The following is a 144,179-nucleotide window of genomic DNA, read 5'->3' as shown; positions in this document are numbered from 1 at the left end:
ATCCTGCCTCAAAAAGAGAAAAAGAAAAGGAAGAAACAGGGTGTACATCAGCTCCTTTTCTTATTGCTATACCACATACGAGGCAGGAGCCCACTACGGAAGGAAAGCTTTCTCGGGAGTATGGCTCCAGGAGCTATAATCCATCATGTCAAGAAAGAGGGGACAGTCAGAGTGATATGTGTGTGGCAACCAGAGCTGACGGTAATGTATGTTCACATCTTCATGGTTTTTTTTGTTTTTTGTTTTTTGTTTTTTGTTTTTTTTTGTAGCCCTTGCTGCCTAAAACTCCTTATGTTGACCAGGCTGACTTCAAACTCACAAGTATCAGCATGCTTCTGCCTCTGGAGTACTGGAATTAAAGATGTGAGCCACCACACCTGGCAAGATCCACTCTTAAGTACTCTTTTTAAAACCAAATTTCAAGTATACGATATGATATTATTAACTATAATCATTAGGCTGTACAGTAGAGCCTCAACACTGATTCAGTCTGTACCTGGAGATACATATCCTTAGAGCAAATTCTGTCTTCCTGATATGGCACAGCTACTGCAATCATGAACACAGCAACTGTGACTTCCTGCACATGATTTGCATGAAAAAAGACATGGAAGTTGTAGGAAGAACTAGTTGACAGAAAGAAGGGGTCAGCAGAAGTGAAATAGAGTTAGAAGAAGGTAATGAGGGTGGATATGATCAAAATATATTATCAAAATATGACGAAAATTATATACATATAAATGAAGTTGTTAAAGAGAGAGAATCCTGACCTTTATAACAACACAGGAGCATCTGAAGGGCATTATTAAGTAAAACAAGCCAAATGCTGCAAGAAAAGCACTGTGATAGCATTTTCATGTAAGATAGGAAAAATGGAACTTAGGAAAACAGGGACTTTAGAAAGAGCAATAGCAGGAACCAGGGTTAGGGAAAATGAGGAAGTATTTATTTATTTTTATTATTAAGAAATTTTCTGTTCATTTTACATACCAACCACAGGTGCCCCTCTCCTCCTTTCCCACCCCAACCCACTGCCCATTCCCACCTCCTCCAAGGTAGACTCCCACAGGGAGTCAGCAGAGCCTGATACATTCAGTTGAGACAGGTCCAAGCCCCTCCCCATGAACCAAGGCTGCCCACATCTTGACTAAACAGAAAACAGAGAGGGCAGGACGTGGTTACTACCCTCCAAGGCCCAACCCCCAACTGCCCACCTCCATTAGTCACACACAAGTTTCCATAACGTCCCAAAACAGCACCACCCCCAGGGGACCCAATGTTCAAACATGTGAACCCAGAGTGGACATTTCACGTTCAAGCCATTTTAGAGGGTTTCAAAGAATCTTTGTTACAAAAGTTAATAAATAAATAAGCTAATCATTAATAAATAAATATTTACAAGAATCCCCATAGGTTTATATGCCTGAACCAGAAAGGTATAGAATCCTTCATAGAAGAGGTTCCACCTTATGCCATTAAAAAATTCAAATTGAAAGCAAATGGAAATAATACAAAAGTAAGAACAGAAATCAACCAAGTGGAAAAGGACCACCAAGTATCTTAACATTGCCCTTGCGAAAATCAATAGAACGGATTACCCTTAGAGGAAATCAAGAAGAAACAAATTGGGAATATTAGGCATGAAAGAAGTGATATAACCACAGCCTACGGATCACGTAAACAAGAAGTAACAAGATATTGTGCACGACGGTATCTTTGTAAATTTGCCGGCATAGATAATTTCTTTGAGAATCTCAACTTATTAAAACAACACAAAGTGAAACAGAAATTTTTTAATTGTTCTATATTTGCCAAGGAAGTTATATTTACCAAAATTACTCCCAGAAAGAAATGATTCTTCTGCTATATTGTATCCGACATGTATCAATAAATACCGTCAATCATATGAACATCCTTTCAGAAAAGGATTCTTTACCAAGTCCTTTAACGGATCCTACATGCTCAGATACACCAACTCTGAAAAATATTAGAGCCATTTCTCTGTGAACATAAGTGAAATATTACCAAATGCAATCCACTCAGATGTAAGAAGGATAATTCATCATAAGGGGAATTACCATACTCAAATACAAGACTGATTAGCTGTTTGAAAATCAAATTCGTCATGAGGACAAAATGAAAATGAAAACCCATTTTCTCAAAAAAAAAAAATGAAGAAATGTCATTTTCAAAATTCAAGACCTCTTTGGAGTTTTACACATACACACACACACACACACACACACACACACACACCGCAATGCTCAGTGGGGAAACAGAAGGAAATTGGATCAAGGAAGGCTGGAGAAGAAACAATCCTATAGTTGCTATTGTGCTTGATGGAGATGCTGAACACACCACAGCTCTCAGTATTTCTGGAGAGCTGGCTCAGAGCTTAAGAGTACCTGTCAATGTCCCAAAGGACCTAAGTTCAGTTCCCAGCACCCATGTCAGGCAGCTCCCAACTGTCTATAAAACTCCAGGGAATCCAAGAACCTATGATCTCTAAGTCCACTTGTACTTACATGCACATAACCCTACAACTACACACACACACACACACACACACACACACACACACACACATAAATAAATAAATAAATAAATAAATAAATAAAAAATATTTCAGGAAAGAATTCCTCACCAGCTCAATAAGAAAAATAATAAAGTCAAAACCTAGAGAGGAAGAAATTGTGCTATTATTATTATGGTGGGGAGGAAAGGGTTTATTTGGCTTATACTTCCACATTGCAGTTCATCACTGAAGGAAGCCAGGACAGGAACTCAAACAGGGCAGGATCCTGGAGGCAGGAGTTGATGCAGAGGACATGAAGGGGTGCTGCTTACTGACATGCTCATCATGGCTTGCTTAGCCTGCTTTCTTATAGAAACCAGAACCAGCAGCCCAGGGATGGCACCACCCACCATGGGCTGGGCCCTCCCCATCAATCACTAAGGATATGCCCTACAGGCTTGCATGCAGCTGGGTATTATGGAGACATTTTCTCAATGGAGGTTTCCTCCTCTCAGATGATTCTAGTGTGTCAAGTTGATGTAAAATTAGCCAGGGCAGCTGCCTCCGTGACAACTTGACACAAATGTATCACTATTAAAAGCCACAACCTTTCCCTTCTTGTTCATCCCCAAGATGACACACTAATAAAGACAACAGAAAACACTTCACAGACTTAAGTCCCATGACCTTACAAATGCAAACACTTTAAAAGTTGTCTATTAAAAATATTCAGATTCTTTTAAAATCCAAATTCTCTCTAAAATTCCAAGATAGTGCGCTCTCTCTCTCTCTCTCTCTCTCTCTCTCTCCCCCTCCCTCACTGCCCCCCTCTCTCATTTAAAGTCTCTAACTGTAGGCTCCTGTACTTTCTTACTTCAAGAAGGAAGAACCAGGGCACATTCCCCATCTGAACAAAGCAAAACCAAACTAAAACAATGTCAATAACTCAATGTCCATTATCTGGGATTCACTCACCATCTTTCGGGCTCTTCCAAGGGACTTGGGTGGCTTCTCCAGCTCTGCCCTCTGCAGCACACACAGCTTTGTCTTCTAAGCTCAGGCAGGCTCCACTCCACAGCTGCTGCTATTCCTGATGCCACCCCATAGCACTATCATCTCCAAAATGCTGGCGTCTCCTGCTGTAACTGGGCTGCACTTTCATGCCAGTCTCCCCTGGGCTCTGTCCTCATAGTGCTAAACCTCAGCTTCTCTACATGACTCCTGCAGTCCTGGGCCTCTGACTGCTTCCTGAGGCTGCACCTTCACCCATGGCCTCTCCTAGCCTCTCACAGTGCCAGATATCAGCTGTTCTCCATAATTCCTTCATGTCTTTGAAACCAATTCCATCTGGGTTACTCTTAGACTAGCTGCAAGCATGAGGTCCAACCTTGGTCACCTCTGGAACACAGCTTCTGCGTCTTAACTCTGAGGAAACACTTCCCAGAAGACTTCACCTCGAGAGTGCTGCTAATCAAAGGGTTCTTCAGCCCCAGCTGACGAGCATCCATTGTACCAGCAAAACAAAGGCCTTACTTTAGTGGTGCTGGTCTCTTATTAATCACAGCTAAGTCTTCAGCTCCAGCTGACCAGACACCACTAATTCTTCACACAAATGGCTTCATAGTCTTTGCTTCCCTCTGAAATTCCACAGGCCAGGCCTCAGTCTGCTTTCAACATTCTTATCCTCCAAGATCCTACAGAACAGCCCACTGAGCTCTCAATACTCATTGACTTTCCTTGCCCAAACTTCCAAAGTCCTTCCACATTCCTCCTGAAAATATGATCAGGTCTGTCACAGCAATACCAACTCAACTCCTGGTACCAACTTCTATCCTAGTTAGGGTTACTATTACTAGGATGAAACACCATAACCAAAAGCAAGTTGGGGGGGAAAGGGTTTATTTGACTTACATTTCCACATCATAGTCCATCACTGAAGGAAGTCCAGCAGGAACTCCAACAGGGCTGGAGCCTAGAAGCAGCAGCTGATGCAGAGGCCATGGAGGGGTGCTGCTTACTGATCTGTTCCCCATAGCCTGCTCAGCCTGCTTTCTCATAGAACCTTGGACCACCAGCCCCAGGGCTGGCACCACCCACAATGGGCTGGAACCTACCCCCACCAATCACTAATTAAGAAAATGCCCTACAGGCTCACCTATAATCCAATCTCATGGAGGCATTTTCTTAATTGAGTTTCCCTCATCTCAGATGACTTTACCTTGTGTCAAGTTGACATAAAAAACTAGCTATGACATGCCAGGCGGTGGCAGCGCATGCTTTTAATCCCAGCACTCGGGAGGCAGAGGCAGGCGGATCTCTTGTAAGTTTGAGGCCAGCCTGGGCTACCAAGTGAGTTCCAGGAAAAAGGCACAAAGCTACACAGAGAAACCACAACACAAGTAAAATCTATCCTTTAATTGATGACGTGATTATTTAATTATCAGAACTTGAACAAGAAAACTACTTGAAGTAACAAATAGTGAGCTAAGACATTCATAATTAGGCCAGTAAATACAAGGTCGGCACATGCTATCAACTGTATTTCCATACACAAATATCAAATAGAAAACAAGGTAAAAATTACTCAAAAATATAAAATTTTAAAGAACAGACACAACAAGATTGCAAAGCATAGCGATGAGAACTTTAAAACACTGTAAGGCTTGAGCCTCAATAAACATCGAAAGGCATATCATGTACCTACAGGCACTTTCTGGATGTAGCAAGAGTCATTTTAATATGTAAATGAGGGCAGAGACATCAAGGCAAGTATTTTCATGTATGAGCTCACTCAATCAAGAAAGCGCTTGTGACTGTGCTCCCCACATTTCACAGGTGACAACAAATGGTTACAGAAAGGAGAGCGACTTACCAAGGCCCCAGGACTAGTCAGTGGTGTGGCATCAGGAAATGAAAGCTGAGGAGATGGACTCAGCCTTGTGTACTCAGTCCTCCTGGGACTTGACCCTGAGCCCAACCCTAACCTTAACCCAATCCTCATTACTCGAAGTAACGTCTTGCATTTCCTTACAACACTTGCACCCTAGTGACTTTTCTAACGCCATCATCAAACACTGGCCAAAAGCAGTTTGGGAAAGGACGGGGTTTATTTTGCTAAGTCGGGGCAGGAAACTGGAGGCAGGAACCGAAACAGAAGCCATGGAGGAACAATTCTTACTGGCTCACTCCCATGGCTTGCTCAGCCTGCTCTCTTCTAGAACCCAGGTCCACCAGCTCACAAGTGCCACTGCTCACAGTGGGTTGAGCCTACCCACATGAATCATTACTCAAGAGAATGCCCCCACAGACTTCCCTGCAGGCCAATGCAATGGAGGTGTTTTCTCGGTTGAGGTTCCTCTGGCCAAGTGTTTGGGTCATGGCAACAGACTTGATTCCCAAAATCACCAGAATAAAAACACTGGATAAGCATAGGGCTTGCTCTATAGTAGGAGCAAGAACCATCCTTCAAGGTCAGACCTGCATCTTCTACGTTAAAGTTCACACTCCCCAGACTCTACTCTCTCTGGGTCTCTGAGAACACACTGTAGAGGTTTATTTCTTTTAAATGATACTAGCTGGCCACTTGCCTGGAAACAACATCCAGAAGGGCTCCTGAGCTGAAGGATGAGCACACAGTGGAGCAAAATGAACCTAGAAAAGAGCAATTGTGGGGTCTAAGTAGATTTGTTTGGGGTTTTCAAAAGGATATCATATAGATCTCTTCTTTCCAATAGATTAGAAGATATTTTATCATTTTTAACAACTACCTAGTTTTCCTTTATAATATGACCCATACATTGAGGGGTTTCTTCCGATTTTTTCCTAAGCAATTTTGCTCACTGATCAGTTTCCTCCTCAGGATGAATTTTTAAGAACGGAAGTGCCAGGCCAAAGCCTTGTGGCATTTTGTATTCTGAGAGTTCAGATCAGAGTTCCCACAAACAGCTTCCACCAACTGTTAATAAAGAACTTCCCTCAAGACCTTCCTTATAACAGCTACTTTCCCTCAACCCCATCTGGTCACCAATAGATAAAATATGATGCTTCAGTTTTCAATCAGCATCTTTTCATAATTAGTGGTGTTCATTCCTTTTCTGTGTTTCTGGCCACTTTGGTTTTCTCTTACTTCCTTTCTGAAAATTAATTGTTCTATTGATTTGTCTGACAGTCTGTGTGGAGCTGGTTTTCTCCCTCCTTGTTTTCAAAAGGATTTATTTTTTTCTTACTGTATGTGTGTGTGTGTTTTGTCTGTGTGTATGTGTATCCAGTGAGTTCAGAAAAGGGTCTCAGCTTCCTTAGAAATGGAGTTCACAGATGGCTGTGAGCCACCACGTGAGTGCTGGGAATTGAACCTGGATCCTCTCTGAGATCAGTGAGTGCCCTTTATCACTGACACATCTTCCAGCCCCTTTTTCTCTCCTTTTATCTTACAAAGGCCTTATGTATTTTGGCATTTTAATTCTGTCACTAAGGTTGCAAAAATCATTCCAAGTTGGCTTTAAATCTTAATAGTATTTTCACAAAGCAGATACTTTGTAGAGGGTTTCTTGTGATTATGTAGTTGAATATTATTAAATCAGACCCATGTTCTCATACATAGCCTGTGTATAATCTAGCCTTTCTCCAGGAGCAATGAGCTAAACTCTGAGGACCATCAGACATTGATTAGATGTCTTCAAATGACCCTGTACCTCTGGTGTCCATACTTTTTCCCTTCTCAGCCTCTTCCCTTTGACCCAAAAGCTCTCACTAAGCCATGATCGAAGCCATTTGTATGGTAAACGCCCCCCCCCCAAAAGCCTCTGCCTTTGAAAGGGGAAATATATCCACAGGCTTAGTCTTAGGATTCAGAGCTGGCCCTTCGCCATCTCCCATTTGTTTGAATAAACCTTAGAGCCGCCAAGCACCTGGAATAGGTTGGGCCTGTGTTCGACGGCAAATCCATTGACATGTCTCCCTGGCTAATGGCACTGTTGCTCTGTACTGTTCTCAAAAGGCCAAAGGGACAGAAAGACAGAAGCAGTCAGGACATCAAGGGGGAAGCCCAGAGCAGGGCACTGCCAGCTCAAGGTCTTGTCCCAGCCTTATCATAATTGTAGCAGATGGAGGTTGTCATCTGTGAGCAGGGCCAGCCCTCTGCAGATCAGGGCCGATGACTGCCAAACCTCACCGGCCTCCAAGTGCACTGTGGCCAGAGCCCACTTGAAGAGATGACTTCACCAGCCACGGGTAGAGCCAAGAACCAAAATACTTTGTCTTCTGCTGTTTATTTTTAAATCGTGATTATGTGTTCCGTCTTTTTTTTTTTTTTCAGGGACATCAAACATGTAGTAACATTGTGCAGAGACTTCTGGGGGCCTGGCTATTGGCTCAAGCACAGAAGAGATGTCAGGCAGGTGCTGGGAACAGCATATCCATGGCCAATGTTCAAAGGGCTGACCACACTTGGCGAGACTTGCTATCCAAAAAGTGTGTCTAGTCCCAGGGCTCTGATCATCTGGGAACAGTCACCAGGAACATGGCTCCCCAGTCCCAAGAACAGGGCCCCACCTGCTGCCTCCTGAAGCCAGAGCTGAGAAGACCAGAAGGCGTGGCTGGCATCATCCCTGGCCTCCTCCGCCCTTTCAATCCATACTTCACCTCCTCATTTGTGCTCACGCTTGCTCTCTGAGACACACGTCCTCCAGTAATACTTCTCATTTTCACTCCCATCTGTCACTGCCATCACCAACCTCCTGGATATTCTCTTCACTCCCCACAGAGTTCAACCGCCAGGTAAGAATGGCCTCCACCAATCTGAGTCTTTAGGAGACCTCAACATCTCCAAGTGTAACCAGGCCAGGTCTACTTCCATGACCTTCTGTTGGATAGTGATATTCACCTCCTCTGCACTCTAACCATCACCCTGGTTTCCACACCTGTCTTAGTTTCTCATGTTGCTGTGATAATACACTCAGACAGAAAAATAGGCTTAATGGAGAAAATATTCACTCTGGCTTACAATTCGAGGGTACAGTCCAGCAGAGCAGGAAACCAAGATGGCAGGAGCTCGAAGCAGCTGATGATATCATATTCACAATCAGAAAGCAGAGAGCTAGATGTCCCTGCCTTGTGCAGGTCCAGGACCAACCTAGGGAATAGTTTCACCCACAGTGGGCACACCTTTCTACCTCAATTAACCCGATCAAGATAAGCCCCCACAAGCATGCCCAGAGGCCAACCAGACGTATGCAGTCCCTCAGAGGTGTGCCCAGAGGGTTGTCCCCTAAGTGGTTCCTGATCCTGTCATGCTGATAAATAACACTAATTATCACAACACCCCAGGGTTTGTCTTTAATCTTTTAATAAAGACCACGTTTTCCTTAGCAGGTCTTTTATAGGGCCCAGCAAAAACTTACTCCTGCTTTTCCAAGTGTATTCTCTTAATAATTGTCATTTCTTAATTACCAACAACTCATTCTAAGCTCCAACTAGAGGAAATTTTGATTACTCGTGTGGCAGCATTATTTTCTCTATGAAAATATTTCTTCTTTCTTCCAGAAGCCCCTGGGTGGGACAGAAAGGAGAAGGTAGACGACAAGAAGGAGGAAGAGGAAGATGAGAAGGAGGAGGCAGTAGAAGAAGAGGCAAAACCACTAGTCCACACAAAAAGTATTGCAATAAACTGAAAATCCCAGGTCTGTATTCAGGCAAAGCACTCAAAAAGATGTTGTGGTCAGAACTGTATTTCTCACTGGCTCTACTGGATTTGGGGGTTGTCCTCACTCTCAGGCACTATCTGAAGCAGCAATATAGTCACCAGTAGCTCCTGGTAAATAGTCCACCAGCCTAGCACCCCAATGTCTCCAATGGCTAGTCCCAAGATTGCTTCTGATTCCCTCCCTTGGCCCATTTGCCCATCTTGGGCCAATTGCTGCAGCCAGGGAAATGGAATAAGTGAGCCAACCATGCCTTCACCACATGTTCACTCTGGGGGCCTCCAGGTGGATGGCATGGGAGCCAGCTACCAGCTCCACATGCGCTAGAGCTGTGCAAAGAGAAATTACCCCCAATGAAAGCTGAAGTGTGGAAATGACTGTTGGGAGCGAATACTTAGCAGGCTGTTATATCCCTGTGTGGCAACCAAGCTGCTTTGGCAGGAAGAAGGGCAGACCCTCAGCTTCTACAGACGATGGATTCTTGGGTATCTGTGGGCCAGGGTCAAGAATGTGGTTGTTTGTAACTGGATGCTGGCTGTCTTCTAACCCTCGGGCTCATTCCTGGCTTTTCCATGAACTCTCTGTCATATGGTGAGCCCTTTTGAACCATTTAGAGAAGTTATGGAACTCGTCCTAGGAAATGTCTCATCTTGTTTCCCTGTAGAGTACATGGTGAGTTCATTGACACGTTGATACAGCCTCTGCTGATGTGAACACCCAGCTCATAAGTTTTCAAAGGTTCTAAGAACACTCCATCACCAGCAATGGCTTTTGATACTCTTTAGCAGCCATTGGTATTTAGATACGAGCCAAGTTTTAACCACTTCATCACAGTTACAGTGCCCATCATGGTGGCTAGCAGACACGAGGACAATCTTGAGTCACAGGCACTAGGCCACCTATTTGGACACTAGAGATCAGCAGTTGAGACACCTGTGGCTCCTTGTCACCTGGCATGGATTGATTGAGCCTTCTGGTGTTTGGCTCTTCCTCTATCTTTCATCCTGAGCACTGGTGGGGCTTCACGCAGTAGTACTCAGAAATGGATCCTATAATGCAAGTCTAAACCAATGATATCATCGTATCTCAGTCTCCCAACTATGACGAAAACTACTATTTGGAGACAGAAATGAGACCAAGTCTAAACTAATGAGGCAATGAGGCATTGGCTAAGGAACCTAAGAAAGGGACTGCTGCTCTGTCCTGCCAGACTTGACTCTGAAGGAATATTAACTTTTTAGGTCCCTAACAGAGGCTCCTGTCTGAAATAGGCCTTGTGTGTGTGTCTATCTCTTGTCATCTGCTTTGCACTTGCATTTGAAGATGTGCACTTCCGGCTTCCTGCTCCTGCCACAAAAGACTCTCCCTCTTACCATAAGCCAAAATAAACCCTCTCTTCCTCGAGTTTCCTTTGGTCATGCTGTTTAATCACAGCAACAGAAGAATACCTAATACAGACAAGACAGAGAGATGCTGGACCCCTGTAACTGAGACTAAGTGAAGTCCTCTGCAAAGCCAAGCCTGCAACAAGCTCCAACTCTTGCCTTCTCAGAGAAGAAATATGATCATTTCCTTCTCTGCTAAAGCTAGTTTGATCTGAGATTCTGCCATTGGACAACAAAGCGTCCATAGTGAAGACAACTCTAGTTTAGCTCAATACCCTCTCCTGCCTCACCAGACAGGGGCAGACATCTGATCACACTGACCACAGGGACTCCCAGGAACTCGGCATCCCACAAATTCTCCTTTGGATATTTCTTTGAAGAGCTCACTGACACCATTGGTGATTGCCTTGGGTGGTGTTCTGTGGCTGTGATAAAATGTTCTGACCAAAAGCAATCTGGGGAGGAGGAAAAGGTGTACTTGGCTTACACTTCCAGGTGACAGTCCCTTATTGAAAGAAGTCAAGACAAGTACTCATGACAGGAACCCAAAGCCAGGATTGATCCCATGCAGCATGGCCTCTGGCTAGGAAACTCACTCACAGACAAGGACATAGAGTCGTGACAATGGAGGACATCGCCTGCCAGGTGGCCTGCTCACTAGCTCAATCCCTGGTTCATGCTTGGATAGTATTTTGAGACAGTCCAGGAGCACCTGTCACTCACAGTAGTACACCGTGCTTTCATTAATTAAGAATTCAGACAATCCCTCACCGACATGCCCACAGACCTCATGGCTTCTCCGGGTGATTCTAGGCTTGTCAGGTTGACAATAAAAGCTAACTAGGCTGGTGTCTGCCACATGACGGGGTGTAATTCTGGTCGTGCTTTTTTACAACACCTTCTTGAAAAAATTATTATGGCCATAGGAGTGGGGATAAGTAAATTGACCTCACTATGTCCATAGGGGTGGGAGCAAAGTGAGTTTCACTGGCAATGTCCTCCAGGACCACTAAATTGACACAGAGAAGTCATACCCTTAAAAAGTCAACCTCTACCAAGCAGCAGTGGTGCATGCCTTTAATCCCAGCACTCAGGACGCAGAGGCAGGTGGATCTCTGTGAGTTCAAGGCCAGGCTGGACATAGTGAGTTCCAGGACTGCTAGGGTTAAATATAGAGACCTTGTCTCAAAAAAATAAAAATAAATAAAAGTCTATTTTTCCCACTCCCATAATCCCAGAATTCCCTTGGTTAGTTTTGTAGTATGGTGTTCCTCTTGTTCCTTAAGATCCATGTTCTTTGAACTAAACTTGATTCAACAATGGATCACATCTCAGACTGTTCAGTAAAGGGAATGCCATGTTGGAAGTAGGTGACTTGGGCTCAGGAGCCTCCCCTGATGGGTTCAGCTGGTAGGTAGGAAAGCTGAGCTGGTCTTCCTGATTCTTTGCTGCTTCTGGAGCTCATCCCAAGGCTTATATCATCTGAGTCATTGCAAGCGTAAGAGACAGTCCCAGGGGCTAGAAAGACAGCTCAGTGGGTAACATTGGCACCCAGCCTGGAGACCTGAATTCATCTCTAGAACCCACACCGCAGAAATAAAAAAGCCAACTCCCACAAGTTGTACTCTGCCTTCTACATGCACACCAGGGCAGACCCACACCCACATGTGCACACTAAATAAATGAATGTAAAAAGATTTTTTAAAAGATGATCATTTCTTCTCTGACCTATGACCCAATCCTCATGAGACTGAATTTTCCATCTCTCACACTAGGGATAACGCTACTTCCAGGCAATGGAAAGAGATCTTCTTGCCCTGGGAGCCAGGGAACCACAATTAAAACTGAACTGTCTGCCTCCCTGTGGTGTGAGGGATGAAGAGAAAGGAGAAAAGAGAAGTAAGAGATGCCTCGGGGCTGATTGCCAACATTGCTTCCCACCCTCCAATTGCATCTCAACAGGGAGCTGCCACATGGTCTCGATTTACTAAACATTCATCAAACTGGTGCCCTTTAAGACATATTGGATAGCCAATGGTGAGAGCCTTTCCAAAGGCCTTTCCCTTCTATTCTGGGCTGGCTAGAGGCCAGGAGAGACGTCCTGGAGCAGCACATGGCCCCCCACAGAGCTCTTTGTGCTCAGTCCCATCTCCCCCGGAAGATCACACATGACAGATATGATGACATGCAAGATTTTCAGTCAAGATCCAAATGGAAGCCTCACACTTGGCTCAGGAGCAATGGGCACCTGGTATGACCTAAGGTATAGATGACAATGTGGACAGCCTGTTTATGTGTCACACACACACACCACACTTTCTCTCATGATCTACCATCATTTAAAAAAACATTTATTGATGCTAAAAATTAATGTCCTTCCCATCCATAGCACAGATATAGTGAAAGCATTGGCACCCGCTCACCATGCCACATCTGTTTTCTGGGGACAGTCGGAGCCCACAGAGATGCTGCACTGTGGTGGAGCTTGAAGCTGGCACCTATGCGCCATAGATATGTCTACACAACAGACATGTGCCATGAAATCAAAGCCCTCAAACACACAGCAGGGGTGGGGGGTGTAAAATCCCTTGAGGGCCCCAGAAATTGCTCTCTGGGAATGACTGTTGAGTGAGGGATTAACTTTGAAGCAAAAGCAGGGTTGAGGCCAAATAGTTGACAGTCTCCTTCCTAAGAGGTGGCATTTTTCAGACACTCTTAGAAAGATAGCAAAGGCAGAAACCAGTGGAGCCCAACACCAAGACACAGTTCCCCACTAAAGTGTCCTCAGCCTAACGCCTTTTCCCATCAGTCCATCAGAGGCCATCGTCTACCTTTTGAGCAGAGCAGCAAGTCTTCTGTTCTGGCCAGGAGCACCTCCCCCCCCCCCCCACCCCAGATGCCCAGTCTAGCACACTCTCAGTCAGTTCAGTGACTGTCCTGGAGATGTAGTGTGGCTGATGAAAATGGCACTGCTGTGGCTTTCTAGAGTTTAGACTATGCCCCATGCTGTAAACCTAGGAGACCCAGTATAAGCACTGAAGGGTAACCCCATAGGGCATCCTGAAAGAAACCTTGCGCAGGGAGGGGGCACTGTGTCAGCAGGGAAGACAGGGTGCATTTTTCTGATTGGAAAACATACCAATGATCAAAATACAAAAAGCCAAACCTAGTCACTGTTCCCATACACACAAGCCAGTAAATTCTAGAATACACCATTGTCCAAAGGGGGTGGGGGAGGCTTGCTGCCTCCCTGATCATCTCCCAGCTATAATCACTCGCAGGAACACCCCAGGGTGAGAGTCACCGGAAAATGCTCTAGAAGGCATGGAATCCAATACCTCATTCTTCAAGTGGGAAATGAAGGTCCAGAGAGCAGAAGACACGTACATCCAAGGCAATGCTTGGTTGGTCCAGCAACAAAGAACATAGCTCAGGAGACTGGCAGTCTTGATTCCAACCCAAAGTCCACTGCGCCAAAAATCTACAAAGTCTTTTCTAGGACTAGAAACCTTACTGGTAAAATAAAAATTCCACAGCCCGTGGGGTTCGATGAGAATCAAATGAGATACTACATAAAAGACGCCAGCATGAATGGGAGCTTATAAACCCATGTCTCTGCCCCTTCCCACCCCCACCCTCATCTACCACTCAGCCTTGGCCGCTTCTGGATCCCTTGCCTAGTTGGTTCTTTGGAATTCTAACTTCAGTTGAATGGCTGTCCCAGAGGCTGGCAGTGTGTTGTGGGGGACCCACAGCTCCCATGGAACCCAACATTCCATGAACTACAGAGAGAATCGTAACTGCCAGCCGAAGTCCAACCCCACTTGACCTTCCCCAGCAGACCCTGACCCTGTCAAGACAGCAACACCAATGGAAGACTCCTCCTTATTTAATATACGTGGTGGCCCTCCATGAGAAGGGACCCGAAGTACTCCGTTTCACAGCATCATGAGGCACCAGGGATGGTTGAGCACAGGGGCACTAGGAAGGGCCTCTGCTGTTTGTAGGTCCTGGAAAGGATCCCCTGGGCAGTCAGGACCTGGGACAGTACAAGCTGTCAGGAGGTTCTAGGGGTATCATAATCCCATAGCTACACCACATTTCATGTTAGATGGTTCTGAGCTCAGAGCTGGCTAGCTCAAAAGGTTGTGATGTGAAGTCAGACCCTAGCAGTGGATGGACATCTGACCTCGGTAACAGTAGCAATGCCTATGGTGGAGAATGACGAAAGGGAGGGGCTTTAAAGTCCTTTCAAGGCCCAAGTGTTTGCAAGTCCCCCTGACACTAAATAGATAACCCTTCATATCACACACTAAAAGTCTTAGTGTTTTTATGGGATCCTTTCTTTGAACCAAGTGTGAATTGCATCCATTCCCCATCAAAATAATAAATAAATTAAAATTTTAAAAATTTAAAAAATAAACTTAGCTGTAACTCTCCACCTAAGAAAAGTCAATCTAAAAATCCCTGGTATCCCTCCCCAACCCAGCAATGGAAACTCACTCTCACTGTGAACCCCACAAGGCAGGCTCCACAGCACTGACCCACTGAGGAAATGAGGCCACCCGCAGGGGGCACCTGCAATTGATGCCTGCAAGTGAAGCATTCCGGGCTGGGCCTCCCAGGATGCACACATCTCTGTCCAATCCATCTCCACACCATTAACAGCGGAGATTTCCCCAGACTGGTCCCCGGCAGGCTCATTGGGCAGGAGGAAGGTAGCTTTCCCGAAACAAAGAAAGTTGTTTTGCCAGGGAACCCATCAGAACGAAAGTGGAGCATCTTTCTTCTCTAGAGTCTGAGACCTCTACGCCAGGGTCGGAGAGGGGTACATGATAAAGTCACAGAAGGGGGTGGGGACAGAAGGACATTCTGGTCTGAGCCCTACCTGGAGCACCACATCATCAGCCCCTGTGTAGCAGAAACCAGGGGGCACCACGCCATTATTGTCAATAACCAGGATTTGTCGATTGCTGCCATTCAGCAGTGGTCTTCCATTGTATGGGCATCTGCTTTCCTACTTTCCCCACCAACCCTTCAATCATCCCTATAATTGCCTACTAATCAGCGACCATGAACTAATCAGACAATGGACGCTGCCCAGTAAGCCTAGAACTTGAAGAGAACTGCCTCACCTTGCTGGGTACCATCTCCTCATGACCCCACTTCCATCCCCCAAGCCAGCCATTCCTGTGATGGAGGCTTAGAGATCTCTACAGAGTCCTCTACAGAAGTCCTTCCTAACTCCCCCTCAAAAAGGTTTTGTCATGAGATCATTGAGAGCCAAGGTTCTCCTGGTTCCCACGGTTACCTGGGGTCCGTGGAAGGGTGATCCAAAGAAGGTGCACCCTGGAAGGCCTGAATAAACTGCATGGCTACCAAGGGAAGTCAAGAAATGCAAGCAGCCGAGTGGTCGATGAACAGGGCACAGAAGAAAGAGGATATTCCCATGATGACTCTGTCCATCTTCCTGCCTTCCTTCTGACATCTTTACTGTCACCTTCTTGGTTTTATGATGGTGTTTTGTTCTTTGGTTTTTGTTGTTGTTGTTGTTGTTGTTGTTGTTGTTTGGTTTTGGTTTTTTGAGATCATCAAAATTCCAGCAATTGTCATTTTCTTAGAGGCAAGCTTCCTTTGTGATTTTTCAAGCTATGCTTGGTGGGGAGACTAGAGCCCTTTAAGAAGTCCTGGCAGGGTGGCTTACAGAGTCAAGCAGGGAAGATGTCAGCAATGTTCTCTCTGATCTGTACTTTGACTTTGTATTTTAAACGTCATCCAATGTGGAGAGATCAGGGTAGCCTAAGGGTATGTCATAGGGTGGGGAGTCCCTTGATGAGGTTAACTGATATTGGGCAACCCAACCCACTATAGGCGGCACCATCCCCTAGGCAGGATATCCTCGACTGTATGTGGAGTAGAGCAAATGAGTTGAGCATTAGTAAGGATGCATGCTCTGCCCTTTGTGTGTGACTGTGGATGCAGTATGACCAGCTGCCTCAATTTCCCGCCATTTTGTCTTCCCCACAGTGATGGATTTTAACCTAGAATCATGAGCCAACCCTCTCTCCTTCAAGGTGCTTTTGTCAAGGTGCTTTATGATAGCAACAGGAAATGAAAATAAGACACCATCCTCTCCAACTTCAACATGATGGCTTTTGCTTTATCCTGTCATATTTTATTTTGCTGTGCTTGGTTGTTAATTCTGTGCTTGTTCTTTTCTAATGAGAGAAACAAAGGGGGTGGACCCAGAAGGGAAGGGAGGTGGGGAGGAACTGGGAAAAGTAAGGAGGGGAAATGATAATCAAGATATAATGTATGAGAGAAGAATCTATTTTCAATAAAAGGGGGAAACTTTTAAAAGAGTGATTTTTTTAAGGTTATTTATTTATAGATGGAGCATGATGTGTAAAAGAAGTCCCTACTGGAAATTCTCACATGCTGTTTGCAAAGACAGAAATGAAGCCAAGTACTAAGGAGAGAAGTGTGGTTGGTGATATTTTATTTGCATGTTAATAAAGTTTGCCTGGAGATCAGAGGTCATAGATAACTATCCATAAACAGAAGTCAAGCGGTGGTAACACACGCCCTTCATCCGATCACATGGCAGGCAAAGTCTCTGTGTGTGGTCAAGGACACAGCCAAGCGTGGTGACACATGCCTTTAATCCCAGTACCAACCATAGAGACCTCGAGGAAGAGAGGTGGCTGGGCTAAGAGCCAATGAAAAGGCAGAACAGCAAGGCAATGAAGGGGCAGGTTAGACCAGAAGAAGCTGGTTCACTTGGGAAGCTACAGCAGTGGCGTGGTGAGCTAAGGTTAGCTGGTGGCTCTCACTATTTCTCTGGTCTCTATGGCTTTCACCCCTGTATTTGGTTGGCTCTGTGTTTCTTATTTAATAAGACTGTTTAGAAATTTGACTACAGAGAAGGGGGAGGGGGGTGATGGGTTGGTAGCAGACCCCCCTGACTGCCTAGACAGAGTGCTTTTTCTCAATTTAGCCAATCTTGAGAAACCGTCAGGAAGGTGAAAACTGCTGCCCAGGAGGACAGAAGGTGAAAGATGAGAGGTAGAATCAAAATACAAGACAAGTGCTCCCCAACAGTGAACCTAAGAAAAACAGTGACCCAGGATTCTCCCATGGATGAAACCCCACACAAGCAGGATTTGCCCGGAGTACCTGAGACCTGGGCAGGGGATACCTGTGCTAGATTGCTCCCAAGAAGAAACAAGCTTGGTGATGTCCCACTTTCAGAGCCCATCACTGGGAACTGAGCACAGAGGTAGGTCATCTTTGGGACAGTTACCATACATTCCACATAGGCTCAGGTATGGAATCCTTCAGAGGCCCCAGGCCAGCAGGCTCCAGGCAGAGCCCCAGGTGGGGTGAGTCAGTATAAGGAGACGTGGTGTAAGCGTCTAGCTAGTGCACAAATAGATGGTGAATAATTTGTTGGAAACAGCTGAAGGCTGTACATATTCTACAGCCATCAAATGTGAACTGTACATTGTTTTTTAACTTCTTTTTCTCTTTGGCCAGAAAAAAAAAAAAAAACGCAAATTTTGGACCATGAGAACAACCTTATTTCCTTGTTCTGTGGCCCTGTTCCCCAGACCCAGGCTTTTATTGGTGTTTTGTCTGCGATGGGCTTTGGCCATGTAAATGTGGACAAGATGAGGTAACTCACAGATTCTCTGGCTGCACTGAGGCAGGCTGGTGGCTAGAGACAGGCAGGCACTCCAAGCAAGTGACCCGCAATTCCAGAGGCTCGAGTCCAAAGGACAGGGCTTCAGAAACTGGGGAAAGAAGGACAAGCTGTACCCTTGCTAGAGGAGGAAAGGCTTGTCTCGTGGGTACTGTGGCCCTGGGCACTGAGTGTCACTGTCTTGTGAGTACCAGTGACTTTATCATTTCTGAGTCAACCACAGGATCGAGGCAAGGAGGAATGAGAGAAGGTGAGCATCCCCTGTATAATTCTATAGAAACGAGAGACAACGCAATAGGAATCGAGGAAGCAGAGTGAGAGAACATTCTGGATGGCTGGGGACCAAGGTGGATGTGACTCATAAAAACAAATTTAACATTCCTCACAACAAAGTGGCGGGCATCGAATCCACACTAACTACACTACTTTTACCTTCACCGAACTCAAAGCCAGCCATCATTTGTAGCTGGGGTTCTTCTCTCCATCTCCTGCCAAGCTCCCGCAGTCCCACAACCCATTTATAAAATAATCACTCAGACGCTTATATTACTTAGAAACTGTATGGCCGTGGCAGGCTTCTTGTTATCTACTTCTTCTATCTTAAATTAACCCATTTCTATTAGTCTATACTTTGCCACATGGCTCGTGGCTTTCCGGTACCTTACATCTCACTTGTCATGGCAGTGGCTGGCAGCGTCTCCCTGCCACAGCCTTCCACTTCCCAGAATTCTCTTCTCTGCTTGTCCTGCCTATACTTCCTGCCTGGCTACTGGCCAATCAGTGTTTTATTTACTAACCAATAAGAGCAACACATTTGACATCCAGAACATCCCACAGCAATCATTGCACACATGCTATTGACTAAGCTCCGCCCTTGTCTGTACAGCCCTGTGGCTACACTCCACTCCAGCAGTTCCCTCACCCACTCTGGCAAGGTCTAGTTTGTTGGCCCTAGGTATGAGAGACGGGGTAAAAAGAGTCTTCCCTGCCCAGAGGGAAACTGGAGACCTGACTGGGGGCTTTGCTTTCCGTGGCTCATCAGCAAACCCTGCAATACTCAAAAGTCAAAACTGAACACCTCTCTCCCTAGCTGAAAGCCTGTGAGCATGCCATATGTCCTCTCCATTTATTCACCTTTAAATATCTAGGATCCATAGGTTAGACATTCCAGGGTCAACAATATCAGCTGCCTCCCTTCTTCCTGGGGATAGAAGACCCTTCTACTTAGATAGGTCCACAGAGCTGGTTCCAACTACAGATGACAACCAGAAGTGGTGTGTGTCAATTCCAAGTTATAATATTAAAGTATACTCAGAGTCTTTTCTTTGTTCTCTTCTCTTTCTGTAGCATCAAAACAGACGACATGATCCAGACAGCATGGCTCTGAGATCATAAGAGTCTCCATCACTGAGAACTCTGAGTGATCCCATAGAGAAGAATGTCCTCTCTCTCTCTCTCTCTCTCTCTCTCTCTCTATATATATATATATATATATATATATATATATATATATATATATATATATATATATATATCATCCCCCCTCAGATGAAGAGATATGGGCAAGGAAATAAATGTTTTATCAAACCACTGGAACTTCTGCAATACCTTGTTGACTGACGGAGCTTGTTCTGATCACTCTAATGATCAACACCCCAAAATCAGCCCCCGAGTGGACAGCATGGATGGGGAAAGGGAGAGAGACCACAGAAAACAGGGCCTGGGGACTGTCCAGTGAAGCTGCCAAGAGCATGGGCTGTGGATGCTGAGCCATCTTGTCTCTTGCCAGCCAGCAGCTACTTTACCATCATGGAGATCAACTCTGCTATACCCTCCTCATCTGTTTCCAGTCAGATGGAGGTCTGGACCAGCTACCCAAGTGGAGGTACCCCATGAAAAGTGTAAGTGTGTGCCTCCTATCTTCAAACCTGATCAAGAATGCCAAGCAAGTGTTGATAGTCCAAAAGGGTCTAGTCAGCAAACCAACAGCACAGGAAGAGCCAGGGCATTGCAAGAGTTCTCGGACTCCCTCTGCTCTGTTACCTCAGTGTCCCAGGGAAACAGGGGCTCCCAGGACTTTTCTCAAGGTTGTACAGCCAGTAACACAGGCTTCTTCAAGTCAGGTACCTGACGCCATCCTGTAGGACACTAGGCATTCTGAAGCTGTAAGTTCAACTCTCTGGTGCCCAGGGGGTACAGGCAGGAGTCTCAGACCCAGCATCTGCCCTTCAGCTGCAACTATGTGTGAAAGGATGGGATACCTCACACACTGCTGTGGGGATGTACCCCCACATTATCCTCCGAAGCTTCCGGATAGGAAACTAAGTCCCCAATGCAGCAATGTTGAGAAATGGGGTCTTCATGGGGGATTAAGTCATGAGGGCTCTGCCATCGTTATGGATTGATTAATGGTACTGTCTAAAGGAGAGGGTTTGTTATCTCTGGGGTGGGCTTTGATGAGAGTGTTATCTCTGGGTTTGGGCTCTCTCGATCTCTCACTCTCTGTCTGTTTCTGTCTCTGTCTCTCTCTGTCTCTCTCTCTCTCTGTCTCTGTCTCTCTCTCTCTGTCTCTCTCTCTCTCTCTCTCTCTCTCTCTCTCTCTCACACACACACACACACACACACACACACACACACTCAGGAAAGAGAGAGAGAGAGAGAGTCTTTTATCATATGCCTGCTTCCATATAATAATTCAGCAAGAAGGTCATCCCAAATCTGGTCCTTGACCTTGAATTTCTGGTCTCCAGACCATTAACCAGCAAATTCCTATTGTTATTATTACCCAGCCTGCGGTGTTCTATTACAGCAGGCTAGGACACGCAGCACACTGAGGGAGAGGCCATGAGTGCTAAGCTCTCCAGCAGCCCTAGAGTAATGCCAGGCACCACAGAGGAAGTACCAGGGCATCTCATTAACACCAGGGTATCTCAGTGTAGCGGAGGAAGCTGCAGGTAATTCACAGACTATGGAGATCACTGATAGCCCAGATACACTATGTGGGGAGAAGACCCTGTCCCCACAACCACAGGGAACAGAGGGGTGCATTTCTAAAACCAGGTTCTCCCAGTCCTGCCTCCTCCTGACCTTGGTCTAAAACAGCAATAGACAGTAAGGAAAGAGGTCAGGTCTTAGCCCCTGCTCTGACCAACAGTAAGACCTTCAGAGGCAATTCTCTCCTGGAGCCTTGTTCTTCCCTAATAAAGCCCAAAGCAGGCCCCCAAACCATCACCTTCCGTCAAAGACAGGGCATGTCAGCCTCAATGAACTGTATTGCAAGTCCAAGGAGCAGAGAGAAACAGGGTGCTAGAATTTCTTTTTTTTCCCTTGGCACTTCTGGGAGTAGGGCTCCCTGTGGTGTCTGGGGCACTGTGCCCGGGCCCCAAGTCACAGCGAGCACCCCACTGTTGGGTGTTATCTCACATAGTCTGGGCTGTTCCAGACCATAGCTTGGCCCTGGGAGCAGCTAGTGGCCTGCTTGCTGTCCAGCTGGCAATGAGTGGGGTCTTGAACAAAAGCTATGTGTAAATTGTCAATAAAAATGACTCTCTTACTCTCCACCCAGATCTAATGAACCCCACTGAACCATTTATAAAGCCCAAGTGGGGAAGATCTCATCCATCCCCCCTGAGCCGCCTACCACCTCCAGCCTGGCAAAGCAGAGATTTTCTGCATGTGTCCTTCAAAATCCAGCAGAGACAGGCAGTTTCTCCTCTGCACAGCCTGCGTACAAGCTTCTGGTGGAGGGCTGGGGCAGAGACACAAAACCCCGAAAACCATATGCCTTCAATCACCATCCCCAGCAGAGAGAACAGATGCTGGAGGAACCATAGCCTTTCGTAAACTTTTCTCAATTACATCATCTGTGTGTGTGTGTGCGTGTGTGTGTGTGTGTGTGTGTGTGTGTGTGTGTGTGTGTGTGTATACATGTGTGTTGAGATGCAGACCTGTGCATCTGTGTGAAGACCAGATATTAACCTCTGATGTTATTTCTCAGGTACCGCCTGCCTTGTTTTTTGAGGCAGGGTATTTCACTAGGACCTGGGGCTTGCTGATTAGGCTAAGCTGGCTAGCTAGTGAGCCCCAGGCACCCACTTGACTCTGCCCCACAAGCACTGGAATTACAAACACGTGTTGCCATGCCTAGCTTTTTTTTTTTTTTTTTTTTTTAAAAAAAAAAAAAAACATGAGTTCTGAAGATCCGACTCAGGGCCTCATGCTTGTGTGAAAAACACTTCACCAACTGAGCTATCTCTCTAGGCCTCTTATTCTGTATTGCAATTAAAATGATGGCTACATAGAATTTAAAATATCAAACAGCACAGGAAGCTACCTAATAAGAAGAAAATGTCTTCTGGGGGGCGATAAAAGATGTCCCAAGAGAGGAGTCTAATCCCTGTGTTTTAGACAGGAAAGCTGCAGGAAAAGAGGTCACGTAGCTAGTTCAAGGTCATTCAGCTAGTCTGCACTCTGTGTCCTAGCAACAGAAGGACCACAGTGTCCCTGTTCAAGTCCCGAGTCCTACACAAATGCTGACACCCTGCTCATCCCAAGGCAAGGTGAAGATGGATGTAGCTCTGGTTCTCACTCTATACCAGAGTCCAGCATCCAATGCTATGGCCACCAAGACTCAAAGCCCCAGCTCTACATAAAGAGAGTAACTCCCCCAGGGTGCCAGTTTCCCTGAGCCCCCCAGTAAAGCCAGACTAGGAGCTGTGCCCTTCATCCTCTTAACTCACAGAGGCCAGGCATGGGCATCCGACCAATGTGAAGGTGGGTTTGCAGGTTACCTTCAAGTGCCCTCCCTGTAATGAGGTAAACAGGGCTAGAAGTACAGGATGGAACCGCAAATACACCCAGGGAGTGATGAGGACCCCATCCTTCCACAAGCATAGACTGGAGGACAGAGCAGTCTGTGAAATGGCTACCTCTGTGTGGACAACCTACAAATCAGAGCACTGTGGGTTCCTGAAGAAAACAACCAGTAGAATCTGAGAAGGGGTGCTTGGAGATCATGGGGTGGGGACCCAGGGGCTGTCCCACCTCAGTATAGTGATAGTATGCTGGAGATTTACATTCTGAGAGAGAAATGCTCTATCTCCCTGCCCCCACTGACAGCTGCGTGATCCAAGCCCTGGAATAGTCTAAGCACCAAAAACACTAGATTATAGAACATTGAATTATTTAACTTTTTTATTTTATGTGTGTGTGTGTGTGTGTACACGCGTGCACTCTCTCGTGTATGTGCACACCCTCCAGTGCACTCACTACAGCACCTGTGGAGGTCCCCAGACAACTTGTACAGGTAGGTTCTTGCTTTCCACCATGTGGGTTCCAGGAACTGAACCCAGGTATCAGGCGTGGCAGTACACACCTTTACCCACTGAGCCATCTTGCTGGCCCAGGCACTGAATTTTAAGAGAGTCCGAACCAGCACATTTTATAACTTTAAATAGAACCACAGAGAAGAGGAGAGAATGGGTGTGATGCTAAAACTCTTCGTATCCCGAGGCAGGATGTGGTTCAATGGCCCCCTTGCCAGGAAGGTGTCCTCCCTTATTGCAAACACTTCCGCCATGCCACCTATTTCCCAGACAGCAGTATATTCTTTACTAAAATTTTTATTTCTTTTTTTTTCTATAAGTTTTGATCTTTTTTTATTATTCTTTGGGAATCTCACATTGTGTACCCCAATCCCATCCATCTCCCAGTTCCTCAGCATCCACTCTTTCTCACACTTGTAGTGTCCCCTCCAAAGGAAAACTAAAAAAGAAATAATGAAAATAAAAGAAGAAAAATAATCTTAAAAATTAATAAAATAATAAAAGTTGTTGTCGCTGCTGGTTTTGCTGTTCTATCTCTGGTCACACTTGTTACTTGGCTCATCTCTATCTTAAATTCCTTTCGTTGTTGGAGGTCTGTGTATATTTGTGTTTTTTATATTCGGCCTCACAATACAATCATGGCTGGCCTAGAACTTGCTACATAGACCAGGCTGGCCTTCAACTCACAGAGAGCCACCTGCCTCTGCCTCCTGAGTGCTGGGATTACACGCGGGCACCGCCACGCCCAGCTTAAAGCAGGTTTTTGCAATATGTTGTTCTGCAATATGTAACTGATGGCCTCTAGATGCGTCCCTACCAGCATTCGTTCGTGTATTCATTCCACAAATGTGAGCACCATGTAGGTAGCACACAAGAGAACAGGGTAGAGCATGAAACAAAAGAACAAAGACATCCCTGCCTCATGAACCCTGTGCTGGTTAGTGTTTGTAATGATGACGTTATAGAATAATAGATTTTAAAAGTAGACAAAGCAGGGAAGAGACAGGGTGTACTTGGGATACCTGATCAGTGTGTCAAAGGGATATCATTAAATTGAATAAAGACCTGAGAGCAGAAACTAGGAAGTTATGGCAAGCAGAAGGAACAGAAAGTCCTTGGAGGAGCAAAGCCAGGTCACGAATGGAACAGGCTGAAGTCAGGCAGTTCCACGGAGTCGAGCCGTGCCCACAGCTCTCCATTCACAGTGACATAGAAACGCAGTGGGATCTGCTCACAGCTCTCCATTCACAGTGACATAGAAACGCAGTGGGATCTGCCTGAACTTCCCCCTGAAGTTCCCACTGCTTTATTGTTCACACTGACAATACACCTCACAGGGAAGCCAGCCCCAGACCAAGGACGCGCTCACGTCCCTCCCCTTTCTTCCTGTCCTCCTCTGGCTCCACTCCCAACTGTCCATGTCCATCCGTCTCCATCCTTTGTTAAATCAGGATGTGCAGCTCCCACCATAAAGGACTGAGGGAAGACACGCCTCATGCCCGTTCACACACAACTCGAGTTGCCTTCACCCAGACACATGACCTCCATGTTGGGCAGTCAGCGAGCAGAGCCGCCCTCCCCCTTCCCCTTTGTAATTCATGTCACCTCCAATCCTAGAAATATGCATCACACAAATTGTTCCCTTTTTTTAAGATGTTCAGAGAAAATCTGCATTTAATTTATGGGCAATTTATAATGGAAATAGACCATATAAAATGTATACAAATGTGTAGGGCTGTATATAGGGCTTGGAAGGAGACAGTTTAACATTGCAATAATTAACAAGAAGGGGTTCGTCCCTGCTGCCAGGTAGACAGTTAGATTGCCTAGTTTTTCACTAAACTTAAACCAGAAAGGGATCAGAGCCCGGGTCCAAGCATTCCTCAACTCTACAGAGGACATCAGGACACGTAGCTGACGACAATCCATTTCACCAAGATTGCCAAAGCCTTGTTTAAGTTTAGAAGATGTCTGTGTTGCGTTACTTGAACAGAGGATACCAGCCTATGAACCACAATCAACTTTCTCCAGAGAAATGAAACTTCTCAGTGCCCCAAGCCCACGCAGGGCCACAGTGGCCGCAAAGCTGTCGTGGACACATGGGACACCTATCTGTCCCTAACCCTGGCTCCTCAGGCCCCCCAAGCCAGTTCACTGCACTTCTGGGGACAGGGCTGCCCTGCTTGAGTAGAATAAGAGTTTCAGAAAACCTCAGAGCTGCCAGAAGCTATTTCCAGGGGACTTTGATCAACCATGCTGCAATCTCTGAAGGGAAACATACTTCATTTAGAAGATATTCTCTGGTGTCATTCCCAAGGAGAAGGCATACTTGTTTTTTTGGAACAACAAAGCTCCCTCCTTCTTCCTCCCTCACTCTGTCACTAGCTCACTGACTCTTTCTCTTTCCCAGCCATGAGCACTGTGGACGGAAATGGTGTACAGACGACCTTTCCCGAGAGCAAGAAAGCATAGAACACACCACCAGCCAGAAGAACTTGCTTTCAACAGTGCCCAATTAGGAACCAAAACCCTAGATGGCAACATTACCCTTGCCTAAGGGCCAAATCCCAGACTCCAGCCTCCACCCTACCACCCCCAGAAGCCCACAATCCCAGGCTCCATGGGAGACCCCCACTGCAGGAGAGATGGGCCACCCTAAACACATATGGGCCCTCCGGATGCCCAAAATGCATGGTGAGGGTGGCATATTAAATAAGTTTTTCCTGGCATATTCCAACATGGTTTAGATCAATTACCTCATTTTTCAACAATGAAAAGATTAAACAGTTGTTAAGGCTTATAAAATGATTTAATATGCTATTAAGGAGAGATATAAACTATCAAAAAGTTTAAATTTCCAGGGAGAAATTTAAATATCAATTATATTTGGATCCAATTTATATGCAGTTCCTCCTAAATCCCAGCCCAGAAGCCCACACTGTGGGCCGCTCCCACATGGCGTGGGGACACACGGCCTCTCTGAAGGCAGCTTGAAAATGCAACTCGATGTATTGGTTTCCTGAGAAATTGTCATGGCCAGGGAAACCAGGCCCAGAGTGTTCACAGAATGCCCCCCCCCCACCCTGAAATGGAGAACAAAACCAAATTTTGGAGAAACGTCGAGGATATGCGCTCCTGCTGAACGATGGGAAAGGATCATTAAGAACCATTTTTGAGACCAGAGTAGGGCTCTTCTGAACTTCCTCTACTTCTCACTCATTCACTGCTGGCAACATTGCAAAGGATTTTTATTTCTTTTTTTTTTTTTTTTTCAAATTACCTTTTAAGGAAAAATGAAGGGGGGTGATCTTTTCTTTATCTGTCTCCTCTCTTCATGTTAACTTTTTAAAAATCGGCTCTTCAGGCTCACAGCAGTCCCATGTTGCGGACCTTCCGATCCTCACAGCCTTCAGTTAACACCATCATACCGAGGAGAGTGAGTGTCCCTGTTCGGCTCACCTGTGGCCCCTGGACAGGTTCCAGTGACTCAGATCTACCTGATCAGTTCCCACTGCAAACTGTCCTGGTAGAGCTTGCTGCATGGGACACTCAGGATCAGCCTTCTTAGAATACAGATGTGCCACCTCCTCAACATCCCTGCTAGCTCTCCCTCTCTCATGCCAACAAGTCCCATGAGAACAGCATCAGGAAGGTGGAAGCTACATCACCACCAAGTGCTGAAGCCAAGCTCCATGTCAGCACCTGGTCATCATGCCATCTTCTGCCCTTGGGCCCCAAGACAGCCTTAAAGATAACTAAAGAGATTCTGGTCTGGCTATGGGTCCTGTGATCCCAGCTGCTTCAGAGGTTGCAATGGGATAGGGGTGCAAGTTTGAGACTTGTCTGGGCAGCAGAATGAGTTCAAGGCTAGCATGGGCAATTGGTGAGGCCTGCTTACAAGATGAAAAATAAAGAGGATTGTAGGTACAGTTTAGTGGTATTCTACCACTTGCCTAACATGTAGAAGGCCCTGTGTTTAGTCCCCAGCTCTACAAAGACAGCGAAGAATGAGTAGTGAGGAACTAGACATGTTAGAAGCATATGCCAAGCATTTAGGAGACTGAGCAGAAGAATCCTAGTGAGTTAGAAGGCAGCCTGAGCTACATAGTGAGTTCAAGGCCAGCGTGGCCCATATACCAAGACTTTGTCTCAAAAAACAAAAACAAGGACAGTTGGGATTGATCTGAGGGCACAGGTGTGGAAACATGAGTTTGATTCCTGGAAGCGCATGAAGATGGAGAGAATGAACTCACACCACTAAGTAGTCCTTTTGCTTCCAAACACACACCATGGCATATGTACACACACACACACACCATACACCTAAACAACAATAATAATAATTTTTAAAAATTCATATCACACACCAAAGAAGTAAATGAGGCATTGGAAGCACCGTGGTCCAGCTTCTAGCCACACTGTGGGGAGCAGGGAAGGTTGACGTCAAGAACATCTGGGGAAATACTTGCAGAATATTTACCTCCTAATGCCAAACACCTGCTCCCCAGTGTCCAGGGGGTCCAGAATCCCATATCATGGCAAGATATAATTGTGATGATAAAATATGCATGTTCCATGCTTCTCCAGAAATAAAAAGCCAGATTTCCCCCAAATTAACAGTGAGTCCAAAAGGCCCACCATAGACTGATCTCTCCAGAAAGAATATGAACATTTTCCATCAGTCCATTATCTGGATGCTTTGGGAGAAGTGTGTTCCAGTGTCCAGTGGCACGTGGCAAATCAGGCTGCCATCATATAACCACGAGCTTCAAAGCGTCACTCACAGTGACCCACAGACCAACCAGCAAGTTGTGCTGTAAGGATGGTCCACACCGTGTCTGCCCAAGAAGCACCTTGGAGATGCTACTACGCCTAGGGTGGAGAGTCTGCACACTGGCTGTGCATGTGAGAGCTTGTCATCATGGTCCACTCGTCACCTCTCATGACTTCAGAGTCCCCTTCCTCTCTGTTCCTCTGTCTCGAATCCACTATGTCTGGAGATGAAAGGGTTCAAGGTGGGATCTTCCTCACATTCGGTTAGCAGAGAAGACCCTCCAAGAGAATAATTGAGTTGTCCTTTCCCTTCCCATCTGCAAAGCTTGGGGCTCAAAAGATGAGCATAGAACTAGGACATAGAAAAAGATTCTAGAAGGAGCCATGGTGTACCACCCAAGCCCACCCACAACATCTGCCACAGTGAGGTAGGTCTCTTCTTCAGCGTCTGCAGAGTTAAGTCCCCTGTGCTGTGGTCAAGGGGATAAAATAAACTTGATGCAGCTTCTATACCTTCTGGACCCAGGGGCTCTGTCCCATGTGGCTCCCTGTGGCTTCTCACAGGAGCAAAGTCCCCCAGAGGAAGGCAGCCTCCAGGGTCTACTCTGGTGGGAGCAAGCTGTAAGTCATGTAGTCTGCAGGGTCACTCTTGACTGTTTCCAGTTGTGATGCCTTTTTGAGAAGCCTCATGGAGGTTTCAGAGTAGATTCTAGTGTGAACAGGAATAATAAGGGCCCAGCATTTGGGGAAAGTGAGCCCCATCCCCGAGGGAGACCCGCTCAGTCTCTTTCCCCAGCAAAGCATGCTGGACCTCGGCTGAGATCCTGCCCTACCACCCCAACCCACCCCAGGCCAGAAGGGCCTGATGAGACATTTCAGATCTGTTGCTTTTCCCCCGCCTTAGGAAGTGCATCCAGTGACTCTGCACACGCTACTGAAAGGAAACAAAGAAGAGGTTGACTTCTAATTTTGGAGCGTCACATCGAGAGATGGGATCAGACTCCTGTTCTCTCATAAACAGGGTTGTAAAAACCCTGAAGGAGCTATTCTCCAGCATCTCAGCCAAGAATGTTCACCTTCCCACCGGCTGCTGCACACACAAGCCATGTCCCTACAACCTGGAAGAAAGAAAAGGATGGAAGAAAGCCACCAGGACCTGAGTGACCCCAGAACCCTCGCACCGTTGAAAGCCAAGACCGCAACTCAACATCTAGTCCACCTGGAGTCCCAGAATGCATTTCCAGAATCCCCAGACTGCCCTGGGGCTGGGTCTCTTTTACTCCACACAGACCAGAAGTGTTCAAGTGGCCTTTGATGACGGCTTAGTATACCGTTGTCACAGATGAGTCTGAGGCGAGGAGTCTAACTGGCCTTCCACCTCCGCTAGTTTGGTCTCTCACTGACCACAAAGATGTCACACACATGCATCTACACCTCTGTGCTCACATGCGTGCACACACACACACACACACACACACACACATACACACATACACACACACACACACACACACACACACACACACACACACACACACACACCCTTGAGTACCCTGACAGCTGGTTGCCCACAGCCGCAGCTTCCAGAAGAAACATTACTCCCTTCCGTTTTTTGTTGTTTTTTTTTTTTTTTTTACCCAGGGTTTGCGATATAAACAACAGAGGGGGTGGACCCCACACTCAGATCTCCCTGTTTCGATGTAACCACAGTGCTGTGGCCCTTCTTCACTCTCAAATCCACTCTTGTCACATAATATATGAACTGCACATAAACAGCTCTGGGTTATGATGTGTTTCCTAAAACGAAGAGGGCTTCAGCCATAACACTGACATTTTGTTTCTGGAAATTAAAGCCTGGGGACAGTGAAAACAATGTCCGTCAATTTAGGAATCGTATTTCCGTGCATTCTTCAATTCCCAGTGCTTGCGGGGCGGCAGAGTGGAGGATTGGTTTCTGATGGCGTTGTCCCTGGACCGGCAGGCCCTGACTGCCTCAACTGAAGCCTTGTAGCAGGAAGCCAGGCTCTCCAAATAAGGCCCTCAACAACAGCCTGAGTAGCTAATGCTTCAAGAAACGACAGGAATAGAGCCACGCAAGATGGATGTGCTGACTATTCTTGGGAAATAGGCATCCTGTCCCTGCCCAGTCCCTGGCAAGAAAGGTCAAATACCTTGGGCACAGTGGAATAGGCAGCCAAGGACTCAGCAGATACGTTGGCTTCTCAAGTGGCTAGCATGGACCTCGTTCTGAACCTTGTCTACCCCGAGACACCTTGTAGGCTATGGTGTGGTCCCCATCAAGCTGGAGGCTCAGTCAGTCTGTTGACCAGCAAGCAGATGAGATCTGGGGATGATAGTTTAAGGAGGAATGGAAGGAAACTGTGCATTTTGAAGGGCGGGTAGAGAGCAACATGATGTGATGGGATTTCAGAACCCTGAGCTAGCACTGGGCAGGGAGAATTACAGGAACAGAGACCTCCCCTGCAACCCCCATGAGCAAAGCCAAGGTGAACGGTAGGATGTGGCGAGCTGAAGGATGTCTATGGAGCTTTGGAAGCAAGAAGACCACGCATGGCTATGATGAGGAGAAAAAGGCTGGTTGTGCCATATCCCACTGCTGTTAGGATTCTAGAGGGATGCTAGAGCAGCAGCCCTCTACATAGGGCTGTTCCAGGATACCCCTTCCAGCCTTCACATTCTCCAGGAAGCATCTCTGGAATTCCCTTAACAAGTTACAGCTTTCCTCCTCCAATGCCTGTGACATAGCCTGCTACTGTGACCCAGCCAGGTTGGTTCAGGGCCACCTGGAGACAGACACGGGCTTATATTCCAACAGAGTACCAGGACACTGGAAACAAGACTGTGCATTACTCTGTGGGTTTCACCCAGGCTGGGATATGTCAGGACTGGTAGAGAGACCTACTAAGCCTCAGAGAGACTGGCTGAGGAGAGGAACAATCCATCCAGTCTGCCCCTGTGCTCAACCCACCCCTTACCCATTTCACAGCCAAAGAGGCCTTCCCCCCACCCCACCCCTGCTCTTGGGGCTGGAGCCCCAGCCGCCAGTCCTTCCGTCAAGGCCCCTGGATAAAGTCCAGGCATCTTGTTTAGATGACAGCCCTGCCTTCAGCATCCCCTCCCATGTCACTCTTAGCCCCCTTTAGCACCCCTCCACAACTCAGGGTCACAGGTCGTGGCTCATTAGAACCAGACATGAGCCCTGCCCCATGCCAACTCTTTCTGGGCACCACCCCTTTCAGCCAGCACTGTTCCCAGGGGGCCAACTGGGCCTGGCAGCCAGCACCATCCATCCCTGGGGGCAACCTGTCTGGTCAGAGAGGCTGAAAAAAAAAAAAAAAACCCCATCCAATCCCAGCAAGCAGTCACCCTTTTACAAGGCGAGTGTGGAGCCATGTGGAGCCATGTGGAGCCAGGGAAGAGGCTGAGAACTGGCCAGAGTTCCCTAAGAGGAGCAGTGGGAAGCGTGCCCTAGACTCCACTGGTTTAGGGAGCAGTTTGGGCCTGCACAGATGCCTGACCTGCTGGGAGCCGGGGAGGCCTCTAGTCCAGCCCAGACACAAGACTCTGGCCCTCACTTGGAAGATGTGTTGAGATGCCTAACAGATTGCTAAGGAGATAAATGTTCACGTTACAAAATTATTCTCCACCCAACAAAAGGTTGGTAGTAATGACCACCTTCTTGCACAGGTAAGTTCCCCTGGGGAGAGTCAAGGGGGAACTTCCCTGGAACCATGCTACCTGGGTATTTATTAGTCACTCACCCTTTAGCGGAAAAACGGTTTAGTCAAGGTTTGCTTGCTGCCCGGTGAAATTCAAACTTCCCAAAGAGCGGATTCCAGTCGAATCCAGTGAAGGGTGGGGCAGAGAGTGGATGTAGTATGAGGCTCGGAAGAATGGGAAATAACGAGGAATTGTTCAGCCAGAGGCCCAAATAAGGAGACAAAGAACTGGCTGATCACATCTGAGGTCCAGGATGGGGGGGGGGGACAATTAGCTGGGCACCGACCGTGTTTGCCAGGCTGACACATAAGGGGATCACAAGCCAAGTGCCCCAAGCAGCTAAGGTTACAGCCTCAGCCTGGGACCTAGAAGGTGACAGTGTCCCCAGATGCTTCCCTCTGACCCAGCCTCTCTGGCTGCTGGTGGCCCGGAGCCCCCTTTGGGATTGCCTAGTCTGGCCTAGTCTTTCACCGAGCATCCCTTGGGGTTGTCTGTGTGTAAATGCCCCCTTCTGTGTGTAAATACCCTCTTCTGTGTGTAAATGTCCCCTTCTGTGTGTAAATACCCTCTTCTGTGTATAAATGCCCCTTCTGTGTGTAAATGTCCCCTTCTGTGTGTAAATGCCCTCTTCTGGGTGTAAATGACCCCTTCTGTGTGTAAATGCCCCCTTGTATAGGGACACCTGCCATTTGATCATGGGCCTGCTCTCTCCAATATGACTGACTTCCTCTTAACTCTATCTACAAGGATTTTACTTCCAAATCAAGCCTCTCTCAGGGGAGAGTGGGGGGGGTCAGGACTCAATGCATACGGACCCAGGCAGACATGGTTCTGCCTTCTGTAAAGGGTGTCCACCACAGGAAGAACTGAGCACCACAGAGCTCAGCCATGACCAGGTGAGCCAGAATCACTTCCCAAGGTGGTCTTTTTCAGGGAAGAGCACACCAATTGGTTGTCCACTGTCAAATGTCAGCCCTGAAAACATACATACAAGTAACATTATATGGACTGAGTAGATTATATTTAGGAATAGATATGTATATATGTGTGTGTGTGCATATATATGTATGTATATGTACATTATACATTCAATAACAGTGAAAACAAGAAGCCATGAATTTGAAGGAGAGTACATGGGGTGGGCGATATAGAAGAGTCTGAAGGGAGGGAATGGAAAAGAGAAATGTAATTTTATAATTTCAAAAATAATACATCAGTCCCTATCATCTCCAGTAACCTATCTATGGATGGGCAGCATGGGGGTACAGTGAGTGGGGGACCTTTTCCTCCTGCCTCCCTGTGTGCCGGCAGGTTGAGGGGCCAGACCCATATCTGTGAGGCATGGGAGCCAGGCAGCTGATTTTTCCCAAAGTGTCAGAAATATCAGGATCTCAGGGCCTCGGAGATATATAAACCACAGTTACCAGCCCTCGGGTATCTAAAGGGGCTGAGCCTAGGCATTGCAGGGTGCAAAGGTTCAACATCCAGTGGGTACGCCTTGAGGATCTCCACGGGAAAAAAAATACCATCTAAAGTCCCAGTTATAAGCAGCAGCAGCAGCAGCAGCAGCAGCACTGTGACCCAATAAGATGGACCCACTACGTTCAGAACAAAGCCTGGACTATTAGGACACACACCTGTCCCTGGCCGGCCCACTTCTTAGCTGTGGGCTCAGAAGGCCCACTCATGGTGTGATGGCGACACCTAGTGGCCACCTGGGAAATGGCACCCCTGGGTCAGCGGGCAGGTCTATGAAACAGCAGGCCACCTTCAGTCATTTTCAATCATGTGTCAGTAGCTAGGCTAGATGTGAGTAGCACATCTTCTGGTCTCCCCAGACCCTAGGGGAGACATCAAGGTTCCCTCCCCACTAGGGATATTCAGACACATGCCCAGCCTATTTCAAGAACACACCTTGCAGGGCTGGAGAGATGATCCAGCAGAGGACCCATGTTCAATTCCCAGCACCCACATGGTGGCTCACAACAGAAATTCCAGTTCTAGAGAAATCCGATGCCCTCTTCTGGTCTCCATGGACACTGCTAGCACATTGTACACACACTCATAATTTGCATGAGAGGGCAAACCTGGCTAATCTGGCAACAGGCTTCCTTACACCTGAAATCACATACTTCAGGTCTCCAGTCTCCTGCAGGAGGGAAGAGATAAGAACTCCATGCCCACCAGAGCCTTAGGTTGGAGCAACCCAGAACCCTAAAAACAAGCACCACCCCAGCCTTGACTCATGCTTCCTATCCCTGAAGTAGAGGAACAAGGAAATAGTTGTTTAGGTACTATATACCTTGCAGGTACTATATACCTAAGGAGTCTGGGGTGATTAGGTGGAAGCCCCACCTCTCTCTCTTCCCAGACCCCGCCCCTAAGAAAGCCTGCCAAGAGCCCGCCCCTCCCCTCCTGGGGCTGTTCAAGACCACACCTACAGGCTACTTAAGAACTGGTCCCCATACCTGCCTTGCGCTCTAGTGATTCCTCTCCTGCCTTCCTGAGAGTCACCCGGGAGGTGCTCCGCTCTGCTCAGATTAAGCCTGGATTTATTAACTCCGCTTGATTGGCTTATTGCAACAGTGGCATTACTCACTACCCGGGATCAAAACTTTTCAATAGTGTTGTGTGGTCCTTTCCCAGGGAGACATTAACAAAGGTCTGTTTAGGCAACCAAAAACAGAGCGAAGAAATAATTCCACCCAAGTCTGGCTTGGTGACCTAGTAAGTTTGTTGGGTTTACTTGCTGGAGAGTGGGTGAGGTGACGTTCAGGTGCAGACTCAAAGACCACAGCATCACTAAAATGTCCACGTGACCATGAGTGACAGACTCAGGAGAACAGCATCCCTGGAACCTCCTGCCCAACTTGAAGGCAGTCCCATGGGAGAGTCCGCTCCGCCAGCAATTTTAGGGCTATAGGGTGGTTAGGGATTGGGACAGGAAGGAGGGGTGGGGGTTGGGCAGTGCTTGTGAATCTCTAACTTTTTGAGTTTCTGAGTCTGACTAGTTTCCTTGGCTTCCTGGGCCTCCGACCCTGCCTCGACCCTGCCTCCTCCCTCCAGGTGAGAGTGCTCTCACTCAGGGGAACGGCTAAACAACAGATGGGATTCCCATAAATCACTTCCAGGGCGTCTGCAACTCTGAGACCCTGCTTTCAAGACCCTGAATCTTACTGTCAGAGAGAAGAGGTTCAAATCCTGCCTCTGCCTGTCCTGGCTCTGTGGACTTGAGCAGTTCAGTATGCTCCTATCTGCCCTTTGCCCCTTCTTGGATAATCTGAAGATAGGATGACATGTAAAACACCCAGGCATGGGACCTTCCTCACAGCAGGTGCTCTAAAGAAACATCTTAATGGATCTAAGACAGGTGCAGGTATGTGGAGGGGGTAACCAAAGGAGATAAGGGACATGAAGTCCTCAGCCCTCCAGACGGTCAGTCATGAGTTTCACGGATCTGATCATGCAGAAAGAACAGGAGAGGGAGAGAGGGAGGGAGGCATCACACACACACACACACACACACACACACACACACACACACACACACACACACAATAAGCCCCCCTAGCAGCTCCTGTCCACCATAGCCTCATCCCAAACCCTACAGCTACCTGGGGGAAAAGAAAATGAAACCACCTAGAGAAGAAAGGGTCCCTCTTCCCTCTCCCTCTACTCTCTCCTCCCCGAGCCTAGCCCAAAGTAGAGCCTGAAACCCAGGTATAGGGAACGAGGAGGTATCCAGGTGAGGAACACTCAGCCAGGAGACTTTCCAGAAAGTACCAAGAAGTGTCTGTTAGTAGGAGTCAACTAGCCAGGGCAGTGTTGGCCTCTCAGATGACAGCAGGGTGTCCCCACAAGTGCTAACCCTGAGGCCTGGAGAACATCTTCTAGATCCTTCCTGTCTGCTTTGGGGCTCTGACACTTCCGAAGCCAACCTCACCCTGTGGCTGGAGACCTCCTCCCTCCGGGCATCCTCCTCTTCAGCCAACACCATCTGTGATGAGGCGGGAGGGTCTTTCCCCTCAGTATCTGGAGATAAGGGTGAAATTGAAGCCTAGAGAGTCCAGGGGGGGAAAACTGTCCAAACCACAGAGCTAGAAAGCGACGGGAGCCATTGACATTAAGTTTAATATGATTTTATTTGATCCGATGTATCCAAAATATTATCATTTCAACACATAATCAATATAAAAATGTTAGAGATGGTTTGCATTCTTCTTTTTTAACAGAGCCTTCACACAATCTGGTATTTATTTAACACTTACAATGAACATGACGCTTTCATCAGAAATACTTGATTCGGATCGGGCAGGCTCCTCCACTGCCGCTGCACAAACTATAAATGTGAATTTGTTGTTCCAAACACACTTTAACAATTTCTAGTAACTGAATTGAATTGGAAGTGTGTGTGTGTGTGTGTGTGTGTGTGTGTGTGTGTGTGTGTAAGAGAGAGAGAGAGAGAGAGAGAGAGAGAGAGAGAGAGAATGTGTGTGTGTGGTACATGCCTGTGTACATGTCCATGTGTAAATGCATGTATGCGTGCGAAGACATGATGTCTGTATCTGTGCAAACACACACATGTAAAAAGTGGAAGTCAATGCCAGTCTCCATGGCTATCCACCTTATCCTTTAACACACTGAACCTGGAACTCACCCATTTGGCTGGACTGGCTGGCCAGGCAGCTTGGAGACCTGCCTAGTTCTACACCAGCCCCCCATGCTGGGACTATAACTACATACCACCCAGCTTTTACCTGGATACTATGTTGTGGGTGCCCAGAAACCTGATTGCAAGATAAGCCTTTTTTTGGGGGGGGGGACTAAGTCATCTCTCCAGCCCCTGAATAAGAAGACATTTTTTATATTTTTAATTGATTAGAGTAAAATGAGCAATTCAGTCCCTTGGAAACACAGGCAATACTTTAAATGTTCAACAGCCACATGTGCAACATCTTCAGTCACTTACAGCTTGGACCTGCCTCTCAGTGTCCCCCCAGTGGTGGTCATCCTACATAACCCATCCACAACTGTGGATACGTTCCTAGAGCTGAGTGCCAGCAGCTGATTCCTGGATCGGGCATAGCCTAAAGCCCCACAGGAATGTACACATGCCCAGCATTGCCCAGTAGGCCTAACTGCCTTAACTGCCCTGACTTGCTCCTCGCCTGTGCATCCACTCTGTGCTACGGGTTCTCCTTGCTGCCCCTGCACTTTTCCCCATGGACCTGCCATGACCCTGGGCCTGGCTGGAGGTCTCCCATGTCGGTAAAGATTTGCATGAAAGTGTCCACAGCTGTGCTATCCAGAGTCCAAGATACGTCCTTGGGGAAAAGGCAGGCCCTGCCTTTTCCAATGGACCCCCCTAATGAACAGGGGATGGAGAGAGGCTGCCCCGGCGGGTCTGAGGGATGCAGCTAACTCCCAGTGCTCTACAGATTGAAGCCTGTCCCTAGCTTATGGGTAACAATAAAAGACATTTGTGAAATTCCATGGCCCAGCGTCCTCAGGACAATTCCTTTCCAACCCAGCAAGATGGAACCGACCTGGGGAAGGGGAAGGGAGACAGACACTTGAGACGCCCCTGTAGCCTGCCCTCAGGGATCCGTGCTTCCTCTATCTGCTGTGCCCACCTCACACCTTTGAGCTGGCCCTGCCCTGCTCCCCTGACATCAGCCCTGGTCTCACAGGTGGTCCTGTGTCTTTTCTGGAGGGTCTGCCACCCCCCCTCCTTCTGATACCCCACTGTCACTATGCATTGTCTGAAGACCTGAGAGGGCTGGCAAGATGGCTCAGTAGGTAGGTCAGTAGGTCAAGGCACCTGCCACCAAGTCACCTCGGTTTGATGCCCAGAACACACACACAGTGGAAGGAGCGTTGTCTTCTCCCGCCTACCCATGTACAACACACACACACACACACACACACACACACACACACACACACACACTAAATAAATAATAAATAAATAAATATAATTTTTAAAAAATTTAAGACCCAGCCAGGTAATGGTGGCACATGCCTTTAATCCCAGCCCTGGGGAGGCAGAGGCTGTCAGATCTCTGAGTTCCAGGCCAGCCTGGTCTACAGAGAGAGTTCCAGGACAGCCAGGGCTACACAGAGAAACCCTCTCTTAAACAAACAAACAAAAAAGACTCTATAGAAGCCTGTGTCTAACATGCCCAAAAAAACAGGTTTCCAAAACCCGAGTCAAAAAAAAAAAAAAAAACAGAGCCTGGTTCAGAACTGAGAACTTTGGGGAGCCAACACTTTCCTCTTTGACCTGTGCTGCTTCAGCTTGACAATGAAAGCTGTCCATCACCACAGCAACGGAGATCTCTACTCCTCCCTCCAGGGTGGACTGAGAGACATCCCCACCCCCACCCCGTAACACTAAAAGCAACCCTGAGTGCTGACCTGTCCTTCCTGCCCAGAGCCTTCAGCAGCTCTCTGGAGATCAGCTGTGCCCCCACCTCCCCCCGACCCAGTCTGCTCCTTCTGCCCCATGATCTCTTGCTTGAGACCTTGTATGCCGAGCTGGGTGAGTTCTGAAGGCTCCTGGGCCAAAAATGTCTGGCTCTCACCCACCAGACTTGTCTAGTGTCTGGCTATGCTAATTTCCAGGCATTTTATGAACACTGAACAAGTCTGAATAGCCTTCTAGAAGAAGTCCTGGACGAAGGTTCATGTGTGCAGATGTCCTGGTCTCCCATCTCTACGATGCCCCCCCACCCTGAGCTCACCTTGAACTTGAGCCAGGAAGAGGTTTTTTCCTAGGTTTTTCCAACCTGGGTTCGGGGGACAGCGGGGGTTATGTGCCCACAAACCACAGGTTCAGGTCCTTGGTGGGAACTCTGAAGCAAGCCTGTCTGGAAACTCTATCATTGTCCTCCCTGGGGGTGGGGGTTGGGGGAGACTGTAGTCCAGTCTGGCTATCTCCCTGGTCACAGTGAGGTGAGGTCCATCCGTCAGGAACTTAATTGTAAGCCATCCCATGAAGACACAAAATCTCCCAAGTGTGACAAACTTATTTAACCAAGCACACCTCCCATCCCCCACCCACCCCTACCACCCACCAACCCCCACTTTCTTATCAGCAGAGTTCCGAGTCATAGTCCTTGGCCTGCCCCAGTTGGGAAAACTCAGCCGTCTAGCTCCACAGAGGTCCTTGAGCCCCTACTGGCTCAGAATTGGTTTAGCAAAATGAAGTGATTGACTTGGGGACACTGTGTAACTACTGTGGTACTTAGTGACCTGCTAGCAAGAAAGAAACATTGGAAGTGCTATAATTCCATCTGGAGTCATTAAGTAGAGAAGACTGCCCTAGAGGCCCCCACCCAAGGAGCTTGGCCCAAGCCTGATGGGAACATCCCTAGGGTATCATCAGCAGGACACTAAGAGAGTCATTGCTGCCCTGAGGTGACTAGTCTTGTCCAGAGAGGACCATCCCAGCCCTAAGGGGATCATCAGGGCCCTGAGAAAGGGAGCAGAGAGAGCCATTCTGGAATTGAAGGACCAGCATAGCCCTGAGAGGGTCAACCCAGTCCCAGAAGGGACCAGAAGAATTCAGAGGAGACCAACCCAGCCCTGAGGGTACCAGCCTAGTCCTGTAGGCTACAAGGGCTCTGTGTGAGCTCTTAGCCCCTTTCAGAGCTTGATCACTTTTTTTCCCAGGCCTGCCAATCTTCTCAGGAACATACTTCTGCCTTACTTCCTATTGCTTGTAAAGCTCCCCATGACTCTCTTCCAGGGACATCCATCCATCTTCACCTCCAGGGTCAGTGTTTATCTATCTCAACTCTGAGAGTTCATACAACACCATATGACTTAGGCGAGCTAATGGCTTAAATGTAGCCTCTCATTGGGAGCCCTTGCTGGCCAGGTCTTGAAGCAGGCCTTGAAGGAGGTTGGAAGAATGTTCCCCTGGAGCCCAGTTACCAAGCTGGCCCCCATTCCTCATCATGTTGTAATGGACGGAACCCTCAGCTCAGCCCACACTCTTTCCTGGCCCATGCAACGTCTCAGAAGAGCCATGTTTCTCCCTGTAAAAATGGGTGGTCCGTCTCGTTAACCTAGCTGAGCATCAGGTATTGGCTAGCTGTAAAGTGGGGGCCTACTTTTTGTGGGAGTGAAGAGCCCTGGCTGCCTAAATCTCTCCTGGGCCCCAAAAACATCAAGATGCTGGATTCTCCTCTGTGGAGGACCCAGTTCAGTATCAGGATTTAGAAAAAATAATTGTAACATCAAGCAGAGTGCTGACAGTTTATATGCAAAGGGGTGGTTCAGTGAGAGACCTTCCTTAAAAGGAGGGCTGAAGAGATGGGATTTGTGTGTCATTTGAACCTTAGCAAGCAGCTCTGATTCTCCTTGCCTAAATCATGGGAGGAGGACAGTGTGTCTCCACCATCACCACCCCAAGCTCGCTGTGGCCATGCCTGCCCCATCCCTGTTTCCATCCCAGTTCCAGATCATGCCCTAGTACTGAAGGTCTATTGTTGGACAAGCAGTCCCAGCTCTCTAAGCTTCAGCCTCCTACCCAGTCCTTCTCCCAGAGAAGCCAAGCATCCCGTCCAGATCTGCCTGTCCAAGTGGTTGAAAAAGCCTTCAGAACTACTGAGCCTAGCAGGATCATGTTGCAAAATATTATTTCAAGCTGTGTTACTTTTGTTTACGTGGCATTTGTTTAACTCTGTGAAGCTGTGTTGCTGTGCCTGTCTAAAACATCTGATGGTCTAATAAAGAGCTGAATGGCCAATAGCAACGCAGGAGAATGGATAGGCAGGGCTGGCAGGCAGAGAGAATATATAGAAGGAGAAATATGAGAAGAAAAAGAAGTAGAAGAAGGAGGAGGAGGAGGAGGAGGAGGAGGAGGAGAAAAGAGATGGAAGAGTGAGATGAACTAGGATCCAGAGAAGGAGGAGGACATCAGGGGCCAGCCACCCAGCTACACAGCAAGCCATGGAGTAAGAGTAAGATTGACAGAAGAGAACGGGAAAAGCCTGGAGGCAAAAGGTAGATGGTATAATTTAAGTTAAGGAAAGCTGGCTAGAAACTAAGACAAGCTAAGGGCAGGCATTCATAAGTAAGAATAAGCCTCCATGTGTGATTTATTTGGGAGCTGGGTGGAGGGCCCCCCCAAAGGAATAAGAAAACAACCAACAACAGGACCATGGATGGGCTCTCCTATTCTCCGTTATCCAAGCCAGCTCAGGGAGCAGCTCATTTCCCTGTGATGCGCGTTCCCTTTGAACCTTACTGCTAAACTTAGCCCAAAGCAGAGGTAGCAAAAGTTGGATCCCCCCAAGGCTGGCTCACTTATCTTCCCATTTTCTTACCTCATGTCTAACTTCTTGAAGCTGTAAAATAAAGTAGAACAAGGCAAACCACAGTAAAATTGAATGTGGCTGCAGCTGGTGAATCCACAGTCAGCCCCAGGGCTAGCCACTCTATCCCACCTCCACTGCTAGGCTGCAGAGGTGGCTGTCAACCCAGGCACCAGCTGCCCATTAGTTAAGTATAACAGGACTTCCTCCGTCTAGGCCCATGAAGCCAGTGTGGCTCCCCGCAAGAACTCTGGTCGCCTGTGTGGCAAAAGGGGTGAATGCTGACTCTGGAATGGAAAGGTAACGGGCCAACCAGAGAGAGCATGCTGGTCACCTTTGAAGGAATGTAAGCACAGGAGGAGGAGGAGGGAAGGAAGGAAAGGAAGGAAGGAAGGAAGGAAGGAAGGAAGGAAGGAAGGGATTCGGGAAGAAAGGAAGGAAGGAAGGAAGGAAGGAAGGAAGGAAGGAAGGAAGGAAGGAAGGAATCTGGACTGTCTCCTAACTTAAACTACAGCCTAAGCAAACTCCTTGATTGCCTGTCTTCCCAAATGAAAATAGGGTCAGCCTTGCAGGGGTGCCATACAGCTTCAATGGGAACAAATAGAAAGTAGTGGGTATCAGCTGGGCAATAGTGGCACACACCTTTAATCCTAGCAGGCAGATCTCTGCGAGTTCAAGGCCAACTTGGAGTACAGATTGAGTTCCAGGAAAGGTGCCAAAGCTACACAGAGAAACCCTGTCTTGAAAAACCAAAAAAAAAAAAAAAAAAAAAAAAAAAAAGAAGGAAGGAAGGAAGGAAGGAAAAAAGGAAGGAAAATAAAAAAGTAGTGGGCATCTTCTTACTTGATGGCTCTCTACTCTCCACTCTTTCTCCCTTTTTCAGGTTTTATATGAAATTATCATACTTATAAATCAAATTGCAAAAGGCTTTTCAGTGGCAATGCAGTGGGGTCTAGAAGCCCCTTCACCCCACATTCTTCATGCCAGCTTCCTTTGTTGTAGTCTTTGGTTTGGGACATGCACCCCACAACTCAGCTCTGCCTTGTGGACCTCCTGCCTGCCTTCAGAACTTGAGTGCCTGCAACCTGGGTTAGATTCTGAAATGCACCCCAACACACACCACTTCCCATCTTAAATGCTTGGTCCTCAGCTGGTGGCACTCTCTTGGGAGGTCCTAGGAGACTTGGGGAGGTGGTTCCTAGTTCAAGGATGTGGGTCAGTAGGGAAGGGTCCTTGAGATCACATCACCCCTTGCACTTCCTTTCCGGCTCTGCTTCCTATCTACCTGTGGTGTGAACATCTGCCCTAGGCCACACACTCTGCTACCATGAAGTTCACCCCAAGTACATGGAGCCAAACAATGATGTACTGAACCCACTGAACTGTGAGCCAAAAGAAGTCTTTGCTCCCTTAAGTTGTCTATGTTGAATAGTTTGATGGTGGTAATGAGAAAATACCAGTACATTGGCTATGAGCCCTTACCCTGGAGAACGGCCCTGATAAAAGAAATAGATCCTGGCGTGGACTAAGGTTTGGTGCCAAGATTAATGGGAGCAGTGTAAACTGAGGCCCTTCATTCAATGGAAATCATTACTGCTAAAGGGCTCAATCCAGTCCTCAACCAACGGCATAACCTTTAACCCGGAACTTCCTCCCCGATCTGTCTACCTGCACAATAAATAAGTCGATGATTTCTTCAGTTCCTTGCAGCTCCAGCATCCGGAGACATCCGGTGAAAAATCATGGCCCCATTAAGCAATTCCAAAGGAATTAGTCTGGCAATCAGAAAGCTAGCAGAGAGCCGGGGAAGGACGAGTATTTGGGGCAGGGACAGGCTGCTCTCCAGCCTGGGACTCTGCTGTGGCGGGTAATTGAGGTTGATGGAACACAGCAGCGATTTATGAGAGCTCATGGGTAGGAAGCCGAGGAGGACTATACATTAGTCATGTCTGAGATTCCTTCTCAGTGATACTGTGGGCCTAGGAGCCAGCTCAGCCACTGCCCAGATGAAGGGCTTATGGATCCAGAAAAAGCAAGCGGGCCAGCATTGCTTATTTTAATAGCAAATAAAAATGACTTTTTTTTCCAGGGAGGAAACCAAAAAAAAAAACCTATTAGAGACAGAGTTCTGGATCAAGTCAGGCTGGGACGAGATAAGAAAATAACATGGTAAAGATGGTCTCTGATTTAAGAGTAGGAGCACACCACCCCTCAAGACTAACCCGAGACCTAGGAAGAGAAGTCTCTTTTCCAACTGCCCACCCCCCTCCCCAGCACCCACATACTTGTTCGGAGTCGGGTGGGGGAGAAGAAACTCACCCCTGATCCTAGATGTCTATCTTCCCATGCTTAGAAGAGGGTCAGTGCCCAGACACAACCATCTTTTCTCTTGAGCTCAGGGCCCGCCTTGTGGGAGAGACAAAAAATGGAATGAAAGGGCCTAATCAGATGCTCATTAGATTTATGGTTTCAGGCTTGAGTGCACAGAAGAGTCTTCGTGGAGTTTGTTTAGCTGGCTGGGACCCACACTCTAGGAAGTCGAATTCAGCTGCTTTGAGGTGGGATCTAAACCCACCTCATCATCATCTCTCCTAACTTTCTGGGTGTCGCTAACACTGCTGGTCTGGACACCAGGAACTGTGTAGCATGGCCACAGAGCAGAGGGCCCAGCCTTTATTTTCCCATCAGAACCACCTACGGATGAAACCAATCCAGGACAAATGTCAGTAACCTGCAGCCTACTTAGAACCTACACTTCCCTCCTGGTTACCTTCCTGCCTTTCTTTTTTCCCTCCCCTTCCTCCCTCCATCCTCTTCATCCTCAGAGGCCCACACATGCTAAACACAGACTGTACCACTCAGCTCTACCTCCAGCTCCAAGAGTCTACATTCCTAGCAGAGCCCGGGTCATGCCCAGACCACTCTCTGTGGACATGCTCAGCAGCCAAAGACCTCTGGTTACCCCATTAGAGCAGTGGGAACTGGAAAATGAGGAGTGAACTGGGGGGTGGGGGAGGGTTGTGGTTCTTGAAGGATAAGCAAAGATTTAAGTAAAGGAGAAAGATGGTATTCTTTGGGCAGAACACTGAGAGAAGCGGAAGTGAGGGATGAGGAGACCAAGGGGAGGAAGTGACCACCAGCAACTGACACACCCTGGAGTGACAGATGGGGGATGGGGTGCCACACACAAGCACCTCCCAGTTCAAGAGGCTGGTCCAATTCCAATGACTCTACTGGCAGCTAGTCTTTGCGATGGAAATAATTATTGCTCTGTGAGCCCCAGACTGACAGCTCCCAATCCTGCCTGTCAGCCAACTTGGATATTTTTTCACCTGGCTTGCTAGTAAAGCTTTGTTTTTGGCAGCCTGAGGTGACTCCCCCTCTTCCAATCTCAACTCGGAAGGGCCTCAGCTCTCCAAGAGTGGAGTGTCTCGAAACCACACACAGGGTGGTTATGGGTTTCTCAGCAGGCAGCCAAGGCAGAGCGGCATGTGTTTGCACAGTGTTTAGTCATAGGTTCCTCAGCCAAGGTCATGATCAAAGAAAGAGACACACAGCCCCTCTCTCTTCTCCCCTATCTCGGAAATCTTTTGTTTATAAAGCTGCTCCATCAAAAGGCACACCTTTTCTTCAACAGGGCTACATCTGTGGGTACCAGAACATAAAAGCACTTGTGCCAAAATCCTGTCCCTTGAAAACTGAACTCATACTTATTGGGTGTGGTCACGTCTTCCCAACATTTGCCATAACAAAGTAGCACTAACTTGTGTCCTCTCATAGTTTGGAGATTAGAAGTCAAGGTGTAGACAGGATCCTGGTCCTCCCAGAGCCTCCAGGAAAGGATTCCCCTTGCTTCTTTCAGTTCCTGGCAGCCCCAGACAACCCCTGGCTTGTAGACCATAATTTGCAAAAGCCTCACAAGTGTCCTTCTGTGTGTCTTTGTCCAAATGTCTTTCTTATTCTAAAGATACCAGTCATATGGGGTGGTGTTACATAAGGACATCAGTCATTGGCTTAGAGATTCATCTTCTCTGTCTATACTGTCATAACTAAGTAGATATGTACTGTCTGCATTCCCAAATAAAGTAGCATGTGAGGAATCTGTAGTGAAGCCTGCGTTCTATCTTTCACAATAATACAGTTCAACCCATCACAGGCACCTGTTATGAACTTGAATTAAAACAAAATCACTGCTGAAATTAACCATCTCCTAGGGCCTTCTTTTTCTAGATTAAACCACAAGGGATGATTGCTTTAAGTAAAATGAAAATGTCACTGTAGATTAGGCCCAACTTCCAAGGTCAACCGAGAAGAACCAAGCATTGGTCCGTCCCATCCCTATTAGCCAGGGATTAATCTACGAAATCTAAACAGTAGATGCATGAGCAGATTACGAAAACTGGCTCCACTCCACACAGTTGAGACCCATGGCAGGTCTAGGAGCTGCAGGTACAGCAGTGAACAAAACAGACACAGATCGTTGCCCCCATAACTCACCTGCCAGGGAGGAGCAGACACGAAGACCGGACAAATAAAGCATGGTATATGTAGAGAAAATATAAAGGCATGGAGGGGTGAGACTTGTGCTTTTAAGCATGTCATGGTAGAAAGACCAATACAAAGTTAGGGAGTGAGGGGTCCCCAGAGGGACAGGGAAGGCAAGGCTCTGTAGTGCTGGCCTCTGTGAGAGCCACTTACAAAAAACCCCACTCTGCAGCCGTGTGGAAACAGACTTTGGGTAAGGACAAAGAAGGACACTTGCACTACAGTCAGGGGATGGATTTTGACATGCAGCTACCGTAGTTGAAATGAAAACTTCTGGGACCTGGGTCCATGGGAGGTTAGCAGGATGGGAGTCAGGTGTGGGAACATACAGCGGGATTCTGTCAGCCATGGGGCAGGACCCAGACATGAGTTTGGGCCAAGAGAAGTGTGTGCCTCATCAACTCTGTAATACTCCAAAGAGCTTTTCACCAAGTGGAAATAATGTTCAGAAGAATATGTTCGGCAGCATTCTTGGTACAAACCATCCAAAATTGTCTAGAAAGAATAGCCACTAAGATACCAACAGAACCAAAGTCAGTCTTGTTTTAAGATGTCTTGTATAGTCCAGGCTAGCCTTGAACTCACTATGCAGCCAAGGATGACCTTAAAGCCCTGATCCATCTCCTAAATGCTGGGGTCACAGGCATGCACCTCTATACCCAACCAGAACTAAAGGTGTTTTCTGAAGATGTGACCATCAGGAATAGAGGTATTTTGGAGCCTTGGCTTCTAGTTATGCTGATTAAGTTAGTGCCTGGTAAAGGGCATGTGTAGGTGGCATCTTGGCTTTCCTATATAACTCTTGTAGTGTTCAATTATTCTGACCCTGCACTGACTTCATAACAAAATGGAAGCGATCGTTTTGAAGGTGATTTATATTCTTCTATGAAAACATGGCCACAACATTAAAATAACTCAAGCTGCTTGCTGATGTGCACAACGTAATTCTTTTCTTGTAGATGTATGTGTGAAAGAGACCTTGTATGTGTGCACAGGAAGTGATCTTGAAAGACAGGAACTAAATGGTGGTAAGTGTAAGAAAGGAAGGGTGGAGACCATGGGGGAGCCTTGGCATTTCAGATACTCTTCTGTAGTTGGGCTGCTTTTCTGTGTGTGTGAAGTGAGAGCGTTTCCCTGTACATCGCTTCAGGGCACAATTCAACTTCTGCACATGTGATAACAGGAAAAGAAACACTTTGGGACCCTCACCCCCCTTGTTCCTGCTAGAAATAACAGGACCCTATACTGAGAAGTTCTATCTAAGGTGCTCATTTTTTAATAGTACTGTCAAATATTAAAATCTTGTTTAAGTTAAATATGAGCCCTATTAGAATACAGAATGAAATCATGGCATCCAGGAAAGAACCCTGAGGTGCTGAGAGGATGTGAGGATTCTCAGGCAACGCAAGGAGAATTCAGATGAAGAACTCACATTGCCCTCTTAGAGGCCAAACTGGTGGGTGCTCTGGAGGGCAATAAAACTGGAACCTTCGGGGTTATCTTGCCCACCAGACGATTCATTTGCATGCCCTCTGGACAAACCTGGACAAGTTCATGTAACCTCAGCCTGGGTCTCAATCACCAGAAGGCAACCGTCCTTGGGTGGGTGTGTTCGGCAGGGATGCCTGTGATTCTGGAAGAGCACGCACGCACTCGTCTGGTTCACTCTTTTCTAAGTGTTGGATGCCTTTGCTTAACATAAGACACAAATCTACATATTGGCAGCCGTGGCTTTCAAGTTTCCAAGTGAAGTTTGCTCTTAACATTAATCTGCTTTTCACCATCTCCTGGGTCTGTTTTCAATCAGGAGTGAAAATGAACCACAAGCAATTCCAGCGTTGCAATAATGCTCTGTTTTAAAAAGCAAAAAAAATCAATGTAAATTATTTGGATACTCACCTTGATGGGCGCTGAAACATTTTATAAGCAATTTATTTTTTTTAATTGGGACCCAAAAAAAAAAAAAATCTACATAGCTACTTTGAGCCGATGCCAGCTGGAGAACAAAAATCGATTGCTACTAACCGTAGTTCCAGATGTCTGTATGGACTTGGGAAGTTCCCGTCTTGGCCTCAGCTTCGCCCTCTGTGGAAACCAAGATGGCGTCCACCCCTAGGCGGTACGCGTGCACGCTGGCATCACTGACGCAGGACACAAGTGTTCTCTCGGTTTATTGTCATCTGTGTATCCCCTGGCCCGACCTTCTGGTTTCTCACTTCTAAGTCTCCATCATTTGTCTTTCGCCCTTGCTTTTGTGGTTTTTATGTTCCTATCATTTTTTAAAGCATGAGCTGTTGTTTAATGGTACCAAGAAAAGTCTTACACAGGAAAAAACAAAAAACAAAACTGTATCTATCATCCTCCTTTCTACTTCATGGAGAGAAGAGTCTGTTGAGGTCCCCTAACACTGGCTAAGAATGTTGTAAACCTTTTTCCCCTTTCTGCTATGCTGCCGTGTCAAGGTAGAATGCTATTTCCCTGACTAATTGGCACATTTCTGAGAAATCTAGAAAACACTAAAAGCAAAACCTATATAAACATTAAAACCATACAAGGCACACAAAGCAGTAGTTCAAAGTGCTGTTCACTGGGTTCTCACATCACATATCTCCACAGTTGATCGAATTTTATTATTGTATATGTATAGGTGTCTTGGCTGCATATATGTCTGTGCACCACATGCATGAAGAGCCAGAGGGATGCCAGAAGGATCCCCTGGAACAACTGGAGTTATAGATGATTGTGAGCCACCATGTGGATTCTAGGAATTAAACCAGGGTCCTCTGGAAGAGCATCCAGTGCTCTTAGCATCTAAGACATCACTCCAGCCCCAACAATTAATTTTTCAAAACAATCACTTGCTAACTCAAACAATCCAAGTAAATCTAACATTTAACATTATTGTTCCAAGCAGGTAGAACCCATTTCCTCTACTCAAGTTTCTAGCCAGAGACTATTATAAAGGTTTAAGCGTGTGGTACATTTAGGGAAAGCCAGAGGGGGCAGCACCTTTGATCTGTCTTAAGCATGTACTGTCTGAAGCATGCTTGAAGTTAGTCTTTAATTCAACTAAAGGTATTTTTCTACATTGACAAAGTATTCTTCAAAGGCAAGACCATGAGATACCCCTACCCCAAAGCCTGAAAATAGGTTTTTAAAAACTGGTGTTGAAACTCTGAATATAATTAAAACCTCCTAACTATAACTTCAAATGGACTGGTTGAATATGTAAATTATATCCCCATAAAACTGTTTCATAATACCTCAGGGAAAAAGTAAACATTGATTCTATAAGTTTATTGCCAACTGATTATTTACACTGGTACAGACACTTGTTGTCACTGATTTATTTTTCTATTTGTGAAAGTAAGGGGTGAGGTGGTGTACACCTTTAGTCCCAGCACTTGGGAGACAGAAGCAGGCAGATCTCTGAGTTTGAGGCCAGCCTGCTGTACAAAGCAATTTCTAGGACAGCCAGGCTACACACAATTAATAAAATAAAATAAAATTAAAATTAAATAAAATAAAATAATAAAATAAAATAAAATAGAAAGAGAGAGAGAGAGAGAGAAAGAAAGAAAGAAAGAAAGAAAGAAAGAAAGAAAGAAAGAAAGAAAGAAAGAAAGGAAAATAGATGGGATAAAATAGAATGTATAAGTTTCCAATGAAATGTAACAGAAACTTTCTCTTCATGATTAATAGCTTTCACTCAGAAGCATTTTGGTTGACAAACTGAAGTCATTATGTAACTGAAAGATTTAACTATGTGAAACCTCAAGTTAAATTTTTAAGGAGTCCAGATCCAGCAGATAAAGACTTTTGAGTCTTCGCACAGTATAAATAGTGAACTGGTTTACCCTGAGTGGCAGGAATAAAATGTAGCATGCCCACTGAAAGATTTATGACCTCCAAAACGGCATACCGCTAACCCTGTAGGGTAGAGATGCCAGCGAGTGTGAGAGAACCCAGGAATGCCCCAGGAAAAGCAATCAGATCATGACCGAGGACTGCGGGATGACTAGGAAATCTAGCTTGCTCACTCATTGCTGCTGTCACATCAGTCCCGGGACTTCCTTCCTTCAGTTCCAACCTTGGAGGAGAAAAACAGCTCAACCAGTGTTACAAATAATCTTCTAAACTCGAAAGTAATTTAAATCCACTTACTCTATTTCACTCTCCTTTGTGAAACAATTTGTATAATGAACTGCAAGTCCTGTTTTGTTTTGTTTTGTTTTGTTTTGTTTTGTTTTTTGCAAAGGGGCGATGCCGGGGTAACTGAGTTTGGGCACTTTTCTAGCAGCTATGAGATGCGGGGCAATTGGAACAGTCATGAGGATAAACAACACTTAAATACCCAAGGTATCAGTCAGCCAGTGAGAAAGAGGCCCCGGCTGTGAGAAGCCTAGTTTTGGAGAAGATGGAACACAGTAAACACACTAGTCAGTTATGTCCAGTAAAAGACAGGGGAAAGTACATGTCAGTGAGGGTTGATCCTAAGCGTCAGTGATTTTGTTTTTCTGAGAAATGTAGAAACTTGGAGTAATAAAATCTAGCAAAACAAATGAAAATGTTTTAACAAGTTTTCTTTTTCATACTACATCTGACTCCAGTTGTGAGTAGAAAAGAGAGTAGGAGCCAAGAGAAAATAAAATTGTTTAAGTATTACTTGATTCTCTGGGTGGAAATGTGTTTAGCTCTCCCAAGGTCAGGACAGCTAGGGCTTCTTTTGTTTTTTGTTTTCTTACAAACGGGCTTTTTTTTTTTTTTTCTTTTAAGGGACCTTTCTGCTTTCATGCAGCATTATAAATTCTTGTAATGCCCTTCCCAACAGAGAGAAATCATTTTGGAAGACGTGAGCAATTAGGAAAATGGAGCAGCTTTTCATTTCTGGCCATCGAACCTGATTTCCTCTTCATAGGCATTCACCTGCAGCACAAATTCTCCATAAATTTTGCCAGATATCATTTCCAAATTACCAACAGGGCAATTACTTTCTCTGCTTCATGAGATCACTTCAAAAAAAAAAAAGAGAGAGAGAGAAAAGATAAATAAAGTTAAGGGTGTGATAGTGATAGCATCTGAAGCCACGGAAGTTCTGCAGGGAGAGCTCTGGATGCCAGGCAAACCGCCTTGTCTCTCTCCAGTGGGGGCAATTTCCATCCAGAACAGTGTTCCCACAGCAGCAATAAACCAGTCTGGGAGACCTCAAAGTTGAGGGTCTGTATGTCAGGCCGCCAAACCACAACAATAACAACAAAGTTGTTGATGGGACACGCTGGCTTTGGCTTGCTTCCTCTGAGTTCTTCCCAGGTCGTGAGAGCCCTGATGGTTGTCAGCAGAAGAACTCAAAACAGAATCTTTAAGCTTTGCATTAATATGTGTTTTCACTTGGTCAGTTTCCTCTCTCCCTCACGCCATTTCATAAAGACTTTGAGCAGCATTTGAGAACTACTGAAGGTGTCCATCGTCACAGACATCGAGACAGAAGCTGTCTTCAATCCTCAAGCCCTAGCCTGTCTCTCTAATGATTTCTAGACAAACATCGAGTGTGGGATGACATGTTTCCCACTGCTCTCCCATAAGATGGGCATGTATTTTTGAGCTCAGGAGTCCTGTCTCTCAGTCCATTACCAAATGAAAAGTGAGTGAGTTTTCAAAGAGCCGTGGGGAGAAAATGAGGAGGGGATGACCCCAGAGGAAAAGACTCGGACACTGAGACATGAGAACATGATGCAGTTATCCGAAGTCACAGGGGAAATGTGAACATGGCCTGGGTATGGAGCATATTATAATATTGCTTTTACTAGGTGTTATAGTGGCGTGTGCCTACAGAGAGCTGTGTGCAGGAAGATGCAGGAGGAACTTGTTTATGGGTGAAGTACTGTGACATCAGCATTTTATTCTCCAGTGGGTCAGCAAAAAAATCCATCCAGGTTTTGTTTTATTTTGTTGGGTTTTGTTTGAGGGTCTCTATAGCCTAGGCTGGCCTCAAACTCACAGCAATCTTCCTGCCTCGGACTTTGAAGTGGAAGGTTTTGGTTTTAAGGATACAGAAAAAGCAAACATCATACTGGTGAACCTACGTGAGGGAGTTTATGTGTGGATTGTATTTTACCAGCAACCTTTCTATGGGTGGGGAAAAATTAAAATTCGGGAATAAAAATATGTAGTAAAAATAAAACCTTTACTAAAAATCATACATACTGATTTAAATATTTTGTTATAATTATGTACATTGATATGATCTATTTACTCTATTAAAAGATCTATCCAACATGGTCTCTCTTGAAATGAGTAACTTTGATTAAACATATTATTTTACTTTCACTTCTAAAATGCGGTCTCTCACATAATCAAAATAGCTCCATGCGTATCCTAGAGCTAATGAAATGTAGGTTTAAGGATCCTGAGTTAAAATTTCAAGAACTTAAGTTTCAGTAACTTTTCTCGGCATTTCTTCTTTGTTTTTCTTCTTTGTCTAAAATGGTCTGTTTTAAGCTCAAAACAGCATCTTGAAATCCAGGATTTAGGTCTAATGCCTTCTTGAAGTCTTCCAAAGCTTCATCAAAATACCCTATAGCACAGTCCAAGAGATGAAAAGAAAAGAGAGAAAAAAAAAGTTGAGTATTTTCACAACTGCACAGTGAAGTTTGGATATACATAGTTTCACATTTACAAGCTCTCAAAAATGCCTCCAAAAGGAAGTGGCCTCTCTCAGTGATCTGAGATGGTCTATGAAAATAATGTGTGCCTTTATGAAGCAAATGACTCTAAAATCAGTGATGGAGGACAGGGAATGATGCTTAGCAACATTAGCACTCATCTACTCTGGGTTCAATCTCCAACACCACCAAACACAAAAACCAAAGAAACTAGTGATGCTTTGTATCAGATTTAATAGGTGGGAAGCATATAAATTTCAACAAAACTATATCAACCATTTCATGCAGCTGCAGTAAAAGTGAGAAATGGAATTTTTTTTCTTTTTATTTTCAATGGGAAACAGAATCCAAAGCCTCTTTAATCCAGGCTTCTAAAAACTTCACTTTCGACTGTCCCCTGTCTTTTCAACTAGAAAGTGTCACAGGCGCCAGTCAGTATTACCCTCATTGTGAACACAAGGTAACGGGGTCACCCTTGCTCCTGCGTCCAGGTCCCATTCTCAGAGCATGCCTAGGAAATGCCTTTTAAACCTAAATTTCAACTAACTGTCAAACTTGATTCCTTCACACCAGTTGATCACTCTGAAGCAACAGACCACAGTCCACAAGAAAAGCAAAACACTAGAGAAAACCAAACCCTTACCCAGCCGATAGCGTATCAAGCCTCTGTTGTAATACGGAACTTCAAAGTTGGGCAGGATTTCTATAGCAGACGTGTAGTCGTCCATGGCTTCATAGAAATCAACGCGGAAGTACTTGGTTTGCCCCCTGTTGTTATAGGCGGTCGCCAAATCCTCGGGGCTGCATTCGCTTTAAACAGAAAGTTCACATTCAAAGCACATTGTTAAACTCCCCTCACTTCTACTTCCACGCTCTTGGGGACACCGTCAAACGCCACAGCCTACAACACACTGTGTGGAAGCTGAAACGCCATGCTGAAGAAGCAAAAACATGTTGACAAACTGAAATCAATTTCTGTTTAGGACCATCGGCGACTTTCATGGGGCTACGGTACAACGTGGATTTGAAGTCCGTGGATTTTGGAGTCTTCAAAGCCGCTGTCCATTACCAACATGTTTTGCTCAATACTAAAATGATTGCCGAACATTTTCAGAGCCCACACTGGAGGGAAGAAATGCATGCTGATCAAGGAAAGCCCGCCCAGGAATCAGTGTGCTCCCAAAGTGTCAGTCACTTTTAGTTTACTCTAAAATGTCAGTGGTCTTCAAACAATGAGAATGAAGTCTAGAAACACTGGTTAAACAGTGGTTAACCATCGGCAGAATATTCCACAGTTCTGCCCTTCCTGTCAAAGAGTTCAAGACACCCGTAGTTGGGAGCAGCCGAGGCCAAAGCCTCCCCGACTACCTACAACAAATTCTCTTCACTGCTCCGAGCCAGGGGTATTTCTGCCTGCCTGCCTGCCTTCCTTCCTTCCTTTCCTCCCTCCCTCCCTCCCTTCCTTCTTTCCTTTTTTCTTTTTCCCCAAAGTGATTGTCAAATTTGCACTAAACAGAAGAACTACATGTTCAAGTCCTCTTCTGTTATACCCGATAGTACAAAGCACATAGTCCTCAGAAAATATTGTTAACAGCAGTCACCTATTTTTTTTCTAAAAAAAGAAAATGTATATTTGTGTGTGTGTGTGTGTGTGTGTGTGTGTGTGTGTGTGTGTGTGTAAGAGAGAGCACACATGCCACAGCAGGCACACGGAGTTAAATAAAAACTCCATGACATCAGTACTCTCTCTCCACCTTTCCATGGGCTCCAGGAATCGAACTCAGTGGCCGGGTTGGCCCATCTGCTGTTTCTTTTGACATTAACCCTTGAGAACTCAGACAGGGACTGTGACTGCTGCTGCACACAGGGGTCCTTGCAGTTTATTGGAGGGGGGGGCGTTGATTGTTTTGTTTATTTGGCCTGGGACTCACTCTGTTGAGATGGCTGGCCTCAGGCTCCTGAGTGCTGGGATCAAAGCATGCACCACCACACCCACATAGTCCTGCAGTTTCAACTTCGTAATAGTGGGGGGAAACTGTTGTAACTTAGAAAATTTCATTTTGTCAGCTCTGACTAAGACGGACACAAGGACACCTCTGAAGGCCACTAACACCACCGTTAAAGGCCAAATAACAGAAAGATGCATGTCTTCTGTCTGTTGTGACACTAGCTGAACTGCTGACGCCAAATTTCAGAAAGAAAATCTACCCCAGTAAAATTTTCTTTATTTATTTGAGGTTTCAAAGCTTTGTTATCAAGTCTTATCCTCAGATAATCATAGCATGTTAGATTTCATTAAGGCAAGTTCTAAATCCTACTTTTCAAGAAAGCAGACATTTTGTTTGCAATCTTAAAGACATGGGCAAGGGCTGGAGAGATGGCTCAACAGTTAAGAGCGCTTGTTGCTCTTCCACAGGACCCAGGTTCGATTCCTAGCATTCACACAGTGGTCCACAGCCATCTGAACTCCGCTACCAGAAAATCTAACGACCTCTCCTGGCCTCTGTGGGTATAGCACGCACTTGGTACACAGACACATACGTGGGCCAAACACCTATACAGATTCCTAAGTCTATTTTTAAAAAGAGAGAGATGGGGGGTTGGGGATTTAGCTCAGTGGTAGAGTGCTTGCCTAGCAAGCGCAAGGCCCAGGGTTCGATCTTCAGCTCCCAAAAGAAAAAAAAGAAAAGAGAGAGAGAGATGGGCTAACACTGAACACTGACTTTCATTGTTATAGTATTGATAGTTTTTAAAGATAGTATTTCTTTTTGGATTTGCATTTATTGTATGTGGATATGGTAGGAGGACACATGCCACCATGTGTCTGTAGGGGCCAGAGGACAGCTCTGAAGAGTGGTTCTCTCCTTCCAGCCTCACATACAATCCAGGGTTTGAACTCAGGTCTTAGGTTTGTAAGGCAAGACCTTTACCCACTGCAATCCACAACAGTATTTTCTGTACTGCATTTAACCAAGTTACCTAATCTGAACATGGAATTTTAGCATCTGCTAACTCTGGACAAGATAAATATTTGAAAAATTAAATTATGGCTAAAGCTGCTCCTTGGATATTAATAAAAAAAAAAAAAAAGGCAAATCCTAGCGAAAAGCAATCAAGGGTTGCAAACACCATTTCAAAATGATTCAGCCACTCGATGTTTAAAAAAGCAAATTTAAATCTCCAAAGACATATTTAAGGGGGAAAGCTGAGCCGACAGACTTCAAGTTCTAAGGAAACTGAAGGCTCACTTTACAGATGAGAAACTGGCCAGGGGAAAGGCACCAGCGATAGTGATGCTGAGACCTTAACATGAGCACGCTGAACTCGTACAGCTAAGCCGGGCAGGTTTTCCAGCCTGTACAGGATGGAGATCAGCTTGCTGTGGTGGACAGAGGTCCTTGGGCTGAGATGTACAAAGGAGGAATAACACACCCAAGTAGCATCCACACCTGTTGCTAATTGTTTCTGAAACTTCCTGGGCAAGCCCATTCGAGCCTTAAACAAGAGGTGAAATGGAGTCTCCTGTGTTTGCTAACTTTGTTTATCGGGAGTGGTGGTGGAGGTGAGAGAGGAATGGGAACATCATTTCAGCATCTCTGCAGAAATTTCTATTAACAAAGTGTCAGTAGAATGCTCCGCCTACATCAATACCCCTCTCCCAGCTCCAAGACCCAGGGGATGGGGAAGAGAGGTCAGAAAACCTGGAAGAGCCTGGGGATGAGAAACGGTGAAACAGCGGTTTCTGGGCATTGCGGGACCACTGCGTTCATGACTCACGACAGCTGTGGTTGTCTGCACACGATCGAGCCAGTTAACACTCCAGCACTGATGAGGAGGGGCTCATATCCCCTACCCCAGAGGAGCTACAGACAGTTAAGGGAATCTGAGGGAGGGGCAGGAGGGCACTTTTCTTTAAGGGTATAGTCCCGGGTAGGTCGACATAACGCCTGGATGGCTCACACGCTTGAAAAAATGGGCAGCACAAAATGGGACTTGGTGATTACCAAAAGGGGCTGGGAGGGGGGTTAAAGTGGGAGGGGAGCTGAGTGGAGTTAGATGAGGGGGGGGGTGAAGATTATCAAAATACATTGCATGAAAGTATCAAAGTAAAATAACACTATTTTTAATAAATTTCTGTTAACTATCATGTTAATGTAGTGTTAAAATGAGAAAACAATTTTGGCTTTCTGACTTAATTCCACGTGCGTCTTACAAACAAGTAGGAATGCAGCCTTCAATATTAGGTCTCATACAAAAGACAAGCTTGCATTCCATAAAAAAAAAAAAAAAAAAAAAAAAATCTTCCAGGACGAACCAGGCATAGTAGCATAGGACAGCCTGGACTGCATGGGGAAACCATGTCTCAAAAACAAAACTTCCAAGAGAGAGAAGGGTGATGTTGCAGGTCACACAAGCGTCCAATTTCTCTGTGTTCGCTCGACACCACCCACAAGCACAGCAAAGTAACTAATGCTACGACATACCCAGGCGTCAACTGAGAAGTTAACGAGCCTGCCACTATCACAAAGAGTAAAACCAGAACTTCAAGTGCTCACAGTGGAAGTGTGAACCTGCAGACAGAAAGGTTCTCCTTTCTGCGTTGGATCAAGTCTCCAGATTTAACGACCAGTTCACAATCAGTACAGAGAGACTGGGAGCGGAGACTTCCCTGACAGGTCGACGGATCAGGAGAGGAGCCAGGACAAGCTGGCCGGCTTCTTCCTCACCCTGCTGACCTGAAACAAAAACCTGGCTGCCTAAAAAGGGGGCCTGGTGGCACTTTTCTCCCACCAGGAGGGGCCCCTGCTGATGGATCCGCTCTTCCCCCTACACCAGTTCAAAGCTGGATCAGGGCATGTTTAGGCCGAAGTTGAGACCCTTTCAGCCACCCTGTGTTCAAACTGACCCCCCAGAAGACTGGGTTTGGGGGTTCCTGAAATCCCCCTCCGCTCTGCCTGCTGCAGGTCCCCTCCCCGCTAGAAAACCCTTCCTCGTTATAGAGCTGGTTCTGTCCGTCGTTTCACTCATTAGCCGTGGTTGGACTTTTCTCTGCTGCTACCTGCCCTGGCTTCGGACTTTTACCGCCTTTTAATTCTTTAACTGGCAGAGATCGGGAACCCAATCAAGAACCCGCTAGGGGTCAAAATCTTAGTCGACGGGCTATCACAGACACGGGGCTCAATTCGGCAGCTCCCAAATACGTCCACCTGAAACACCGCCCGGTTTCCTCAAGACTTCACAAGCGGGGTGGGCTCACGGAGGGGGTCGGAGGTGCAGCTCGATAAACTCCTCGAACCCCGACACGCAAGTAACAACGAGCTTCGTTGGCCAATCGGAACGCCGTCGACGGCTGGGGAGTCGCCGGAGAGGAATCTCGGGCGGGCTGTTATGGGATGTCTTCTTCTTAGCCATCCTCAGCTTCTGAACCTGAAGCCGGACGGTGCCCCTCCCATCAGCAGCCGCCCGGGCACTCCGAGGACCGCATCCCGGGACCACCCCCCCCCCCACCGCACCCCCGCCATCCCCGTCTCGCGAGACTTACCTCCCGCGACTCGCGCACTGCCCGATGAAGGCGGAGTAGAGCGCCTGCGCCTCGGCAAAGTCGCCCCTGGCGAAGCGAGCCTGGGCCAGCGCCAGGGCGGCCGGCCCGGCCCGGCTCTCTCGGCCCGGCGGCCCGGCCATGACCGCCTCGCTCCGGGGGAAGCGGAACCACGCACGCCCGCACGCACGCCCGCACGCCCGCACGCACGCACAGGGGACTTCAGTGGCTAACGGAAGCGAGCCGCGCGCTCCAGAATGAGGAAGTTTGTCCGGTGCGAGGACCTGTAGTATCGCGAGATCGACTGGTAGCGCCTAGCAGAGCTGGCGGGAAATTGAATTAAAATTTGTGTGATGTGTGTATACGTACATGCATGCATGCATGTGATAGAGATAGATGATAGATTGATAGATATAGATTGATAGAGAGAGAGAGAGATGAATATATATTTGAGGAGCCTGATGCGAGAGATTGGCCTTAAGTCCATTTCTTTTGTTTAGAGAGAGCGTCTTTTTGTTTGTTTTTTTTTTGTTTGGAGCTGAGGATCGAACCCAGGGCCTTGCGCTTACTAGGCAAGCGCTCTACCACTGAGCTAAATCCCCAACCCCGCATATTTTGTTTTTTAAGGAATCACTTAAGATACTGTACTTATGTGCTGATTCCGGGTAAATTAAAAGCTAACTATTTAGAACATTAAGTTCCAAAAATAAAAAGAATGTCATTATCTGAATGGAGCAGAGTTCCCAGTGCGTAAAAAAGGAGTACTATAGTTTGCATGAATTCCCCCCAAACTCATGAGTGGGAATCTTAATGCAGCAGTGCGTTGATGTGGGACCTAACGCAGGTGGGCTCCACCCTCATGAATGGAGGGGTGCCACTCATTTAAAAGGCAGACTGCTGCACACCTGTTCTTTGTATGTCTTTTGCCATGCTGTGGTGGGACAAGAAGGCCTGCCTGTACATACGTGGACTTCTCAGCCCCCAAACTGAGTCGAATGAATTTATTTACAAGTGACCCGGACTAGCATGGTTACAGTGATACAAAATAAATATTAAGAGGCATTTGGTAGAATTAGCTATAAAAATAAAGGTCAGAGAAGAAAAACATCAACTTAGAAAGTATTTGTCAATTTTTTTTTTTTTTTTGAGCTGAGGATATTTAACATAGAACTTCCTACTGAAACAGTATATATTAAGTCTACAGTGTGCACACACACATTTTAAAACTGGGATTAATAGAATGAACAAAGCTTTTATCCTCAGTACCTTGCAGTTTAGCAGGAAAACAAAGTTATTTTAGGGTTTTGTTTTTGTTTTGTTTTGTTTGTGTGTTTGGTTTTTGGGTTTGGGTTTGTGTTTGGGTTGGGTTTTGGTTTTTCTCAAGACAGGGTTTCTTTCTCTGTGTAGCCCTGGCTGTCCTGGAACTCTGTAGATCAGGCTGGCCTTGGACTCAGAGACTCACCTGACTCTACCTCCCGAGTACTGGGATTAAAGGAGTACCCACCATGGCCTAGTAACAAGGTCTTTTTAAATTAGATGATGGTTAGTATCATGTAAAGAAGGAGAACAGTGGGGGGTTTTGTTTGTTTGTTTGTTTTTCTATGAAGGATGGTTGGAAAAGTAAATAGAAACCAATGCTGAATGAAGAACTAGAAAATGCCAACAAACCTCTAGCTGGGAAAGAGGCTGATACTTTAGATCTCATGGCTATCCCAGTGGTTATAAGCATTTAAGGAAGAGTCAACACCAGCCCTTAAACTCTACAAACAGGAAGGGACATGTCCTACATTATTCTATAAGGCAAATATTGCTGATGTCAATGCTTGCCAGACACTAGAGCAAGGGTTCTCAACCCTGCTAATGCTGTGACCCTTTAATAGAGTTCCGAATACTGTGGTGATCCCAACCATAAAATTATTTTTGTTGCTACTTCATAACTGTAATTTTTCTACTGTTATGAATCATAATATAAATATCTGATATGCAGGATGGTCTTAGACGACTCCTATGAAAGAGTTATTCAACCCAAAGGGATTGCTGTAGCTGAAGTTATCCTGTTCCTGCCCGGCTCCCGAGGCCCTCAGACCCAAGCAAACACACAGAGACTTATATTATTTATAAACTGTATGGCCTAATGGCTCAGGCTTCTTGCTAGCTGTTCTTATATCTTAAATTAACCCATTTCTATAAATCTATACCTTGCCACATGGCTCGTGGCTTACCAGTAACTTACATCTTGCTTCTCATCGATGCGGCTGGCAGCATCTCCTGACCCAGCCTTCTTCCACCCAGCCTTCTCCTCTCTCTTGCCCACCTACACTATTCTTACTGCCTGGCTACTGGCCAGTCAGCGTTTTTATTTATCAATCAATCACAGCAAAATATATTCACAGCATACAAGACATCCTGCAGTAGGTTGTGACCCACATGTTCAGAACCGCTTCACTAGAAGAAAAAAACTACAGACCAATCAATACCCATTGTGATTGGCATTTGTGTGAAACTTGGTGTTTTGGTTGTGGCCTAGCCTTTAATGGCTGAACCATCTCTGCAGCCTGCATTAATAGAAAACTTAACAAAAGACTACCATATCAAATGCAGCAGCAATTGAAAGAATTATGCACTGTAACCAAATGGGAATTACTCCTGAAATACAAGGATAACTCAACACATGAAAATTAATCAGTTTAACGTACCACATGAGCAGAACAAAAAGGGGGCAACTGTGTGGTCTTCTCCATTCACATAGAAAAGCACTTGAAAAATTAAAACCCTTTTTCTCAGTAACTGTTATTAGTGAGACCAAACAGGCTTTCTTGATCTTACTATTCACATGACACATCTTTTCTCACCCTTTTAACTTTTGCTTTTATTTTCTAATGTGTCTGTACGGGTCTGTGTGCATGCAAATGTCTGTATGTCTTTTTTTTTTCACATGTGTGTGCACATGTTTGTGGGTATGAGGCCAGAGCATCTTCCTCAGCTGCTCTGCACTTTATTGGGACAGTCTCATGCTGAACCCCAGTTCGTGCTCACAATTCTGCCGGTCCAGCTAACCAGCTTGCCTAGGAGATGCCATCTGACCCTCCCAGCTGCTGGGGTTACAGGCAGGCTACTATCACCTGTTTCCATGTGGGTGCTGAGAACCTGAATTCCATCTTCCCAGGCTTCACTGACCACAAATGTAATGTAGACCATATAAAAAAGTGCTTAAATAAGCTTAGTCTCCTGATGTATTTTTGAGAGAAAAGAGCAGACCGTTCTGGGGGACACTTGGCTGTAATACACTTATTTCTTCAGCTTCACTTCTTCTGAAATTCATCTATTTCCAAAAAGGGCAAGGCTACTTTTATTTTCTCATCCATATTCTCACATATTTCTGAAAATTAAGACTATGAGCATGTGACTTTTATAGTTAAAATACTTTCTTAAAAACGTTGAGAAAATAATGACAGAAATAGACAGTAGAGGGCAACATAATATTGCTGTTTTCATTTTGGATACCCAGGAAGAGAGTTTGGAGCTACGTCAACAAAGTTAATACTCTGTAATAATTATTTTGTTGTTTCTGAATGTGAACTCTGTGGTCTCTGAGGGAACAAGTCTCACAATTCTCTGCCATGTGCAGTCACCCGACATTTACCTAAAAAGACTATTAGGTTTTTCTCCCATGTGATAACAAATGTGACATGTGTGGTGTGGTGTGGTGTGATGTGGTGTGGTGTGGTGTGGGTGTGGGTGTGGGTGTGTCTGTCTGCCCCACCAAACTATCTCAACAAAGACAACACAAGTAACATGGGACAAACATGTTATTTTTTCCCTCATAATTTATTGTTTTCATGTTTATTTCAAATAAAATCTCATAAAAACCTAAGATATGAACTCTGGAAATACATAAAGGTGATTTTTAAAGCATATTTTAGCAAGATATAGTGAACTTTGTATCACGGATGACAGCAGGTCAGCAATGTTTCCTCGGGCTCACTGCTACCTGCATGGCCTTACCTGTTGGTTCCTCATGTCAGCACCTAGGCCTTCGGAGTTCTTGGAACCATAGCATAAGTGGGGATAAGTTTGATGGTAAGGAACAGCATCACTCAGAATCAGTTCATTCATGTTTATTACAAGAAAAGTGGGTTCCCAAATGCCTCCTCGTAAATGAGGATAAAATAATTTTTAAAACTCAAAATAATAAAAAGTCTTAAAATGCCATCTCCTCAGTTATGAAAATAAACTATAGAAGAGTTTAATCCTTAAGAAATAGAGCTCATTCCATACAACAGTTGCTCCACCTCCCTGAAATACAGGCTATCTCGACTCTCTACCTCAGGTTTGCCCCTCCCCTGCCTCCTCCATTTCCACCTGCCTCTCGAGGGGTCTCTAATGAACTGGTAAAACCTTGACAATATGAGAAAATTTGCCCTGGTGGAGGTATTTCTGTGGTAACTCACCACACACTATAAGCTACACAAATGATAAATGGACAGACAGGAAATACAGAGAAATTAAGTTCACTTCTGTAAGTCTTCTGTGAAAAGTCATCAAACAATCTCCTCATTGCACTGTGACGCACGAATTATTGGTTTTTTTCCAGTACTGACAGTGGACCCAGGGCCTTGTGCTTGCTTGGGAAGCACTCTACCACTGAGCTACATTCCAGCCCTCATTCTATTTTTAATATATATTTTATGCAAAAGTACAGCTACAAGATGATGGAGCTGATTTTCATCTGAAGCCTACAGAAATCAAGCGTTACTCCACAGAGAGCTGCAGGTAAGTATATATGCTTCATCTACGTTACAGTTAAGGTAGTTCTTTCCTTTATTCTACCGAACTGTGGCACAAAGGACAGAAGTTATAGTTACTGATTTCCTGAGCGAGAACATAGTGCTTGCAGACTTTGCACACCCAGAACTGATACTCAATGATGGGGCTTCCGGTGGCGATGCACGTTGGCAGCTTTCCTTCTCCGCTGTAAAAATGAGAGAGAAAACAATCAGACTTTAAAATATGTGTCTAGTCTATCTGATATATTTTAAATACTGAAGAATGAAAAACGTTCCAAGACAAACCTCAAATAAAATACTTTCATCTCAAATCTTTTCAAATAAAACCCTTATTTTAAATACAGCATTACTACACCCTTGTAGGATAAATAAGATTGATGTTAATATGAACATAAACTCCTTCAACACTCAGTGCTTTATTATATCCAAGCTTCGAGTCAGGTAAATGGCATCTAAGTACGCCGCACCTACCCTTCCAGAAGGCTGTTCAACTCGGACTTCCTGTTGTCTTTTGGCGTGTGTTTGGTGAAGATCTCCAGAGCCAGGTCTTCATACTGCTGTTTCTGTTCTGCACTGAGTGTTTCTAACGACTCCAATTTAATAAAAGCCTTTGAGCAGGTCCCGAAAGCTCTGCTTGCACAAGCACAGAGCGCTAGCAACGAGTAGATCTCAACAGGCGGAATGATGTCCTCATAGTCTCTCAGGTGAAGAGCTAGAAAAGACGGGGCAGTCAGCGTCGCAAAGACAAGTGCAGGATGAGCGCGTGGGGGACAGCATCCATGGACGCTGTTCTACCTTAACCTGCACGAGCTTCAACAAATGCAAAACAAGGCTGAGGGGTGGGCAGACCAGCAGGAGGAAGCAGAGTACATAACCCCAGGTTCTAAGAGTGAAATAAACTAAAATAACACACAGCCCTGCTCACTTCCAGACCGAACGGGTTCAGTATTGAAGCATGCGGCTTCTGTTCTAGTTGCTCAACAGTAATTTCTGGGGCGTTCCCGACAAAGTGAACTAGTACTATGTTAGCTGTTATTCTCAAGGCGATATATTTCCGCTCACGAAGAAGAAACAATGCAGTCTGAGGTTCCCTATGTTCTTTGTCCTGCTGAGAGAACGGGACTGCGTGCAAAGAGCATCCCACTGTCAGCCCAGACCATTTATTTTGACAGCTGCCACATCTTATCTATAACCCTTCTGCACTAGAGACAGAATCTTTTAGTAAAATGCACTGCAGAATCAGCATCGGATTTGTCATTAATTTCTCTGTTTCTCCTCTCTAGACCCTGACATTTTATAAAAGATCCTTCTGATGGTATAGTTTATGACAATACATCCATTGCATCTTATCATTAGAGTCCACCAGTTGGTTCTTTCTGTAGCCCAGACAGGCCTTGAACTCAGAGATCCGCCTGCCCCTGCCTCCTAGGTGCTGGGATTAAAGGCGTGCACCACCCGGCCCCTCCAGATGGTTCTAAGGTCAAATGTTAACAAGAAGTTGATGGAACAATTTTATTTTAAAACACATTCATTGAGTTATAATAAACAAGACCCTCTAATTTCACCTTTGGAGCACAGCAGTTTCACAGCCAATAGTTACAAAGTACATATTATTTCTAAAAATTTTACGCTGAAATAGAAAAAGATGGATCTCTTGGCTCAATAGGTGAAGAATCTCAGAAGTCTGTTTTCTCTCAGCCTAAGTCTAGAAGTGGCACATAACTGTAAAATATTTAAGCTGCATAACTGTGTCACATTAATTAAAATTAAGTAATTTGCTATAAAATAAGTTAAATAAAAACTATTTTCTTTATATAACCAACAGCCAATTGGAAAACCTTTTTTACAGTCCTATTCCTAATGACAATAAAAATGGGAATAAACTCCAAAAGAAACATTTGGAACAAACCAGAAGTAAACTAAAGCTCTTCAGAGGAAAAAGGAAAGACAGAAAGACAGAAAGACAGAAAGAAAGAAAGAAAGAAAGAAAGAAAGAAAGAAAGAAAGAAAGAAAGAAAGAAAGAAAGAAAGAAAGGAGAAAGAAAGAAAGAAAGAAAGAAAGAAAGAAAGAAAGAAAGAAAGAAAGAAAGAAAGAAACACAGTAATGATTTTTAAAAGTTGAAGTTTTGGGGGGCTGGAGAGTTGGCTCAGTGGTTAAGAGCACTGGCTGTTCTTCCAGAGGTCCTGAGTTCAATTCCCAGCACCCACAAGGTGGCTCACAACCATCTATGATGAGATCTGGCGCCCTCTTCTGTGCACATAATAAAGAAATAAATAATATATTTTTTTAAAAAGTGGGGGGGAAACTTCAAAAACAGGAATTCACGAAGTAAACTGTATATTCATACCTTGGCACACAGAGATAAACACACTGGCAGACACAGTAAAATCGCTACAAAGACAAGTGAGGAAGCTAGCTGTCCCTGTTCACTCTAAGTTTCCGATGTCCCCCACACGTTGGTGACACGCCCACCTGTCTTCAACGCAGTGTCCACGTAGCCCTCGTAGAGCTGCCGCTGGGCGAGTATGAAGAAGTGGTAGGCCTCGGCTCCTCTCCAAGCATTGTCTGTGAACCGACTAGCTGTAGAGAGAACTTCCTCTTCTAGCAAGCCAGCCAAAGCGGAAGTGGCCTGGGGGAAAGCCAGTGCCCTGCGTCAGCGCGCACACACACACACACACACACACACACACAGTCTCACCTCTCCAGAGAAGGTGAGGTCTGAAACTGAGACGGCAGCGACATGAGAGACACCTCATCATCTTTCCTGTCGTCACAGATTCAAGTTCTCCATCACCACCCACAGCTCTCCAAATTAAGACTTAAAGAACAACAGTTCTCCGTATTTCTAAACAGCAATTTCTCAGTCCGCATCCTTGCTCTAAAGGAGGCATTGCTACTCTTCCAGCCCTCAAAGACATGAACACAGCCTCCAGGGGAAAGGGCTTGTCCCGGAGGAAGTCTGAGGCGACTTGCCACTGTGTGCTATGTGACTGATGGGGAGGGTCTGCGGTACCTCCGAGTTCTTCCCTTTGACCTTCCCTCGCTGGGCATTCTTCATCTGCTCGTGATACTGCTCGATGAGCAGGGCGGACAGGACGTAGAGCTTCTTCACGCGCAGAGGCTTGGCTCTCTTCTTCGCCTCCTCATCTGCAATCTAGACATTTCAGACAGTGGGGAGCCACTTCTTGGTGTGTGTCCGTACAAATACAACCATTTCCAAACCTAACTGAGACTTGATTTCTTTAAGAGGAGGGAGAGTGTAGGATGGCGTATGAGTTTAATTATGTCTTAGATTTTAAAAGTTATTGTCTTTCCTTGAGAATTTAATCACCTGAACCGAAACTAACAATCTAGAAAATATCATTTATTAAGTGACTAAATCAGAGTGGGGAAAGTGGTGTGTCCTTCAGAAGTTTACGTTTATTTAAGAGATTTTGAGGAAGAAAAAATTATTTTTATTAAGTCAGGAAAGAAAAGAGCATAACAGTGTAAAAATTATGTCTATTAATACTGAATTATGAATAATAAAGAAACACGTTGTTTTAAATATACACATTTTACAAAGACGTATAACTTTCTTATCAATAGGATTTAATTCCAATTAAAAGAATTTGTTCTTGGCAGTCCCAGAAAATTCTTAAATTCTGGTTAGCTTCTGTATCAAACACACAATTGTTCATGAGCTGTAATTTGCTGGCCTCCAGAACTTGTCAGCAGAAGGCAGCAATACTGAGACTTGCAGTAAGAGCGGTTTGCTGTGACAGACACTTCGGTACAAAGAAAACAGAGAACTTTTTTAAACGCTATAAAACAAGATATAAAGCTGATTGCTCTAGTTCAATTCTATCATGGATTTCTCAGGTGTGGTGATGGATAAGTGCATACAAATATCCTTGAATTTGAACTGTGTAGGAGTCTACTGAGACGTATAGACTTTGGGGCTGGTTAATTTGGGTATGTGATGTTTGTTTTATTTGCAAGGTTTTTTAATAATAAAGTTTAAAGTTTTTTTTTTTTTTTTTTTTAAGCAGTGACTAGAACAAGATAATGTCCAGCAGGACTGTGCATTACCTTATACATCAGTTTAGCCTAGAACAAGATAATGTTCAGCAGGACTGTGCATTACCTTATACATTAGTTTGGCCTAGAACAAGACAAATGTTCAGCAGGACTGTGCATTGCCTTATTATCAGTTTAGCCTAAAAAAAGTAATGTTCAGCAGGACTGTGCATTACCTTATACATCAGTTTAGCCTAGAACAAGATAATGTTCAGCAGGACTGTGCATTACCTTATACATCAGTTTGGCCTAGAACAAGATAATGGTCAGCAGGACTGTGTATTACCTTATACATCAGTTTAGCTGCATCAAAAAAGTAGCTGGCTTTCCTATAGAGCTCAATGGCATCCAGAGTCTTGTTCTTCTCCAGTAAATGTGACGCATACCTAGCTAACAGAGATCCAATTTCCTTCATACTGTGACTTTTAGCCAATTCCACAGCCTTGTTCCACTAGGAAAAAATTATACCATTCAGTCACCTGAATATTTAAATAACTTACATCCTGAAAGTCCCACAATAAGCTCCTAGGTTTGTAATAAATACTACTAACACTACTTCAAAATAGAGCAAAGGCAGTACACATTCTAAAAATCACTAAAAATCAGAGTAATCATAAGTTACACAAGCAAACATTTCAAAACCATTGAACCATCTAAGATGGATTTCTTGGTGAAGTACATTTGAAAATCCAAGTCTCAAAATTTATAATCACATTAATCTTACGATTCTCTTTTTGCACATATTATGAGCCAGAAAAAGAATCCATTTTTAGTGTTCATTATAAAATAAATTTACAGTTCCATTTAGGAAAATATCCTATTAGATTTAACATTTACAAATTGTGTTTATAAGGTAAATGGATCTTTATAAAAACACTTCAAAGAAAATGCTTAAAAGAATATACTGATAGCCAACAGTTTCTGTAATAATTCTGCACTTTTAATTAAATTTCAAGTTTTTTTTTAAATATCAAATACATGTATTCTATAAAAGAGAAAGGAAATAGACCTGCCAAAATAAATATTGATCAAGTAACTCAATTCTTTCCCTAGGCAATGAGTGACCATTAACCTAGTCCTTTCCTGGAAACCAAACCCAACCCTAACAAAATGCAGAAAATTATGAAATTACTTCCAGACAAAGACTTGAAAGCCCAGATCTGATTTGTGCTCCCTGGTTGGCAGTTGGGAGCAGGTCACCCTGTGTGGTAGTGCAGGAGGTTAAGCACAAACACCCACAAGCTAGGCTTCTTCCCCCAAACCACGCGGAGCCCTCCGCGCCTTACATGGGAGACCATTTCAGTGGCTTTAATTTTGCTTTAGGTTAAAAATCTCTAAAACGGCAGGCTTCCTAGATGGCAACCACCAGTTCCTCACCTGATTAAGGTGTACACAGGTGTCCACCGCTGCCTTTGGCTGGTTACACTTCAAGAATGCGCCCACGGCTTGTTCACACATTCCAACTCTCACAAACATCTGTGCTATTTCCTGTAAGCACCAAACACTATTACCGGATTTCAGAGACCCAGGGAATCACTTAGATTTTAAGTTATCAAAACTCCACAGGGACACATGAATGATTAACTGGTGGGGACACCTGAATACTACTTCGGTGGTTAGAGTGATTTGTCTTTCAGACAGGGGCAGAGGTTACAGGTCAGGACGGATGCCACAGTGCCTCCTTCCAGGGAACTAGCATTTCATTGGCTCAAGCCCTAAAGACACTGCCCTGCCTTCCTTTAAATTGTAACCCTGAGGCCAGATTCTCTAAGTTCAAGACCAGCCTGGGCTATACAATGAAACTGTCTCAGAAAAGAAAGAAAAAAGAAAAAATGAAAGCATGCTGGGTAGTGTTAAAAACATAATAATTTTTAATTATTTGAATTAATTGTAATTGAACTCACGTGTTACTATGTTCGAGCTCCCAATTAAGAAATACCCAGGTCTTGGGATGAGGCTCAGTTGGTGGAATGTTGCCTGGCAAGCAGGAAACCCTGGGTTTGGTCCCTAGCACCACGTAAACTGGTGCATTCCTGGCACTCAGAGCTAGAGGCAGCAGCATCAAATGTCCCCCCTGGCTACTCAGTGAGTTCAAGGCATCCTAGGATACACGAGACACATCAGATCTAATCTAAGGAGCACTTCGTGTCCACATCTCTAAGCACAGTCACACAGGAGGTTGAGACAAAGAGGATCAGTTAGTACAGGAGCTGATGCCCCAGACAACAAAGCAAGATTCCTCTCAAAGTAAAACAACTAGATAGCTACAGACAGACAGACAGACAGACAGACACATGGAGGACAGTTTAATGGTCAAGTGTCAAATGTGAATCTTAGCATGGCAAAAATCAAAAAGGAAGAAAGAAATGCCCCCTTCATCGGTTCTAGAAGCTGACCCAAAACAACTTCCTCAGAAGGAGGCGGGAGGCTGGGCCGTCGACCACCACACACACCTCACTGCCTTCTTTCTGTTTCTCTCAGTACTAGATAGAGTTTTTCCTCACCGCACCCATCACTTCAAAAACAAGCCATCTAGGAAACTTCCATTTCTCTCCTCCTTGAGAAAAGACACAGGGTTGTAAATAAGAGCCAACGGAACCATCATGACAGCGGGAGCCAACTGCTCCTTTGTACGAAACCGGAACTGCCAGAGAACTGTCTACCTCTCCGTTAACTAACAGACAGCTTTTAGGATGGAACCCACAACCCATCTGTGCGTGACCCTGTGGCCAGGAGTGGCTAACACTGCAGATAATTGAGTTGTACACTAAACAAATAAAATACAGATGGGAGCAGCACTCCTCAGCAACTCAGAGGGCTAAAAGTGACAGTCAAGGAGGGACACGCCGCTTTTAGTCATCTTTATTAACGGTGAACTGCACTGTCGATGTGACTTTTCAAATTAATTAGAGGCAAATTCTGAATGAGGAACCACACTATGCTCTGGTGAGGAACCACACTATGCTCTGGTGAGGAACCACACTATGCTCTGGTGAGGAACCACACTATGCTCTGGTGAGGAACCACACTATGCTCTGGTGAGGAACCACACTATGCTCTGGTGAGGAACCACACTATGCTCTGGTGAGGAACCACACTATGCTCTGGTGAAGTACTAAGGATCTCAGTGATTTCTCCCTGAAGCTCAAGAATTCTGTAATACTGACATACTGATTTTAAAATAAAATTAAAGCATCACCCCATGTCTAAGGAACCATGAAATTATAGATTAACTTTCAGTTTTTGTTGCTACAGAGGGTGTTTCTTGACTAAAAATGAATATTTTATAAAGAATCACCAAAGACTGAAATACAGAATGCCTACTGGAAGCAACTTGTGGTTCTCTGGAAGTGAGTTGGCAAGGTTCTCCAGCCCCTCATAATCTTCCAGCATAGAATAGCATTCAGCTAGGCGCTCCTGGTTCCTGCCTTTGACATAATACTGTACAGCATTCAGCCTGTGGACGAAAGAGAAACCTTCATGATCAGTACGTGAGTCTCCAGACAAGCAAGAACTTTCCCCAAGGAGTCTTGCATTAGGATTTCTAGTGCTTGTCTTACTTCATCGTCTCCAGTTACACACTACCTTTAAAGATCACATTCTTTTCCATCTAAAGGCAATGTAGCATGTTCTCTTATAATAGTCTCTGAATGCTCTCACATCGTTAAACTTACAATATCAGAGAAGTATTTGCATCATTGACATAAATAAGCATATCAATCCCCATGAATACTTTGGAATAAAGCAATGCTTTCTGAAAAAAATCTATAACAAAACAAGAAAATATACCTTTTTAAAATATGTTCACAAATAAATCATAGACAATATGGTTGTGGTCTCAAAACAGTGGGGTGTTTTCTGAAGCCAGGTGTATAGATGGGAAAGTTATGCCATGCTTATTATCTCTCAGCTCAAGAGTGACTTGCTCTCCAGCGTGCATCTAGAGAGCAAATGCATCACAGGGCCATTTGAATCTCAGGATTTAGGGGAAGGGCCTTCACTCTGCCAACGCTATTCCCTGGGAAGGTAGTCTGGGTAACAATAATTCCAAGCATGCAAGGACGCATCAGGTACTTCAGGTAGCCCACGTACCACTTTTGTCGATCAGCAAAGTAGTCTCCAATGGCATTGTGGGCTTGTTCGAGGAGACTGTCATCTGCGTCACCAGACCCAGTTTTCAGGAGCTGCAGTACTCTGAACCAATCCCCCAATTTCAGCCTCAGACCAATAGCGAGGTCTCTAAAAAAAAAAAGTTTCATTCATTCACTCATTCATTCATTCACTCTACAAAGTTTGTCAGTTGCCTGCTCTGTGGTAGACACAGTTCTAGGAGCTTAGATTATCTCCAAACACTCTGGCAACAGCCTGACCAATAACAGGCAACTGGGAGAGAGCAGAAGTTATGGTCTGAAGGCATGACCTCTCAAAACCTCATGTTGAAACTTAATCCCAATTGTGGTAGCATCAAGACATGGTATGTTTGGGGAAGTGATCAAGCCTCTCTCATGAGATGATGAATGCCTTTGTACTAGAATATTATTTTTAAGGTGTGCTAGTTTTGTTTATGTTGCATTTGTTTAACTCTGTGGAGCTGTGTTACTGTGTCTGTCTAAAGCACCTGATGGTCTAATAAAGATTTGAGTGACGGATAGCAAGGCAGAAGAAAGGATAGGTGGGGCCGGCAGGCAGAGAGAATAAACAGGAGAAATCTGGGAGAAGAAAAGAGATGGAGGAGCTGGAGGGATGGCTCAGAGGTTAAGAGCACTGCTTGCTCTTCCAAAGGTCCTGAGTTCAATTCTCAGGAACCACATGGTGGCTCACAACTATCTGTAATGAGATCTGGTGTCTTCTGGCCTGCAGTCATACATGCAGGCAGAACACTGTATACATAATAAATAAATAAATAAATCTTTAGAGAGAGAGAGAGAGAGATGGAGGAATGAAGAGATCTAGGAGCTAGACAAGGAGGAGGAGTCCAGGGCCAGCCACACAGCTACATAGCAAGTCACGGCATAAGAATAAGACTTACAGAAGTAAGAGAATGAGAAAAGCCCAGAGGCAAAAAAGAGACAGGTTAAGTTAAGTTACGTTAAGCTGGCCAGAAACTAAACCAAGCTAAGGCCAGGCATTCATAATTAAGAATAAGCCTCTGTGTGTGATCCATTTGGGGGCTGGCTGGCGGACCCCCCAAAGAGAGTCCAAAAGCAACAACAACAACATGCCTTCATGAGGACACCAGAGAGAGCAGACGTTCTTTTACTCTTGCTTGCCACCATGTGGAAACTCAAGGCACCATCCTGGAGGTCCAGGCAGGGCTCCCAGCAGACATCATGTCTGCTAGACCCTCAGCCATGGACCCCCCAGCCTCCAGAGCGGTGAGAAACAACTATCTGTGCTTTATAAATTACCCAGCCTGAGGTACTCCCATCACAGCAATCCAAGCAGAAACGATACCGGAGTAAGAGGCTGTTTTAGTATTCTTTCCTACATTTCCAACTTACTAAATAAACTAATGGCATAAATAATAATTACATCTTTTCATTGATTTCTTAGACACAATCAGGTTTATTTCAAAATGAAATATATAGTATAAAGGCTTGGTTTTGTATTTGTTCTCAGGGCTTAAGAGGTATAAGGGATCTCCTGGGAGTATAAATACCAATTAGTGAAAATTAGATTACATGCTTACTGCTGAAATGAAGTTCATACATTATATAAAGAAAAACTAAATATAAACCATAAGACAATCACTCTTTTGATTTTTATTTTATCATTCCTGAGAGAAGAAAATTAAATAATGGCATCAATAATCAAAACTAAAAATATGACCTATGTAATAAATAATAAAAGTCCCCAGTCTTGTTGGGCAATGATGGCACATGCCTTTAATCCTAGCACTCAGGAGGCAGAGGCAGGAGGATCATCTCTGTGAGTTCAAGGCCAGCCTGGTCTACAGAATAAATTCCAGGACAGGCTCCAAAGCTACACAGAGAAACCCTATCTCAAAAAACCAAAAGTCTCCAGTCTCTACAGACTTCTCAACTGTTTTTTTTTTTTTAACTAAATGAAAAGCATCTCCATAATAATGTACTAACACATATTTAAACAAAGCAATCAGCTGAGAAATGGCTCGGTGAGAAAAATACTTGTGGCACAGTGTAGTGGGTAGCCATCCCAGCCTTGGCCTGGAAGTTCCAACCCCCATTGAGGCTTCGGTAATGGCCACGCCCACAAGGCGGGGCGGAGGGAGGAGGCTGAAGACCCAGGATCAAGAGGAGAGGCCTCTCTTGGTTCTGGGACCCTGCACGCTGGAGGTAGACAGAGCAGAGTTCTCCAGAGAACACCACTGGACTGTGCTATACCTTTGCCAGACCCTACAACCTATCCCTTCACTTGTAAGTTACCCCACAAAATAAACCTCCCTTTTAACTATGTGGAGTGGCCTTAATAATTTCACCAATATCTGGCGCTCACGTGGGGCAAATTCCAAAGGCTGGCCTTCTCAGCCTTCCTGTTCCCAGCCTTCTCCTCTTCCTTGTCCTGCCTACCCTATCCATCCTGCCTGGCTACTGGCCAATCAGCACTTTATTTATTTTAACCAATAGGAGCAACACATTTGACATACAGAACATCCCACAGCAGCACAGCATGAAGACCTGAATTCAGATCCTTGGCACCCATGTGAAAGCTGGACATGGCCACTGCATCTGTGACCCCAGCACTGAGCACACAGAGACAGCCCCTGAGAACTTGCCAGCCAGCTAATGTAGCCAAAATGCCAGGAACAGGTTCAGTGAGAGACCCTGTCTCAGTAAGGTGGGAAACGGCAGGGGAAGACACCCAACATTCCCCTCTGGCCTCCACACATGCCTACATGTGCAGACACATGTACACATCACACACACAAAAAAAAAAAATTTTAACATAGTAAATAAAATAAAAGTAGAAATGAAAAATGCTCCCAAATTATAAAATATAAATTAATGAGGCATGTGAAATGCCCAGTTGTATTCCTAATTGAAAACTATTTTCTAAAAGAAATGGTACGATATATTTAGTCTACTTTATGGTCTCCATTTGTAAAATACTATGAACTGAAAAATACTTGGGGATGGCTGCCTTCATAATTTACCTTCTGTCCATATCTAGATACATTCTTTCAGCTTCCTCAAACCTGCCAAAGTAGGCCATAATTTCAGCCTGCTTCATTGCCTCACTCTGAAGATTTCCCAGGCGCTTCACAAACTTGATGCCTTGGTAATCTTTGCATCGCACAAATGCCTGCTGGGCCGTGTACAAGTCCAACTTCTGGAGGGCGGCCTCAGCCAACAGGCGCCTGGGTTTTCAAAAGAAACAGAAAACCTATTGCATATGACTAATAAACAAGTCTTCTATCAGAATTCAATTAGTGAAACACAGTAAGAAAAAAAATCTGGTGGATTCTGGTAAAAATGATTGTGTTAGCACATGCAAACATTTTTCATATAACATGCTTGAAAAGAAGAGCAGAAGAGATTCCTGTTCCCCTGAGGAGGCTAGTGGGGAACAGAGGGTGACAGAGTTGGGACTTTAAAAGCATACTGATTTGAGGGAATGCTGGGGTTTTTTAAATACCAAAGTCGGGGGTGTGGATTGTCCTCTATGAATTGAGATGCATCTTCAATTCCAACCTTCTCAATCAGTGCTCGACTATCTCGAAGGGACCGGATCTCAAAATTCATTATATAATCCTTGCTAGGGTGTTCTGGATTCTGAAAGTGAAGACGAAATAAAGGAATTCAAAAGACTGCCTGCAGAGGATATTTCTTCCCTACAATTAAAAAGATAACAAAATAAAACAAACTAGTATACTGTGAGCCAAACAAAGAAAAAGAAATCCCCATGTTTGGATCTTAAGAGTTATTTGGAAAACAGACAAACTGAGTCTCCCATGGACAATCAGGCTTCCTAAAAAGAGGTGCAGACAATGCCAGAAAGGGTCCCCCAGGTTTCTCTCGGCTCCATATTCCCCCAGGTGCAATTCTGTTGTTGTTAGTTACCTTTAGAATCTCATCCAAAAGAACAGATTTAATTTCTAATTCTTCAAAGTTGCAAATATATCCAGAGGTCTGGATGGGTTCCTTTAAAGACAAAAATGAGTATTACGTCTCATCATACAAAACACCCCCCAAGGAATCCTGATTTTAAACTATATTATCAAAACTTTCAATTAAGAAAAAAATAGAATGTCAGTAATGCCCATCACCTAAATAGTTAACATTCCACTGCATATATGCCACTAAATTTTCTGACTGGTACCATATTTCACCTCTATAATTCTATACACTTCTCTAAAAGAAAAGGATGCTTTCTTATCTAACCACATGATGAACTGAATTCCCAGTAAATATGATAAACATTATATTTGGATCTAATTAAGTACATCTACCATACAAATCCCACAGCAAACTAAAATCCGCCTTCTTTGCACCTGACATACTTCCTACACAATATTTATTTGCCAACATGTAAATATATGGATGTTACATGAATGTCTCTTCTCCTATAGACAAATGTAGAAAAAAAGTGTAGAATCTATATACTGTAAGGTATATCCTATATCCTTAGCAGAAAACAATATATACAATATTATATAAGACAAAATAAATAAACTGCCAGTCTACTTAATACTACCAAGAATACTATAGAAGAAACAGGATAATAAAATCATCAAAATTACATTTTTCATAATGTATACATAATTATACTATGTATTACATAGTTATTATAAAAGAAAGATGCCAAAATGATGAAAATAAAAGCTAAAAATTCATAGTTTGGGTTCAGTATGCCTAAGACAGAGGCTCTCATATGCACAGTAGACCTATCCAATGGGGCGTCAAATATCTTTGCTTTGAAAAAGCAAAGTTAGTTAAAACATCAAATCATATGAGAAAAGTTTATAAAATCTTTTAATTACCTTTTAAAAAGGTGATTTTTTTATTTGCATATGACAGATAACATGTTTTCGTGAATAACATGCTCACATAACCAGGCATGGCAGCGCACACCTGTAATCCCAGCACATGCGAGGTGGAAGCAGGAGGATCACAGATTAAGAGGCAGGCCTTGGTTATACAACGTGACCCTGTCTCAGGAAAACCCATCACAGGTGAACACATAGAATCACAACAAAATTTAACTTGACAAGAAGGACATATTACGTAATGAGACATTTCTCATAGGGTCTTTTTATGTTTTTATTATTTTGATACTATCCTTTAAACTAAACATACTTACATAAACCTGTTTATCACTAGAAATCATTTTAATTAGATACTACAACAAAGCAAATGCTAAAGTCATAAAAGGTAATCTACAGATTAAAAAATATATCACAACCCTGGAAAAATAAAGTATAAAAATGTAAGGCATTCTTGCTGGGCAGTGGTGGTGCATGTCTTTAATCCTAGAGGCAGAGTCAGGTGGATCTCTGGGAGTTCGAGGCCAGCCTGGTCTACAGAGTGAGATCCAGAACAGGCACCAAAACTATACAAAAAAACCCTGTCTCAGAAACTAAAAAAAAAAAAAAAAAAAAAAAAAAAAAAGTAAAGCATTTCTTTAATTTTATAATTCTTCACTGTGGGATACCTTAAGATGTCAGCTCTGTTTTATGTAGCAGAATTGATAATTATGTAGAAAAATATAATTTGAATTTTAAAATCATAGCTTTAATAAAAGTTCTTTAAATGATGAAAAAACATGGAGAAAGGGAGAATGGGAAAGGTGAAGGAAGGACAGAAGTGAAGAGTTTTCACAATAGTTTAGAAATGTTGGCATATAAGTAGTGTGCAAATATTTGGGGGGGAATTCATCTTCCTAAAACTCGACTTCTGTTTGTTGTAATAAAGCTTCCTCTCTGCTGCTGTAATAAACACCATGACCAAAAACAACTCAGAGAAAGAAGCTTGCTCTTCCAGGTCACATTCCACCCAGGGGGGAAGTCAGAGCAGGAACTCAATGGGAGCTTGAAGCAGAAACCACGGAGGCCCACCGCCTGCTGGCTCCCTTGCAGGCTCACACTTATTCAGCCCTGAAGGACTAGCCAGCGATCAGCATCAATCAGAGTAGACTGGGCCCTCCTGCATCAATCAACAATTAAGATAATCCCCCACAGATAGATCACAGGGCTACGTGATCTGGACAACCCCTCAGTTGAGACTCTTATCTTGGCTAACTCTAGGCTGTGTCAAGTTGACAGATAAAGCTGTAAAGGCCAAATTACAGCAAGCAACTTTATTTTCCAAGTTACACAAGCAACTCATCCATATCGCAACTGAACAGGCATGTCACACTAACAAGCTACGAAGCAGGGTACACTCATGTAGGCAGTAAGCAAGGTATTTTTATTCAAACAGGCATCCAAGCCTTGATACCCATTACTGTATCAAGAACCCTGGGGCCCCACTCCACAGTCAGAGGCCTCACAGCATGTGTAATACAACAGTTGGCTTCCTCGAGTGTCCTTACTTAGCTACTCTGTCTTAGCACACGGTGACACACTGAGGCTTGAATACACCTATTTAACTAGATTGAGAGATTATATTGTCAGATTTTACCTTCACCTCACAAATTAGTCAAGAGGCTTAAGGGTTCTCTGAAAGAATCTGCCGGCCCCAGGGATCACTGATAACACAAGTGACAGGCAACTATGGGATAGCAGGGCTGACTCCTCCCTCCTTCCCTCACAACATGAAAACAGTGATCTCCCACCTATCTATCCTCACATGGAAAATCATATCCAGCCACTAACTGTCAGACCACAGCTCGCCTCCTAGGTGCTAACACAGATGGCCATGTCCGGAAGGAACATATCCTGCAGCTGTGACCAGGCATCTTCTCACAGCAGCTGAGGAAGGACCCACAGAGCGGCGACAGAGGCCACTGTCCTCAGGAATGCGGAAGACAGAACAGCACAGATTAAAAACAGTTCTTGACAGTGCTGAGGTTGTTTTTAAAAACTGATCTGGCTCTAAACTTAATATATATTTGGTTCTATACCAAGCAAGAAAACAAGTTCAAATAAAGAAAATAATGTGTGTGTGTTTTAATAAAGGCTAGTCTGTTAGAGCTACTTCTTATCTCCTCCAGAAAAAGACTTTCCTTGGTGCTAGACTGACCATACTCTGCACACACACTCTACAACCTTAATAATCGTCCACTCTCTGGGCATATGACTCCAGGCTTACCAGGAGTGCAGCCAAGAATACAAAAATGACTCTAGCATTCAGAAAACATTCTTACACCTTCAAGGTTATCCTGTGTACACCTGTCAAATTCCTACACTGATGTTGTGGCAAGAGCCAAACTTCCCTTGGGTCCTTGCAAGAAGCCATTCAAGGGCAACAGTCAGGAATGCCTTTTCTTTGAACCATTTCTCAGGGTTGTAAGAGTTACAAAGACCACGAAGCTCCTTAGTGCCTTAACAGACCCTTTAAGAGACAACTAACATATTATCTCATGACCCAAAGTGCCCCAGCAGAGCTCAGAAGGGGGAGATGCACAAACAGCGTGGTGTCTTAATGGGGCAACAGCGCACCACTAAACAGATGGTTACAGAAAACCTTTGACAGCTCAAGTCCCTGCGTATGCAATTTCTTCTCAAGAACAAATAGAAACGGATGAAGTAAGACATTTGATTGACTCATCTCCTATTATTACTCTAGCAAAGTACAATACAAAATTCCAAATTGAAAATCATTAGTAGTCCAAAAATTGTTTTTAAAAAATTCTTTTGGATTAAGCTACAGATCAAATTATTTTTGCATGGCCTAAGGACATGGGTAAGAGTTGGTCCAGAGTAGCTTGAGTGACAGGAGAATCTGGAACACAGGAGTCAGCAGAAGTGATTCTCTCTTAGAGAAGCCTGTACCCATGCTCTCTGGGATGTCTTTCTTTCTGAGTACATTCCTTGTTCTCTTAACTCCCATGCTTCAATTCTATACTGAAAATGTTTTATTTTATGTTTTAATACAAAAAGCCAACTCGAAAAAACATCAGCTGATGTGAGCTATAAATAGAAAAGACCTGAAAATGAACAGCAGGAAAAAGAGACCATGATGTGTGTGAGGGCAGCTGCAGAGGGAGCGTGTATGCAGTTGTGCATGGTCTGGAGAGAGCACAAGAAACATGAGGCAAGCATAAACAGTTGCATCAGCATAGAGAATAAGAAGACAAGGCAGTCTCAAGCATGCATATTTAGATTGCTTCAAGAAATGCTGGCAAATAAGCCTGGTGGTTTCCTTTCTTTGAATTTTGATAAGAGAGGGAGACAGTAAGACATTGAGAGGCCACAATTCCATGTTGGTTGGCTCAGTTTGGGTTTCAGATCTCACTACATGGTCCAAGTTGGCCTGGAACTTTCTAGATAGCCCAGGTTGGCCTTAAAAATTATGGTTCTCCTCCCTCAGCCTTTCAGCTACTAGGATTACAAGAATATGCCCCCATGCCCAGGCATGAGTCCATCTTGTAAAAGAATATGTAAATACCTAGGAAGTGCCTCTCAGAGAAACAAAGATATTTCAAAGGTATTAGTCCCACTACGAAACAAATATTTTTAAACAACACAGAAAATTTTTTAAATTTATTTCACAAACTTATGCAGTAATGTCAATAAATTCTCAATGAAACAAAGGTCGACTATCTGGACTTTGGATTTGACTCATTATTTATGGACTGTTAACATTCATTTCTTGTTTGTACCTCAGGATCCAAGTTTCTGAAGACATACATTCTCGTCTTCTCCATCATTGCAAACAAATCGGGATTATCCTTGGCCCACTTCATATCCCAGACATCTTTGCGCTCCAATTTTAACAATTCGCCGACCACTTGCTGCCCTGTACTGTCTGTCACCCGAGTGTCCAAGTCAAAGAAAGTCAGGACTCCGGTGATGTCGATGATAGCAAGGCGACTGAAGGTCACACCATTGGGGAAGGGAAAAACTGTAAAATACTATCACAGGGCGTCGACTAGCTTACAACGTTCTTCAAGACCCCTTTATCAGAAGTCTGGGATGTGGCAGAACTAACTTGAAAAAACTTTTAAACAGCCGGGCTGTGGTGGTGCACGCCTTTAATCCCAGCACTTGGGAGGCAGAGCCAGGCAGATCTCTGTGAGTTCGAGGCCAGCCTGGGCTACAGAGCAAGATCCAGGACAGGCTCCAAAGCTACACAGAGAAACCCTGTCTCAAAACAAACAAACAAACAAAAAACTTGTAAACAAATTTAACAGAAAATAGGAACTATTCTTTACTTTGCTGCCTTGTAAGGAAAACGTATCCAAAACCAGCTAGTATCAAAACATAAGATAGTTAATGTTAAGCTTCAAGATTTAAAAAAAAAAAGGACCCAAGATTCCTATTTAAACAAAATACAGTAAAATAAAACTATATGCAACAAGTTCATAATAAACATATCTGTCAGCACATAAATCCAACCACCCCATCCTAAGCCACACCCCCGGAAGGAGTTCTCTCAGGCCACACCCCCTGAGGAGGAGCCTTAGGCTTACCTAGAGTTGCAGTTCAAAGATAACTGGCAGGCTCGGCATTCCAGCGAGTATTTTTGAATCAAAGCAACATTAGGAAAGCTGTACCTCTGGATGATGCCAGATTCACGCCCCTATGGAAGTGGCCTTTAGTTACTACAGCATATTTACCATAAGAGCTTCAAGTGTAAACACAGGTCTCTCTTAAGAATCCATGTTTTTAAAACCAAAGTAACATTGTCCTAGCAAGTTCCCAATTCTGCTGCTGAACTATGTTACTAAGTACATGTCTATCACCTAATTTAACTGAAGTCTTTTACTAGCAGCTGGAGGTGGTCTAATTTTTCCTCATAGAATATTCAAGAAAGAAGTCAGGAGCCCAGATCTTTGGTAATACACAAATTCTTACCTGACAAGAAAGAAACATCAAAGGCTGCTTATACTTCTTCAGGTTACTATTTAGAGTGGAAAAAGACTAACAAAGTATCTATTCAATTAAATTCTACACACATGAAAAGGAAGGTCGTGGTGTGAAATAGTCGTTACTGGAAGCCTAGCTCTCCATCCTACAGTCTTTATCTGATGGCACTAGCTTCCAGCAAGAGGGAAGATAGCCTAAAAGCAGTAATTCCTTGAGTATTACTTAAAAACTGACAAGGATGTGCATTTCCTGGGCAGGCATGACGGTGTACAGATGGGCAGCAGATTCGGCAGATGGAAGGGGGGTGCTGTGACTGGCTTTCAACTCTTCTGCACCTGAGTCACGAGAGGTGATGGGCAAGAGAAGACAGTCTACATAGCTCATCTTTACCTCCTGCCTTTCAGTCAGAGAGCAAGGCTTCCTCAGCACAATGCTCAAGTGGGGCCTAACAGAGAGGTGGGAAAGCCTAGGATACAAGGTTCTTAAGAGCATTTTCCCAGAAAACGAGCTGACTCCTCGAGAACTGACCTGGAAGCAGTTAAGCATCTGTTGATGCGACTCAAACACACTGCTGCACCACACAGTTACTTCTGAAGTTACTGTTCTCAAATGTCTGAGCTCAAGAGAAAACCTTATACCAGTGCTTCTATTTTTAAAATTTAGCAAAATATTGCCACTTTGCTGGCTGGAAAATACACCACTTCATTCTGTTTTATGAAGGTGGTTCAGCCAGAGCCAGTTTAAAAGTCCTGGGCTACATACAGGGGGAAAAAATCCTAAGTCCAACACTTTGCATACAGTCCCTGCATCTACAGATTCTTTGTGGGGCTTTCAACCCAGAGTCAACTCCATGTATGTATTCCATCACCCTACTGGCTTTATAAATAGTTAACATTTTTGCAAATGATTACTAATATGTGCACAAGCCTTAAAATTTTCTCATTTCTTCTATCAAACTTGGGAAAACTTAGGACATCCACAGATAATAACCTAAATCCAAAACTCTTGCTTTGCCCTAGCTCTATAATTTAAACAATTATTATTCATAAAATTAGTTTATTTCAGCTTACCACAATCAACGTCTTATCAGATGCAGTAATGGCACAAATTGGATCCCTCGTACCCTGAAATTAATCAATCATTGTATGTAATATTTATTGAATGACAAATGAAGTCCAAACTAGTATGTAATTACTAAAAATATACAATAAATCATTTGTTAACTTAAAATTTTTATTTATAGTACCTACTATGTGTCAACCACTGAAGTACTAAAGATACTCCAATCTTGAGCCCCAAGGGGTTACCTAAAAATCAACTTCCAAAGACTATGAACCAAATATCTAATTATAGTCTGTTAAGAGATACAAATGGGTTATAAAAGCACACAGAGAGAACTATCTGACTTACACTAGATAGGCAGAAGCCTAAGTTTAGCTCTTAAAGATAAACTGAGGCCAGGCATGGTGGTGCATACCTTTGAGGCCAGGCACTCAGGAGGCAGAGGCAGATGGATCTCTGTGAGTTAGAGGCCAGCCTGGTCTATAGAGCAAGTTCCAGGACAGCCTCCAAATCTACACAAAAACCCTGTCTTGAAAAACTGAAGGGGGAAAAAAAAAAGATAAACTGAGATCAGAGAGGCCAGCATATGCCACCAGAAGGGTAAAAAAAGAGAGTTCTGTACCCACCTGGATGGATCTATATAAAGGGTATTGTGTCAGTAATTATATACATACATATAATTACTGACAAACAAATCGTACAGAAATCACATTATTTTATCTGGAGACCTGTCAGAAACTGATGGTTCTCTAAGCTGGGGAACAGACAAATGAACAAGCTTGGAGAAACTTCTTTTACAGTGAAAAAATTATGTTCACAACATCTACAGTCAACACAACTAACAGACATGTCCAGTCTGTGGCCCACAAGGCACATGTGTGGCCCAAGCTGACTATAAATGCAGCCCCACACCGAGTCATGGAGTCTGGGGCTGCGAAGATGGCTGGAGGTAAAGCACCCCCTACGGATCCCTAGCAACCGTGTAAAAAGTGGGTGTGGCGTGTTTAAGGAACTGTTAAAAATGATGTCCTATGTACCAGAGACAAATTCTTGTTCAAGTCTCTAATAAAATCCCAGTGCTTCCTTACCTACAGACACCGACACTTACAGACATCAAACCACCTACCTGAATGGCTTTACTGTAATCAAACACCCCATCCACAGATCCAGAAGGAACATCATCAACGTGATAAATTCTGTTTAAAAAAAATCAAATTTTGAAGAAAGTGAGGGTAACATTATTTTATAATCTTTATAATTAAGAATGGTATGACAACAATGAGCATTATTACTTAATAGAAAAACCCTGACTGTCTAAGGAGTTCTTGATACAGCTGAATCTCATAAAAGCAGAAACTAGCTGGGCGGTGGTGGCACACACCTTTAATCCCAGCACTTGGGAGGCAGAGCCAGGCGGATCTCTGTCAGTTTGAGGCCAGCCTGGTCTACCAAGTGAGTTCCAGGAAAGGCGCAAAGCTACATAGAGAAGCCCTGTCTCGAAAAAACCAAAAAAAAAAAAAAAAAGGAAAAACTATACATCAAATATTTACCAGTTATGTAAGTGACCTTTCAGCAAAGTCAAGTCCCATTGTGAACACCCACAAAGAGCGTTAAGCTGTGAGATAGTCTGCCTGGCCATTCCTCAGGAGTGACTGCTTGCTTGCTTATTAAAACAGTTCCTCTATGTAGCCCTGGTAGGTCTCAAACTCATAATCCTCCTGCCTCAGCTCCTGTCTGCTGCAGCTTCAGACTCGTGGAGGAATAACTTCCAATACATGGACTTTCTTTTGTTTACCAAACACATTTACACACCTTCATGTTGAAGCTTCCTACAGGAGCCCAGTTGCAGTGATATATTGTGTACCCTAATAAAATTTGCCTGTAGATCAGAGGACAGAACAAGTCACTAGATTAAACATAGAGGCCAGGCAGTGGTGGCACACACCTTTAATCCCTGCCCTTGTGAGGCAGAGTTCTGTCTGGATCTCTGTGAGTTCAAAGCCACCCTGGACTACATGAGATGGACTCAGTCTAGGAGAGAAACAGAACCAGGCAGTGGTGACACACACCTTTAATTCCAGTGCTTGGGAAGCACACACACACCTTTAATGGCTGGGCAGAGAAAGTTACATAAGGCCTGAGGAGACATGAACTAGAAGCCTTTTTGGCTGAGGAAGCTCATTCAGCTAGAGGCCTATCGGCTAAAGCCTTTCCAGGCTGAGGAGTTTTAGAGATAAGAGGTGGCAGTGGCTTGTTCCTCTGTCTCTCTGATCTTTCAGCATCTACACCAATATCTGGCTCTCAGTTTTTTATTAAAAGACCATTTAGCAATTCGTGTTACATCCTGTTGTCCAGGCTCCTTACTTCTCTGTGTGGCAGAGGCCTCTTCACCCCCACTTACCAGAAACCAGTCCAATTCAGATGCCCTGGAATCCAGGGCCAGGGGAAGAAGCCACCTAAAGGCCCCCTCCATACCTGTGTCTGAGGACCTGCATCTCCCCTGGTGACTGATGCTAGGATCACCTCCCAGAAAGACCCATACCACTAACCTAGGGGAATGAAGCTTCAATTAGACACTGGGATCTTAACTGAATAACTAATTTCAACTTAATATGTGGAGGGGATCACATAGCCATTTCCTGACCAAAAATATCCCACAGATTTCCAGCCTTTACCAATAAGGGTGCTTAGTTTTGTTTACACCATGCCAACTTCCTTTTACTTTGGTAAATTTAAACAGACCCATTTAAAAGATATTCAAATGAATTAAAAGTGTTTCTATTAATCAAGGCAATGTGTATTTCTCAAGAACAGCAATGGATAATTAGCTACGTTTGGCTTCAAAGTAGTATGGTTGCATTACTAAAAATATGTATCAAGAGACATACCTTTCTCTCCCTTCTTTTCGTGACCGTGTGATCTGATTAATTTCCAATGCTGTCAGCTTCTTCGCCACACGATACTGCCAGGTATAAAACGCCTCTTTGGAAGCTGCTATCGCATGGGTTTTGGTCATTGCAACAAAGAGTGGTACTATCCAAAGAACGTGAAGACCATTAGGCTACGGTAACACAGAATGTGCTTCAAAGCACTTCAACATCCCCGAGGCCAGCCCCTCCTTTCAGAAATAATAAACCCACAGTCTCGAAACATGCACACAGTCTCTCAACTCAGAGAAGAATCTAAAGTTATTAGGATCATATAAAAGGGTTAAGTAAAATGGATCTATTATCTAATGGACCAAGAGCTAAAACCTCCAGACCTTTTAGAAAATACTTAAAGTATGAGTGTTGCTGTAGGTCGATGGAAGAGCACTTCCTTAGCACATGAGAAGCCATACACTCAATCCTCAGTATCACAAAGGTAAAAAGGGGGGTAAATTTTTTAAATAATTTATTTATTTTTTATTTCATGTGCATTGGTATTTTTCCTGCATATATGTCTGTGTGAGGGTGTCAGATATTCCTGAGTTACAGACAGTTATGAGCTGCCATGTGGGTTCTGGGAATTGAACCTGGGTGCTCTGGGAGAGCAGCCAGTGATCTTAACCACTGAGACATCTCTCCAGTCCCAGGAGAAAAACTTTGTGAGCTGGGGTTAGGCAATAATTGGCACCTTAGGTGTCACACCAAAACTATGTAACAAAAACCAAACAGTGAATTAGCATCAAAATTAAAGACATTTGTGTTTCATGTGATGTCAATAAAAGGTTAAATGAAAATATTTATAAATCATATATTTGATAATGACCTAATGGTTATATACATACAAATGAAATTGTCCAAAAAACACATTTAATAAAAGAAAAACTAAAAAATAACAAAGAATCTAAGTAAACATTTTTCCAATAAAATACACAAATAACCATTAAAAGATGAGCAACATCCTTAACCATCAAAAAACTGAAAATCAAAAGTACTACTTCACATCATATGATCCTCACTAGGATAGCTAGAATTCTAAAAAGCCAGACAACAAGAATTGATAAGGGATTGGAGAGAAAATGACAATGTAAAATACTCTGAAAAGCATTTCGAAGTTCCTCGAAATGTTAAATACAGACTTAGACATTACCAAGCAGTTCTCCTCCTAGGTATAGACCCAAGAGAAACTGAAACACACATACACACCAATCTACACTCAAATGTTCAAAACTGCATTCTTCATAATAGCCAACAGGAAGAAACAACTCAGATGTCCATCTGATGAGCAGATAATTAAAACCCAGTCTCTCTCTCTCTCTCTCTCTCTCTCTCTCTCTCTCTCTCTCTCTCTCTCTCTCTCTCTCTCTCACACACACACACACACACACACACACACACACACACACTACCAATTACATCTTGGTTTAAATATTTCTCCTTTTTCTTGATCCCATTTGTCTTGTATTCTCCTGAGTCCCTCACTTCTAGCTAAATACTTATTTTCATTTGCCCATTCCTTAAACAGCATCTAACTGAACACCTGTTGGGTGTGCTTTGATGAAGCAGAGGGTCTCATCGACTCCAACTGTGGATTCAAAACCAGGAGCTAAGCAGTGAAATCACCACCTCAAGTCACAAAATACTAAATAACACAAAATTAAATAGACATTTTCAAACAAAGTCTATAAAAGCGAAAGTACTCCTTCATAAAGGGGGTTACTCCGTGTTTCCTAAACTCATGGATAGCCAAAACACTGTGACCTTTTTCTATTCATAAGGCAAAGCAATGAAAGAGCAACGCCAATAAGAGCAGCTGCTAAGGGAGCTTTGGCCACAGCCCGGACAAAGGCACTTTGGGCAGCAGGAACCTGAAGTAGAGAAACTGGTCTCGCAGTGCGGTGTTAACTGAGTGGGCTGACAGCTTGAGAATTTAAATTCAAGACTTTTTATAGACTAAGTATTTCAATATAATTGAGTCCGATTTTTTTTTAAAATTCCAGCCATAAAAGTTTTTCTAGTCAAAACAAAACATATCTTATTAATGACCCCTAGAGGGAGCACAAAGCCTTCCCACCCTTGCACAAACCAAGGCCTGGTGGGAGGCAGCTGAGCCTCCCGCTGGTGCTAAAGCCAGTTCTCACAGACTCCTTTTACAAAATTTTAATAAATATGGTAAATTCCACCATGCATATTTCAATTCTGGTAATTACTATGCTCTTACTGATTCGAGGTTCACAAACCTTTACTGCTTCCTGGTTTAAATAAATAAATAAATTTTCCTAAGCATATAAAAGCATTTTCTCAACCAATGTTTAATTACAACTATAAGCTGCATTCATGTTCTTCATTCTTTTTTTTTTTCCGTACAATTTATTCTGGTCACACTTCCCTCCTCCTGGCCCATGTTGTTTATTCTTGGTACTTCATAAATAAGAATTTATTGCTATCCCGATTAACTCAAAATTAAAATGTTACTGGTTCAAAGGACAAGTCAGGCTTCTTGAATTAAAATTGCAAACACTTGGTAACTATGATGTTATACATTATTTCCTCTCTCTAAGCCTCAGCTTTCTTGCTTCAGTTGAAAATAACAATATCAGCCCTACAGAGCTGTTTTAAGGATTAAAAGAGAAGGTAAAGCATAACACAGTGCCTGGAACAGAGTAAACGCTTAATAATTTTTGGTTTGGTTTGGTTTGGTTTTTCTAGACAGGATTTCTCTGTGTAGCCCTGGCTGTCCTGGAATTCACTCAGTAAACCATGCTGGACTCAAACTCAGACCTGCCTCTGACTCCCGAGTGCTGAGATTAAAGGTGTGTGCCACCACCACCAAGCTTACACTTAGTAATCTTAAGTACATGCCAGGCACTCTTCTAAATACACTATATGTACTAACTCACAACTACTGTATAAGGCCAATATTGTTATCATTATTTAGCAGATAAGAACCTGGGGTATGAGAGAGTCCTAACTTGCCTGTGTTATACAGCTGGGAAGTGGGCAAGTGGTACACACACCCAGGTACTCTCCTGTTCCTGAATCTGTGCTCTTAATCGCTGAAGCAGAATGCCCCACAATATACATTATGACACATTAGGCATGGTAGCTATCGTTTTTTTATTTTTATTTTCTACATGGATTTTTATAATCAAGCACTCCAGTCATTACTCAGAACGAATGTAACTACATGTGAAACATATTTTCAATTAATATAGTAGTAATTTCAGTAAATTCACATGGGAACACAATGACATCTATGTAAATTCTAATAGATTTTTATTAAAAGATTAATTAAACCCCAACTAAGTTTATACAAAAACGAAGATGAGGTTGCCCATCACAATCGGATATTACTAAAGGCATCACAGCATTTGGTCAGAGGTCATGGAAGAAATCAATTAGTACTGACCAAGAAGCTCCCTCACTCTTGCAAGCTTTCCTAGGACTGGAAGGTGCTGCAGAGACTACGGATAGACAGTCATCAACAGTCTCACTCAGCTGTGAGCCCTGCAACTACAATAATGACGGACATGCAAGATATGCCTGGGACATAACAGTGACACAGATGTTTACCAACGAACCGCTTCCTGATTGGATTTAATGCTGATCCACAGGAGGAAACGCATGCCTGGTACTACAAATCTGGTTAGGGAGGTTTGCAGCCTAGGGATAGACCTAATGCTATTATCCTGCTAAATGGACGAATATCAAATTGCCCTCCAAATTCATACCCATAGGACACTTATCTTCATACTGAAAAACTAGAGCAGTCCGCAGTCCTCATCAGAGAAGTTTCTGTGTGCAGTGGACAGGAATTCACCACTAATCAAAGCACAGAGAATATGTCCATGGAGTGCTCGGTCACAACTAGGACATCAATACGATCCCCAACCCCAGCCATAAATGGGACACCAATATCATCCCAGTGCCGATGTTCGGGGACCATTGGTGAAGAGGCAGACAGACTGTAAGAGCCAGAGGTCAGAAGAGGGCCAAAGTAAAACAGTGTCTTCTGGCCATGACAGGACCGTGCACTCATGAACTCACGGCAGGTGTGGCTGCCTGCACAAGACCTGCTCAAGATCAAGCCAGTCAACATTCCAGCACGGAGGGGGAGAGGCTACTGAAAACTGATGGCTTCTGTGGGAAGGAGAGTCAGTTGTCTTAAAGAATATAGTAAGTCAACTACACTATGGTGGATAGCTTCACACCAATGAGGATATGGAGAGCACAAGTTAGACTTAATGGGTTATTAAAAAAACAAATCAAACAAAAGACAGAGGGTGTAAAGTTGGGAGGAAGTGAGAGCTAGGAGGTACACCTAGCAGTCATTAGGGCAAGGTGGGAAGCTAAATATGATCAAAATACATTGTATGAAATTCTTAAGGAGTTAATTAAAATACATTAAGAAGAAAATGAAGGACAATTTTGTTAAAGATCTATTTATTTTTGTTTTATGTGGCTGGATGTTTTGCCTGCATGTATGTCTGTGCACCACTTACATGCCTGGTGCCCCTGGAGGCCAAAAGAGGGCATAACAGCCCCTGGAACTGGTATTATAGATGGTTATGAACTACCATGTGGGTGATGGGAACTAAGCCCGAATCCTCTAATAAAGTATCCGACATTCTTAACTGCTGAATCATCTCTCCAGCCCCAAAGATCTTTAGAGATAGAATTTTAGGGGTAGGGGACACAATCCATCTAAAAACACTCAATACCCTTTTAAGCGGATTTAAGGATGAAAACAATTCAAAATATCAGTGCTAGAGAGATGGTTCCACAAGTTAAGTGCCCACATGAGCATAAAGAACTGAGTCCATATCCCCAGGACACACGTTAACAAAAGGCAGGCAGGCATGCCAGCCACCTGCAGTCCCAGACTTCAGGAGGTGAAGATGGGGTCCCTGGAGCAAGCTGCTAACTAGACTAGTCAATATTGGCAAACTCCAAGTTTAGCAAGAGGCTCGGCCTCAATAAATAAAAGTAGAACTATATCAAGGAAGACTCCCAACTTCAACTTCAAACCTCAACATGCACATACGCATATGTGCCAATACACATGAACATGCATACACACAGGCACATATACAACACCCACATACACACGCAACACATTTCAAAATATGTAAAAGGGAAAAATTTAAGGAGTTATGCTTCCGTCAGCTGAGCCGTAACACTAATAGGCAGTCATTATTAGCCAAGCCAGGATATAACATAATTTAAAGCAATTTAGGAATTCACATATAAGAAAAACCTGCTTGTAATATTTTAATGCTGAGGGCTGAATAAATTCCTGCATCTAAAATTGTTCCCCCACTTTGCCACTTACTCATTTCTTAGCACTTTAAAGGGCTGGGAAACTGAAATGTTTTCATCAAATTAACTTTCTCTGGAATACATGAAAACCATCATTAGAAACCTACCAAAATGACTGCCCCCCAGGCAGGCTGGTCATCTCCGGTCACTCTGTGTCCCCATCCTTTGCTCAGTGCTATTCTCTCTCCATAAAATGCCACCTGAAGACATACTTACAAATATCTCCTCTCTCTCTCTCTCTCTCTCTCTCTCTCTCTCTCTCTCTCTCTCTCTCTCCTCTCTCTCTCCCTCCCCTCTCTCCTCACCCTTCCCCCCCCCTCTTTCTGGTTTTTCAAGACAGAGTTTCTCTGTGCAGCCCTGGCTGTCCTGTAACTCATTCTGTAGTCCAGGCCGGCCTCAAACTCACAGAGACCCACCCGCCTCTGCCTCCCAAGTGATGGGATTAAAGGCGTGCGCCACCACCACACCTGGTACTTATAGGTATTTCTTAAAAGTCATCCTTCCACACCAACATCCACTTATCCCAGTCACCAGCACAAGACCAGGCACATGGCACACAGCACAGAAGCAGTAAATTATTGCTCAACTAATTAAGCAAACCTTTTGCATTTACATAGCCCATAAGGGAAGTCATATTTTCTATAGTCATTTTCCCCAGGGGCTATTACAGTATCTGAAACAGAAGATTTTTGGAGGTTTGCTAAATAATCCTTTCAATTTCTATGACACGAACACCCTCCACAAACATTTGTCAAGGCAAGCACACTGTAATGGACTGGGGCTCTGGAAATTAACTAGACAGAGATCTTCAGACAGGGAGAGCGAGCACAGGGCAGGGTGGGCAGCGCTTTGGAAGAAGTATACAAAAGCGACTGTGAGAGCTCCATGGGGGAGCGCCCAACGAGGGCATCTGCACTCCTCATACTGAGTGCACAAGAACTCTGCCAACCAGACTTGGCATAACGTCAAGTTTCTGTAGGTGAGTATCTGGCACATGACACTGTTGGTGTTGGTTTCGGTTTTCTACCTTCAAGGAAACTTGGTAGAGCCTTTCAAAGGGAATTGTGTAGGGTATATATGGAACAAAATGGTGAGTCTTTGCAGCTGTTTGCTGGGGGCCAATGAGCGAACTGTTGGCTCAAGCCTCATCCAGTGAGGCTATAAGCCAAAAAGTTTTGAACCTCAAAGATACAAATAGTCATGCTCTCGAATACTTACCATTTTATGAAGACTCTACCTGGCATAAAAATCACTTTGAGTTTAACCCTATAACAAATGATTCTACATTAAAACTTTGATATTGAAAAAAAAATACAATCTCAAGATTAGCAGACTTCACACCTTAAAGACATAGTACTTTGGGTCAGGGAGATGGCTCAGTAGGTAGGCACTCTTGCTATTGAGCCTAACAAAATGAGTTCGATCCCCAAGACCCATACAGTGGGAGGAAAGTTGTCCTCTGGCCTCTAGATGCATGCCACGGTACATGTGCACACACACACACACACACACACACACACACACACACACACCACTAAAGAATACAATACTTTTTTAATAACAAACATATTCACATAACAAGTCTTTAATAATTATAAGCTATGCCTTTTATTAACAGGGAACTTAACATATGTATAGATATAAATATGCATATATGTACATAAATATACCTATGCATATAGACAAGATGTTAAATGTTTCATTGTATCACAGTGAGTTACCAAAACCCAAGCATGAGGCCAATATTCATCTCTCACATTTGCTTATCTTACCCAAAGACCTCAGCAAAATGAAAACATTTAGGAGAAATAAACACAAGTTTTGTTTTGTTTTGTTTTTGTTTTTCAAGACAGTGTTTCTCTGTGTAACAGCTCTGGCTATCCCAGAACTTGCTTTGTAAATCAGGCTGGCCTTGAACTCACAGAGATCTGCCTGCCTCTGCCTCCTGAGTGCTGGGATTAAAGGCATGTGCCACTACTGCCCAGTGATTTTATTTTTAGAATTTTTGTATCTTATTTTACGAGTATGAATGTTTCACCTGCATGTATATATGTATATGTACACCACATTCATGCCTGGTGTCCAGGAAGGTCAGAAGAGGGCACTGGATTCCATAGAACTGGAGTTACAGGTGGTTGTGAGTGCTGGGAATCTAACCTGGGCCCTCTGCAAGAGCCACAAGTGCTTTTAAGCACTCAGCTATCTCTCCAGCCCACTAACACGCCTTTGAAGACTCAATATCTAATCTGAAAATAACTGACTAGTTCTCAGGGTCAAAAAATAATTCAATGGATTTTCAATTTTGGGGGCTGAATGATTTTTGTCACACCATTTCCAATAGTAGCAGTATATTTTACCAAAAACAATTATTTTGAAAGTTGAAACGGCAAAAAAAATATATTTTAATATTTTTAATAAATTTCTTAGGCCGAGACTTGAATCTCTGCAGAGAGCTGCTTTCATACGTACCGGACAGAGAAAAGGGTAAACCTCAAGTGACAAACGTCCTCAGAAACAAGAAATGGGGGATTTGTAAGACTTTCTCCAGCAATAGGCCGGTTTCATTAGAAAGCTCTGGAAAAATCAAGCCTACTTTATAAGCAGCTAAAGTGTTTTTATGGCACAGAAGTATTTACAAGCAGTTTATTAATAATAAAAGTGGTTTAAGAGCAAAATTCTTTCTATAACTCTGTTTATTACATACTAATCTTGCATTGCACACCAATTCCTACACAATTATATTTCCCTTGTAGACAAATGATGGCAATTATGGAATTTCTATGGACTTTAGACAAAAGAGCCCTACAAGTTATTGTATTAACCATCACGCTTTCAGAGTGAAGGGAAGCCTGATAAGTCTGCCGTGAGAACAGATACCTATCTACGAGTACTGTGCATGGCCTCCAGAGGGATGGTCATTATTATTTTAGAGAATATCATTCTAATTAATACCACTAGTATGAACAGGAAGGCATGTGATCCATGCACAAATTTGTGTGTAGGTGTGCACACTCATGTGTGCTCATACAGAGGCCAAAGAAGGATGTGGAGTTTTTCTATTATTGTCCACCTTATCTTTTGAGACAGGGCCTTCACTGAACCAGACGCTGTTTCAGCTAGGCTGTCTGGCTGGTGAGTTCCTGGGATCCACCTATCTTAATCCCCCAGTGCTGGGATTACAAGCATGTGTGGTCACACCCAGATTTTGTGGGGTGGTCAGGGATCTGAACTCAGGTTTTCTTGCTTTAATGGCAAGCACTGCAACACAATGAGTCATACCTCCAGCCCTGGAGAATTTTTTAAATTAGCAATTATTTCCATTGCTACTTCATAGCTGCAATTTCGCTACTGTAATGAACCATACGTAAATATCTGACATGCAGGACTGCTGATGTGTGACCCCAAAGGGGTCACTAACCACTGCTCTACTGACCAGAAAGGAAGTAAACAGTCACATTTACTTACCAAGGTCAATGTATTTAGGGTCCAAGGGAGTGCCGATAGAATTGCAAAGAACTAACACAAACTGTGAACAAATAAGGAAAAAGAATATCAGAATCCTTGCTTGCACTCAATGGAGGACATATGCTTTATAGATCACGCTTATCTTGTTCAGGTATCACTAACTGGGAAATAATTGATGAAACTGTACAAAGAAGAGCAGACAAAAAAGACCATCACAGCACTGACTATTAAAAACATGAACTAGAATTAAGGCCGACTTCTCACTATACCGGAGCACCACAGTTCTAGGAGAACACTTAAGACACACAGGTGGACAAGCTGCTCCCATCATCTACATGTCTAAACATCCTGGTACCACAGCAGCACAACTCATCCTCACCCTCACCATCTATCCAGCCACACAGAAGCTCAAGTAAATTGTTACCGTTGCACCAAATGTCTCCATTTCATTCTCCTCCTTGGAAGCAATATAAGAATAGTATGAGAAATTCAAAAAAAAAATGCAATTAGTTCAGGAACAATGGCTTCTATCCAAACAAACATCATGACGGACATCAGGAAAAGCACGATGTACATTTTACATCATACTGTTCTAAGTTGGTAATTTCATCTTAACTATTAGCTGCTGGATCATGTACTAACAATACTGTTCTGCTTAAATGTTTTCCTAGACAGCTCAATAATTTCATATCAGTTCTGTGTTGTTTATATATTTTTCTATCAATGTCTCAAAACTTGTTTGATTTTACAAACATAAACTAAGTGATAACAGATTAAAATCTTATCCTTCTACTACTTAAGATAGGCTAGTCTGTTGCCTCAGCATAACATAAAAATGTGCTCTAACTTTCCTGTTTAGCAATCGTGCGGGTTTATAAGTTTCCAGAATCAAATAATACACAGGAGTCCCTAACTTAATAATCCTTAATAATCCATCTCCCTGCTTCTTCCTCCCTCTAGAGCAGTGGTTCCCAACCTTCCTGATGCTGAGACCCTTTAACACAGTTCCTCATGCTGTGGTGACCCCCAGCCATAAAATTATTTCCATTGCTACTTCATAGCTGCAGTTTCGCTGCTGTGATGAACCATACGTAAGTATCTGATATGCAGGACTGCTGATGTGTGACCCCAAAGGGGTCACTAACCACTGCTCTACTGTGGCACAACGCTGAGCAGCAGCTTTCTCTTTGTTGGCTGTTGACTGGTTCTTCCTTTGGGGTTTTCTGAGCCAATATTTCACATTTTAACGCATGCTGACCTTGAACCCCTGGCAGCCTGCTACACTAGAATTGCAGGCTGGAGCCACAACGCACAGCTCCTAGGTATGATGCTCCCAATGCTCCCTCTTGCCTTGTTTCATTTCACCCGTGCATTATTTATTGTTTTCCCAGTGTGAACCAAACGCATTTAGCTCTCTGTCCACTTTCCCAATCCCTTGCCCCACATGTCAACGACCACAGCTTTCTGCTTTGAACAGAACTTTCTCAGATTTCAGATCCGAATTCAAGACTGGCTATTTGGGGTAGGAGTTTCTGAAGTGCAAAGCTCAGCGATCACACAAAGGCTCTCCCGGCTGATCCCTCCACTACCCTTGACTTCCCTTTTGGGCATACTTCACTGTCCTTGTTAAGATAAACAGGTTTGGGGGTTGTGTTTGGTTTTTCTCTCTATGCTTAGCTTTCTATGTGTTTATTGATAACTTGAATCTCCAGTTATGCCCCAATTAAGCACATCTCCCTTAAGGGATCTGACACGAGGCAACGTCGTCATGACTGATCCACCTGACTTCCCTCAGAGCCTGCCCTCTCCCTGCAGTCCCTGGGTATGCCACTCAGTGGTCAGCTGGGACACCCTTCACCATGGGAACTGGGGCTTCTGGGTTTTCTCCTCTTTCTTGATTTATTCCTCATTTTAATGTCTTCACCCTGAAATAACTCCCTAGGACGGATAAGTTTGGGAGGAAAAATTTTGGCGACCTTGCACATCTGAAAAAAACATCAGTACCCACTCTCACATTACTAGTTTGCTTACGCTGAGAAATCCTACACAGGTAATCACTTTCCCTCAGAATTCTGAGGGAAATTCTCCCAAGCTTTGCTGTTAACTAGCTGAATGCCAGGCTGACTTTTCATCTTGTGAAATCTGCTTTTCTCTGGGAAAGCGGTAGGATTGGGGGTAGGGCGAGGCATTGTCTTATGGGTATGTTGTGTTGTGTTGTATTATGTTGTGTTGTGTTGTGCTGTATCAGTTTAATCCCTAGTGTCCTGAAACTGACAATGACATGCTTGGATGTGGAAATATTTTCAGTCACTGAACTACGTTACTTCTAAGGAAAAACCTCCAGGGAATTTTGCTTTTTGTATTCTCCTCCATTTGGGGTGCGTATGATGCATGTGTGCTCACATGTGGGAGTACATGTTTGTGCACATGCTTGTGGAGGGCAGAGGTTGACTTCCTCACCATGCTGCACTTACTTTATTTACTGGGGCAGGATCTCTTGCTGAACCCAAGACTGATTGATTTGGCTAATCAAGGCAGCCAACTTGCCCCAGGGACTTCCTGTCTCAGCCTCCCCAGTGAAGGGACTACAGGTACACTACCATGCCTCCCAGTGGGTGTCAGGGATCCAATCTCCAGCCCTCACACTTGCATAGCAAGGCTTTACCCACAGGGCCATCCCTCAGGCCCCATCCTCCATTTTGCCTGTCCACTCTTTTTAGTATTATTATTTGAATGCTCACTATTTTCCACTTCCTTGTCTGTTTACTCTTTTAGTATTTCCTTCATTATATTGTCCAGCCTTCTTGGCAAACTTTTTAATGTGATTATCATCTTTGTAATTTCCATATCTCTCCTTCTCTATGGCAGCCTTTTCTTGTTTTATGGGAGGAAGTCTTTGAACTGTGTAAGGATACCAATGACTGTTCTCATGAGACAATGGTGCCTTAGAATTGTTCTTCCTGGGCCAGAGCAAAGGCTGATGGCTAAAAGCACTCACTGCTCTTGCAGAGGACCAGGGTTCATTTCCCAGCACCCTTCCTTAACTCCAGTTCCAGGGGTTCAGACAACTCTGCACTCATGTGCTGCACAGACAAGCAGACACACACATAGATAGATAGATAGATAGATAGATAGATAGATAGATAGATAGATAGAGTAAATGACAGCTGGGCAAGGTGGCATGTGCCTCTAAGCAATAAGGAAGCAGAAGCAGGAGGATCTCTGTGAGCTCAAGGCCGGCCTGGTCTGCATAGTGAGTTCCGGGGACAGCCAGGGACACATAGAGAGATCCTGTCTCAAAAAAATAAAAAAATAAAAAATAATAAAAATTCTTTTTTAATTCATGACCTGAACTATCTTCCTCCTAGACTTTGCTTCCCCCAAGTTCTTCTCTACTTGGCTTTATATTTAACATCTCTTGCTACCTTGGACATCCCCCTAAATGTCTGTGCTGCTTCCCTCGGCTCTATCTAGGAGTAGGATGCTAAGAGTCCATGTGGTACCCACTTCACCATCAGTGAGTCTCTCTGACCAAGACGTTACTGTGAGGTGACTGGGCAGGTCTGTTTTAAGAGATTCTTAATCTGCATGTGGTCCTTTCTCCTGAGCTAACGAGGCTGCCCAGGAAAGACTCTCCCAGCCTGTAACCTCAAAGCTGAAGCTTGGCTGCCTATGCTCTGGGAAGCAAGCAGGAGAGCGTGGTGGGGCTGGGAGGGCAGTACTTGGAGGTCAATGCTGACACCTGATTTGCAGCAGCGTCCCCATCGGCCACGCTGAGGCCTTCAGCACAGAAATTCCTGTTTGTTTGTTTGTTTGTTTGTTTGTCTATTTAAGATTTTATTTGGGGCTTGTAGCTTGTAAGATGGCTCAGCAAGTGAAGGGCTTCTTCAGCATCCTATAATTAGTTGCCTCTAGCCATACTCCAGGAATGCCATTCTTAGGTCTGTTCAATTGATCTCCCTGGTCCACTTACTCTCCAATCTCCACACTTCACTGCCATTACCTATCTTTACTGGCCCAATGGGCCTCTGATTAGTTTGAAAAACACTCATACTGCTGTGTTAGTGTGTTTCAAGAGAAAATAAAGCCAAATGGGGCTGTCCAAATAATGACCTTTAACAAAACCTCTGTACTTTTACATCATAACCCAGCCAAAGACACTGATAGCCTTCTTCTCAAACACATGCTTTTGCAAATTCTCAAATTGCTGGCATGCCTTACAAATTCTTTATTTTCTGCTATGAGATATTAGTTTTTAAGGCATTATATCCCCAACTGAAAAATAGATTTATCAAAGTCAAAAGCTACCCAAACTCTTTTAATTTCATCAGTATTTCTGCTAGACATCCGGATATTCATTTTTTACTTGTGACATATTTCAGAGGCAAAACTTCAGTATAGATGCCATTAGTATGAACTATCATTGCCTGACTGGTAGGAAAAAGAACCAGAGAATATAGAAACATGGAGCCAGTTTTCCCAAACAGGTTCAGACAAGACATGATCAAGAGAACCAATGTTCTCTCCTTGCCAGTACCTAGGCTTGAGAAGGCAGGTGACTAGTGCCCAGCTCTGCCCATTGCTAACACATCTGTATCTCTATCTCAGATACCAAAAGTCCCTAAGTCCCTACCTGAGGGTGATTTTCATCGGCTTTCGTAGCCAAGATGCAGAAATCGCCACAAGTCGTGATGGAAATGAGACTCTTCACGTATTTAACATGTTTCTCGTTGTTCTTTGTGTCCCAAAAGACAACACAGTACTCAGGACGATCGGGTCTGGTATACGCATAAACCACGGTGTTTGAACAATAGCCCCACTAGGAACAGAGAAAGGGAGGGAACAGACGTGGGGAAGAGAAAAAAAAAAGGAAGACACACTATTCAGTTTGGGAGAGAAAGCCACATTATTGTATTTTTACTTTAGAACTAGTGTGACAGTTGCTGTATCGGGGCTGAAAAATAGATCCCTCCTTACTATCCAAACAAATCTAAAAGTCATAATAAAAGACATTTTAAAAGAATGTTCTACAAAAAATGAGCTTAGCATGTGTAACTTTCCTTAATTTGCAAATGTTAAGCTTCAGTGCTAAAAATCTTCAATAGTTAATCCCTGCTTCGGGGATGAGCCCAGAAAGTGAACAACTGCTATCAGGAGTTTGAATTCTGGATCTCCAAGACGAAACTCAGAAAGTAGGTCCTTTGTCTTTTCCTGTCCATACATTTTAAAGAATGTTTTTTTATAGTCAAATCCTTCCACATTGTTTATCCAAAATACAGAAGCCCCCACCCCAACTGGCTGAGTAATAATTGTATACAACTTTTAGCTACAACTATTCGTTGGATGTCTACATCAGGGTCCTTCTGAGAACAGAACGTGTACACTCAAGCTTTCCCTCTGTCTAACGTGCTAGAACACTCATATGGAGTCTTGAATACATTACACTTATCATCTTATGTTATTATTAAAAGTTCAGTCATGCGGGCTTTTCATACCACTTAGTAACATCAACTCTGACTTTAAATGACTTTAGATTTAGAAAAAAAGTTATATACAAAGTTCCCAAACACCCCCCATCCATTTTCCCTGTCAGCAGCATTACATACAACTGTGACCCATTTGTCAGCTAAGACCCCAGCATCACTAGACTCCACACTCTTCCTTAGCTTTTCCCTAACGTCCTTTGGGATCCCAGAATCTCAGGGTGGCTACATTATGTTCCGCTGTCATGTCTCCTTGGGCTCCTTTGGGCTATGATGGTTGCTCGGTCCCCTGTATTTGATGATCTCGGCAGAAATCAGTGGCCCTTAGTTTGGGTCTGTCTGGTATTTTTCTCACACTTACATAGTTACTGGTGTGTAGAAGGACCACCACTGAAGCAAAATGCTCCTATCATGTCATATGAAGGGTTTATGAGCTCCACATGACATCACTGAGGATGTTACCCCTCATCCCTCGGCCAGGCTCTGTCACTGACTAGCTCCCTTCTTTTTCCTTTCCTAAGCTAGAAGGATGGGAGACTCCACCTCAAAGAGAGGCAGGATGTAATCTGGAATACTTCTGTAAGAAAATTCTATTTCCTACCACCTACTTCACTTCACTCAAATTATATATATATATATATATATATATATATATATATATATATATATATCCACATCAACTCACAGACTCTCCTTTTATAACCTGAGCTATAATAGACTGCTATATTGTTTCTTTTTGTTCCTCACACACACTGGCCCACAGTCCAGCTTGGCCACTGTCAGCTATGGTGGGCTGTCTGCTGTGTCCTCATCCTCTTACATCTGAGCACTTCCTTATTGCCAGCACCATGAGATGCTCCACGCATAGCTCACCTCTTCTCTATCCTAGTTCTAAAACCACCATTTCTCCAAGGTGTTTGACCTTTACAAACTAAATACACAAGGTCAGACCCTCCTCCCCTCTGCTGTCCTGTGTGTGCTGTGTGTGCTGTGCTGTGTGTGTTGTGTGTGCTGTGTGTGCTGTGCTGTGTGTGTTGTGTGTGCTGTGTGTGCTGTGTCTGTGTGTGCTGTGTGTATTGTACTGTGTGTGCTGTGCCGTGTGTGCTGTGTGCGCTGTGTGTGCTGTGTAAACTGTGTTGTGTACACTGTGCTGTGTGCGCTGTGTGTGCTGTGTGAACTGTGTTGTGTACACTGTGCTGTGCTGTGCTATGATCAAACCCCAGGGCCTTATGCATATGCTCACCTTCTAAGCCACATTCTCACCACCTCTGAACCCTTGGGTATTGTTAACAGACCCTCACTAGATAACCCAGGTTGCCCTCAAACTCCCAGTTCCTCTGCCTTCATCTCCCAAGAGATGATATTATAAGCATGAACCACTATGCCTAGATTGCATAATGTCTGTCATAAAAAATAAAGCTTGTTTTAGATAGTGTATTGTTTATCTCATTTTCTTTTCTGATCCACTCTGCCCTTCTCTACTCTTCTCCAAACCTGGAGGGTGATTTCTGTGAACTCTGTCACGTGGACTCCCTTGCTGTAAGGCCCCTTTAGGGTGACCATCAGAAGGCACCGGGAAGAGGAAGAGGAGGAATGTTTATTCACGAATCCCTGTCCAGCAGCAATGGCCTGGCTCATGGGTTCAGGGAACACGGTTCCCCTACCGTGGTCCTTGAGCCCATGGCTGGAGATTCCATCTGGTATCTGCTAAGCTCCGTGCCTGCTTTATCTCCTTGGCTGTTCCCTTTCATCACAGTCACACCCTGGAATAAGCCTTTCCATTACTGCCCTGAGTGGCCACCTGTTTCCAGCTGAGATCTTGACTCTTAAAGGCTATAAACTATAAAAGTTGCTGTTTACTAATTTTAAGAGCTTCGTGCACAACACATCCCCTTTCTACTAGTTTTTGCTTAAAAGGCTGTAACAGGTTTAGTTTTTTTAAAAAAAAGTTTTATAACTGCTCTTAATACCTTATAGTCAGGTCGAATATTTGCAAAATATATGAAGGAGTCGACAGCTAGAGCAATCTTTAGTCCACCTCCTTCCCAAGACAGTGAGCACATCTGCTTTCCTGGAACCTTCAAAGTACCGAGATGCTGGGGAAAATGCAATGTAAAGTATTATAGTGAACACATTACTACTTGAGAGTGCCAAAGCTACTCCAGAAAATTCTAAAAGCCAAATGCAGCAAGAACACCACTAAGAAGGACACTATGTATTCATGAAAACATGCTGGCATTTTAGTCTCTGTCACCTGTGACTTATTACTAAGATAGATTTCTTTTTTTTTTTTTTTAACAAATAAATCATCATGCCAGATGTAGTGGCGCACGCCTTTAATCCCAGCACTCTGGAGGCAGAGGCAGGTGAGTCTCTGAGTTCAAAGCCAGCCTGGTCTACAGAATGAGTTCCAGGACAGCCAGGGCTACACAGGGAAACCCTGTCTCCAAAAAAAAAAAAAAAAAAAAAAAAAAAAAAAAAAACCACTTTGCACTAACTATGAGAAATTTAGGACAGGTAGATATATGTTTAGTATCCAAAGACATTTAAAGTATCATATTAAAACCCAGAAATATGAACCTAAAGTAAGTGTATTACATTAAAATACTAATCAAGTCAATGATTAGAAAGAGACATTTATTTGGATCATAGAGGAAATATCCTAAATAGCTATTTCATGGTAATTTCCTAGGTCAAATGTTTAGATTTCTAAACATACAGATTATAAGATGGTAAATATAATAGAGACTTATAAGATACTATCCAGACACACAGACATCCCTCCCACCCCCCACTCACCCTGCTTACTGCTGCGCCTGCTTTAAATGGGACAGTAAGTCTCAAATACGTTTACCTCACCAAATGGCGTATAAAACTGCACAATGTTGACATCCTTGTCCTGAGTGACCACTTTTTGAGAGCCTGCCACAGCTAGCACACTGCCAATGTGGTTCCACTGGATACCAACCACATACATGCCCGTGTCGATCAAAATCGGGTCTAGTCAAAAACAAATCAATAAATCAAATAGAAGGACTAACGTGGCATCTGTGGTCACAGCTTAGCCTAGAGAACTTTACAATCTTAAGAATGATGTTTTTAAACATTTTTAAACGTCCCCAACTTAAAAGAAAAGATGACTTACTTTGGTCATTCTCGTGTCTCATTATTTGGCATCTCCCATTGTCAAAGCAAATCGCCAGGCATGGGCAGTCGGGCTCCACATAGCCCTCTGTGCCGTGGTACCAGTGAATCCCGGCGATACTGATCGCTCCGGTGACATTCACCAAGCAGTTCAGTTTCATTTTCATCTAGGTAGAAGTGGTTGGCTTAGGCTTAATAACTGCATGTTAAAATGTGCATGGAATCTGACAAGTACTGAAGGAAGAGCAATGAAAGAAAGACTTGACATCTGGCTACAAAATGCAAGCTTCATGACTTACTGGGTCACCAAACCTAGATAAAACACTCACCCGACTTTCCATTTTTCCCCATGTATAAAACAAGGACAAAAGCACACAGAGATAAGTGTGGGGATGTGTGCTTGCTATTAGAGACTCAGGCAGGAAGATCTCACGTTTGAGGCCATCCTGGGCTACATAGCAAGTGCAAGGTCAGTCTCAATAATATAGGAGACCTAATCTCAAAACATTGAAAAAAAAACTACACTCACACTCAGAGTTTCCAATAAGACTCAAATGTCAGTATAAGATCATGAGTTCAAAACCATCTTGGGCTATGTAGTCAGCTCATGTAAAGAGAGAGAGAGAGAGAGAGAGAGAGAGAGAGAGAGAGAGAGAGAGAGAAGAAGGAGGAGGAGGAGGAGGAGGAGGAGGAGGAGGAGGAGGAGAAGGGAGGAGGGAAGGAAAAGGAAACAGCAATTTTACTTCCATCAGGAAGTGGAATATGGGATGTAATTCTTCCTACAAACAAGAATGTCCCATCAATATATAAGAAATATCTCATGGCTAAACCTCTCAAAGCCAGAACTTTCTCCAGATCATGCTACCCAAACTCACTGTCTGTTTCCTTTCCAGTTGTGATAAAGTACCCTGACAGAGCAGTTTGATGGGAAGGAGCTCCTTTTGGCTCACAATTCAAGGGGACAGTCCAACACAGCAGGAACTCGAAACATCTACAGTCCACAGTGGGGCAGCAGCAGAGTGATGGGAGCCAGCACAGGGAATGGTCCATCCCACACCAATGAACGTAACCAATCCCTCAGAGACACCAGAGGCTGACCTCAATCTCCATAATCCGTCTCCAGGATGTCCTGAGCTTCGTCTCCTGGTCAATCTAGATCATGCCAGGTCCACAATCAACACTAACATCATACTTCTCGCTCTTACCTTCTTCCTAGAAATTGATTTGCCTCATTTATGTAGTCAATCAGTTACCATCCTTTTTGCAAACAAGCTCTGGTTGATACAAAAGTATCTTGGGTATCCTTCTATAAACTTTGACTCAGGCACCTAAAGTCAACTAAAGAAAACTTACACAGCACACTCTCCTACTCATTATCCTTCAGCTTTAATGCACTGTCATCTTGTCCCACCCAGCTACAGGAAATCAGGACAAAGAGCTACACTCTGCTACCTTAATTCCCATAAAGGAACTACCCTCAGGCTAGGAATGTAGCTTCGCAGAATGCCTGCCTACCATTCAAGAAGCCTTGCGTTGGATCTAATGCCTGCAGAAGACTGAGCATGGTGGAGATGCACTCCTAGAAACCCAAGAACTCAGGAGGTGGAGGCAGGAGAACACAAAATCCAGCTATGCAATAAATCCCAGCCGGGTCCACATGAGACCCTCTCTCAAAACAAGAGCAACTAACCCCACCCCTGCCCTAGTCAGTGTTCTATTGCTGTGAAGAGACACCATGACCAAGGCAGCTCTTACAAAAGAAGGCATTTATTTGGAAGCTTCATACAGTTTTATAGGGTCAGTCGGTGACCATCATGGCGGGAAGCAGACAGGCACTGCAGCAGCAGCTGAGAGCTTTACATCCTGATCCTCAGGTAGCAGGCATTGGGAGACACACTAGGCCTGGCATGGGCTTTGGAAATCTTGAAGCCCATCCCCAGGGACACACCTCCTCCAGCAAGGACACACCTCCTAGTCCTTCCCAAACAGTTCCACCCCCTGGTGACTGAACATTCAAACAGATGAGTCTATGGGGGCCATTCCCATTCAGGGTACCACACACCCCCAAGAAAAGCTAAGATTGGTCTTTCAGCTTTTAAAATTATTTAATGATTAGAAAATTAAAACTGAAGAAAAATTCTATAAACTTTTGTAACTATAATTAGAGTATACATATATAAATGACATAAAATAATCATATAAAATTATACTAATAGACTAATGAATATAGAGGAGAGAGTGGGAAAATTTGTTTTAAAAAGAAAAAAAGCTGGGCGGTGGTGGGGCACGCCTTTAAGCCCAGCACTCAGGAGGCAGAGGAGGCAGATCTCTGTGAGTTCGAGGCCAGCCTGGTTTCCAAAACGAGTTCCAGGAAAGCTACACAGAGAAACCCTGTCTCGAAAAACCAAAAAAAAAAAAAAAAAAAGAAAGAAAAGAAAAGAAAAAGAAAAAGAAAAAAGAATAATGAATACATATGTATATACTTACTATAAAATTTCCTTGGTTATCATAAATGTGTATTTCTCCATTTGCCATTCCAAAAAGTAAGATTTTACTATCTGCAGACCAGGTCACATGGCATAACTGTATACCCTTCAGGTCTTTCCCCCAAATCCGGTTCCCTACAACAAAACAGAGCTGTGGTTACTGTAAGCCCAGAGCCGTGGTCCTCCAGCCCTGCTTTGGAATCTTGATTTCCCTAAAGATTTCTCATATTCCTCACAGCATTCATGCAGCCATTCGATTTATTTGGTCAATAAATATTTATTGGCACTTATATAAGCTAAACACCACAGAGACCCTTTAAGTAGCAGCTCTTTGAAACTTTCTGCCATCTCTTCTAAACTCCCGGGCAGGGAAGGTCTCGCTCACAGTTATGAAGTCACCCATCTGCTCTGGGAAAAATACAAGATCTTCCAAAGCAGCTCTTCCTCCACTTGCACCCCCAAACACTCAGAGCCGAGAGAACTCAAGCTGGTCGTTTCTGTTGTTTCGATACAACGGAGAAGGGGGCTTCTCAGATGCGCTCTTCCACGGCCAGCCCTCCGTCTGGGCCTATGACCAACCTCAGGTGAGCTCCCTAGTCCTCCCTGCCCCTCCCAGCCACATTGTTTACTTATTTACAGAGTATTGCAGGATTCACTTCCGAATTGTTCCATCAACCCTTAAGTCATCCCAGCCTACCTTCTGCTCCACAACTCCATTGACGCTTCCTGTATGGAGGCCATGACCGCCTGTTGCTGAAGCCAGCTGACAATGGGTCTTATTCTATGCTTTTCCTGTCTGTTTGGACCAAGCCCTCTGAGAGTCTTTACTTCCATGGGACTTAGGGACTCCTTTGTCTCCAAGACTTCTACTTCAGTGTCTTGTATGAAATCCTTTTTTTCTCCTCCAAAGCTATTCCTTAGCTCTGAGACATTCTACTCATCTACCTGTGGCTAATGCTTCAGCATGCATCTCCTCCTCCAGGAAGCCCTCCCTGACCTCTCCCCATCTGCATCGGGTGGTTTTCCACATGCTCCTGTGTGTTCGCTGTTGCAGCCAGCACTGATCTCTATTGAGTGACTGCCTGTTTTCCCATGACCATTTCTGATCTAGTTCAGGGGTCTTTTTCACTGCTGTGCCATTAATTCCTAAACTATAGCTACTGCTTTTGAGGCTCAGCAACACCGTACGACTGCAATAAATACACACAAATAAATGAATGAAAAATACTTTAAAATACTTTCTGTAAGAATTTTTTTATACTAAAACCAAGATGCAGACTCACAGAAGACCCAGTCTCATATATGTACTATAATTTGGAAGAAATGGATTTTTAAGACTAGAAAATATGACAACGGCATGTTCTGTTCAACTGAAAATACAGATTTTTGTAATTTTAGACCTCTGACACTAAAATCTACATTTCTATACAATCTAACAGATATAAAGACCAATTACATAAAGGCCATATTTAAAATGATACTGGGAAATTAATTCACCTTTTTTCAATACCACTGTAGGAAACTGAAACAATAGATTTGTCTTGGAAATACTTAAAGGTAAGTAGTTAGAACTGAAAGGTGGTTCCTAATGTCACCAAATTATACAACGGGTGCTTTCTTCTTTGGTGTCTATTTTTCAATCAGAATGACAGTGTAAATCTTTAAAGGCAATCAGTAAACCCTGGTCTCTGGCCAGTGTCCAGCGGCTGGATTACCGTCCACTGAGCCGACTATCACGGCCCCATCTTCATACACAATGCAGATCTTCTGACCGTCCGCGTTCCAGCTCATACTTCGGACCACTGATTTATTGCGATTGTTGATCATCTCCTCATACCAGGAGCCTGTGTTCACAAGTTACAGAACGACAAGTCAGAACGTCCACACTTAGCAGGCCAGGTGTGGTGGTGCACGTCTCTCTGCATGTGAGAGGCAGAGGCAGGAGGATTTCTGAGTCGGAGGCCAGCCTGGTCTACAGAGCGAGTTCCAGGACAGCCAGGGCTACACAGGGAAATCCTGTCTTGAAAAACCAAAAGAAAAAAAAAAAACTTTCACTTTTATCAACTGATACTAAAGGGTTGATAGTATTTTCTAGGCATTGTCATGTACACCATTAATCCCAGAACTTGGGACACTGAGGCAGGAGGATCGAAAGTTTGAGGCGAGGTTGGACCACATATAGCAAAACCCTGTCTAAAAAGGAAAGAAGAAAAAGAAAATGTCGCTAGCATTCCAAAAATACACTGTTGGGTAAATTATTGTAAAGGTGTCTATAACCTAAAGGCATTTAACGTTGAAGCCTTCAAACCCACCATAAACAAAAGTTTGATTAGGTACTGTTCCCAATTACTTCAAGATTATCATAGAAAATACAATAAATATTCCTCTTCTATTTTTTTTATTTCTCTCTTCTTGCCAGTTAAGAAGATGAAATTTCACTTGCTTTTTCGGGGCTAAAATAGCCGATTTTTTAAAAGTTCAACTTTTCCAACAGAGTGCATTCAGATAGTGAAGAAAAAACATAACAATAACAGCTTTACATGTATGCATAAGCTCTCTGTGATTAACTATTAAATTAATTATGATTAAAAATATAAGCATATTCCATTAAGGCATGTAGACTACTAGTTAAAACTCTAAGTCTGCTTTTGAAATTTTTAACCATAACTTCAGAGAGACAGCTCAGCAGGTAAGTAAGGGTGCTTGCCACCAAGGCTGAGGACGAGGGTTCCATCATTGGTCCTCACATGGCAGGAGAGAAGTGACTTTGAAAAAGTTGTCCTTCAATACATTGTAACATTGCCTACACACACACACACACACATACATACACACACACACACACACATACACACACACACACACACACACACACATACACACACACACACACACACACACACACACACACACACACAGAGGCACAACAAACTTAAACTAAATTCAAGTAAAACATATTTTTGTAATGAGGAATTCATAAACGGCTTGAGATAGCCTGGCAGTTAAAAGCAGGTCAGCCCCTCTTCTAAAGGACCCAAGTCGATTCCCAGCACCCATTCACAACTACCTATAACTCCAGCTCCAGGGGGACCCGACACCCCTGGCTTCCTCAGGCACCTATTCTCACATGCACATACTCCCACCCAATGGGCACACACATACACATAATTAAAAATAAATCTTCAATGATAATTTGAAATGGGGTATCCCATATCGTTTTACAGCTGTACATATTTAACTAAGCCTTTCCTAGCCTCGAAAAGAATAAGTATTGAGTTGTTTTTCCAGTAATAGAGCTGCAGCTTAGTTAATCCTTCTCTTCCTCTCCCCTCCCCTAACCTCCCCCCTCGCCCCTCCACCCCCCCACCCCACCCCTCTGTTCTCTCTGAGACAAGAGGCAGAAGCTGTGAGTCATTCTTCAGAGATGAGACCAGCTGAATCCACAAAAGGAAGCTAAACTGCCTCAATACAGGAAATACAATAAAGGCAGTCTCGCCTTTGACTTCTTCATAAGTGTGTTTTTATCTAATACTAACTCCAGCTGGCCACACAGGAACTAATTCCTGATGGAAATGCCGGGGGAGGAGTCACTTCATATGGAAACTATTCTAAGTGTCTCTGTTCATTGTGGTAATGTCAACAGTCACCTGATTCATTTTTCTAATGCACGGCCACAGATCAAAGGAGCAGGATCAAGTCTTCTATTTCAGAGATGCTATTTCCCCATCCAAACGCTGGGCTCAGACCCTAGTTTGTGATCGATCAAAGCCGCGCTCCTGACCCGGCGTGATGGCTGTCAAGCCTGGCATCCTTAGTTCAATCCTGGGGTCCCACAGGGTAAAGAGAACCAACTCCCACAAATGTCCTCCAACCGCCACATGTGTGACACATGTGCATACACACATATATCCACAAACGATAGGTATATAAAATGTAATTTTTAAGAATTTAGAGCAGCTCTCACGGGTTGGAGAGAGGACTCAGTGGGTAAGGGCACTTGCTGCTCGTACAGGGGACCAGAGTTCAGTGCCAAGTACCCACATCAGGCAGCTCACAACAGCCAGTAACTCCAGCTTCAGGGGATCTAACACCCTCTTCTGACCTCCAAAGGTAGCCACACACAAGTGAGCATACACACACAAATGTGCATAAACACACAAACATGCATACAAACACACACAACAGTATAATAATTTTTTAAGCAACTCTCCTAATATACCTTTATACAACATCCAGACAATGATAAGCCCATTTTGATCACTGGTAGTCAACTTCTGATACTGTTCATTCCATGTTACAACTTGAACAGCACCTGGAACATTAAAATAACAATTCAGAAACTCTAAAATGACTATAATTCATTTCAAATGTGTATCTTTGTCTAAATGAACACCAAGAGGGCGTTACAATCACTATAGTTTGTGCACAGTCTTTAATATTAAAAGTAAAATATGAATATAAAATAATCATGGGATGCAGTTACTGATATTACTATCTGCAAAAATGTAAAATACTCTTTCACAGGAACCCGTCTCACACCTTCAGTGGCCCCAATCACAACCAGCTAACAGTGCTACCACAGAGCTGATGTGGAACAGAGAAAGGCGTGATTACCAAACAGCCTGACTCCCAAGCAGAAAAATGTCCTCAGGATGCCGAGCTGTCCTTTGGGGTATCTTGGTCCTCTCGGTTGGTACATCCCATATCTTATTTTCTCTTTTCCTTCCACCCCAGTTTCCCATTCTGTTCCACACTCCTGAGTACAGCTTCAGCCTCTATGTCCGTGGTTTTCAACCTGTGGGGTGGTGACCCCTTACAGGGGTCAAACACCCTTTTACAGGACTCACGGATATCTGGCATATCAGATGTTTACATTATGATACAGGAGCAAAATTACAGTTATGAAGTAGCAACAAAACTAATTTTATGGTTGGAGGTCCCCACAACACAAGGAACTGCATTCAAGGGTTGCAGCATTAGGAAGGTTGAGAAGCACTGCTCTAGGTTCTCTGAATGACTGGTTTCATTTTCTCATCCCTAAATACTTTAGTGTCTATTTCCTAATGATGTTCCCTTTACACCCCATATTACAAATTAACACTGATGAAATATCATCTAATACAGTCCATTTAAACATCAACAACTCTCAAAGAAGTGTCCTGAACAGGTATTGTTTTTAAGAAATATTTTAAAACCCACAGACAAAAAAAAAAAAAAAAAACACATTTTGTAACATATAAACAAAGAGGCAGGTTTTTCCTTTCAGATTTATCAGAGATTAAATTTAATTTCTGTAAAAGTGTTAAATTATTCTGGGACATATGACTCAATTAAAATGATTACTTTCAATACCATTATTATCTAAATAATAGCATTTGATTTAACATATATATTTAACATATACATTAAGTAGATGATGACCTAAATGTCTAAATGCTGTTCAAATATGACAAATTAGAAATTAAATAACTTACCACTATGACCTTCAAGATTCTGGTTCATGGAAAGGTTACTCGGGGCTGCTAAACCCCTCAATTTTGAGTCATCTAAAACAAACAAACCAAAAAACCTATGATTAAATATATAAAAGTAAAAAGCTACAAGATTTTGACATATCTTAGGTTATGAGAAGGGTATATATCTGTGAGATATTATGTGACATTTTTAACGTGATCTTCATGCTGGCCTATCTTTCTCCTGGTGCAAATGTGAGCAATAATATACAGATCCCTTGCAAGACATTATTGTAGAAAAATAAAGCAAAGTACACAGAAGACTATTAGCTCAGTGTATTAAATATACAATCCTCATTACTTGAGGCAGGTAAGTACTGGTCCATGCCTTAAGCAAACAATGAACTGTGGCATGTGCAGTGAGCATTCAGGCCAGAGGAAACCTGACCCATCAGCCCCAAACCAGAAAATGATGACATGCATCCCAGGGCCAACCAAAAGCCTGCCAAAAGCGCCCCCCCCCACCCCGTGTCTACACCTCAGCCTTTTGTTCAACAAATGAGCTTGCTTGCAACCTCCCAGAGTCTGTGTCATTGCCTCCCTGTCCACTCATCCCCTGCCCCCAGGTATCAGGGACAGCAAGACCCAAGCCCCAGCGCCAGTGACAATTACTGAAGATTCTATCCTAAGATACCATAAGTAGAAATGTCTATGGACATAAATTAAGATCTGTAAAAACTTATAAAGGGTTAAACAGCCAAGATTTTAGAGTCTAGTTTTTACTATGTTCCCTAGAATGTCATGCTCATTCGTGCATTTATTCATTCAGTCAACACATACTTCTTGGATGTGTACACTGTGTCCCTACCATGAGCAACTCCATCTCAGGCCACCAGCCCTCAGATTTTTAGCATAGAAATGGCATGATCTGCCCCAGCCATTTTTGTTTACTACTGACTAGACTGTGAACAACTGATTTTCACAGTAGCCTACTTGAGGGCTGGAGCTAGAGACACTGAAGAGATAGATGCAAAGGAAAAAGGTAGAGACGAGACACATTCGGGAGACAAAAGCAACAGGACTGCTGGCAGAGGTGATGAAGGGATGCTGGGGACCTGTGGGGTTGCGGCATGAGCCAGTGAGTGTAGGGAATCGGCTGAAATGAACAAAACCGGAGCAAGGGTCTGGGAGAGGATCAGTTCAGTTTTAGAGACAGTAGGTCTGAGATGCCTGTGAAACTCTCCAGTGGAGATGCCCAGGTCTAAAAACTCACAGCTGAGCTGGAGGTGTAGACGAGGATCAACCCATCCATGGCAATGAAGGCTGTGGGAATGAGAGAACAGATCTAGGGAGCAAAGGAAGAGCCCACGTGCAAGTTCTCAGGAATTCCAACCACTAAAGAGGAGGAACCCAGAAAGCAGACTCCAGGAAAGGGGCCGAAGATTTCTCCTATATTAGAAAAGTAATAGTTGGGGGGGAAGCGGGGGTCTGTTCATTAGCTTTGGAACATCAAAGTCTCTGAAGAGGGAAAGAAGAGAACAGAGAAACTGCTACTGAGACAGGAGAATTGCATGTTCAAGGTCAGACTGAGCTACATGACAAGTACTAGGCCAGACAGAGTTATATAGATATGTTCTAACTTTAAAAATTATATATAGTGAAACAAAATATAATGGAATACCAAATAGTAGCCATAAATGCCATGAAAGATGACAACTTAGCTATTTTGTTTTAGGTAATCTGTAACACAATAATTACAAAGTCACAACTTCAGAACAATTCAGAGCATCATATGCAATATGCAAGCAGTACATATGCAGTGTCTGGTAAATGTTACTGATGGATCTGTTGGGTCTCTACTACTATTATTAACTGCAATATAACAGCACAGTTAGAACCTTCCAGCCATATTTCTTACATCTGTCTCTTAACATTATCCACCATGATTATTAAGTTCCAAAACAAATACTTTTCTTTATTTCCAAACTTCCAAAGAATGTACTTCCCACCTTTCTTACTAAGTTCATTAACTACCCTAGTTTTCACATGCTAATTGCAGCTAATCAAAAGTTCACAGCCATGAAACGTGGTGGTGGTGGTGGTGGTATTTGATGAAAACAATGTCTTGCTTCCGTAGTTGGCCTTAACCTTATAATCCTCCTGCCTCTGCCTCTTATCTGCTAGGTTTACAAAAAAAAAAAAAAAAAAAAAAAAAAAAAAGTGGTTTCTTTTTAACCTTCCATAAATGAGCTGGCAAAGCAGATACAGTCCCCAGCTAATTAGAAGGTAGAAGCAAGAAGATGGTTTGAGCCTGAGAATTCAACTTGGGCAACATAAGCTTTGTCTCAAAATAATAATAATAACCCCTTAATGTTAAGCAAAATGACTGGATGTAACTAAAACCTGTTATATATTTTAAGCAAAGTAAATCATACATACATAGTTACATATATATGCATTTAAGAAACAACGGGGGGGGGGGGGTGCTGGAGAGATGGCTCAGAGGTTAAGAGCACTGCTTGCTCTTCCAAAGGTTCTCAGTTCAATTCCCAGCAACCACATGGTGGCTCACAACCATCTGTAATGAGATCTGGCGCCCTCTTCTGGCCTGCGGGGATATGTGCAGACAGAACAATTTACATAATAAATAAATAAATCTTAAAGAAAGAAAGAAAGAAGGAAAGAAGGAAAGAAAGAAAGAAAAAGAAACAACAGGGGGAAATGTACTTTCTCTTAATACAGTTAAGAAAGCAAAGAACTGAGTGGTCACACCGCAAGCCAGAGGCCAAGCTTTAGCTACTACTGACACATCTGTCTTCCAAACAGACCTCTGCCTTTAGCTGGGCATGAGCAGGGGCATCACCACAAGTTCAATGCCAACCTGGTCTACATTTCAAGCTCTAGCTAGAGCTACTCAAGAAGAAACTGCAGGGAGATGGTGGGGGCTAACTAAATATAGCACACCAAAACTATCATGCTCCTTTTGGTTAAGTCTGTCCACAAGTCCTTTATTTAAAAAAAAAAAATTTTTTTAAGCTGAATACAAGCCCTGAAAAGTGAGACAAACTTCGTTTCGAATCTGATCCCTGTTATTTACTAGCCACGTGACCTTGGGCAAATTATTAACTGATCAGGGCTTCAATTTTCTCCTCTCGAATACCATCCTCTTAAAACAACTTAAGGTCAGATAGCCACGCCAAAACATGGCAAATATTCAGTAAGTGTGGGTTATCCCACAGTAAGAGCTGTAAGCCAGGGCTACTGTACAAGGGACACAGCACTAGCGTCACAAAAGATCAAATGCTTATGTCATCCCGGATCTACTCTGCAGTGTGGAACCCAGGTATCCATTTTTACCTCTTCTGTAATTCTTATGGCTCATCAACTTTGGGAGATGATGCTGTAAAGAGCCTAAAAAATGTAACGTAGCTTAATCCTCCCCACCCCCATTTTACAAATGAGTGAAAATCCAAAACAACCAGCAACTTGCTGAAAGTCATTCGGTAATCATGTGACCTATTCATTCCAACTGGCATCTCTCTGTCTTGATCCCCAAACAACCTTGGTAGTAACAAGATCCTCAAGCTAGGGCTATCGAGATGGTTCAGCAGGTAAAAGCCCTTGCCACACACGCCGGACAACCTAAACTCAATCCCCAGATCCCACAGTGGAAGGAGAAAACTGACTCCCAAAAGTTGTCCTCTGACCTCTACCCACATGCTTACAAACACACATCACACACACATAATAAATAACAAAGTTTTTTAAGTTTTTTTTTTTCTTTTATCTACAGCAACCCTAGAGAAGTCAAAGAAATGCAAAACTTCTGTGATTCCAGAGAACTAGAAAAAGACAACTTCAGGATAAACTAACCCATATTTACATTACACATTCTCTGACCTTTATTGCAAAGGTACTCTGGAAAAAAATCACCACCAAACATTTGAGTTTCTTTTCAAAAACAGTTAAAACTTCATAATGACATATACCAGAAGCAGGTCTCACTGAAGAAATAACACTAGCCTTTTTTTTTGTACCAATTTCATACATGGAGTGGTGATGATCCCTTACCTGTCTGTGTCTCTAATCTCAAAACTTTCAGCAATCCATCCTCGCCACCACAAGCTATGAACCCTTGGTCCTTGTTCCAGGATATGCATTTCAGCTTCACGTTATTGGGCACAGCAATCTGTAACAAGAATCACAGTGAGCTAGTGATGCTGTTCCCGGGGGAGCTGGGAAGGTCACCAACCAGGAGATGTAGACTGATGAACATCTTCCAAGAAGGAACCTGCACGAATCTGTTGTAGCCCAGGCTGATAATCCCAACACTTGGGAGACTGAGGTATGGGGGAAATCTCAAGTTGGATTGCCAGCCTGAGCTATGCAACAATACTCTGTGTGTGTGTGTGTGTGTGTGTGTGTGTGTGTGTGTGTGTGTGTGTGTGTGAGAGAGAGAGAGAGAGAGAGAGAGAGAGAGAGAGAGAGAGAGAGAGAGAGAAAACGAAGGGGGGGGGGGAGGGAGGGAGGGAGGAAAGAGTAACACCATGAAAAGAGATATGTGGTCTCCCCCAAAAGTCCCAGGCTCTAGTATTCCGTAAAGAAGTGCGCACGGGGAAGGAGAGTGATTGCCAAAGCCTGGAGTCGGGGTGGGGAGGGGAGTGGACGACCTCATACATTATATAAATGCGGGAACTGAGACATAAATCCGTATCACTGCTCTTACTCCCTTTCTCCCCACACGACACTTATCATTTCTTTCCACTGGCGGGGCGGCCTGTGATTATTATCATCTGGATCAACAAGTGGCCAAGGAAAGACCCAGCCGCGCCTGGTGGTCACTGTCTGCCACTCGAAAGAGTTGAACAGGAATGTGAAAGACTCCTGAGAAAAAGGTGCTGGCTCGGCCAAGGACTACCGAGGCTCAGAAACCCGCCGGAGGAGACTGGTGACGGGGAGATGGAGAAGCAGCCGGGGGAGCCGTCTGCAGTGCCGGGAGGATGCGAACCCCGGCGGGCTGCGGGAATGGAGGCGGCGCGACGGCTGGTCCCCGGGCAAACTCACTTTCTTGCTGAGATAGAAGAACATCGTGGGAGCTCGGAGAAGACGACCCTCAGTGGTCAAGGCCCGCAATAAATAACTGGTTCTACGTTTCCATTCGGGAGCCGCGGTGGCTCGGAGAAGCTCCCGTCGCCTGGCAACCGCCGCCACCCAGTCGCATCCGGGGCGCTCAGAGAACTTCCGGTGTGGCTCTCCCGCCGGGCGCCGGTTGTCGTGCGCCTGCGCGGGCGATGGGTTTGCCGAGGAATCCGTGTGGGTCGAGGTTGGCGGGTACCCTCTTGGCTAAGGGCGGGGTTAGCGACCTGCCACCCCAGCGCTCTACACCGGGACAGGCGCGCATCAGGTATCAGTATAAGCTAAAGCATGGAGCGCCTTCCCAAAAGGTCTTGAGAAGTCTGTTGTTTCCTATCTAATCTCCCACCTCATCACCCCGGCCCAATGTCTTTGAAAGGAAAAACCCCTTCTTGCATCTGCTAGGCTGGGCCATCGAACAAATAAATGGCCGTGAAGATGTGCATTTTTGATGATTGCCTTCTCCTTTGAAGGAGGGAACTGGAGAACTCTTGGAAGCAATTTGGGAGTAGGTGCTATTTTATTTTGCTTTGGACTCTGTCTTGGGGTTTCTATTGCTGCAGTAGAATACTATGACCAAAAAGCAAGCTGGGGAGGAAAGGGTTTATTGGATTTACACTTCCACGTTGTAGTCCATCACTGAAGGGAGTCAGGACAGGAACTCACACGGAGCTGATACAGAGGCCATGGAAGAGTGCTGCTTACTGGCTTGCTCCTCATGGCTTGCTCAACTTGCTTTCTTATAGAACTCAGGACCACCAGCCCAGGGATGGCCCCACCCACCATTGGCTGGGCCTTCCCCCATCAGTCCCTAATTAATAAAATGCCTTACAGCCAGATCTTATGGGAGCATTTTTTTTTTCAGTTAATATTTTCTCCTTTCCAATAACTCTAGTTTGTATGTCAGGTTGACATAAGAGTAGGCAGCACAGAACACCTATAACAACTTATGGACCTCAATGGTCCTTATAAAAGGAGTATTATGACCTTTGGGTCATTAAAGCTATACTTGCATTGGAGCGTACCCACTCATTTAAAAATATTTGAGCTGTTGGGCTTTTTTTGTCCAGGAAGCTATTTTTGTATATTTGACTTAATTTTTTTTTTTTTAATACATGTGGCGATCAGAGATCCACATCATGTGCCATTGTCTATACCTCTTCTAAGGCAGGATCTCTCAATAAACGTAGAACTTACAGTTTGGGCTAGACTGTCCGTTCAATGAATTCCAGGATCACTTGCTCCCCACTCCCAATCCTGGGGTTACAGGTGAACCAGAGCTAACCAGGCTTTTAGAGGTGCTGGGGATCCAAATAGAGGTCTTCACATTTGAAGCAAGCACTTTATCCACTGAGCCATCTTCCCATGCCCCCGTTGTCCTTTTTGGAAACCTGAATGCTAACAAAGTCCCCAAATCTAGAAGTTCAAGTAGAGCCACTCCTGCAGCGTTATTTGGTCTCACCAACTTCTTATTATTTGTGGTTTTCCTTTTTTCATAATCTGCAGCTATCAACATTGGTTCATGTAATATAACATGTGATTTACAGAAGTGTTAATTTCCTTACTGGAGTCTTTCCCCACCCGGAGGACACAACCTTTGAAGCCTTTGACTTCAGTCTGTTGTCTCACCACTTGTAGAATTTAAGAGTCCTGGGTGGTTTTGCCTCCCATATGGAGGTTCAAAAAAAAAAAACCAACCTAGAAATATATCTACCATATTATCCAGCCACACCACTATTGGGTACATACCCAGAATCCAAGACACTGTACAATGGAATGCCTGTACATCCACATTTAACACAGCACCATTTACAATAGACAAGTGCTGCAATCAGATTAGGTTCTCATCAATGGATAAAAAGGTGGCATGTATACACACTGAATTATTAGTCAGCCATCAAGAAGATAACATCATTTGCAGCAACGCAGGTGGAACTGGAAATCATGTTAGGTGAAATAAGTCAGAAAGACAAGTACCACATGGTTTCTCTTGTTTGTGGGATGGGGAGGGGGCACAAAAAATAGTAAGGTGAGTTTTAGAGCAGAGGAAGAGAACGGACAGGAGACTACAAGAGTGGAAATGGGAAATAGAGGTGGATGTGATCAAAGTTCATTCGTTATATGTTTGTCTAAAAATGTCACCGTGGGGGCTGGCAAGGTGGCTCAGCAGGGAAAAGGAACCTGCCTCCAAGCCTGAGAACCTGAGTTGGATCCCTGGAACTCACATGGTGAGAGGAGAGAACCAATTTCAAACTTTGTCCTCAGACTTCCACATGTGCACTGTGGCATGGCACGTGAGCACCTATACACCCATAAACACACACACACACACACACACACACACACACACACACACACATCTGTAATTAAGTCTTTCATTGATTTTATTTAGGGACTTCCTTTCCATTTACCCTGGACTGACTGACGTTTTAAGCATCAACAGTGTGAGATTAAATTATTGGAAGAGTATCATCATTTTGTTCTGTTTATCAACTGTTATATATTCAAGAATTACTAATTCAGTACAACACAAACACATCTAATAAAAATAAACATACAAGAATCACCAAAAACTTCAGCCATGACATTAATATAGAAAAATGGGAACTTTTATTATATTAAAAACAATACAGACCAAAACACAAAGTTTAAAGGACTGTTTTATTCCAAAAGTTATAAACTGCACTTAAAAAGTACATGTATTAGGTATATTTTGAGTGAAAAAAAATTAGACTTATTACCGCATTTTTTAAAAAAGATAATATTAGGTCTTGTTGCTTGTTACACTAGTTTTATAAATATGTAATTTTGCCAATTGCATGCTAAAACAAAATTATAGAATTCGGGGGGGGGGTTTCCCCCTTGGCAAAAATCTTAGCACCCTAAGTTTACATCCAGCTCTCGTTAGTTTTCATTTCTATGACATAAATGAATCAAAAGTATCATGTAATTTCACTTAATCTCTGTAAATTATTTTTAGATACATGTATTATAATCCCTTGATTGTAGCTTTAATAATATTTCAGCAAAAAAAAAACCCAAAAGTATTAAACAATTCTATACATATATTCATCTCGGTTTAATTATTTGAAACTTTTTCTGTATAAATATTTCATAAAATTTTCACTCTCAATAGTAAGACTGGCTTGTATTATAAATATGACCAAGAGAAAAGAGTCATAAAGTTTTACGAATATGATCATCTTACTAATAAACGTTTAAAACTTACATGGCTCAATCAGTAGATAACAAAACATCAAACTTTTCACTTTTCATGTCATTAATGATTTCACAGTCACAGCTTAGAGACACTAAAGCTTGCTCTTCATAAGGGTATGCACATTTATTTCCATGAAAAATGATACTGAGTCTCCAGGAAACCCTCATACTGTTTACTGAATAATAGTCAAGCATTTATAATGGCAGATTATTAGCAGGAACATCAGAGATAAAGTGTATTAGAGAATGAGTGTTGAGCATACCAAGCACTCCACATTTCCAGCTGAGAAGTTAGGAGCAGTTTAACGATGCACTTGCCCATATTCAGTTAACCTGCAGCTTCTTCAAAATGTTGTCAAGTGGCTAGATGTTAAGGCCAAAGCAACTTATTTTTACACATTAGAAAACATAAGCACACTTTCAAACACTTCAACACAAAAGAAAATTATGTTCCACTATAAGTGAACAAAACTACTTTCTCATCAATAGCCTAGTCTAAAATTCAGAAATTCAACATGAAATTACACTCCTGCAGAGGTCTTCAAGTATTTCCCATCTAAAATTGAGTTGGAACAACAGCTCTCAGTGGGGAGCAATGCTTATGAAGTCTTGATTAAAGGAATTGTTGAACTGTCTGTTGGTTTGGCTCTCTGGAGATTTTACATTTCTAGGAAATAGACTTCAGTAGATGAGGGAAGAGAAAGGTGTCTTCCGTGTGCGGTGGGGAGAACGGTAATACTAATATGGGAAGATCGAATCTCAGCTAACCACGAACACAATCTAAAGCATGTGAAAGATTGGGAAACTGATTCCTCCTGCCTGGACCCTCCCCTCCTTCAAAGTCTGACTCCTAGGTCATGCCTACCCCAGTCTGAATTCCATTCCTCTGAGGTGTATAAGAATAGAGTTGTTAACTTGAGCGATGCTGAGATTAAAGCTCTATTCCAGAGCTAGTGCTCTGAGTAGTGACTTTGAAATTTTCAAGACAGTGTCATGTTACATTTTGAAAACCATCTCCTGACATCTTGGCTTGCCAAATTGTATAACCATGTGTCGTCTGAGGTTCAACATCTAATAGATCCGCTGATTTTCTCGACATAGGAAGATTTTGAGCTTAGAGTTACTTTAAAATGGGCTGGAGAGATGGCTCAGCAGTAAAGAGCACTGATTGCTCTTCCAGAGGACCAGGGTTCAATTCCCAGCAACCACATGGCAGTTCACAACTGTCTGTAACTCTGGTTTGAGAGGATCTGGCACCTTCACACAGATATACAAAGAGGCAAAACACCAGTGCACATGAAATTAAAATTAAATTTAAAAAGAAAAACGTTACTTTAAGAAATCATAGCTTAGTTGTTCTGTTATGTAATAGCTGGATTTGGGCACAAATATTGCTATTACAAAGCACTAGGGAGCTGAGAAGTGGTGGCACATGCCTTTAATCCCAGCACTTGGGAGGCAGAGACAGGCGAATCTCTATGAGTTCAAGGCCAGCCTGGTCTACAGAATGAGTTCCAGGACAGCCAGAAGTGTTGTTACACTGTTACATGAGAAACCTTGTCTTGAAAAAAAAAAAAAAAAAAAAAAAAAAAAAAAAAAAAAAAGTCTGGAGAGATGGTGCAGAGATTAGGAGCACTGGCTGTTCTTCCAGAGGTCCTGAATTCAATTGCCAGCAACCACATGGTGGCTCACAACCATCTGTAATGAGATCTGGCGCCCTCTTCTGGCCTGCAGGGATACATGCAGGCAGAACAACTGTATATGTAATAAATAAATCTTAAAAGAAAAAAGAACCACTAGGGAAAGAAATATGTCGTTTTTATATTTAAATGTCAAATGAGTAAAAAGGATCTATCATGCCACTGAAAAAGAACTCTGAATTCTCTTCAAGTGCACTGCCATCTCTCAACTTACAGCGACGAATAAGATATTTGGTAGTAGAATATCCTAAAATGTTTGGCTCAGTTGTAGTATCTACGTTGGCTTCTAGAAGACACAGCCATGGCATTAGAATGTTTACTGCTGTACAACTAAAGTGTCAGTCAGAAATTAAAATTTATAAATAAATTTATCAAAGAAGACAGGGTCTGGATTTTAGCATAGTTGGTAAGAGTGCTTGCTCAGCCTGCTGAAGCCCTGGTTTAATCCCCAAGTACCTCATAAAACCAGGCATGCTGGCACACACCTATAATCCCAGCACCTGGGAGCTGGGGCTAGAAGGACCAGAAGTTCATGGTCATCCTCATCTGCAGAGCAGGTTTGAGGCTAGCGTGGTTATATGAGACCCTGTCTCAAAAAGAAGAAGAAGAAGAGGAGGAGGAGGAGGAGGAGGAGGAGGAGGAGGAGGAGGAGGAGGAGGAGGAGGAAGATAGGGAAAGGGGGGAGGAGGAAGAGGAAGAAAACCTTCCAGAAAGGATATGTTTGGTGTTCAGCTTCTGGAGATGAGAGCTGACCTTCTCCTGGAACGCCAGTGTGGCTTCACAGCCACAGGCGTCTTCTACAGAAATGAGGCTCCGTGCTTCCTCAATGTCTGAAGACAACGACAATACACAATACGTTAGAGCTAACCAGAGATAACAACAAAGTGGGGACCGGGGGTGCAGAACACCCGCCTAGCACAAGAGGAAAAACCAATTCACTCCAACATTGCCACTTAGGTAAATGTGTTTTTCAGCGGGTAAAACATCTAAAAGGAACAGAAAAGGGAAAATATTTGCTAAAGTTAATTTTACAGAAAACTATTAGGAAACGTGGGGGAAATGTTGATATTTGTCAAAACTGGGTGACGCTTATGGGAGAGTTCGTTGTATTTTTCTTCATGCTTTTAGCATTGTCAGAGATCAGCCATGATATAAAGTTTCTTCAAGGTGGTTGATGAAGCCAGAGACACAGAAACAAAACAGTTACTGGGAGGCGGTGGCGCACGCCTTTAATCCCAGCACCCAGAAGGCAGAGGCAGGTGGATCTCTGTGAGTTCGAGACCAGCCTGGTCTACAGAGTGAGTTCCAGGACAGCCAGGGTGGTTAACATGGAGAAATCCTGTCTCAAAAAAACAAACCAAAAAAAGGGAAAAAAAGGAAAGACAGAAAAGAAATGAGCCGGTCTTCCTGTCCTACTGGTTCTCTTAGGAATGGACATGAGGACAGTTAGCTATTTGTATAACCAAAATACTTCAAAGATTAAAGCTAGGGAACTCCTGACTTCCTGCAATGGATGGCTATTCTGTTGAATGATTTGAACTGAGAAGTGTAATTTTTACCCTTACATACTTTGAAGCTAAAAATTCAGAGCTATATTGATAGCCAAGCTGGATACCCACAGTGTGTGTGTGTATGTATCTGTGTGTACGTGTGTGTGGTGTGTGTGTGTGTATGTGTGTGTATGTATGTGGTGGGTATGTGTGTGTGTGTGTGTGTGAGATGGGTGTGTGTGCATGTGTGTCTGTACCTGTGTGTGTATGTGTGTATCTATGTGTGTGTGTGTGTGTGTGTGTGTGTGTGTGTGTGTGTGTCTATGTGTGTGTATGTATGTGTAGACCAGGAGTCAAGTGTCTTCTATCACTGGCCCCTTTATATTTTGAGACAGATGCTCTCACTGTACCTGGAGCTCACTGATTGGCCAGAAAGCCCACAGAATTCTGGGATTACAGGCATAGACCCCCCACACCTGACTCTGTAGTGGGTGTCTGGGATCTGAACCCACATCTTTACTTTCCCTTAGCCATCCCCCCAGCCCCTGTCTAATTTGTGAGCAGAGTCCCAGACAGCCCACACTGGCTTGAACTACTGATCCTCCTGCCCATCCCTGGCCATAAATATCTGCCCAAATCAGCCACATGCCAATCATCTCTGTGCAGACCCTAAGACGGACAATCAGTCCAGTGTTCTTCCTTAAAAGATGCTAAGAGCTGTGAAGCCACATGCCCGATGGGATATTCTTACTAAAACATGCCTTAGAAAATTATAGAGCAGGGGTATAGCAAAATTGAAAGTTGAGACAAAGATCCATCCGCGGTAACATAAAAGAAGAATAAAATACTTGGGAAATGTTTTCAAGTATATGACTTGTACACTGAAAATTACAGAACACAGTTCAAAGAAATTAAAGAAGTACACAAGCAGAGACCCACAGTATTGAGTGCACTGGGAGACCGTTAAAGCGGCACAACTCCCCTAAACTGATCTAAGGAGGCCCATCAAAGTCCCCATTGACATTTGGGGGGAAGTTGACAAGTCTCTAGCAGAGGGGGAAACATCGGTCCCTGTCCTGTAAGTGCAGAGCTTTAGGCAGGAAAGGCAGAAATACTCTGGAGATGAACTGTAGCGATCACTGTTCGAAAACGGGGAGTGTAAGTTTGCCATTGTGCATATTTTATCACAATAGCAAAAACAGACTTCGAGACATTAATTAGGAAGAAAGGTGAAAGAAGAGGATGGCATCAAATCACAGGGAGCGGACTACGTGGCTGAAGAGGACAGTAACCTGATATCAAAGGGAAGTGGCTTCCTCCTAGATTTTCCCCTTGAACCGAACCTACATAAAGGGCCAGTCTGCACCTGAACATGTCCTCTTGTCGTCGTTCAAGGTGTAGCCCGGGAAGCAGTCACAGTGGTAGGATGCTGCTCCATCGCTCACACAGATGTGCTGGCAGCCGTGAGTGCCCAGAGCACACTTGTTTCGGACTGACCCAAACCATGCAGGAAAGAAAATGTTTACCCGTTAGACAGAACCGTTACATAGAACACGAAACACAAACTTCAGGAATACAAAGCTTTGTTGGCCCCAGCCAGCACTGAGGATGAAGCCTTCAGCAGCCACCCAGAGCTACACTCAGTGTTCCAGGATAAAGAAATGGCTTCCTTCCCCACCTGGAACACCCTTGGCCTGATCTGTTACCCGGCCCTTCCTTCCCCTTTGCTCTCCTGCAGCTGTCTGAGGGGACGTCTCTTCTCTACTGGATGGCACCGAGTCTTGGTGGTAGCGCAGAGCTTACCTTGGGCATTTCTGAAGCCTATCAAGGCTAAGTATAGATCGTCACCAAAAATAATCGACTAGGAAGGCTGTGGTGGTTCATCTTGACTGAATCTAGAATCACCAGGGCCATGTCTGTGAAGGTGTTTCTAGATCGTGTTAACTGAGGTAAGAGGAGTCACTACAGAAGTGGGTGACACTGTGCCTATAGGCTGGGGTCCAGAACTGAACTAAAAACAGAAGGCTGGCTGAGCACCACCAGCATTCCTGACTCTGGCTCCGACGGGACCGGCTGCCTCAAGCCCCTGCTGCTGTGAATTCCCCGCCATCATGGACTGTGAACAGAACAAACCCTTCTTCCTTCTATAAGTTGCTTTTGTTGGGCATTTTGTCACACCAGGGAGACAATCACTAATATAGACATCACTGTGTGCAGAGCTATGTTTGATGCTACACACACACACACACACATACACACACACACACAAAGGACTATGTATGTTGCCCAAAGACCAACCACTGATACTTTATGATGTGGGACAAAAAACACTAATAGACACTAATGTTCTCTCTCTCTCTCTCTCTCTCTCTCTCTCTCTCTCTCTCTCCCCCCCTCCCTTCCTCCCTCTCTTTCTCATAGAGAAGAAGAAAATAATAATAACTTAATAAGATTAATGATGATCTATTCAATTAAACCCTGAAGTACTTCCCCTTATCACATAAATATTATTTTGGAGATTAAGATGGCTTGCCCAAACTTAAGTAGAGAACAGAGGGAAAAACCACACCGGTCCTGCGTCCAGTGGCCTAGGACAAGTGAAAATTACTTGGTGAGCCCAGAAAGGCCCCTGGGAGACACAGATTCTTTCTCTACCATTACAAGGGCCAAAGCACTATCCTTGTTCCTAGTCTTGTACTGATCATAGTCATCCTGCTTCCGTCTCTGTAGCAGCTGGGATTAGAAGCCACATTTGACCTGATTTCACTTCCTAAAGAGACGAAGAGCCAGACGTGGCGGTACACATGCACTCAATATACAGTCACCCCGGCACTTAGGGTTACTGCAAGGCCAGCCTGGGCTGCAGGAGACTCTGTCTCAAAAAAATAAAATAAAATAAATAAAGGGATCCAGTGACGTGCCATTTCCCTTCATATATCTAGTTCCCCAAGGAAGAGGAGCAGATGGATCAAATCTGAAAAGCACTAAGGTACCAACCTCAGCAGCCCCTCAAGAGCAAGAATGCCTCCAAACGGAGGGCTTTGATGTGTACAAATGCTGCCCTGTTCCACCAGTGAGTTTAAATCAAATTAATGGGGATTAATGGTCCCGGCAGGGGCTCGTTAGCCAAGTCACAAGGCCCTGAGTCACTGAAGATTGATCGGCTAGAACCGGTCAAGAATGTCCCCGCTTCCAACACCTTGGAAGGTCTGTGTGGCTCTAAATCAAGCACTTACAAAGCCTCCTTTGCTAAAAGATTCCAGCTTAAAGATCAACACTACAGAAAAGTCTCGGGCCAAGTTTTAACTGGAAAAAGATCAGTTCAGCCTATCACACCAAATAATTACTGCCCAGCTGACTTCCTCTATTTGCTTAAAATGTCCCCAGTGTACAGGGTTCTAAAATTTTTCCTGGATGGAGACCCCATATATCATTAGCTTTTCTCATATCCCCCATTCCCTACTCATTTCCCAGTAATTTTCTGAAGTGATCTATGTTTGTAAAAGCCAGTGAGCTCACCAACCCCCTGGGCAACTAAATGTGTAAGCTGGGCATGCGTCTAAACGTGTAAGCTAGTCAGATGCCTGAGCCCGAGTCTTTCTGTTTGGTTCCCCCCACCCACACCCACCCCCACCCCCGCAACTGCAAGAACCTCTCTCCTGGTGAATTGCATGTTGATCTTACAACCACAGAAAGAGTCAAACAGGGAAGGGTTTGTTGAATGGACTTTACCTGAACATGTTTTCTTATCTGCATTCAGAGTGTAGCCCTCAAAGCATTCACAGTGATGGGACCCAGCTCTGTCATTCACACAAATGTGCTGGCAGCCATGTGTACCCGAAGCGCATTTGTCCTGAGCTGCCAGACAAAGGTAGGTCCAAGGGTGAAAATTTAAAATTAAAAGTCAAAGAGTCTTTTATTACCCATAGATAGAAATATGCTTTTAAAAAAAAAAAAAACAGCTAGAAATAAATGAGAAGGAAACCGGCTGGAGGCTAGGCAAAGCTGTCGGCATTATTTGCTCTAACTAGAAATTAACAGAGTTAATAAAATCCTTCACACATGATAATTATTCTCCGACATTATACTCAGTTCTTCTTTCAATATCGTCAATGTTGAGTTTTTTATAACCCAAGCATCTCATTAATACTTAATGCATTCCTTTTAGGTTTACAGTACTTATTCCAACCCAGAAATAAACCAGCCAGTTATGCACCTAATTGCACTAGATCCAGGGGAAAGGGGGGATTAGAGTTTAGAGAAATTCTATTTTAGTATTCGTTTCATAAATAAGGTAAAAGAGTCCCAGAAGGCCAACTAATTTAGGGCAGGTACATTTATTCAATGTACTTCCCTGTGAGAGCTAGAAGAATAGACAACAGCTAGGTAGGTAGATAAATAGATAATACGTACAGAAAGACAAATATACAGTAGACAAGCATATTTGGGTTTTTTTGTTTGTTTTTTGTTTTTGAGACAGGGTCTTATTCTGTAGCCAAGGCTAGTGTGAAATCTGGATGCTGAAATGCAGATATGGATCACCACACCCAGAAAGAAGGGAAGAGGCTTGTATTGACATACTTTAAACTAGTGTGGTGGGGGGAAATTGAGACAAAACAGACCTGGAATTTGCAGTGACCCTCCTGCCTCTGCCACCCAAGTGCTGGGGTTATATCCAGGAGCTACCATACCCAGCTTTAATCTATTTTTTTTTAACTTTTAAATTTTTACTTTCAAGGCAAGTTCAGGCTTTTGAAAAACTTATTTCCTCTATTCCCAGATGCTAACAATTTAGATAATCTATTGTGATAACCAAAAGCATCAATACAGCATGATTTCTTAATCTCCACTCAACATTCCTATTTTCCCCATTCTTCTCCTAATGTCCATTGTCTGGTCCAGGATCCAATCCAAGATCGCACATGCTATGAAGTCATCCTATTCTGAGACCTTTCATGAGTCCTACCTTTGCTTTTACGACTTTGACACAATTGAGAAGTACTGGAAAACATTGTGGACTAAGACTCTCTTCCTTTGGATCTGCCTGAGGTTTCCTCATCGTTCTAAATTTTTAGCAATAATATGCCAAATGTGCTGCCACATCACATGAGACTGTCAGGGATGGAGGGAGCAGGCTCAATCCAGATGGTGTCTCAAAAAGACAGGGGATGTGAGAAGAGCAGACGGCTCCTGAGGCTGCTCAAACATACCCGAGTCTCTAATATACTGGATGCACATAATGGGATTCCAGCACACCAGAGACAGACACACAGAACGGCACCAAGCCCGGGGCGTCGCCTGCCTCCTGCCCTTTGTCCACAGACACACTCCCGGGACACGCTGTCCCCCATGTACACCCTCACATGACTCGGTTGCAAGCCATTCAGGATCACTGGATAATAGCACAATGTATCGTTAGCTGATTGGATGATATATGTGTATATGTGCCAGTGAACTTCGGCATTAAACTAGATCTGCATCCCACACCATGTCCAGAGTCTGTTTCCCAGGTAACTCATCATGACTCTGCAGCCCTCACCCACCAAACTGCCAGAGCAATGCCCCGTGAGTGAGGGCATGTCTAGTGATGTGAACGTTGATCTCTCTTTACTTGATAAGGTATCCACCAGGTTCCCCACTACAGAGTCAGTCTCTCTCTCTCTCTCTCTCTCTCTCTCTCTCTCTCTCTCTCTCTCTCTGATTTCTCAGATAGAATTTAGAAACAGAAAATCCAACTGGGCAGAGGCGGTGCACACCTTTAATCTCTGAGTTCAAGGCCAGTCTGGTCTACAGAGAGAGTTCCAGGACAACCAGGGCTACACAGAGAAACCCTGTCTAAAAAAAAGAAAGAAAAGAAAGAAAGAAAGAAAGAAAGAAAGAAAGAAAGAAAGAAAGAAAGGAAGGAAGGAAGGAAGGAAGGAAGGAAAGAAGGAAGGAAGGAAGGAAAGCAGAGAAGAGAAGAGAAAAAGAGAAGAAAAGAAAAGAAAGAGAAAATCCTCAGGTTGGCAAAAGTGGATCACAGCCCACTCACCTGCACAAGTTGTCCTGTCTGCATTCAAGGTGTAACCTTCATAGCACTCGCAGTGGTGGGAGCCATTTCTGTCATTCACACAGATCTGTTCACACCCATGAGTGCCGAGGGCACACTTGTCAATAGCTGTCAGAAGATAAGCATGGAAAATGTGACACATGGACACACACACACACACACACACACACACACACACACACACACACACTAACAGAGGGAGTGGACACAGACACTGATGGAATTAGGATCCTACTCTCTGGCCCTGTTCCTTCAACAGACCAACTGATACATACACCCCTTCCTTCTTTGCATCTCGATTTCCTTATCTAGGAAATTAGCCATTTGAACTAAATGGTGTCTGTTTCCATCACCAAAACTCTCCTAGGACTAAAGAGAAAAAAATCTAATTCCTATTTCTTCGTTGACTCTGTGTGGTTTAGGTACCACTGAGCATGGCCTTCAGGATTCTCTCTACGTCTAGTGTCCATGAGTGTGGACAGTCATAGGAACTGGGATGCTTGGCTCTAATGAAATGAAACCCAGGAAAAATGTCAAATCTCCTAAAGGATCAAGAGCTTTGGATCCTGGGGGAAAGTCGACTCACTGGCTAAGAAGACTTCCAAAGGACCCAAGTTCAATTCCCAGCATAGACAGCAGCTCACAACTGTCTATAACTCCAGTACCAAGGGACCCAGTGCCCTCTTCTGGTCTCTGCAGACACTGCATGAACATGATGTATGTGCATTCCTGGGTCTGTTTCTATGTGTGTAACATTCAAATAAATGTATAAATTAACATAAATTTAAAAAAATAAAAGGTGATGGTTGTGAATACCTTTAATCCCAACACTTGGGAGGCAGAGGCAGGCAGATCTCTGTGAGTTCAAGGCTAGCTTGGTCTACAAAGTGAGTTCCTTGGCAGCCAGGGGCTACACAGAGAAACCTTGTCTCAAAAAATCAAAAAATAAAATAAAATAAAGGAAAAATTTTGAAGAGTCTTGGATCTCTTATTACTCATCATTCCTTTTATTAGTGTTTTCGTTTCGTTTTATTTTTTGAGACAGGGTTTCTCTGTGTTGTTTTGGTGCCTGTCCTGGATCTCGCTCTGTAGATCAGGCTGGCCTCGAACTCACAGTGATCCATCTGGCTCTGCCTCCCGAGTGCTGGGATTAAAGTTGTGTATGTTTTCTTTAAGAGCAGTAACAAAGAAAAGAACAAGAGCAGTAAGGACCTTAAGTCAGCACAGAGAACTTGCACATCCACATTGACAGCTGCACTATTCACAGAAGCCAGGAAACGGAACAAGATTAACTGTCCATCAGCAGACGGGTAGATAAAGACAACGTGGTACAGATACACAATGGGATCCTACACAGAGGTCAAGAAAACTGAAATCATGACTTTTGCAGGCAAATGGATGTAGCTGGAAATGACTAGGTTAAGCAAGAGAAAAAAAAAAGATTCAGAAAGATGCCGCATGCTTTTTCCCATATGAGGAATCTGCTAAAACTGGATGTGTGTGTTTGTACATCACGGAACTAGAAAGGGGTTCACGGGAGAAAAGGAAGAGACCTTAGGGAAGCGAGAGACAGAGAGAGGGTAATTCAGTAGCTGTACTAGGGAAACAGAAAGGGTGTTAAACCGGGGGAAGGAGGGGTCAGAGTGGGGGGAGGGGGTCCAAAGTGGGGGGAGGGGCACTGGGGAAGGCAGCAGGGAGGGAAAGATAAGAACAAAGTATTATGACACACACATATGAAGACGCCATGATAAAAAATATTTGCCCACCAACCTAAAATATTAATTTTTAGAAAAGGAAGGACCGAAGAGACAGCCCAGTGTTTGTGGGGACGCACTGCTTTGGCCCAGAATCTAGCTTTGATTCCGACCAGCACAGTCACCTGTAACTCCAGCTCCTGGGGGATCTCTGACACCTCCTCGGGGACAGGCACTCACAGGACATGCCCACACACAGACACAAACATAATTTAAATGTTATGATTTATTTTGTCTATTGATTCACTTATTTTGGTTTGGGTTTCTGGTTTTTTGAGACAGGGTCTCTCTGTGTAGCCCTAGCTGTCCGGAACTCACTCTGTTGATCAGGATGGCCTTGGACTCAAAGATCTACCTGCCTCTGCCTCCCAAGTGCTGGGATTAAAGGCCAGCACCACCCAGCTTAATTCTTTTCTTTTAAGAATAGTACCAAACCGGGTGGTGGTGGCGCACACCTTTAGTCCTAGCACTCGGGAGGCTGAGCCAGGCGGATCTCTGTGAGTTCGAGGCCAGCCTGTGCTAGGCTGCCCTGAATAGGTTCTCACTTTTCTCTCATGTTCTGTATCAAGGAAAACTGCTGAATAGCACTAAACCCACCAGAAAGCACTTGAGAGAAAAAATGTTGAGGTCAAAGTCTAAGAAAAACCCCACCCCTGAAGAAGAGGTGTCAAATAGCCCCTACCCAGCCTCACCTGAGCATGTTTTCCGGTCGGCATTCAAAGTGTACCCTTGGCTGCACTCACAGTGGTGCCTGCCATCCCCATCACTGATGCACACGTGCTGACACTGGTGTGTGCCCAGCACACACGGGTCCAGAGCTGGGCAAAGAACACACACAGTGATCACATCATGATACCTAAGAACCCTTTTAGACACTTCCTTCCGTTCCAAAAGACACTGCTTCCAGGTTTCTTTCTGACTCCATGTTGACTTCACTGTTTAAAAATGAGTGGGGGAGGGGCTGCTTTCCGCCTCTGCTTTAACTAAATATTTGATTTGAGATGTTGCAAATCTAGACATAGAGATCTTGCTATACCATCTCTCAAAAGAGAAAGGGAAATTCTGAATCTGGAGTTGCTGGAATCAAACATTTCCACTGGTCAGGCAACTTGATTTTTTTATTTGGCCAAATGGTGTACCCACAAAACAGATAATCTTGCCTCTCGACCCTAAGAGTTGTGGAGAATAATAAGGTACTGTCAAGAGTGCCATGAGCTAGTGGGCCCAGGGTAGCTGAAACCTTGTTTGCAACAGTTCCACATTTTGTGCCTAAAGGGAACTGGACCACAAGCACGCCTATCAGCCTGGAACCGACTCCCACTTGGGCAGTGAGCATGCAAACAGTGCACGGCCATCCAGCCAAGAGCCTCCTCCTCCTGTGTGCCCATCACATGTCCAAGGCCCAGGTATCGACTTGGGTTCTCAGTAGCTCAGCAGCTGCAAAGACGATGATGGGTTCAAATTATAAATACAAAGAGATAAAAAGAAAAGCATGAGATGACATCAGCTAAGTCGTATCTCCACCTTTTTTTGCTCCTGGAAACATTTATATCTCATTGGAATGACACCCCCCCTCGACACACACACACCCAGTGACGTGTTTTAAAAGATGAATCAATGAATTTAGTCATTTCTACAAAACCAAGGCCTGTTAGAGGAGACCAGCACTCCTGTAGCTGGTAACCCAGCCTCCAGTGCCCTTGGCAACAGGACAAGGCTAATATTTTCCCAAGGAGTGCCTTTCGTGCAATGATCGTTACAGCCCGTTGACTACAACAAGCTGCCCCTCAGTCGTTTTTTTCCAGAGAGGACATCCCCCTGCACCACCACTCCCCCCCACACCCTCCCCTGCCACCCCCAGAACAAGCCAGTCTTTTGTAAGAGAGGAAAAAGATTGCCACTCACCACTATTACTTTACAGCCTTGGAGCCCACCCCCAGTTGCTAACTTTAAGACCCAACTGTAGCCACAGACCAGAGCCCTGACGGAAGAGCTCTCACCCACAGCTCGAGGGGGTTTTCTGGGGAAAAGAAAGAAAGCCACTTTCTTTCTAGAACCTACTAAATGCCAAGTAGTTGCCATCATAGCCAGTGGTGTCTTGTGAAAGCCCAGTGTCCTGGAATATGGAAGACAAGGGGATCTCAGCCAGGTCTGGCTGAGATGAGGCCAAGATTTCATCTACCATTTCCCGACCAACTGATGATCCTGGGTTCCACATTCGTTTAGATATAAAGTCTCATTGATACTTGCAACTGGAATCACTGGCTCACTTGCTTGTCTTTTCCACCGACTCCATAATGGTATCTGAAGGCTGGGAGGAGCTACCTTCGACTTGGTATGTGGTGGTCAACATGAATAGACACAGAATGAACCTGACACGAAGTGTCTACATTTAAGAATTCACCTAAATTGGAACAATGTCCATACTCACTTCAACCATTCCACAGAGGCTTTCAAACAAACGTCTCCAAATGATTTTTCTAAAAATGTGAGTCCCTCAAACCATAATTCTATATTTCTAAAGTTTTTTATAGCTTTTTTTTTTTTTTTTTTGCCAGAGCTGAGGACCGAACCCAGAGCCTTGCGCTTGCTAGGCAAGCGCTCTACCTACTGAGCTAAATCCCCAACCCCCTAAAGCTTTTTATAGCTTTCTGTTTTATTTTTATTTTTAATGACATGGTCTCAAGTAACCCAGGCTGACCTCAAACTCAGGATGTAGCTGAGGCTAGCCTTTAACTACCTCTCAAGTGCTGGGGTTACAGCCATTACCATCACACCCAGCTCACATTCTGATCAGGAAAACAAAAACAAAAAATACAAAACAAAAACTTCCATATTTATGTCGTTGCATCTGATTAATTCATGGGGGAAAAAAACTCTAATAAAATTAGCATGTTCATATTCAAACCTCATCTGAAAGGAAGGATAGAAGATTAACAGAATGATTTGTTTTTAATCTGTTTCTTGCGTCTAAGTGAATCAGAAAGCCGAGCCCTCCTCGTCTCTAATCCAATTATTCCACCAAAGAATAAGCAAGAGAGAGAGTCGAATCTGAAAATGAGCTTTCATTACATGCCCATGGACAGTGACGTTGGGATACAGCCACTGATCCTCCCAGAGGCAGACGCCACTCCAGCTTCTCCGGGAGAACAAGAGAGGCACTGTTAAATCTAGAGATGTAAAGCGAAAGAAAACATTTGGAGGCGAGGGAAGGAATGTTAACTGTGGAGAAGAGGGGACTGAAGAGATGTCTTGAGTTTGGGTGTTTGGGGTTTGGGTTTTATTTCTGACCCCCATCAGGGAGCAGCGGGATTGTTTATTCTGGTTATTTCCAGAACTTAACATGTCTAATGCAAACATGAAGGTTTTATGAGCAAACCAAGTTACATATAGTGCAGCCTTGTACTTCTAAACCAACACCATGTGTTTAGGTTGGTTTAAAAAAAAAAAAAAAAGCATGGCATGTGTTTAATTCTTCCATAAAATTTCCATCTCCTCCCCCAAAAAATTAATATACTGCTTTTTCCAGGGGTCTGGAACATTGGCTCAGCAGTTAAGAGCACATACTTCTCTTGCAGAAGAAGGCCCAAGTTTGGTTCCCATTGGCCATCTGGGGTGGCTTATAACTGCCTACAACTCCAGCTCCAGGGGATTTGAGGCTTCTAGCCTCATCTACTACCCACACTCATGTGCACATACCCACACACATATACATAACTTAAAAAACAAATCTTTAAAAGCCAATTTCCAAGTACACAGTGCATGAATTATAATATCCTTGCTACTTGGAAGCTAAGACTTACCAACTTACCACAGAAAGTTTCCTGGAATCTAGCAGAGAGCTTCTCAATGACTCCATAGGTCTCCACATAGAACACATGCTCCTGCAGGGGCCTGCTAGCCATCATCTTGAGGGACTCCATATCGGCCCGGTCCACACCCACAGCATACAGCTCAATGCCAGATGCCCGGGCCCGGGCAGCCACCTCATTCACTTCATCCTGGGGTCTCCCATCAGTCACAATAATAGCTACCTTGGGAATGTTAGACATGGGGCCCCGGGCTCCTGCCTCCACAGTGAAGGCTTCCTCCATCGCTGTCTGGATAGCCAGCCCCGACATCGTGCCTGTGGACAAGGGTGTGATCCGAGCCACGGCCTGTTTCAGGGCCTGCTTGTCTGAGTAGGTGTTGAGCTGGAACTCTATCTTTACAGTGCTGGCATAATTCACCACAGCCACCCTGGTGTCGGCTGCCCCGATGTCCAGAGTGTCAATGATGCGGGACACAAAGGTCTTCACTTTGGTGAATTCCAGAGGCCGGACGCTACGAGAACTATCAATGATAAACACCAAGTCCAGAGGCCGGCTCTTGCAAACACCTGCAAGGAAGGGTGTGGGCAACACAAAGCTAAGCAGAGGTCAGACCACAATCAGAAATGCAGCAGCTCTCACTCCCAGAGAACTCTGGGATTCTGGGAAGCCAGGCCTGGCAGCATCCCCCAATCCCAGCAATGCCATAGCCTGCTCCCTTCCAGAGGCCGTCCTTGCTCTAAGCATTGAGTATACCCAGGCCTTCGGAATCCCCTAGTGAGAATGCACATGGAAATGTGACTCTTCCCAACATTTTGCTTGGAGACTTATCCCGCTATTTAAAGTTCTGTTCCTGAGAGTTTTTGTAACTCCTGGTACTGAGGGGATCCCGGCCTTTCCTTGGCACTTGGCTGAGACAATGACTTCATCTAACACACATCTACTGCACTTCCATCTTCGGGAGTGTATCTGGTTTTAAGGATCAGCGATCATGACCTGGTACCTCTCCTACTCGCCCAGACTCTCTTGGCTACTTCCCTCTGTGTTTCTTTCATTCGTCACTTGCCTATACATCTGCCACAATGGCAGAGAAGAAGGGTCCTCACCTACAAAGCTCTTAGATCCTTCCTTGCGCCCTCCAGTAACTCCACGCGTGCTCATTACCACTTACTCTTTCCTGGTTTTCATTGCTTCCTCCAACCCGATTTGCACAGCCCTCCCTTGTCCCCCAAGTCCAAACCACTGTCAGGACTAGCTGGGGGAGAATCCAGTGATCACATCTCTTTTCCAATCCATTCTCCACTTCCAACTAACATACACAAGCATGTGTACACACACACACACACACACACACACACACACACACACACACCACAGCCCTAGATGGAAATGAGGTCCTCAGGAGGTGTCTGTCACGGCTCCTCCTTTCCTAATAAAAGGACAGATTGATGCTATTTGCTCAGTCAGTGTGCAGATCCAAAACAAATTCTTAGCACTGAGTGCTGGAGCCAGCTGTCGTCAAAGCACATAGGAGGCTAAGGAAGAGGAAGGCAAGTTCAAGATCCACAGCGAGGTACTCTCAGAAAAACAAGAGAAATATGTTTTTGAAAAACAAATCGTTTAGACTAAGTCAGTTCTAAGAGGAAAGACTGGAATAGGGAGCTTTGCCTCTGTCATGGTTGGGTTTTATTTGTTGTTTCGTTTTTGAGGGCTGGAGATCAGGCCTGGAACCTTGTGTGTACTAAGCAAGTATCTACTACCGAGCTACATCCCCATCCTTTTGGTTATTTATTTATCTGTCTGTCTGTCTATCTAGTTATTGTTTCTTTGAGAGAGGATCTCCTGTAGCCTCGGTTGGCCTCTCTAACTCACTACATAGCCAAGGATGACCTTGAGGACACTGTCCTTCTGCCTCTGCTTTCCAAGTGCCTAAGATTACAGGCATGTACCACCACACACAGCCTTGCAGCTTTGTTTTCCAAAATTGGAATTTTAACCTCTTGATTTTATCTTATCATCTGGATGCACTCCGTTAATAAAACAACACCCTATTTTGAAAGACACTGTAGGCGTCCCTGAATGGTAACACACACGGATGCTGTGAACTGGGCAGCACAGAGGTTGCATCACACACATCTGGTGGAAGTTTGGGAGGAGCAAACCCTGAAAAGCACTGGGGTTAGCCTGGCCTCCATGACTCCAAGGCCTTTCCAGTACACGGCAGCTGCTCCCACTGAGGCAATGTTTTCCACCACAAAAATTAACATCATCTCATGTGCCCAGCCAGTGTCTGCATGTTGACTTTGAGTCACCACCCCAAAGATGCTGTATGTCATGTATTTGGTTAAGTTGAGAGAAATTACACGTATTTTTTTTTAAGCAACTCCACAATTTCCTCCAAGATTTCCAGGGATCAAGAGCAAGGAAGAGGACCTGTGTCAGAAATCTTACCTGGACACAGGTCTGTACATTTTTGCACCTACTAGAGTGGAAGGAAAAAGCACCATGGTGCAAGCCTGTAACTCAACACTTACACCCAAGTGGGTGTCTCTCCAAACCAGTGGCTTTTTAATAACTCAACATGCCTCATTTTACCTTTCTCCATTTGGTTTTTCTGAACTTAATCCTCCATGGGGGCGAGGGGAGGTGAAAGCTCTGAGGTGTAATGGGTAGAATAATAACACCCCCAGAATATGCTCCGGTCCTTATTCCAGGGACTGGTACATATGCTGCTAAGCATGGCAAGAGACTGCAGCTGTGATTGGAGGCCTTTGGATGGGGAGGTACCCTAGATTTTTCAGATGGCTTCAATAGAATTGCAAAGGTCCCTAAAAGGGGTTCACTGCCCAGTGACCAAGGTGCGAGATGGGCTCTAGCTGCTGTTGCTCGGTTTTGAAGAGGGAGGCCAAGGCAGAGCCAAGGACTGCAGTAGCCTCTGAGAGGCTGGCAAGGCTGGCAAGGCTGGCAAGCACTTCTCCCTGGTACCTACCTCCCCACAGGACAGGGATGCAGCCCTGCCAACACCTTGGTATTTGCCTAGGGAGAACAGCGTCAGCCTCCAACCTACAGAACTATAAGATAGTACTTTGTATTGAGTTAAGCCACTACATGTATAGTTACTTGTTTTGAAGGCAACAGAAAAGTAATACAGGAACCTTGGCCAGGGGGGCATCAATGAATTCCATAACCATGCAGCGCTTTTCTTATCCCTACTCCCTCAGCAAAGGTACAAACTGTTTTTGAATCTCACTCCTACTTATTACATCAGCAGTTTGACTCTCAAGAAAAAAAAAAGTGGGGCTGGGAGTGTAACTCAGGTGGAAGGGTGTTTGCCTGGCCCTGGGTTCAAGTCCGAGTACCACAGAAACAGAGTGAGGTGGTACGTGCCTGTAGCCTGTAATCCCAGCATAAATTCAAGGTCATCCTTGGCTACATAGTGAGTTTGAGGCCAGCCTGGGTTACATAAGACAGAGGGGGAGAGAGAGGAGGGAAGGGAGGAAGAGGGGTGGGGAGACGCCACAATTTTGCCCATCTTTGCCAGTCTGGTCAGCAGTAAAAGCCAACAGTAAAGCTTACCAGTTCCTGGTTGTTAGAGTGATTTGGAGGAGTAGAATGTGGTGATTATCAAGGGATGGCTGCCCAAGATCAGGGTTGGAGGTCAGGCTGTGAAGGACCATGGTCACTGAGTGCAAAATCTAGCCTCCTCTCCCAGTCCTATCCCCCAAGGAGGAGAGTAGAGGTAAAGTTCATTTCCAGAGAAAAGGTTTTCCCCTCGACCCCAGCCTGGAGCCACCAGCCAGTTCAACTTAACCCCCATGAGCCCTGCTTGCCCCCACCTAAGTGGCAATGAATGTTCTTCCCATTCTAAATTTGGAATTTCAAGTCACGGATGATGGAAGAGTTTCCTGAGCCAATTCTCAGCATGTCCAGCAAGTCACAGGAGGGGACAGACCATTCAAATCAGCCTGACAGCATCCCTGGCCAGATGAGCCTGGCCACCTAGAACATGATTTGCCACAGTCTCTTTCAAGCCAAGACCAGACAGGCTAGAGTCGGATATTTGGGTAAGGAAAAGACAACCTTCTGTAAGGGGTGTAGAGAGCACGCTGTACAGTAGAAGGAGCCCTTGTTTGACTTCTTAGGACTCTGTGTTTCAGTAGGGGACTTGATGCTAATTCTGGGTCATTTCACTATGCTAAGCCTTGGGGACCCTCTATGTGTTGTGAGGGGTCATGAAAGGATGCCTATCAGCTTCACTGAGCTTTGTAGACCTCCTCTGCTCAGAGCAAAATTAGTGGACAAAGGGGAAAACGGAATTGTTCATTATAGACCAGACCTGCCTGGGTCTTTGGCGATTTGACAGAGCATGGGTTGGGGTGGTGGGAGGTGGGGGGCAGTCAGCTTGAGTAGAATTACTCAGTCGTGGGCAGAACTGTGTATAACACCAATATAGTTACAGGACATGACAGTTTGGTCTTCCTTCCTAGACCCACCCCACCACCCCCCTTCCCCATCCTCCACTAAGCCATCCCTTCTTCCAGATCTTGGGTTCTTCCTAGACCCTTTCTTCCGTAGGGAGAAAGGCACACACAGTGAATGCAAAAATAGATGGCGATTTCCAGATAACTACAAACAGGGTGCCAAGAAGGGTTTGCTCTCCCTAACCAAGAGATCCGAGCCAGGTAGAGCTGGGAGCCCCCATCTTATTCCCTGGCTGGAGCTCCTGCAGGTGCGCGATGCCCCCTTCCCAAATCACAAGTTAGTCTGAACTTCGGGATACCAGATGCTATCATGGTCGTGCGCGTGATATTACACCCCCCAACCCTTACCCCCGCCCCTTGGCTGTCGGATCCTTAGTTTCTACGCAGGATTGCCGGGAGAAGGATGCCCCCTTCAGCATCCCGCTTGCAGGCTGGGATGAAGGAACGAACATTCGGTGGCTGTGGTACGCTGCCTACGTTCGGGGGTCCCCGCCCCTCTTCCCACCTCCAGCCGGGGCTACTTCTCCCTCTCCTGCCAAGCGATCCCCAGTCCGCCCTACTGTACCTGCACCGCGGGCCCCGGAATAAGGCGTGCGGGCGGGAGACGCCGGAGCAGGAAGATGCCCGGGGCTGCCCCCGGGGACACGTGTCCCCAGCCGGCGGACGCTCGCCCGGGCCAAAGGTCCAGGAGCGGCAGGGGGCGGCAGCAGCAGCAGCGGCCAGAGCAGCAGCAGAAGTCCCGGGAGGTGGCGAGCGGGGGCTGGGAGCAACATGACGGGGTAGGCGACCAGCCGGGGTCTGTGAGCCGCGAGATGGCTGGGGCATGCAAGGTCAGGCGCCGGCGTGAGGCCCGCACTTGGGCAGCCAATTTAAAGGTCCCGCTCATGAGGCTCCGCCCCGCCCCGCCCCCTGGAGGGCCAAGCCACCCCGGCCCTGGAGCCACCCAAGGCCAACAAGAAGCCCTGTCTGCGCATTCCAGTGGCCGGGGCGGAATGTCTGGGGCTAGGCGGCCAGCGGCACGGTGGTCCCCGCCCGCCTAGTCCGGTGGGCTCGGCTGGGTGCCTCCTGGATGATTGCCTCCTTGTAAAACCCGACTGGGGTTGGGGGGACGCCTGCTCCACCCTCTTGTGCCAGCCAGGTCTGTGCCCCGGGTCCTATTCGACAAACCCCTGGGTGCTGTGCCCGCTCAGCTTGCAGGTGAGCCTGACTCCCGACTGAGAGCTAGAGTCACACACAACACACCTTTCTCCAGCCAAGAAAAGTCAAATTTTGCTGTTATTTTTTCCCCCCTTCAGGAAAGGCCTCACAGATTCTATTCATCATGAATAGGATGCTTTCTTCCCAGTTTCAATATATCTGTAAACATTTGAACTTATAGCTCCCAGGAATAGTAAATCAAACAGACCCTTCCCCCCAGAGAGCCTCCGGTTTACTGGAAGAACACTCTGTCTTCTACACCCGCTTCCTCTCTGGAACAGTAACCAGCAGGCGGCATGGAGCTGGAAACTGTTCAGGGGACCCTCAACTCCCTGCAACAGAGAAGATGCACAGATGGTGTGGTGCTCTAAGGGGAAGTGGTGGGTTAGAAAAGTGGCCCCGTGTGAGCAGGAAGGCTTCTAAAAGCAGGGGAGGAGGGATGACCCGGGTCTTCAGACACGGCAGTGAGGTGAATTGGGTCCTAATAGACCCAATCCGGTCTTTAATCACACCAAGAGATGATGCCCTCCGGATGAATGGATACACAGAAGATATGTATCTGCATGTCTTCGGGTTACAATTGTTGTGATGAAACACCTTGACCAAAATCATCATGAGGAGGACAGAATTTATTTATGGCTTGTGCTTCCTCATCTCTGTTCATCACTGAAGGAAGTCAGGACAGGAATTCAAATAGGGCAGGAACCGGTAGACGTAGGCTGATGCAGAAGCCATGAAGGAGTGCTGTATACCAGCTTACTCATCATAACTTACTCAGCCTGCTTTCTTATAGAACCCAGGACCACCTGCCCAGGGATGGTACCACCCACCATGGGCTGGGGCCCTCCCCCATCAATCACTAATTAAGGAAATATCCGACAGGCTTCTCCACAGCCTGATCTTACAGAGGCATTTTTCTCAGTGGACACCCCCTTCATCTAAAGACGCTAGCTGTGTCAAGTTCACATAAAACTAGCCAGCCCACTGAATACATGAATACTAGTAAGCCTTCAAAATGAAATTCTAATTCAGGTTACAACAGGGATGAACCTTGAGGACATGTTGCAAGGTGAAATAAGCCAGTCACAAGGAGGCACGTTGGGATGGGCTATCTAAAGTAGTCAAAACCTGTTTGCATTGAAACAGTAGAATGGTGGCTCCTGGGAGACAGGGAAGGTAGGCAGGGGGAGTTGTTTAAAGAGTATAAAATGTCAGTGTTGCAAAAGGAGAAGTTGTGGAATCTGATCCCACAGTAACACGAACACACTACTGTAGTTTGAATGTATACTCTTCAAGTCTAAGAGCTGGGAACTTAATCCTCAAGGTCCCGTATTGACAGTATTTAAGGGTAGAGCATTTGGGAAAGTAATTATGCCTGAAGGAAGCCATCAGAGGAAAGTGCCAGGATGACATTAGTTGGCTTTAGAAGAAGAGTCGGTCTGGGGAGACGGTGCTAGTGGGTAACGTTCTTGCCACACAAGTGTAAGGACCTGAGTTTTGAAGCCCAGAATTCACACAGAGCTGGGTTCAATAGCTCATATCTGTAATCCCAGCAGTCCTACAGTGGAACACATCCATAGGCAACAAAGAAAGACCTCAAACAAGGTAACATACTAGAGGTTGCTCTTTGACCTCCACACACATGATGTAACAAACCCATGCTTTCCTTACACACATGAACATGCACACACACACACACACACACACACACACACACACACACACACGAAGGGGAAAAAAGTGCCTGGGGATGTAGTTCTGTTAGTAGAATATTTGCTTAGCATGCATGAAGCCCTGGGTTTGATCCTCAGCACTGTATAGAGCAGGCAGGGTGATATAATGCCAGCACTTCCGGAGGCAGGAAGACCGGAAGTTTAAATGTCATCTTCTTCTACATGCCAAGTTCAAAACCAGCAGGATGTCTCAAGGGAGTGGGGGCAGTAGATGAAACGGTGAGCCCACTTGTTGTGCCCCACCATGGGATGCTTTCTGGAGTATAGGCACCAGGAACACAAGGACAAAGCCAGAATTGTTCACTACCCAATCTCCAGAAAGTGAACCTTGTCGCAGGAAGGCTCTTGGTCAAAGATACAGGCTGGGATGGACTGGGATGTCAAGAGATACAGGCTCCTCCCAGATGTGGTTGTGTTTAGACTCGCTGTGGCAGGGAGGTCAACAGGCATGGTAGACTGTCTGCTAAGAGGAAAGGCTTCTCTGTGCTCCATTTCACTGACAACAGACTGCTGTGTGCTAGGCATCAGCTGCACACAGGAGCTTTCCCCAGCAAGGCTGGTTCCTCAGCCACCACCAGGCCACCACTGGGTAAAGCAGGATAATGGTCTGATTTATAGATGACTGTGAGCAACTGTTTAAAAAAAAAAAAAAAAAACTACTTACCCAAGACTAAGGGATAAATTATGGGTGTCTTTTCTTTAAAAAAAATAATAATTTGTATTGATTTTTGTTGTTTTGTTTTTAGATCTTTTTTTGAGATAGGGTCTATGTGGCCCTGGCTAACCTGGAACTAGCTATGTTGATCAGGCTGGTCTTGAACTCACAGAGATCTGCCTGTCTCTGCCTCCAAAGCACTGAGACTGAAGGCATGTGCCACCACGCCTGGCTAAGGTTTGTTTATTTTTATTTTATGTATATGGGTGGTTTCCGTGTGTGTGTGTGTGTGTGTGTGTGTGTGTGTGTGTATGTGTGTGTGTGTGTGTGTGTATACCACTAGAGCATCTAGTACCCACCCAGGAAAGATGAGAGCATCAGATCCCTCTGAAGTGGATCGAGTTACTAATAATTGTGAGCCTCCACTTAGGTGCTGAGAACTGAACTCTAGTCCTCTACGGGAGCAGTATGCACTCACAACTGCTGAGCCGTCTTTCCAGCCTACTCCCCTGATTCATAATGTACCAACGATATTAGAACTGTTACCTACCGGTAGACTTCAGCAACTGCCCTCTATTCCTAAGTCCCAAATCTGTGAGTTTGGAAGTCTCCAGTTAAAAGATCACAAAAGCACTTTCAGCTCAACACATCCAGCAGTGAATGAACTCCAGGTCTTCTGTGGTAATCTTCCCCTGTAAGCACTATGTCCTGGCCACTCAGGCATGACACAAACCTTGACATCCTCTGATCCCTCTGGCATTAAATAGGTTGCCAAATCTTCTAGCCACATCTCCAGCTTAATCCAACTCTCAAGAATGATTTCAGTCACCCCATGGGAAATATTTTTCCGGACAGCCAGGATGCCTGAAGGAGGGGTCGGGGAGAACAAGACAACACATTTTAAAAAATGGCTAAAGAATTTCCATATCGTGATGAAAGCCACAATGAACATAGATCTGAGGCCCTCAAGGAACTCCAGGCCCAGGAAACATTAAAGACCACAAAGCCAACCTTAAGGAATATCATAAACAAATTGAGCAAAATCAGTGCTCTGAAATAAATTTTTGAATTACCCAAGGAATGGGGGTCAGGGAGAATGTTCCATACAGAGTGGAACCAAAGTCAGTAAATTTCTCTCTAGAAACAATGTGTGCAAGAAGACAGTGAGGTGGCAGCATCTTTTATACCCTGCAGGAATAGCTTTAGAATGGAAAGGTAGAAAAAAGACATAGCAAGACACACAAAAAGCCAAAGGGGGGAAAAATCCATCAGCAGAATCACCTGTGAAAACATGTCAAAGGACCTCTCCAGCAAAGGAAAAATACTACCAGATGGGAAAGGAATGGAATGCACAGTGCTGCAAAGGTTAACAAAACAGACACCAACCTCGTTTTTTTATGATTAATCTCCTTTTTCCAAGATAAATAACTCTTTAGCCAGAAATAAGAGGCACAGAAGACCAGAGGTGGGAGGAATCTGTGATGATACCTGCCGTCTGAGTTACTTACCAAAGGCATAGGAGCCATGGATGAGTCAACCATGAATATAAATGAGGCTTCTGGGGCCCTGAACAATGACAGCACGATCCAAAGCTCCTTCCTGACAGGCAAGAAACTAAGTCATCCTTTCTTTGGTGTCCAGGTCAAATACTTTTCTTCTCCCTCTTGGCCATTCCCCAGCCGTGGCCTGCTCTCTCGCACACCTCGAGATACTATTTGCAGAGTGATCTGTAGGCAGCCAGCCCTCCTGTCCATTACCTTAATTGAGCCTCAGAACAACTAAGGGGAGCACATAGGTGAGGCTTTCCCTCTTCCAGGTTTTACAAAAGTGGGAGCCGAAGTCTCTCACCCGAAACACACTTCACAGGGTCAGAGTTGACCGACCTAGTGAAGACAGATTTTAGTCCTCAGACCCCAAACCCTATGCTCATCCTTCTCCCCACAAGCTGCCTCCTTCATGTGCTTAGAATCCCACATCTTTGGGGAGACATTCATTTTGAGTCTCAATTGTTTTTCTCAAAACCCAGATCACGACTTTTCTAGAAAACAAAGGTGCAGCTTTGTCTTGAGGTAAGCGCCCAGGCTAGTCTGGTTCTCAACCTGTGGGTCGAGACCCCTTTGGGGTTGACCGATCCTTTTACAGGGGTCTCCTATCTGATATCCTGCGTACCAGGTATTTACATTTCGATTCATAACAGTAGCAAAATTACAGTTATGAAGTAGCAATGAAAATAATTTTATGGTCAGGGGGTCTCCACAACATGAGGAAGTGTATGAAAGGGTCGCAGCCTTAGGAAGGTTGAGAAGCATTGCTTTAAAGCAAAAGGTGTTTTGGAAACAGCACAGCATCCTTTGCCTACAGGGCACACTGAAACAATTAGACTCAGAACAAAGTAACTTCTATGATGACTATGGACCTATGAGTCGCAGATGGAAAAAGGATCATTGCTTCCTCCAGCAGGGGAGAGAAGAATGTATAACCAGCAATGGAAAGGCCTTTGGTCTTACGTTCCAAGAACATTAAATGTCAGTGTGGTATATGCACAGGTACATTCCCAATCTATTGTTTTTATAATTATTTTATGTGCATTGGTGTTTTGCCTGCATGTGTATCTGTGTGAG

At 44.3% G+C, this 144,179-nt stretch overlaps 3 protein-coding genes across 4 annotated transcripts; all 3 read right to left on the bottom strand.

Moving 5' to 3' along the window:
- Positions 1–52,184: 52,184 nt before the first annotated feature.
- Positions 52,185–58,427, bottom strand: Ttc32 (tetratricopeptide repeat domain 32). Its single transcript, XM_036171174.1, has 3 exons — positions 58,211–58,427; positions 53,312–53,478; positions 52,185–52,580 (listed from the first exon to the last, which is right to left on the bottom strand). Exons 1-3 carry the CDS (start codon positions 58,348–58,350, stop codon positions 52,441–52,443), a joined length of 447 nt encoding a protein of 148 aa, XP_036027067.1. The 5' UTR covers positions 58,351–58,427; the 3' UTR covers positions 52,185–52,440.
- Positions 58,428–62,310: 3,883 nt separating this feature from the next.
- Wdr35 (WD repeat domain 35) lies at positions 62,311–115,574 on the bottom strand. Of its 2 annotated transcripts, XM_036170709.1 has the most exons (28): positions 115,403–115,574; positions 114,410–114,527; positions 110,360–110,431; positions 109,105–109,197; positions 106,601–106,729; positions 104,887–105,020; positions 102,401–102,566; positions 102,110–102,255; positions 101,226–101,351; positions 98,406–98,591; positions 94,197–94,229; positions 93,773–93,833; positions 84,953–85,097; positions 83,191–83,260; positions 82,073–82,126; positions 80,606–80,715; positions 79,796–80,006; positions 75,094–75,174; positions 74,669–74,805; positions 74,187–74,390; positions 71,147–71,293; positions 70,379–70,511; positions 68,432–68,542; positions 67,341–67,505; positions 66,009–66,149; positions 65,468–65,624; positions 63,466–63,706; positions 62,311–63,179 (listed from the first exon to the last, which is right to left on the bottom strand). In XM_036170709.1, exons 1-28 carry the CDS (start codon positions 115,424–115,426, stop codon positions 63,029–63,031), a joined length of 3,546 nt encoding a protein of 1,181 aa, XP_036026602.1. In that variant the 5' UTR covers positions 115,427–115,574; the 3' UTR covers positions 62,311–63,028. The 2 variants fall into 2 exon arrangements, with proteins under 2 accessions (XP_036026602.1, XP_036026603.1); XM_036170710.1 differs by lacking the exon at positions 94,197–94,229.
- Positions 115,575–118,536: 2,962 nt separating this feature from the next.
- Positions 118,537–138,803, bottom strand: Matn3 (matrilin 3). The gene is made up of 8 exons (XM_036171129.1): positions 138,539–138,803; positions 133,495–134,061; positions 130,376–130,501; positions 127,912–128,037; positions 125,613–125,738; positions 123,247–123,372; positions 121,110–121,220; positions 118,537–119,049 (listed from the first exon to the last, which is right to left on the bottom strand). Exons 1-8 carry the CDS (start codon positions 138,744–138,746, stop codon positions 119,015–119,017), a joined length of 1,425 nt encoding a protein of 474 aa, XP_036027022.1. The 5' UTR covers positions 138,747–138,803; the 3' UTR covers positions 118,537–119,014.
- Between the last annotated feature and the right edge of the window lie 5,376 nt (positions 138,804–144,179).

Source organism: Onychomys torridus, chromosome 21 (assembly GCF_903995425.1).
Source record: "Onychomys torridus chromosome 21, mOncTor1.1, whole genome shotgun sequence".
Taxonomy (NCBI): Eukaryota; Metazoa; Chordata; class Mammalia; order Rodentia; family Cricetidae; genus Onychomys; species Onychomys torridus.
The sequence above is the reverse complement of the archived record's forward strand: the minus strand, read 5'-3'. Positions and strand labels throughout refer to the sequence as shown.

What these genes read in the sequence shown, in the direction of transcription:
- Matn3 (XM_036171129.1), bottom strand. Translation starts at nt 138,746, where the DNA reads ATGTTGCTCCCAGCCCCCGCTCGCCACCTCCCGGGACTTCTGCTGCTG. An exon ending in CGACCGGAAAACATGCTCAG is followed by an intron (nt 128,038 to 130,375) that starts GTGAGGCTGGGT and finishes ATCTTCTGACAG; the next exon opens with CTATTGACAAGTGTGCCCTC. An exon ending in CGACAAGAGGACATGTTCAG is followed by an intron (nt 121,221 to 123,246) that starts GTGCAGACTGGC and finishes CGTTGTCTTCAG; the next exon opens with ACATTGAGGAAGCACGGAGC.
- Ttc32 (XM_036171174.1), bottom strand. Translation starts at nt 58,350, where the DNA reads ATGGCCGGGCCGCCGGGCCGAGAGAGCCGGGCCGGGCCGGCCGCCCTG. An exon ending in CAGTGCGCGAGTCGCGGGAG is followed by an intron (nt 53,479 to 58,210) that starts GTAAGTCTCGCG and finishes TTCTGTTTAAAG; the next exon opens with CGAATGCAGCCCCGAGGATT. An exon ending in CTTGATACGCTATCGGCTGG is followed by an intron (nt 52,581 to 53,311) that starts GTAAGGGTTTGG and finishes ACTGTGCTATAG; the next exon opens with GGTATTTTGATGAAGCTTTG.
- Wdr35 (XM_036170709.1), bottom strand. Translation starts at nt 115,426, where the DNA reads ATGTTCTTCTATCTCAGCAAGAAA. An exon ending in TCTTCTATCTCAGCAAGAAA is followed by an intron (nt 114,528 to 115,402) that starts GTGAGTTTGCCC and finishes TTCTTGTTACAG; the next exon opens with ATTGCTGTGCCCAATAACGT. An exon ending in ATTACAGTAAAGCCATTCAG is followed by an intron (nt 82,127 to 83,190) that starts GTAGGTGGTTTG and finishes GATTAATTTCAG; the next exon opens with GGTACGAGGGATCCAATTTG.